General features: G+C 39.3%; 1 long non-coding RNA gene across 1 annotated transcript; it reads left to right on the top strand.

Annotated features, from left to right (window-relative positions):
• The first annotated feature begins 43,552 nt into the window (after positions 1-43,552).
• Positions 43,553-109,356, top strand: LOC146315669 (uncharacterized). The gene is made up of 3 exons (XR_014771853.1): positions 43,553-43,676; positions 107,595-107,844; positions 109,256-109,356. It is a non-coding gene; the product is annotated as an uncharacterized LOC146315669 (long non-coding RNA).
• The last annotated feature ends 34,491 nt before the right edge of the window (positions 109,357-143,847 follow it).

Genomic DNA, 143,847 nt, shown 5'->3' with positions numbered 1-143,847 from the left:
GCCACAAATTTACAAAGACAATTATTACAAAAAATCTAAAAGAGAGAAGTGAATACAATCTCTTCACCAAATTACTAGAAATGAAATGAAATGAGGAAGGAAAACATAAAGGAAAACAAGGATTACTATTTTAAAAAACAACAAAACTGCATTCATACGATTTTATCCTACATTCACAGTATTCATTCACACAGTACTATACTCCATCAGAAAAAGCTGTTTCAGATTTTTTTTTTCTTTTAAAAAAAACAAAAAACAAAAAGCTCATAAATGAGAGAGAATCATCATTTGAGCATGTTTCTAACTGAAGGAACAGGATTGTTGCAACCAGCCCCTGTTGCAACCGGCCCCAGTCTTCTGTATCAGACCCATCCAAGCTTATAGTTAACACACTGTTACCATGACATGGATGATGAGGCATTCAACTGAAAGAAGATAATGGAGATTAAGGAGAAGATCAGCACACTGTGATTGTGGTCTCTCAATCAAAGGAGCAACTGAGTGGATCATCGGCTCAACAGCAAACAGAAATTCATTCATCATAACTGGAGTTTTAATTGGCATCTTTCACAGTCAATTCACTGCCAGATCACATAGTAGCGTGTGATGAAGCAATACTACAAATTCTACATAAAAATCACTTTATCAACTGTCTTATCATCAATATAAACTACTCAAGAGGCTGCAACACTCCGCTGCACATTTACTTTATTTATTACAATGACATTCTGTTGATTTCTGTGTGTACAAAGAAATAATTAATTATTATTAATAGAAACTGGACACCTCAATAACACAACATTGGACACCTCATTGTCAATCTGTCAGCTGTTTTCTTGACTAATTGTTCAGTTGTTTGGCTTATAAATATGTCAGAAAATGTTTTTTTTGCCACAACCCAAAGAGATTCACTTTACTGTCATAAAGGAGTAAAGACACCAGAAAATATTCACACATTTTATGCTGGAATCAGAGAATTCTGACTTTTTTTTAATTAAAAAATTGCTCAAACATCAATTTATCATTACAGCTCTAATACTCGCCCTCAAATGTAGCTGCCAGCATGCTGTAAAAAACCTGCCTGTCACCTGTATTTTTTGTATTTTGTGTTTTTTGTCCTCAGAAACTTTTGGAGAATTCCCTGTTTGAGGGTCTGGATGCTGGAGAACAAGGATGTTGAATTTTGATGTTATCATTTAACTTTTTACATGTCATAACTTTTAATGTGACATCATTTTAATAAAACTCCAACTGTAATCAGTTTAAAAATTATTACACATTAGGTTTTTTCAGTACCTGTAACAGTTTAATAGAGTCAGATGTTTACACTTTGATGTAACCCTAGTGGAAATTTCGTTGTAATTTGAGAAGTTATGTCAGTTGTGTCCAGATGGAAACCCCAGACCTGCAAAAGATCTTGCGGAAGTGAACATTTTAACCATGGTCTTTCCCGAATTATAACCATGTAGGTTTTTTCCCCAAACCTCAGCAGATCCACAGCACTGACGCATAAAGCATAATTAGTTTGTACAACATTCACAATTAAATAAACAACATGTATAAATCTTGCAAGAGTTTTGCAAATCTAGGGTTATCATCTAGACACAGCCCACCTCTAACAGTCATTTGGTGTCTAGACTGCCACTGTGTGGTTTAAATGGGAAAATTCAGACTGTAGTTTGTCTCGACAGCTGAGGAACCATTTAAAGGAAAATGTTTTCTCATGCTGCTAATCTTATTTGTCTTAGATGAGACACACAGATTAATATGCACCTACACCATCAGTTCATATATAAGTAAATATATAATTTCACCATTTTCATCATGTGAACCTTCAGCTGTAAATAATCAATTTACTATTCTGACAGTTTATACAATAAGGTATTAAGATATAAAGAGAATCCAGACATTTCTTGTTGGGTAGCTAAGCCTGTTTTTGACTTGGAATTGACTGTGGCATTTACGAGAACTAAATAAAAGTCAAGGGAAATATTATTAAATCACCAAAAACCATTTCTTCAAGTTGCATTTTCTGTTTTTCAGCTGTCTCTGTTCCCGTAAAAAGTACAGCTAAGTGGGTATAGTATTTTTTTGACTCTGTCTGGTTTCTGTCAGTGTGCGTGTTGTTTTTGTATCCTTATGCTGTCCTAATATTTGCTTTATGCTCTGTACGTACTCCATGCAACAGAAATTTCCCCTCAGGGTATTGAAGGGTCATTTATCCAAAGCTCCCTGGTGTATATAAACAGTTAATGAGTCCACACACACGGACCCAGCCTTCCATTCATCATCACTGGAGTAAACACTGCAAATTCAGCTCTGGGAGACAGATATTCATAATATCCTAATTTCACAGCAATATCACATAACATAATTGTTGTGGGGTCTTACACTTCAATAGAGTGTATAAATTTATTAAAACATGAACAGAAAAACAAATCCTTCAAAACAGAGCAGGATTCTGTGATATGCAGTGTCCATATGTCCATATGCAATTTAAATGTCATTTGAAAATTGACATTTTAGTGAATCGAGAGACATGTGACGCCAAAGTAGTACAGCTGTTGAGTGATTTGCATATTCATACATCCTGTTTTTTGAAATGAGGGAGCATGAGTGGGTGTGCTTTTTAACACATTTTCAACCGCTGATTAAAGTTTTTTTTGTGACAGTTTTATATGTTTTAAAACCTGTTGGAGGCATGTCTTTAAGGCGTTGAAATAAATACCCACAAACTGTTTTCCTCTCTGTAACTCCAGATAGAGCAGACTTCTTCATTTCTCACGGCCTCTTATACCCACAAGTACCTCAGACAGGCTAAAATATTAGAGGAAGTAAATGCAGGCGGATTAATTTTCACACCAGCAGAAAGTATAACTGAGAATGCAGAAGTGTTGTCAACAACAGCCTATTTTCCAACCTCCATTTGTACGGTCCGCTAACTTTACACAACAAAAGCCAAAAACATTTATGGTCAGGTGACCCAGCTGATAGTACTTTCATGTCCATCCAAATGCTCACACTTACGGTATTTGTAGGGGTCAAAGCATTTAATTGTGTGACATATTTTCGATCACTGCCATAGTGACAAAGTGCACATTAATCAAGACATCCTGTTCTCTCACAGAAGCACGCCTACACCTACTATATATAGCTCAATCAAGCTCCGATGATTTAATGGAAAATAAGTAGGATCAGGCATACAGTATTACACTTACAATCAGATGACAGTAAAAAATGAGCTGAGAGAAGTAGGCTTATACAATAATGGAGGCATTAAAGGTGAATTACTTAACTCCCTAGTGTTCAAAAATGAGTACTGCAGTCCAAATAACGAGTTGGAGCCATAAACAGTATATTAAATAAGCTGAAATGAGTTGTTTCCTCCTATCACCTCCTCCCCCAGACCGGAAGCTCAGGCAGGTTTTCTGCAGGCTGCAGAGACACTAAAGTTAAATGAGCACTGATGAGTGCAATATTACATTTTCACAATGACAAGTGACGATAAGTCCTGCATTGTAAGTTGATAAGTTGTTTATAAGTGTCTGTCGTCTGTCAATGTAAAACTGAGCCTGTTATCCTGAAAAAAAAAATCTACTCCTTCTAAAACATTATTTATGATTTCTTACAACTCATAAACAGACGCTAACTCATTTAGCAAACATTTTGTATTAATTTTGGCTCCGTGCGAAGTGAATAAAAGTGAAATGGGCAAACAAACAACAACTGGGAAGGAAATTTCAAAGGTGAACAGGCTGGCTATGGTGGTGTTGTCGGAGAAGACAGAATTTCAATTTCTGATGACATATAGTCATTTTAAGATTTAGTAGACTACATTTATTACAGATCTCTCCATTAAACCTATATCCAAAAGCACAGAAACATAACATGATATTATTTTGAATGGGTTATAACATTTTAAGGACAGGACATATTTCTCAAAATCAGTGCCAGATATGTAATATTATTTTTATCAGTCCCATCAAGAAGAAAAGATAACTATTTGTGGAGGTTCTACTATTACTTTTTAGTGTTTAGACATGAATAATAATATTGCTATCAAATCCAGTATGTCACAATCTTAAGCTTCTTCATGACTCTAGATTATTTTAGGGGTTGTTCCAATACAGCCTAAAATGTTGGTATCGGCTAGAACTTGTCTTTTAGAGGTGTCACAACATAAGAAGTTTAAACTTTGATACAATTATAATTAGTACAGCAAAATCATACTCAATACTTCGTTTGATATCAGGTCAAAAAGAAAAAGTCCCAGGTACACAATATATTTTTTCTTTTTTTCATTAACAACCTGCACACAGTGCTGCTACTGTCTGTTTTTTTGCGATGCTGCAAGCCAAATTTTAAACAGGAAAATAAAAACTGAATTGAACTGAGGTCTTTAATGAACACTTAGATATTTTTTAAATAGCTTTTATACTTTCAGTACTATCAAATGTTAGTATTCTATTGTTTTTAAACGTGGCATTGAAAAAATACCTATACTTTAATCATTTTGGCATTTTGCTACTTCCCAGCAGTTTCCTACATGCCATTCTATGGCTTTCACTCTCTGTATGTATTTGTTCATGTTTTTACAAAAAGTTTAACCTGAGCCAGGTGATACGGCAATGATAGCAAACATACAACATCCATACAGGGTTAGTAGTATGCATCTTCCTAAGGTTGTCTTTTTAGTGAGGTGGCTAACTGGTAGTGAGCTGGTTGGGTAATCGTGGTCTGTTAGGGGTGATCGAAATGCTAAACGTGCTAACAACCTGAGCTGAAGTCATAAGGAGTGCCACAATCTACAAAAGGTAAGATGCTTGTCTTTCTAGGTAATCACAGTGCAGTGTTCACCTACAAAGTACAGTTACAACAGTTAACTTTTTTTTTTTTTCATTTACCTGTTTGGGAAAGTGGGTCAGACATCTACTTGCAGAGTAGACATTTTGACTTTTCATAGAAGGAAAAGCAAAGTTATTACTAATAATATAAACAATGGATACATTTTATGCACATGTTGTGACATGACAACGCACAATGAAATTCAGCAATCATTAATTTGTATTATTTCTACCTGTGCGTTTCTGACTGTGACATGTTCAAATCTGTGGGAAAAACCTATTACAGTAATTGTTGCTTTAGGTGCCACTACTGTGGAAGGTGAGATATCAGGACCTCTCTCTCTCACACACTCTGCTGTACTCACTTTCTACCTCTTTCTAGCAATTTTCACTCTTCCGTATAGTGTTATTGCTGCGTGTAATTGCTGTGGCTGCTTTGAAATATGTATGTTTATGTTGGGATTTTGCTGTTCTGGTGTGTGAAACGATCTCTAAAAGCTTAATTATCTAGACAATTAAAATTAATTAAACAAACACAAGCCTGACACAGCATCTAGCATAAAAATGGAAGTGAGGCATACTGGTGTGTACCATGGTATGTACTCATATCAGCATGTGTTCTCCATGCAGCATGTGACAAAGTTTCCTGTCTTATATTTTATAAACCAATTTACATAAAAAAAGAGAAGAAACGGGTAATGAAGAAGAACTGCACACAGGAGAGCAACAGTTTATTTCTGTAACTCTGACTGGATGATTTTATTTCAATGTGTAGTTGTGTCTTTCACTATTGTAATAAATTTTTTGCGATTTTCTTAAGATTTTGCAGTTATGCTGCAAAAACTCCACATTAGATTTAATGTAGAGGAAAAGCCTTGCTGCTCTGACCTCTGACACAATAACAAGACTCTAGTGATGTTGTGAAGTAGTGTGGGATCATGGGAGCTGTTGTCTAGTTCAGATAATTTACTATTCTTCCTTAGATAGTTGGAGAAACTCAAAAAATTGTTTCAAAATTTGTTCACAGTTAACTGTGAACCTGATTTGTTACTGTTTTGTTGCCTTAAAATCAAATGGTTTACGGTGTATTTTTTTTTTAAAATACAACATCTAGGGGTTTCTAAAATTCAAATATTTAAACTTATCTAAAGAAGAAAAGTAAATTATCTCAACAAAAGACCAGTAGTTGGTAAAACTTTTTCAAAACTGAAGAATTTGACTTGGGCTCCAAACTGATGTACTATGTATGTTGTATGTTGGCTTGAAAGTTTGAGCTGTCTCAACTTTTTTCATAGACCTACAACAATGAAAAATGAAAAATATTTAAAAAATATAATGTTATGCATTTCCATAGTCACAGGGAGCCACTGGAGAGGAGCTAAAGAGCCACATGTGGCTCTGGAGCCTCAGGTTGCAGACCCTCCTCTATACCAATTTAATAAAATCCATTTCAACAAAAGGAAAATTACACATTATAGTACGTCAGAGAAAGTTTTTACTCAGTTCACTTTACTCAACCTAACTGAACAAAATAAAGAAACAGATGGATAATCTGTACAGTTCTGGACAATGTAAAAAAAAATGCTTGTCAAAAAGAAAAGTAGTCTGCCTAAACCAAAGAAGAAGAAAGCAACTATTATGAGCGACAACATTTGTGGTACTGGTAAATAGTGGCAGAGTGAGACCTCTGCCTTTCTCTGTGCTAGAGAGCAGCTAACCCAGGTCAGCTTCAGGTGTTTCTGTGCTTCACCATGCTAGAGGCGAGCTGTTAAAAATGCTCTCCGCCTTTGCTTCCGGTTGTTCAGCCCGGAGGAGTGGATGCGCCGGGGAGGATGTGGTGACCGGACTCACAGCCGCGCTAACAGGTTAGCTGAACTGGCTAGCTAGCAAGAAAGTTCACTGCACAGATGAGTAGCCGGAGATTTAAAAAGTTAAACAAACAATGATCCCTGCCTCTGGGCATCATCTGCATTATTAGATCTCGGTACAAACACACTGCTCGCTTATTTGCTCACTGCTTCTAATGCAAATGACTCTTTAAGTATTGACCTGTGTTACCAAGTGAAAGGCCCGTATTTCAATAATCGATAGGATCGAAGCACCTCAGTCGGTTTCATATAAGTATTTAAGTTTTTCTGACTGCAGAAGTGTCTAACTTATGTTAAAATGCTTTATTGTAATGTTTTCACTGCAGTATTTTTAAGTATCTGCCGCTTTTCTGCAAAAGGCTATGCATTTATTTACATGAATTTGTAGATATATACCTGATGATCTTATTTCTACATGCAGAATGAAATAAATTCTAAAAGTTGACTACCCAGCACTAATAATCAGGTGTTTCCTGTGTTTCCCTGCAAGTCACAGAAACTATAGCAGAAAAAAATGTAATGCACTGCTAGCTTGATTATAAATGCACATTTATCTGGGTTTGAACAGTACACAAGTCAACACAATATATCATAATCATATGTCGAGTCTTTTTTTAGACATTTTAATGTTACATGTTATACCTTTAAATATCTTTTATTGCCATAATCCTTAGCCACTTGGTGCATGGTGATATAAGGTTGGTGGTGCATGCAGAGCATTGCACATTGAAAAAGGGAAACATTTAGCAAAAATGAAATAAAGAATAATGAACTGCTCAACTCATATAACCGACCTTTTTCTTATAAGTTGACTCTTTCTACATTTCCTACATTTTCTCTGCTCAGTTCAGAGCAGCCCCTGTCAGAGAAGTAATTTCATAGAAGTTTTTAACAGGGTCAATTTGTCTTTAATTCAAACCACACCACACACTGCACCCCCACCTCACATAGAGACCCCTCCAGAGTATCACAAAACATTCATCAGCCCTGACTCCCTGACCTCTCTGCATCCCCGGGCCAATCAGCATCAAACCAGACAGCGTCTCTCTGTCTGTAACTTTTGTACATGTACATAAAAGCCTCCTTTCCCCTTCAAGAGTGCTTAAGCCCCTCTTCCTCCCTCCGCCCGCCCCCTATCACAACACTCCACATCCAGGTGATAAATGAGGTTGCCCCAGTGTGTGGTATCAGGTCAGAGGTCCACCTAACAGTTCTTGTGGGGTTTTTGAGGGCAAACTGAAGTCACTGGGACGTTGGGTTACCAGTCTGGACAGACTGCAGCTTTGCTTCCCGGCATCACCACCAAAAATCTGTGCAGGATTGTTCCAGCAGAGGGAGACAGATGCTCACATGACTGCTTGTTCCATCCCAAACAATATAAAGTCATACTGGTGTTAAATTGCAGATATTGCTTCAAGTATGTTTATTCAAGGAAAGAAAAGATATCTACACAAATTTAACTAATGTTTAAAATGACAAACCTTTCCTTTACTTCCTGAGAAATGGCATGCTTTCAGAGTTTATGGGTCATAGTGTTGTGATAGTTATTGGACAATTTTTGGTTCTGATGAAAAAAATTGTCTGTTTGCACAATTCAGAGCTGCAAAATAAATGATTGTGCACCAGTCCTTTTTACCATTAGGAAGTTTGCTGTCCTCAAACGGAGAGGAACCTGATTCAGCTTCATATCGCTGGAAGATGTGCAGAGAACCTGGTTTTACTCTCCCTTGTGTGAAAAATGCAACCCAGAGGAAGGAAATTTACTTCACGGCTGTGCTCTCTGTACCAAAATACACGTTCACTGGGTCAATACTTTTTGGCCAAAGATACTCAATGTCCAGACCCAGTTTTAATAATGCAGGGGATATCCAAAGATGTAAGGGAACAAAAACAGGCACAACAACACCTCCTGGTATTTGGTCTTATCACTGCAACCTTTACTCTTTCATCTTGCAGGACCAGCCAAAGTTTAACTGCAGTCTGCGGTTGGTATGAAGATGAGGATGTTGTACACGGAAGAGCTTGAGGTTGGTATTTTTCTTTATATGGAAAAGAAGTATAACAATACCATACTTTATCTCTGAAAATGGTGCTTCACAATAAAAAAAAAAAAATTGAAACAGAAGCCTGTTAAAACTAGGACTGGATGATTTGTCAGTTAGTCAGTTGACTATGAATGAATATTTCAATATTTCCGAAAAATATCACTCCCAAAGTACCAGCTTTCCAGTTGTGAAGGTTGGTTTTTTTAGTCTGAAGCGATGGTTATTTGGCAATTTTTGGGTTTTGCACTGTTAATCTCCTGGCCATTTTGTAAAAGAAAAAAAAAAGTCTAACGTTTTATTGAAGTCACATTAGTTGCGACACCATGTCTTTTCTCTTCTCGCTGTATCATTAACAAAGAAATTGTTGCTTAAACCTACCCATTGAGACATTAGGTCAGAAAATGCTCATGTGCCATTTTTGGTGTGTGTGTGTGTGTGTATGTGTGTGTGTGGTGTATGTGTGTGTGCATGCAAGGTCAGCAGTGGGGTCATCAGTGTTTAGTCTGTGTTTTTCTCCAGAGTGGCGACTCCAGCTTTCTGTTCGCATTGCAGAGATTTATAGCTACACCTTCTCAACAAAGACCTTCTTGGTGATGTGTAAAAACACCTACACACATACATGCTCAGCACACACATACACTCCCATGTTGAACATTAATCCTTGTGCGTAATTAAAATGTAGATACAAGCATGCCAAAGAATAAAATATGCTTTTTAAAAAACACAAATATATGATAGTGAAATTGATTCTGGTAAGTTAGTGTGGTTATAATGCTAAAGAACTGAAGTAATGGTGAAATACTTGCTTGTAAACCCAAAATAAAAAGAGCAAGTATACTGAGGTGGTGAAAAGGATGATTTTAATCCCTGCTTATCTGCATGCAACAACAGTTCTGACACAAGAAGCAGCTTTAATAACATTAAACCCAACAACCTCACTTCCATATCCAGCTCCACTCATGTCCAGCCTGGCCCCCATATAAGTCTGCAGTTCTATCAAAATACACACTCCCTCTCCCACACAGTTTGGCCTCCGTGGCTCCAGCAGGCGTAGTAATGGTTCTGGGAGCCAGACTCTGTCTCCGTCGCCAGGCCCCGGCTCCAGCCCCTGTGTGTGCGACAGCAATTTCCTAAAGAATCCACAGCGAGCGCAACACTTCTCCTTTTATTTTTACAAAAACACCACTGAACCCCCCTCCGCCATCACACACACGCACACACACACACACACACACACACACACACACACACACACACACACACACACACACACACACAACCACTTCTGAGAAACACAGAACAGTCACTTGCAATTACAACTCATCCAAGAGTATGATATACAGTCCTGTCAAATAGCCAGCAGGCACACAAGAGAAGCAGAAGGTCATTTTTTCTTGTTTGACCAGACTCAGTCTGTCTATCTCTGCCTTGTTCATAGGCATACATACAGTATATATATATATATATATATATATATATATATGTACTCTGAGATAGTAACAAAAATGCATCAATACTCATTTTTACATTAAATTCGAGAGCACAGTTGATCTTCCTGACACATGGATTTTATTGTTAAACTCACATCTTCTGGCTCAGTTTCTGTTTTGACCCAGTTCACTACTTGCCCGAGAAGAAATTGCAAATTTTATTGGTTTGTGCCTGTTTCAGCCAATATGTGATTCCTTTCTCTGTTTGCTTTGTTTGAGTAATTATTCACAAGAAAAAGCAACAATTAGAAGATACCTAAAAGTTTAGTGCCTAAAAGTTTTGTCTGCTTCTGATAATCCTCTCAGACTAATCTTGCTACTTCTTAAAGGGATCCTGACCCCTAAATTGGGACCCATTACCCTTAAATCAAGCACTTTTAGAGACTGTGGTAAATTCATTTTCTTTCCCACCTTTGTTAATAGGCTCAAATGGATGCAGGCTGCATGGTGACCAGAATTAGATGGTTTTCAGCTTGATTGGCTGCGACTGGTTAGTAGCCGATCAGTGTCAGATGAATCCGATTCTGTGGCGGTCAGATTTACACCCATGTATCGCACAACAGTTCATGTCATGAACACAGCAACACAGACACAGGGTTTCCACGGGTCCATAAAGTCTAAAATCTAATAATCTGAATTTTAGACCTTGAAATATCTAATGTTTTTGACAGGTCTTAAAATTTAAAATTTGTATGAAGTTATCATTATTTTTTATAAAGTTCCATTAACATTCAGTAAAGCTAAATAGATTTATTGGTTGCCAAATATTATTGAAGATCTTAAAAAAAAGTCTTGAAAAAGCTGAACTTTAACTTGTAGAGACCCGCAGAAACCCTGCAGGCAATAATGTCACAGCCACATATAAGCTCGTGTGAGCATGTCGAGGAGCAACACACTGCAAGAACAGGATAAAGAGAAGAGCTGGGTAAAGAAGAGGAGTAGAAAAACAGGAGTAGAGAGGGCAAGAAAATGTGATGGAGGACAGGAGGAGAGGAGAGGAGACAGAAATGGAAAAAGAAAAAAGGAAAAGATGGAGAGCGAGAGAAGAGAGGACAATGCCTGGCAGTAACCTGGAGTACTTTTGGAGAAATGTGAAACTTATTTAATAGTCAGTTTTTATTGTGAACAGACACAACAGAACACACTATTGGCTTAGTAATAATACAGATTGTTTTTATTTTTTAGCTTTATAGGCAGCATTTTTATGTATATTAATATATTGATTCAGATTTAGTATATGCATATATTTTGCTGTATTTGCTTTATTTTTTATTTCTAGTATAGTTGTTTAAAATTATTAATCAGAACAGTGAAAGTTTATTGTTTCACTGCCCTGATATTATTCTGGACAATAATGTTTATTGTTAAACTGTAAATTACCCTTCCTGTGTTACATCTCTTTTGCACAAGGGTGGACTTTTGATTATTGCAAAAAATGTGTGTTGATGAATATATTCTGTTTAGTATAGTCTGTAAAAAGAATAGTGGCTGACATATTGATACTGGAATTTTTTTGTGCACGAATATCGGTATCTGCGTCAGCCCCATAAATCCAGAATATTGTCTGGCCTTAATTCTGTTAATTACAGTTCGTAGACAGAAAGAAAATCAGAATCTAGAAAGAAAATTGCAGTTGGTGCGTCTTTAAATATTGCCTTGCAGCAGTCTTTGTATAGAGCCTGAGGTTGAAAGGAATCATTAAAATGATGTTTTTGATGATGCATTTTGGTGTACTGTCAATATTAAGAGCCCAAGTGGTATTAAAAGTCATTTTCAAAAGTAATATACAATTGCTGATTGCTCATGCACACTGATGGGAGCTCCATCACATATAGGTTATCATGTTACACACATCAGAAGTCCCAAACATTTGCAATTATTCATGACAGATCTGACATAAACAGCTTATCATCTCTGCCTAAAGCCTGCTCTAAACAAATCCACTGGTGATCAACCAACCTCACTTAATCTCCCACTTAGATTTCCAAACAAAGCCACACAGACCTGCATGCACACAATCACTCACACACACACACACACACACACACACACACACACACACACACACACACACACACACACACAAACGCTTCACAGATCTTAAGTCTTGAGTCCGTCAGCGGAGAACAAGCAGAAGTTTATGAGATTAGACGTTTGGCATCAACTATCAAAGCGAGCAACAGCAGAAACAGTGTTCCTTAAAAAGGGATCTGCGTGTGTGTCTCTGTGCATGTGTGTGTGTTGTGTGCGAGCGGGTGGGGGTGTGTGTGGCCCCATCTAAACAAGCCCCAGCAGCCCCTTTGTTGGCGAGTTGCTCCAGGAGAGCGTGTTGATGGAACCGCATCGATGTTCGGATTAGGGCACGCCTCCGTGATCAAGTGCTCAAACACTAGATAAGAGCGACAGAAACACCCTTTAATCCTGGCTAACCCTTTTCTAAATAGGATGGATCCTACCAGGCTCACTGGAGGGGAGGAGGGCTTTGAGGAGTAGCCCAAAGTTTAGCCTCTTTATGGTATGGATATTGTGATTTATTTCAGGCTGTTATAAATAGCAGAAAGTAAACTGTTAGACAACCAAAGTACAATAGAAAAAAAATATTAAATGACACAATTAATGCAAATTCAAGCAGTGATTTGACATTTAGGGACATAGGTGTATTTGTCCCCACATGCCGTTTACCCACCATCACAAAACACACACCCAGTTCACACAGAGTGCATGTGAACGTGGCTCCAAGCCGAGGATCTACAGCGAAGATTCAGGCTAACACAATGGTGTAAATAACAATTTCTTTTTTGTCAATTTGGCATGTTGGGCCTTTAGATGACTTGTTTTTTTTTTTTTTACATTTGAAACTTGGTCACCATTCCCCTCCATTGTTTGGAAGATTCTGCAACACTGTTTTCCTGTGAAACTCCAGAAGTGTTTTGTGGACTAAAAAACTAAACCTGACCTTCAATCAGCAGGAGGGCAAGAAGGTGATGACTGAAATTTTATTTTTGGGTGATCTACCCTTTAATACTTACATAAACTAAAATGTAAAAACAACAATTGACAGTTTTATTATGGATTATCTGCCAGACTACATCTTGGTTTGTGAAGTGCAGGTGCCCCATATTGCTAGTGACTTCTGTGTTGCGACCATCCCTGATATTTTTTCCTGTCCCTGCCTCCTGATTGGGGTTTGAGGGTTTTTTTCTCTGACTAAAGCCATTTTACAGTAACACCCACTCACCTGCGTTAAATGACTCTGCAGTAGTCACGGGTACTTATTAACTCCAGCTCTGACTGGAACATACTTATTTTTATCACTTTTTGTGTGCTCAGTAATTTAAATTCAATAATAGAAACATGACTCGCGAATTTTTGCCCCTTTCCGGTGGAGGCAACGAAGGCTTGTCGCCTCCGTCAGTATCTTCTGCAACTCTTTTGCTCCAGCACAGTTTGCACTGGTTTGAAGGTGTGTATTTACTGGTTCACACTGGTCTCGGAGTGGGTAAACCGCAGATGAACATTTTGTTTCCTACTTCTTCACAGTAAAAGTCCCCCATTATTTTTGTTATTTTAAAGCTTTTATTATGAAGCAGTAAAATCTGGAAAATAACATCATGTCTCATCATACTGTTTCCTGCTTTGGCACTGAATGTCGCAAATTTCGAGGCGTTTGAGGAAACAACTGATGCTGTTGTTTTCTTCGACAGAACTATCTTTTTTTTTTTTTTTGCTGTGGTCGTTCCGTTGTTGTGGCTTGCAACCATGTATCACAAATGTCTTGGACCAATACCATCCAGCACTTTTAAAAACACTACTTTTCCTTTTCAGTATAGGTGAGAAATGACAGTAGGGAGGTGTACGCTCGATTAAAGGTCTCGGTGTGTGTCGGGTATCTTTTTCTCCTTTGCAGGATGGTTGAAATGAAAAAAAAAAAAAAGAGAAAACCTCCATCCATTACCAAGTTTAGGTCCCTCTTTCTCTTTCTCCCTCTCTCCATTTTCATTTTCACCCCTTCTTTCACATGATTGTGCCACAAAACTGTTGAAATTGGATGTTAAAATACCTTTGCTTTAGCAACCTGTCAGCTTCAGGCTGACGTGTGAAAAGGTAATACAAGCTAGGCCTCTCACTGAGGACCCCCCCCAAGCCCACACCCCACCTTCCTTACCGCTTCAGTAACTGCACCAAATTCACACTATTCTTCTCCAAACCATCCTCAACCAATGGAGACCACAGCCCGAGCGTTTTAACACCTCATTAGAGAAAAACAATCCTGTGAGTCGTTTTTTATTGGTAACACTCAAGGAAGGTGATTTGCTGCATTTGTCTGGTTGCCAGAATGACAGAATATTCAAAGAACAGGGAGTAGAAAATAATAAATGTGATAAATTTATTACCCACTGGTATCACGTCTGCTGAATCTACAGGGACGGACCACGAACAGTAACACCTTAAAATGCTATTCAGAACAATAACCCTGCAAAACATTCTTAGAAATTCTTAACTGCTTTTAAGGCTGATAAAGTAGCTGAATTTTCCATCCCTCAGCTAATTAATTAATCAGCAAATATTTTGATGCCATCTCATTGTTCCACCTTATCCAGTGTAAAGTTGTAACGGTAAACTTGTCATTTTGTGTTTAAAAAGTGGTGGGGATATAAGGGCTCAGATGAAAAAAAAAACGGTCTTCAACGTGATTTTAAGCAGTTGCAGGCAGGCAATTGCGGCAGGTCGAGAGAAAATTGTGTAACTGCACATCAACAGGGCGAAGCCAAGGTTGCTACAGAGTTAGCAGAGAATACAGAGTTGTCAACAAGAAAATATTATCAGCATAAAACACAAGACCTGAACAGCAACAGTCATTGATGACATCAGCTGCTGCAACACCATGTCAGTCAATGTCACCATGCCAATCTCACAGCTGCTAGAGGTCCAAAGAGACGTCATTATTTGTGTATGTAACTGTATCTATTCAGCTAACAAAATGATCTGTCTCTGTACCTGTATTCAGTCAGAAGACCGGAAGAGGGTGTGGTTTCTACAGGAAGTCATGTTAAAATAGTCAGATGTTGAATCTTCTAATTTAATATAAATTGGCAATACAATTGTTGTGCCCACAAAACATCAACATAATCTAATAATGGTGTATAATTAAATATTTCCACATCTTCATACTGTACTTTTCATCTTTCTCTCTTTCGTATCTGGCATAGTGTTTTACCGAAAGTGATAGCAACTAGCAGCTAGATAGAAGGAAACACATCTTTCCCTAATAAATTTATGGATTTCTCTGCATTTGAACACTGTTGGGAACATTTGGGATAATTTAAGTACACAACTTAACAAAACATATAACATGTCTAATGTTTTTAGATATTATAATGAGGAAATGTTACATATTCTAGCTTTAAGGTCACAATCAAATGCAAGAAAGTGTATATTCTTTGTAGGGTACTTTGTAATACGATTGCTGATTTCTACTGTTTACTTTGGGATTGTTGTGAGGGTCACAGACTCACAGATCAACAGTGTTTTTGGTATTTGATAAGTCTTTAAATGCATTAATCTCTAATCTGATTACTCCAACTGGACTTCCTGGATCATATTTTATTGTATACTCATTGTATACTCATTGTATACTTTCGGCATGAATCCTCGCTAACCCACAGTTGGTTTGCCAACTTCAGAGCTGTATTAACATTTATTGACACAAATTCATAGTTAACTCCCTACCGAACATTAAGGGTAGGAATGTCCACCAGAAACGACACCAACAAAGCGTCTTTTACAGACACTACTTGTCCCTTCTAAGCTCAACGACTTGAAACGCTCAATTAGGATGACACGAGCCGTTGACAAGAAAAACGGCAAGTCATTACACCTCAAACATGACAACCCCTGAGCGCCCTTACAAACAAGGATTGTTAATTCCTGTTCCTAGATTAAAAACACCTGTTGGTAAACAAGACAATTATTCTGTTGAGTCCAACGGGGAGCGCTGCGTTAATCATACATGCATCCTCCCCTGTTAAAAGGCAACCTGATATTCCCCCACAGAATTCTCACTGATTAACTCGATACTCCTGACTGTTTAAAATTCATCCCACCAATGAGCAAGAAACTGATCTCCTGTGTGTATGTGTGTGTGTGTGTGTGTGTGTGTGTGCGTGCATGTGCATACAATTGTGTTCTTTCCCCAAGATCCTAGAAAGTGTATGCATAAAATATCCCAGTCCCTGGCGTCAGCACAATTAGCTGTTAAATAAAATACCTACTCCTCAACGCTTTCGCAACATTTTAATTAGACAAACCAGCTGAAGTGAGAGCCCGTTTTAGTAAAATAAACAGCCCTGTTTGCCAAGAAAAAGCTCCCTGGAGGGAAAGGCACTAAGTGAGGTTGCTTGGGGCAGGAAATGGAGAGATAGCAGCAGTTTACCCGAGGAGCTCAAAGATGTTTGTTTCTTGGAGAAATGAGAAAATGTTTGAACACTTCCTTTAGCAAGCAGTGTTTATCTTCTCCATCTTTGCAGCAACATGGGTCAGTGGCTTCTTTTTATATATATTTATATATATGTATGTTCTCAATTACTGTCAGTCTGGTTCATGACTGATAATTAGATTACATCACAGGAATAATTAGCTCTCTGTGGTAACAAATACCTAAAAATATCCAACAACTATGTGAGAAGACTTTGTGTGTAATGCAATAGAAATTTAACAAAGAAAAGAGTTTTTAAGTATATGATCAGACAGCTAATTGATTTAATTTACTATGTGTTGTCTCTCTTGTCTTTATATTGATTGTTTACGTGCAGGCAGCTGTAAACATGTCCTCTTGACGCTGAAGTTTAATTCTGGGTTTAATTACTGAAGTCAAGTTGAAATGTCTGCGTGTTTGAAGCAGAAAGAAATTTATTAGTTTGAAGTGGAGAAAAGTTAATGACAACGACTTGTATGTGAGTAGCATTCATTCAGTCATGAGTACTTATGTAAAACATTCAATTTGTATTTCTACTGTTGTTCATGTATATTTTCAAAGGGCGACTCTTTCTGTGTTCTTGTCCAGGAGTTTTTCAAGTGGAAACTCGCTCTCAGCCGTGATCAAAAAGCAGCGATGTAAATTAAAATGCTCCCCTCCCTCAGCCGCGGGGGGTTTATGTGCAGCAACGTCGTCATGCAGAAACCGACTTCAGGTCACGTGGGAAAATGATTTTAGAATGGCTTGGGAAAATAGCATGTTGATACCAAAATAAAATACATTTTTGACTGAAATTTGGATGTTTGGATTTGAATACATAAGGAACTCGACTGAAAAGATACAGACTGATATAAAAACTCAAAAAATAATAAAAAAAGGACCTGCCCTGTATTGAAGTATTGTACATCAGAGTGTTAGGGCAGCATTAAGGAAAAAAAACAAGAGCAGAAAGATTTTTTTAACTTGTCTTTTGAGAATAATCGAAATGTTATAAATAAAGTTCAATACCATGCTTTATTCTCAAACTGCAAAATGCAAAAAGAAAAAAAAGAAACAAGAAAAATAAAAATATAAAAGAATGTTCTCTGATTTATTTTTCCCTTACGCCTGGCCTTAATCCTCTTCGGTAGTATTATACTCAGTTTCTTATGAAAAGAACTCATAAAGACAAACAGATAAACAAACAAACAAAAAAGTGCTTGGGGGATTTTGAATATAAGTTTGTGTGAAGACAGATAACAACACTGCTATCAAGCTCATCAGCTCAAAATGAACCACTGCCTTGTGTCTTTGCATGTATCACGATATGATACAGTGTTTTTGAGAATTAATACAGCATCACAAAACATTAAATCATGTTACTGAAGTGTATCAGTATTTTCTTTCATTCCTGATGATCACTGCTTTAGAGAGCATCACTGAACCGAATCTATAATATATAATCATCTGCGCACTTGAGTAATATTTAAATCAAAAGTTCTTTATTTGTGTTGGATATTCTGGTAGTCTGTCCATCCCTGTCAGCTAACAGAATTTATGATGTTAACATCGTGTAACTGAGCTGGATTGAAATGCGCTGAACTGGAGGAAGTCTTCAGCACGAGTAGATATTTTGAGACAGATTTGCCGTAACCGCTCGGGTCGATATTTCAAAAACAGTTGCCGTAACGTTTTGTCTCAGTCAGGAGCCGTGTATCTGTTCCAGGTTACATTTCCTGTCCCAACATCTGCTTTTTAACCAGCGTCTTGAGAGGTAACAAAAGACAAAGAAATGAACACTAAACTTCATGAAAAGCTGAACTTTTCTTCTCCTGTTCAGGTGAAACATCTGTGGTTTAAAATTCTGGTGAAGAGAAAAGAATGGAGGTTGAATGAGGACGTAAATCAGCATCACACCGTTTGTGTTCTCATAGATAACACATCAGATTTAACTTTCACACATCAGGGAGTGGCTCTGTTTATTGTTGTGGTGTTTCCTAATAAGATTTCTCCTCTGTCTTCTTTCTTTCTGCCTCTCTGTCTCCTGTCCAACTGTGTCACTGTGGCAAAGAGGGAATAAAATCCCCACATCTCTCTTTGCCTTTGTTGTACTTGTATTTTAGCCAGTTAATTATACCGGCCTCACCTTTTCTTGTTTCTCCTCTCATTCTTTGTCCTCTCCAGCTCCATTTAAAGCACGTCATATCACTGTTCTCCATCTCTTGTCAACTATTCTCACTCCTCTGCTCCACAGAGAGCATCATTCTCAACATTTTTTCCCATTGACTTTCAGTCCCTCTCCTGGATTCCCATTTCTCTCTTCCTCCAGACTTTCCCTTGACGTGACAACTGGCATGCTGTCATATCTGTAATCACGTTGTCGGGGCCATTTTCAAACATTGTCAATCGTTTTGTTCCGTGGAGGCTCTGAGGCGGGAAATATGTCCAAGAAACAAACCAGACTATTGTCAACACATATATAAGAGAATAACTTACAGCGTCAGGGGTATTTTTGACTGAGGTGTGTATATATATGTGTATGTGTGTGTGTGTGTACAAGTGGGCTGCAGAATACAGTGTATTGGTTTAAATATTTATAATTTCCTGATGCATTAGGGCGTGTGTGTCAAACTCAAGGCCTGTGGACCGAATCTGGCTCAGCACCAAACTTCATGTGTCCTGTTAGAGCTTGCAAAGAATACACTTTGCACAATACAAATCTATACTGCTTTACAGAAGTACAGTGTTCATAAACTACATGTTACAATGCATCCCAATTTTGTTATATTATGTTTTATTATTTCATATGAAATATTACTTTTCATTATCACGTACAATTACATTTAATATCATGTGCTATTTTTACCTTCATTATAACTTTTTATTACCACTCAATATCTCTGCCAATATCACTTTTCAATGTAGTTGCCAATACCACTTCTTCTATTTTAGCTTACTTTTGTACTTTACTTATGTTGCGTCTATTCTTATTCTATACATCAATATTTCTTTATATTTACTTCTTACACACTTTTAAATTTCACTTATATTTGGATGCTTTATTGTTGTTATTCTTATGTTATTGTAATTTTAGAGCAATCTGACTTTCCTTCCATATTAATAATGTTTTGTCTTATCTTCACACTGAAGGCGTCTGGATGTTGGTAGCATTTCACTGTCATATAGCAGTTTCCAGCGTACAGCCTATACATGCTGTCATTTCATTTTTAAGCATATACCTCTCGGCTCTCATGTAGATTTTCAACATGGCTTGTAGGGCACACAAATTAAAATGATCCTTATTGTTATTTTGACTGTATGACTTGTACTCAGGGCTCAACAATAAGGACTACATGGCCACCTGCCTGGGGCAAGTAAAATGCCATGTAGGGCTAGTAAATTTAGCAACTCACCTGCCTGACTCGGTAAGTGGTTACAAAGAATTAAACTATTCAACTATTTTGATTACTGATTAATCTTTAATGTAATCTCTAATGCAAAAATTGCAGAAATGTTGTTTTCAGGACTTTTAAAACAAGACGTTTAAAGACATCATCTTGGACCTTGAGCAAGAGGAACATTTCGCTATTTCATTTCACTATTTTATTTAATTTTGTTTCATTTCACTATTTTCTGGCATTTAATAAACATTGCAGTGCTAGATTAAACATGACAATTAACCTTAGCATTTGGTGTTATTTATAACTGGCAATAAATAAGCCAATTTGGACAAAGAACTCCAGACATGTACAAACATGAAAACTGAACCCCGACACTACATTGTAGATTTCAGATTCCAAAAACAAAAATGTATAATTGCACTTAATTTTCTGCTTGCCACCACTTTTTGCAGATTTCTGCATTCAGAGCATTTTAAATTATTAAATTATTATTAAAACCAATAATAATCACATGCAGAGGCATTTATGTAATACAATAACAAACATATATATAATACATCAATAACAAGCTGTTGGAGGGCAACAATAATTCTGATGTGGCTGGAGATGAAATTGACTTTGACATCCTGCATTATCCAGAGACACCAGTTGTGTGTTTCCTTTGAAAAAAGTGTGTTTGTATATGAGTGCTTGTGCTTCTATGTTTACATACCAACAAAACTGACCTGGAAATAGATAATTCCTGCATTTGCTCCCAACCTTAACTCATAAATGTTAAAAGTTACAGTACATCCAGACAAAATAATTATTGGACAGACTCTGCACATATTATGGATAAGAACGATAATTCAGGCTCAGTGGACTTTAAATTTTAGCTTCATGACGAACACATGGTCTCAGCTGGCACCTCGGTGCTGAAGTGTCCTTGAGCAAGACACTGACCTGCTCACACACCTCAGTCCTTTCATCACACAGCTTGAAACATGAGACTGAACACGCTAGTTACTTATGCATGATGCTATGATGCTGATTGTCTTTTACTCTCCATCACAGAGAATTGTGTTCACATTATGTCCACTGGGGGGCAGTATAACCCCAGTGGTTAGCCACTGGTGGGCCAGTAAGAACTCCCCCTGGATGTCCTCAAGTTCAGTGTTGGCCTCTGAGGGATGAAATGGAGGGGACAACTTTTCTTTAAGATTGACCTATTATGAGGGAAATCAATATTTTTCAAATAGATCAATAAGAGATCATAACATCAGACCTGTAAAGTTACATTTATTCTGCAAAATAAAACAAATTATAATGGTTCTATGGAATGGACAGAAATAACACAATCTGGTTTGATCTGTGTTGTTCAGTGTAGATTAGTTCAAGCCAAGTTTTTAATTTTAGGAGATGTTTTTATGGCCTTTTAGATGTTAGTAGATGGTCGACAGTGACGGGAGAAAGATCCAGGATAGATTGTGATTCTGGTAACCAGTGCTGGGCAGTGTATTGACATTATATCCATATTATGATAATGTTATAATATGACATAAGTGTTGTCTTTTGCTGGTTTTAAAGACTGCGTTACAGAAAAGTGAGTTGTTTCTGAACACTAACAGTCACTTCTACAATATTGTCACAATATCGATATCAAAGTATTTGGTCAAAAATATTGTGATATTTGGTTTTTGTCCATAATGTTGATCTTTTTTATAATATATGTGACGTTTTTTGATTAATACTCCTGCTGCGTTAATGTGGCTTCATTTTATTGTTGTAGATGTATAAAGCTGAGCTAAAACTGAATTTATATAATATTGGCTATTTTCTAAACCAATGCCTCATATTCTATAAGATCACTATGTTTATTTTGTTACATTTACAATATGGTATTCTAGGGAAAATGTGTATATTGAGATATTCTGTATATCGTGAAGTAGCCTAATCATATTGAGGTATTATGAGCCTGCCCTGCAGGTGACAATTTATATTAACTTCTAACTCAGAGAAACTTCTACCACAAAAAAGACAAATTTATTTACTATTAGATGTAAAAAAATATGTGGTTTGTTAATTTTTGTGTCTGTTGACTGACATTGAGCTCTTTATGCATCCAGTAAAAGTCTTTCCCTTCGTTTTTTATTGTCTTCCTTTCCTTACTTCCTCTCTCTCCGCTTGTACTTTCTCAGTTCTCAGCTGAGTGTGTCTCGTATCTTTGCTGCAGCTATTTACAGCCACATAATACTAGCTAGATAAACTCTTTTGATGTACCGCAATCTCAGATCTCTTCACTCTGTCTTTGATGGGAATAGGTTTAGACATGGCAATCAAGACGTATTCACGTGAAGGGCATTGATTGATTCTTAGATTATCTTTCAATGCAAAGTTTGGATTTCTCTCTTTAAAAGGGTTTATTTTGAACATGGGCACAATCAGCTGTGTTTTCAGCCAAAATAGTTTCCACGGTGGGAATTAGCCACACAGACAAACTCCTTGTACAGTGAACTCAAACTTGAAGTTCAGGGCTGCCCAAAGAAGGTTTGTGGCCTTCCGAGAAATTATTTTTGGCCCGCTGAGGGCCTCTAAAGTGTAATGAGATATTCTATTTTGTTAGTTTTTATTCAGCTTAATCATTTTTGAGTGATTTAGTGAGTTTGAGAGTGCTTGCAGAATTATCAGGTGGCTTTAAGATACATTTTGACACTGTAAAATTGACCCAAAGATGGAAAATTGGTCCAGGAACTACCCAAGAACAATAATTACAGAAATTTATACAACACTAATAAGACATAACAAACTGCACTTTGAATTCAATTAGACAAAAAGTAGAAATAATATGTTCTATACTGGACAGCAAGCAAACACAGCTATACACCTAACAGTGCACTATAAGACATAACAAGCCATGCTTTGTATCAAATTAGACAGAAATTAGAAAGAAAATGTTCTTTATTAGACAGTATTAGACCATTATTAGAAGGGAATAATTAGAGACACATAACAATGGAACTGTACTGTAAACTAAAGTGAATTTTTCCCCACTGTTAGACCATTAATAGACTTTATTAGAGGGCATTGAAAGACACATTACAACAGAACTGTACTGTAATCACATATTTGCTACTTGAGACACACCTTCTTTGGCTGGTCTCATACAGCTGGCAGAGTATTGACAACCAGTGGATACTTATTTGATCAGTTCACACTATCTGCCTACAGTAATACGCGATGAATCAATACAAGTCTGTGCAGTCACCCATACACTAAATGTTCCTGCCTTTACATCTGGTTCCAGTATTGTTTTTTAAATGGAGAAGTAGCTAATATGGGATTTCACTTTAGCTTACAACACAGGTTTGTTATAATGTGTCCCTAATTGTCCTCTAATAATAATGTATAATAAGGATCTAACAGTGGGAAACAATACACTTAGGTTTATAGTGCATTTCTGTCCAAATGCATCCCACGTTACCCTCTAATAACGTCTAACAATGGTCTAACAGTGGGAAACAATACAGCTTTGGATTACAGTGCAATTCTGTTATAATGAGTCCCAAATCATCCTGTGAGAAAAGCTAATAATAGTCTAATAGTGGAAAATAATACACTTCAGTTTACAGTACAGTTCTGTTCAAATGTGCACCTAATTGCCCTCTAATAAAGTCTAATAATGGCCTAACAGCAGGAAATAAAACATTTTAGTTTACAGTACAGTTCTGTTGTGATGTGTCCACAATTACCCTCTAATTGAAGTCTAATAAGGGCCTAACAGTGGGGAATACTGCAGTGTAGTTTACAGTACACATACTGCTGTAATAAGCTCCTGATTATCCTCTAAGAATGTCTAATAGTGGTCTAACAGTGAGAAATAATACACTGAAGTTTACAGTACAGTTCTGTTGTAATGTGTCCCAAAGTACCCCCAAAGAAAGTCTAAAGATCTAATAAAGGATATAAAGAACATATTATTTCTAGTTTTTGTGTAACTGAATACAAAGTACATCTTGTTACGTCTTTTTAGTGTACCATAATAATAGTGTGACTATTGTTTCTCTTGGTGGCAGCAACAGAACACAATCTACAGTCATACACACCACATTTACTATTCATATAGAGACAACAGAGCTGCTCAAAGAGGTCAAGAGGCAGGGTATATAACAGACAATACAATAGTCATATCAAGCTGCAAGTGTGGGTTCAGCATCCAGTGACAGATATTGTTTTTCAATACCGTGTTCCTGAGAGAGGGTGAGCGAGAGAGAGATAGGGGTGTGTGATTGTTCGTCAGTCCAAACAGAGTCATAAAGCGCTGCATGGTTAAGCCTGATGAATTAATAACAGGGAGGCAGATGGGTCCCAGGGGCACTGTGGGAGCAGAGCAGCATGGAGAGCAGAGAGAACACACGTTGATATCACACACACACACACACATACACGAACACACACACTTTTCTAGGTCTGTATGCATCCATAATAACAGTCAGATACTCATTTGCATCCATATAAAGTGCAGGACAGAGAGAAGCACATATGCATGTAGTGAATACAGACTCACACTCACTGGTCTTCTAATCAGTCAAGGTTAAGGTGAATCAAACGTTTAATTCGTGACTTAGGTCTTTCTTTGGAAAATTTGACCCTCTACCTGTATACTTCACATGTAATTACAATGACACCTGTTCTTACACTGATAAAGGTGCATGTTGATACTTTTGCACAGTGGCAGATCCAGGCTGTCTGAGGGGCAGGGGCAAAAAGAAAATAAAAGGGGCACCAGGTGTATGTGGTGGGACATGAGCATGGTGAAAATCGTTATTCATTTAAGGTGAAAATGTTCCAGTTCCTGGTTTACATTACAATTGCTTTACTGTGCAACAATTACTACAATTTTGTAATAAAAACCCATGACACACACATCACATTTTCTGGAGGTGCACCTTAGAGGGCGCTACGCCAAATTTTGTCCACTGTAAGGGCACCTTAGAGGACATTTTGTCATGCTTTGTCCACTGGAAGGGCAATTTAGGGGGCATCTTGCCACATTTTGTCGACTAGAAGGACACCCCAGAGGGCATTTTTATTATGCTTTGTCCAGTGGAAGGGCACTTTATAGGACACTTTACCTCATGTTGTCCACTAGGATGGGACCCCAGAGGACATATTGTCATGTTTTGTCCTCCAGAAGGGCACTTTAGAGGGTACTTTACCCTCTAGTGCCCCTCTAGAGGGCACTTTATGATGTGTTATCAACCACAGAGACATCCAAGACGATATTTCTGCAGTGTTTTTAGGACATAGGGGGCACCAGGATGCGCAATCACACCCCTTGCCACCCCCCATGAGTCCACCAGTGCTCTTGCAGACCTAAAAAGAAGGCCAGCGGAGGTCAAAACAATGATGAATAAACCCATCAAAGAGCATTGATGTAGCATGGAGGTGCATTTTTCATGTTAATTGCTTTCTTTTGCATCACACTCTGTGTTTCATGCGAGTACTTGTAGGCTTTGTTACTACCTGTAAGCCCTTGATGTGTTAGAATGAGCGAGTGTAGCTGGTGCTCAGGTCTAATGATCAACATCTGAATCACTTTAATTGCCAAGTTCAATTAAAGCTGCTTGGGGTTATACTTAATTGTTGTTAAGATGCACCAGTCTTATCAGGCTAAATCATAAAGTGGAGCTCCCATTACAATCTTATTTTCTCATTATCTCCTCCTTTCCTTCATCGCCTGCTTGTTCTCCATCTTGCCAGCATTGTAGGAACAAGTGGTTGAAAGAAACCAGCAGCGTGGTTTATTATGACTTGCCACGCTATGAAACACATACAGCTATATTTCAAGGTGACATCAGTTACAGTAGACATGGTGGCAGCGATTAATTCAAAGTTACAAATCAGAACTCCAGAGCAAACTAGAAGAAATGTATAAACAGCAGCATAAATGCGTTAGACTTAGAAAAATGTGGACACCAGGGCTGCACCAGTCCTTTGTTGTCCTCAAGTCATTAAATATTGACGTTTTGTCAGGCCCCTCCGTGACTCATGCACACACTAAGGTGCCTGTTATCTGGCTGTGTGAGATGCACCACCGATTCCCAACCACTGGCCCGCGGCCAGCTGGTGGGCCTCAGGGCACCGTCGAGTGGGCTGCAGTGGGTGGATGGGTAAAACAAACACAGGGCTTTCACCCAGGAGTCATATCGCATGTGAACCAAAAACATTATTAAAAGTTTTAAGGTACATAACGTTACATGTGTCATGTGACTTTTGTCTTGCGGCTCGGTTCACTGATGTTGTGTGATAAAACATAATGTACTTATTGTAACACAAAATATGATATTTTTCCTAAAAACAATGAAGTACTTTTGTTTCCTAAACTTACTCAGGTACTTTTGGTGCCTGAACCCAAACTGCAACTGTTTCACAACGTTTATTAGATGTTAAATAGGTTTTCTAACGGATGTGAAAAACAGTCAATGAGCTGGGATGACTATTAACTATTGATTAATCTAATTATTATTTTTGATTAACTGACTAACTTCTAATTTATTAATTATTCTGGATATTATTTTTTGTATTATGTGATTAATATAACAAATAATTTACCCTTCATTAATATTTCAGTATTTCATTCAATCCTTATCCTGAAAGAGACACACAAAGCACATTAGAATAATGATAAAAGTGGCGTAATTTAAAATCTAATTTCCACTTCACTGCTGTGTTATATTAATAATGATGTCTATTTGTCAGATGGCCAATCAGGAAAATATTAGACATCAAATTCAAAAAGAGTTCATGCGATCATTGTGTCAGCCCTTTTTTATTTTTTGGGCTGTAGCTTGTTGTCTAGGCGAATCTGTGCTCTTTAACTGGGCATTTCATACGCAAGCACGTCCAGCATCTGTGATGGGGATTACGTCAACGAATTGCTCCAGCCCTACTGGACACAGCCTTTAAATTTTATTCTTCTTGCATCTATTTAACATTTCTGTTGACTGTATAGTAGGATTTTTATTGAATAAAGTTAATATTTTCAATAAAATCCAGCATTACGTGCTACTATTTGAATTTGTGCATGTGCAGAATCTCCCCACGCAGCTTTAACATTAAAGAATTCCCGGTGACTCACCTCTAAAGTCTCTCAGGACAGAATTACACTGCAGCTGCAAATACAACAGGGGCTTACTTACATTGCAAATGTAATACATACAATGGACTCACCAAGGCACTGATGTAGCATAATAGCGGTTGTGGGCGCGAGCTGATGACACACCAGAATGAGGTGCCAGCGGATGCTGTGTGGTAATTTACGATGGGCAGACAGGTCAAGGTTGCCATGTAATCTTCTGTCTGATGGAAAGTAATGTGTGTGTATGTGTGGTTACTGGAGAAGTAGATGGTGTATGAACGTGTGTGTGCATATATGGGCGAAAGAAATTAACTTTTCAGGGACTGGTGTGATTTTAAGGGGCGTTGGTATTATCTTTTCAGGGGAACTATTGAAAGGTAAACGTCTCTGTTTTAGTGGTTTGAGTTAATCTGCATCCCCTTCCTTCAGGCGCTGTAGTCTCACTCTGATGAAAAACTTTTCATCAAAACACAGTACCTGGGTAAACAATAAATCTGACAGGGTGATTCATGGGACATTATGGGTTATTTTACATGTGAGATTCAGACAGCTCAAAAACATTCAGATCAGGTTCAGTTCAAGTCTAATCTCCTAATATATAATTGTGATCACAGGCATTTTGTGAACTTTTCAAGGATGTTGGTCTTAGCAGTACAGTTAAATAAATACTAAAGACATGTTACTGTTGTCATGATGACGAGAGAATATGATTTTACTCAGCAGCCTCATGATTCACAGTTAAAGAAACCTGTAATCAAACATGGTTCACCTGCTTTAATACCCACTACCCGACCTAAAACCATTTAAGTAGTGTGTTAAGTGTTTTTGTTTGAGAACTTTACTGCTATAAAAGCAATTCTGGAGGCTTCTCATCAGAAAATATTTGACAGATCTGGGTGCAAAACTTTTTTTTTTTAATTTTAATTACACTTTACATGGCATGAAAATTTCAACTAGGTCAGATGTGATCAATATAAAACCTCAGTGCTAAAATATTAGCATAGGCCTTAGAATTCCCTCTTAACCAAGAAAACTTTGGAGAATATCCACTTGATTTCACTAACTCATACTGCCGAGGCTGCATTATCTTCACATATAAACACTGGAATTCATTTTAACAGAGAATGAGGGCTGTGCATTTTCTCCCTCATCACTTACACTGAAACTGCATTAATAAGAGATCTTTTAAGTATTAACAGCAGTAAGTCTGTCCGATACTTGTTTTTTGGAGCTGATGCCAATATTATGGAGTAAAGTCTGAGATCAGTGTATCAGATGATATTGTCTGTACACAATATAATATTCAGAATATAGAATATATACACAAACACACATTTTTGTGACAAAAATGTGTAAAAGGATGTTTTACAGTTTAATGATGAACATTATTGTCCAATATGTCATCAGGGCACTGAAACAGTAAACTCTGACAATTATAAATAACTAGGAATAAACATAAAACAAAAAGAATTAAATATGAATTAAGAAAAATGGTTGAATATACATAAAGTGTTGCCTATACAGCTAAATCTCTTTTCTCTAAACATACATGTTCATCGTATGGATGAAACATTTATCAGTTTCACTGGAAGCCAGAGTAAAAATTCTTAATGATTAATACCTTTTCAAATTTAAATTTTCATTAAAACCATGATTGATTACTGCAACTTAAAAAGCTGGTGAATACTGTCCAGCATCAACCAAAGTTTACAGCAGTCTCCAGGCACAGAAACAGTGATGCCAAATTGTTGGGATGTTTTCAATATAAAACTTGATGAAATGATTTCAGTGGTTTTTGAACATTGTCACCATATTTTAACGAAACAGTGATAATACTGATAAATGTGTTAATTTTGGTCAGTACAATCATCACATGAAATTTTCCTGACATTTCATCTCTAGTTTATTTCCTTCCTTCCATCTTTCTGGACTCATCAGATTATATCTGGAGGTTTTCTGCGGCCGTCCTTCACTCACCAACTCTCCCTCTTGTACTCACTTTCCTCGTGCCATTTAACAGGAGTGGCTCTCAGCCTTCGCCGGAGCAACAACTCGGTAATGACAAATTAATCCTCTCGGTAACAAAACAAAATATCTATATTTCATCAGGCGGCGGTGAGGGTCGTTTAGCGTTGTCACAACAAGTTACATGTTAAAAGGCCTCTCCTCTGTCTTTGGCTTCTCAATCCGCCAAGTTGAATAATTGAAAATATTTTCACTGACTGTCAGGCCAGGAGACGTGGAGCCGAGGAGGCACCATCTCTGTGAGTCTGGCAGCGTCTCGTCTCTTGTTTTCTTAAGCTCTGACATGGCGTTGCCGCATGCCTCTACTTTGGCGTGTGGGTGATTTCTCAGTTGGGTTAGACATGGCATGAGTGTGGGAATGTACTCAGGCTGCCTGGCTTTGGCCACGCCAGCCAAATGTCTCCATGCAGCCTCGGATAAATATGGATGGGCAAATAAAACGCACACAAATGAACAGTATGAAGAAGGCAAAGAGGGGAATATACTCTGGCACACGGACAGCTGGATGTAAAGAACACCACTGGCACACGCACACACACAATCACAGAGATCCCGCTGCACAAAACCTGCAAGTCTGTGAGTGTGTGTTTGGGCTGTCAGGCCGATGGCAATCATGCATGTATGCATTCGTGTGCATTGTTTATGTGTGTGTGCCAGTTTCTGTACGTGTATGCATATGCATGTGTGTGTGTTGGCTGCCAAACGTGGAGAGCAGGAAGAGGAAGAGGCTAGATGGTTGGAGGGGGTGTTTATTTATTCATTACCCAGCGGCCTCCGTGGTTTCAGGGGGACATGGCAACACTTGTCCTGGGCCCTTTAGCACTGGTCTGTTTGTGGCCTGCTTTGGCCCTGCCAAAGCCTTCAGCTCTCACCTCCTCTGCTCCCTGCTCTCCTCCATTCCTTCTGTTTTTTTATTCTTTTATTCTATTTTATTCTTGTTCCTTTGAATCTTGCTTAGACTTTCACTGGTGCTGCTATTATAGTGATGTGCTGCCTTTCTTTCTTTGGTTCTTTCTTACGTTCTTTCTGCTTTTGTAAGAACTTTTTTATTTAACTCATAAATTCATGGTAAGTTGTCATTGTTACTTTTCAGTTTTTGTGCTGATGAGAGGAGAAAAATATAACTCGCTTTACGGTTTCAACCTATTTAATATAGAGTCTATTGCTCCAGCTTGTTCTTTGGACTGCATTACTCAGTTTTGAATGCTAAGGTCTTACATATTGGTCCTTTAAACGAGATGTAGCAACACATCTTTGTTTTGGAGATTCTACACGGTGTGCCAGAGATGTATTATTAGAAAGCATGCTCTGTCATGCTTATTCACCTGACTTTGTTTCTCTGCAAACAGTGCCTGTACTGTTAAGTGTCAGTGTATGAACTTGTAGTGGTGATAAATGGCACAAGAGATTTTTATTTGTCCTCAGGGAAAATGTGGGCGTGTGTGTGTGTGAGTGTGTTTCTGCTAATAGTCTCACCTTCAAGCAAAGCCCATCATTAGCAGCTGTCTCAGGGATGCATACCTCTTCCAGAAAAGGTCACACAAACAAATGCATGCATGCATACTTGTATTTCAATCCATAAAGGGAAAATTCAGATGTTTGAGTGTGGATATCCAGTCAGTGCTGATGGGAAATGTAGTCAACTGAAGCAATAAATTCCTCAGTGTGTGATATATTTACTGAAAAAGTTGAGTCTTTTGCTTACAGAGCTGTGCAGCAGTGCCTACATATACCAGGATACATTGTGGGAAAGCTTCGGATGCCCTCGTCCATGTTGCCAATGTAGTACCAGTCTCACTTATAGCTATTACTTTGTTGGCCAAAACATGGTGTCAGGTGACTAAAATGCTCATGTAGCACACCCCCTGGATACCCAGGGGTTGAGACTAGTAGTCCAAGCTGAAACAGTCTGTAGTTTTTCCTGCATCCAGTGACATCACTGGATGCAAGAAATGTATTGCTTAAATTGACTATATTCATCATCAACACTAACTGGACATTTAAATGAAAAGTGTCAAAGTTTCCCTTTGAGGCTCCAGTGTACATCATCAGAACTGCTTGTCAGATGGTCAAATAGCTTTGAAAACTGCCTCCATCCAAACCTTTCTGATGTCAAGATTTGAGAAACGGTGTCTGTAAATTTCTGAAAACACCAATCTGTCATTCATACCCATTTCAAGCAGTGATTGGTCAGCCGTGCGGAGGTGAGAACAAGAGCCAGGATTTGAACTTCTCTTTGAAGCTCTCCTCATTCTTTACAAAACTATTTTGTCACTCCATATTTAAATATTGCATCTTTCTCTTTTCTATGACAGCCACCTTTTAACTTTTATAGATTGTTTGTTGGACCTTGTTAAAGGGAGATTATGAAGTCTTCAAACGGGGGAGTTTGAAATAAGCATAAACACATTTGCCATCCAGCATTGTGCAACCATGTCATACAAACCAGGTCCTTTTGAGCATAACCAACCCTTCAAACTATCTGTTTATAATATTGTTCTCACTCTAAAGGTCCAAATTTCACTCTCATGAGAATTTCAAAGCAAGACAACACACAAATAAAGTAGATTAATTTAAGTGACAAAGAATAACACATTGGTGACAGACATATACAAGCATATAACATAATGTAGGCTCAAGCTGTGCTCTGAATGACCTGACTGGGCTAATCTGCCCCATGGTGTGAGAACATCGATTCCCATAACAAAAGACCTGAGCCAGGCACACATCTTGCTCCTGACCCTTCCCTCTGTGCTCGGCCTTAGCGCGTGTTCAAACCCCAACCCAATCAATGGCCATACCAGGGGGATCAATTTCTTAGGCTGTGGGGTGTCAAATGTGATATGGCGTTACTTTGGCTGGGTGGCGTAAAGGAGCCCAGACAGACTGATGCTTCAAAGCTTCTGGTTCTCCTCATCAGTCGAACCATTCAAATCAAGATTCAGATTGGTGCTGTGAGGTGATGAGAGGGAAAGAGATGAGACGGGTTCATCCTCCCTGCCCTCTTTTGTTTTCAGAAGCTTGTTTGATTGGTACAGTCACCTTTGATTGATTGGTTGTTATAGAGTTTGTTTGGTGAGGTGATCATTTCTGAAGTATGTCTGTGATTCATGTGTTTTTTGGTCTCCATCTTTGTTGTTCAGCGGTGATGTTTCTAAACTGTAATCTCTCAATCTGTGTTGACTGCTCTATGATGTTCTTTTTCTTGAACTTTGTGTTGATTGAGTTTAGATCTCTGTAAGAATCAGCCATAGTGGCTGACAGTTTTTATAATAACTGCTTCAAAGAAACCGTGGTTGCTGCCACAATAAAAATAAAGTATACACTTTATGTTTATGTGGTCTGGGCCCGATCAAAGACTAAACTAGACTATCAGTCTACAGCCACACCAGAGACTCTGCATTGTGGGCATAGTGGTGTTTTGTGCTAAATGCTAATCATCGAACAATATGCTGAAACATCTTTCAGTGCAACATGGGATGAAATTCCAGGAATGACATGTGTATGAAACTCTGCCACGACATGACACGAGTGCCACTGCTTCCCGACTGAGGAGCACGATCGTTACAGACAGTATAATGTTGATCCCATGCCGGCAGGCTCAGCAGATTTTTTTTTTGCTTGCACTAGGAAGAGCTGATTAAAAATGAATGCTGTACAAATACTCATTCACTCATTTCATCCATTTCAGATGACGACAGACAGACTGTTGCTGCAGCTAGCTATCAGGCTCCAGCCAGCTTGACTAGAAGTGATCAATAAGGAATCCATAAAGAACCAGACTAATAAGAAGAATCTATTTAATCTAATTTAATTGATATCTTAAAATCATATCATTTCCCATCCCTTATGCTTGTTAATATTCTCATAATGACAATTCTAACATGCTATCATTTAGCAAGTATAGTGTTTACCATGTTTGCTGTTTTAATTCAGTGAGATGACCTGATAACATTTCTTCCCTCCCAGTATGATACTTGAGCTTTGTGTATGTGGCTGATACAAGTACTGATCTGATACCACTGTGTAAAATGAATAACAGTTGCATACTACAATTGCTATAATTGTTGTATGGCCTGGCTCAGGTAATTTATTAGCCCTGTTTCAGAGCTAATAAATTATGTGATATCGGTTGAATTGGTGCATGGACTTGGGTACTCGCTGGTATCTGATTAAGCATTTGAAGCTCCCTTGGAGGCATTTCCGATACTGATACTGTTATCGGAACAATGCTATGTGCTAGCATACTAACATTTGCACAATCAGCGATAAACATGAAACACAGCTGTGACAAATTTCAGGGTCATCAAAGTTTTTACAATTCTCAAGATGAAAAGTCAGAGACCACCATGGAGATCTGTACCAAATGTGATGGCAATCCATCCCATAGTTGGCGAGACATTTCTCAAACAAACAAAATATCACAGAAGTCAGTCAGCTTCATCCCTTTGGGACCATAAATGTATAAATGTCTGTACAAAATGTAATCAATCTAGCTGTTGAGACGTCCGTCTGAAAGTGATGGATGGATGGACCGAAATTGCCTCCCTAGAGTCACGCTGCTAGCATAGCTAAAAGTCTCTTTGACAGCAAGAAATAGAAACCAAAGCCTTCCTGAATCATGTCAGTTTCTCTGATGTGATGCTTTAATCTATGTGTATTGTGATAAATCTGATCGTGTGGTGGTAGCTGTAGATGATGTACATATACACAGATGGTCGCACGGTTATCCAGGACCCCAGCCCGCAGTGATGGGAGCGGGGTTGTTGGTCTTGCCCAGAAGGACTGTGGCTTCACCCACTCCCCTATTTTTCCCTGGAGCTGCACACACACACATTACACACACCTGAAAAGGCAACAGGGTCAGTCTTTGACACAGTGCTGAATATAGTTTTCTGATGGCTAAGATCATGTCCACAATTAATTATTGATTTAAGATGCGCTAATATTTGATTTTTGTGAAAAGGTGTTGATAGGAAAACGACAGCTACTTCCAGTAATTTGTTTTCTTAATTTGACTATAGAGTACTTGTTATGAAATTTAACTCTGTGGAGGTTGAGGAGAATAGTAATGCGCTTTATTCTGTTGGAATAAATACATCTTATTGTTTTTATTTTGCACTGTCTCTCTCACTGTGTATTTGTTACTGTCTTTTGCATCGTAAAGGTCCAGCTAGGGACGGGCATTGCAAATTAACTTAGGCTATAAATGCTATGGTGTGTGTGACATTGATTTATGCTACATACTTGTCCCTATACAAATAAACATTACATAAAATGATTAAAATGATAAAAACGAATGAATGATTCATGAATGTGTCCTGTGTTTGCACTGGGCAGCTGCAGCAAAAGTTTATGACACTGAAAAAACAACGAGAAGTAAAATAAACTAATGATTCCATATTACAATTGTTGGTGGAAAGTATTAAAATTCTTTACTTAAATGTGATATCAAAATGAAAAGATATTTAACTTTAAGTTAAACTGAAAATGAAGGACCAAAGTATAGACAGTTAAAGGCACTCAAGAATCTAAGTGACCCTTCTTTGTTGTGAAGAAAATGCTGAATTATTGATAAATTATGATTTTCTCCCAGGTCACTGCTGATGTCTTGAAGCTCAAGTGTGAACCTTAATGATTTCTAACATGAAGAGACAGGAAATATGGGAATCTGGAGTAGTTGTTTGGACTGGAACCAATCATGTATTCTATTTTTATGCGTTAGCAGTTTTTCCAGCCTGCTCTCACTCCCAGCTTGTCACATACTGGTGATTTGCAGATCTGGACAGTAACCATTTGTGGCTAAAAATGATGCACCAGGCTTTTCAGGTGACTTCGATATAAACCCACCTGCAGCTGTATAGGACGCCCAGGCTGTCGACGTAGTATAAAGAGTGAGAAAGTCCACACAGAGAGGAGGTGGGATGGATGGATGGCTTAAACAAACACAGGACTTTCACCCAGGAGACCGAGGTTCATGTCCTGTGTGAATCTGAAATGTTAGTAAAAGTTTAAAGGCAAGTAACACAGAGCGTCATATCAGTTTTGTTATGTGACATTTGACATATGTAATGTAGTTATTATAACCCCCAAAACAGTCCTAAACCGAACTAAGTAGTTTTAGTGCCTAAACCTCCCCAAACTATGAGCTTTTCACTGTTAATCTGGTGTTAAAAAGGCTCTCTGGAGTACCTCTACTACAGCAATGTATCATATTGTATGAGCTGACCTTTTTTTAAATACAAAGTAACCACTAACTTCAGTTGCACAAAGTAGTTAAATCTTATTTAATTAAATATTTAGCTGTGTAATAACACAACTACTGCTGGAGATCTATTTTAGAGCAAATTTAGCTCTGTGTTTGTCAGCACTGCTGTTCCAGAAATGATTTATTTTGCGCAGCTGTTCCAAATTCTACTTTCAGCTGTCGCAGGCTTAACAACTATTGTCCCAAATCAAGCCTCTTTTTTTGTTCTCCATAGGCCTAATATGATGTAATGAAATCTACTTTCATATCCTTTTCAATTTCAGTGACTCAGGTCATTTCATTGAGACACTCTGGGCCACGATGGAAGTTCGCATAGTTGGTCCCTGGATATATATCTGAAAAAAGTAGAAAAATCACCCTAGGTGTTTGGTCTTAGTCAGTTTTCATTATTCTTTTAGTCGGTGGTTACTGGAGTTACTGTTTCTTGGTTGTTTCTCACTTTGATCAATAAATATATTGTTGCAACACACAGTAATTAAAAGTATATATATTCAATGACGCGTCAGTTTAATAAATTGGATGCAATGATAAGCCTGTCCTGTCAAAGAATTTGTACTTTTCACAATTTACAATAAAAAAAGTCTTTAAATGTCGTATTGATTCAATCTTTCTCATCTTCTTTTTGGCAATCAAACAAAGGCTTCAGTCTGGGACCAAAACCAGCATTGTTTCAAGAAAAAGAACAGAGAGGAGAAAACAGCACATAAGGAAACTGTACGAGGAAAAATAGCAACCCTTAAAAGAAGAAAGGGGGGGAAAAAACACAAAAGTATAAAAATTTAATTGAAAAATAAAAACGATGTTATCGCATAAAAACATTCTAAATGGGCTTGGTAGGGCTGTGTATGGCGGGAAGCCGCACGATGTACCTAAGGCACTGCAAAGTGTTAACATGAAAAACACATCAGAGAAGAAGAAGAAGAAGGAGGGAGGGCCGGGCGGCCTGTGGGGGTGGGCACACATGGAAACGCAGACATGTGGCCGATACGTCCCACTTTGCAATTAGTGTGCATGATATGACTGCATGTACAAATGATGCGGGTCAGTCTTTCTTCTAATGTATACGATGTGTTGTTCTCAAGATGGAGTGAGAACAGAAATCACACATCTGGTTACAAAACATAATTGGATTAAAATTTGCATCTTCTGTAGGCCTCAGTGTTTATTCTATATGTGCGTTATAGAAGGTCGTTCTCACGCCAGCTTGTTGCAGTGGTGGTGATTGATCGGAGAGGAGCGAGGCGTCGTTCTTTAACAGGAAAAAAAGTGTTATATATAAATAAACCTGTCTGCCTTAATCACAAACTGGAACTACAGTTGATGAGAGAATAAAAACAAAACAGATTTTACTTAAGTGATATTGTGTTTGGTGTTCAGGAGGTGATGAATCAAAGCCACATTTTACTACCATTTAGAGCTGTCAGTGTAATAAACTTTTCCTGAGCTGACATTCCTTTTGTACTGTAAACACAAAAAAGTTAGCAGTACTCCAAAAAAATTGCTGTTATATATACTGTTTGATTACATTTAAATTTAAATGATTGACTAAGCCAGTTCAAATATTTAAAGTAAATGCATCTCAGAATCTTTATTCATCCCTCTTATTGTAATAACTTGATGGACCTGAATAACTTTCAGTATAAAAAGCCTTTTACTCCACATTCAGTAAATTAATATTAATTCATTAATTTATGAGTTTACTAAACAAAAAAAAAAAGAAAATTCTACTGCCAGTCAACATTTTTAATTTAGAAGAACTTCTAAACAAATTTTTCTATGAAAATCTATGCATTGCTTTTGGGAAAAATCCTCTGCAGTTCACCTTTAATAAAACCAGTCAAACTGACAGATTCCCTGAGCATCAATACGACTGTGAGCAACAAAGTTTCAAACCAACTTGCTCCTGTTTCATCTATAGAGTTGTGTAAGATTATTTTGTAGGCGATTACATACTGTAGCAACTTTTCTTATAAAATGTAATCTAATCCGAATACTTTTGGATTACGTGAAAATAAAACATTGTCAATATTGCACCTTCAGGTATTCCTGTTTCTTTTTAAACATCTTAAAACAATGCAATTAAAATGCATTTTTGCATATTCTTGTTCTATTCTTGTTCTTTTTTGTGGAGCAGTTGTCTAATGAACTATGAATGTAAAACACCAGTGTTTATGAGTTGATAGGACATTGTTTATCATGAAAAAAGTTCCATCATTTTAAAATTAGTTCATTTAATTTTTAAAACTAGATAGTTACTTATTTTTGTGATTTGCTTGTTACAAAGTTGCTGCCTTGTATGTGTATTATTATTATTATTATTGCTACATGTTCTTGATCACATGTAATCTGTTACTACCCAACCCTGTGCATCTATTCTTGAAAACAAAATCAGGTCATAAATGTAGCTGCAAATCATTTCCAGAGACAAATGGGTTGCAGAATCAGTGCCAGACAGACCCAATAAATTGTCATTAATATAAAATGAATTTGAATGTACTTTAAAGACTATAAGTTCTGATATTCATTGTTTTGTCCGACACACAGCAGCAAACCTTCCTCATTTGGCACCGTAGGCCTGAACAAATTACACAAAATGAATAAGATGATTTATGCTCAGAAGGGTGAGGGGTTTGACTTCTAGACTGCACAAGTCGACAGTCGATTAGTAATGCACAATTAAATTTTCTGTCTGAATTATGATGAAAACTGCTGTTTCTGTGCCAAACACCAGTCATGCTGATGTTCTCTCCCTTTTGGTTTAGTTGGAAGACAACAGTTTCAGATGCAATTTTTAATTTCCTGTGTGATGGAGCGAACAAAGTTGAAACTTGTCAGGCCCTCGACAAGTCTAATTGGAGGAATAAAACGCCTCGAGCAAAGTTCTAACAAAAAGGTGTGTTTGTTGTGAGGTGGAGGTGTATGTGTGTGTGTGTGTGTGTGTGTGTGTGTGTGTGTGTGTGTGTGTGTGTGTGTGTGTGTGCGCGCATCTGCTTGTCTGTAGCTCGCAGACTCACACATTTTCTTTTCTTTTTTGATGACGGAAAAGGGTATGTTTGCTTTGCATATCCCGGATTCCCAGATTCTTCCGCCACAGTGGAATGACTGAGGCAAAGTAAAGAAAGAGATGAGCACAGAGAAAGAAAGACTGGTGGAGGAATTAGTCAGTTAAATATCTCAGGGACTTTCCCATCTTTGTCTCCTCTGAGTGTTTACATCAAAACCCGTCTAAGCATTAAAGTTTGCAGGAAGTCACAGAGGAGCTGCAATCACACAGCAACACTGACAGGAATGCCCTAAAACTATTAGGTCTTTGTCTCACTTACACACACACACACACACACACACACACACACACACACACACACACACACACACACACACACACACACACACACACACACTCTTTCTCACTATGTTTGCTTCAGTCCTCCATCTTTCTCTCATACACAAGTTTAAACAGAATAATGTAACAGTGTTAAACTCAGCCAGATGTGTGCACAAACACATCCTGTCGGTTCAAACATGCAAACACATTTCTTTTATCTTTTAATAGAGCTGTCTCAGTTTGTGCTTATTGCATGATATTTTATTACAACGCGAGAAAAGAAGAGGTTTCTCTTAGCTTCACTTCCTTCTTTACTTTGTGCTGTTTACAAGGTTCATTACAGGAACATAGGCAAGCTCAGTTTATGTGAATTAATAAGGTTAAAATGCCCTCGGCTCCTTTCAAGTGGGCAGATTGTTCAACCAAACTCCATTCTGAACGCAGGTGTTTTATGGTCGGCTGTACTTTTTGACAGTAAAAACTTAAGTTACAGCATCACTACAACTCTTTTCTGATTCGCTTTGATCTGCAGGCACAATCGGCATGTGTGTCATTTACTCAGTTATATTATTAAAGGAGCATTCTGTAGCAATTGTGCATGCAGAACTGAGCATTGCAGTCCAAATAGTGAGCTGGAGCCATAGAGAGTACATAGAGAGTATATCAAATAGGTTGAAATCCTATTTGACTTGGCGAAGCTCAGGCTGACTGCAGGATGCATGCAACATTTTAAACTGACAATAGCAAGCGACGAGTCCTTCACTGTAAGTTGATCAGCTGTTTACTGTCAGTTGTCTGGTGATGTAACGTTAGGTCCATTTTGCTGAAAACAAACGTCCACTGCTCTGAAAATACACATTCTGGACAATAAGTTAAGTGACTGCTCTTACTCCTTCTACAAGATTATTACTGATTTCTTGCAACTTTTAAATAGACACTTACCCACTGACCGAACATTTGGCATTGATTTGGAATCTAATTAATGTGGAACAGGGATACGAAAAATTGTTCTGGCCTGGAGCGTTGTAGTCAGAGTAGCGAATATTTCTGCTGACATATCATGCTCATTTTATGATTTATTACAGTAAATATATTTCATATATGTCCTTATGCACAACTTAATATTTTTTAGTTGTTGGGGATCTGCACTCAAGTAGTCATGTAGATATTGTAGTCCCAAACATATGCACCAATGCCTCTTCATGTGTATTGTGTTAATAAATTTCACCAAATTTATATTATTTTAGTAAGTTTTGTAAGTACACATTATTGTGTCAGGTAGTTTTTGTTTTTTTGCCAAAGGTCATTTATTTTTATTTCAGTTAACCAAAATTTTTTAACACTAGTTTCAAGTTTTTAGTTTAGTTTCTATAATAACCTTGGTGTGTGAGTGGAAAGTACACAACATTTTGTTTCTGTTAATAAATAAGCAAAATAAATGTACAAAATGTCAAGAAAGGATACATTCTTACACCTGTTTTCCAAATCCAACCATATACTTTCTAAATTAAATTTCCTCTATTTCACCAAACTAAAACTAGCTTAATTGCCTTGCTCATTTGTTGTATAGTGTTCTTCATTCAAACTCAACAATAACAAAAGAAAAGTTACTAAAACCATCTTGGTTAGTCTTTCCACAGTTCTAACAATCATCAACTGTGGTTTTGCCAAGATATATTTTTAATTCACAAAGTTAGATGTGAAAATATTCTGGCTTTCCATGCTGTGTTACCCCACTGCTTTTGGAGGCAGTCCATTAAATTAGCATAGTAAAATTATAAAAATTGGCCAAAAAAATCACCTCAAAAAATGAACAGGCAATAATGTCCAATTACTGATAGCTGCTATATTCATCCAGTCGCCCAGTTCTAGTATGCATCCTGTGGTCTGTTCCTGAAGAATAACTAGTGCTCTGTTCCACATTCACTACAGTCAATATATCCATTTAAAGTAAAATATGTCAAACCAATATGAACTCCTGAGACCTCTTGTTAAAAGGTCTGACCGCAGCTGTTTAGTCACCACTGAGGTCATATGAACCCTTAACCCTGCGTCTAAGCTCAGATTACACCACCTCTCATTCAACCCATCACCACTACAAGATCAAATAATATCTGAGGATCTGATCCAGAACCTGTAGCTAATAGCCACCTCAGCATGCTCGGCTCCGGGACTCATAATGGAATGAACAGAGCTGTGGACTTACTGCCGCTTTGCCCCGAGGCTGTAATCAATTTCCCCTTGCAAGGGGCCGGGCCACAGAGTTCACTGTGTGCAGGGTTTGATAAGAGGAAGCCGAGCAGGGACCTTTAGTTTGGCCTAATGTCAGGTTCACCATCAGATAAACACACTGATTTGATCTCAGTGCTGCAGGGAGGAGATGACTGCTGCTGCACTCAGTGGAATTCTTACTATGTGAGATAGTGTGTGTGTGTGTGTGTGTGTGTGTGTGTGTGTGTATGTGTTATGAACTAACAGTTGGCTTGTGTCTCTGTTGTATGTGACAGCGCACATATGTGTGTATTTGTGTTAAAAATGAATGTGTTAGATTGTTTGTGTGTATGCAAACATGCTTGGAAGTTAAACAAAAGTCAATCTGATAAAATGTGCAACAGTTACAAAATGATATGAAGCATGATAAATGCTTATTAATCAACCATAAGGGTAAGGTAAATTAATTTCTCATGCATATATATATAGTTTTATATCACTGTAATTTAAATATCTTTGAGTTTTAGACTGCTGGTAGACCAAACAAGCAGTTTGATCATAAACAGTGCTAGAAAAGATGAGATGAGGCCTACCAGCTGGAGCTCCAAAGAAAGCAATTTTATTCTACAAAACATTACAGAGAGCGACAATTAGCATTACAAGCATTACAAGCTAACAAACAACATGAACAAAAGATGCTAACTGCACTTTCTGATATGTTTACTTGTCGCTGATTTTGATGCACAACAGACCAGAGGTCAGCAAGCCTGTTGGGGCCCAATAAACTGAGTCAACTAGGACTCAGCATGTCAAAGACCAGTCCCATGTTGGACTCTCCTTTCATCCTGCCCATTTTTGTGCATAGAAACTGTATATTGTTCTACATTATATTATAAGTGTAATACTTAGCATTTCATTCACATACATTACATGCATTGTGTAATGCACATTGACCATGAGAAGTTAGAGCATATCTAATGCTTTGGCTGCATTTTGGAAGAGTTTTGATCTGATTATCACTACAAACAACAAGGGCCATGTGCAGACCAAAAATAGGTATGAATCTTTGTTTTCTTAATTTACTGCTGGACAGAGTGCATCTGAATCGGCCAGAGAGTACATCAGGCAAACCGCACCACATGGTTAAGATACATTGGTGTCTGTCTTGGGCTGAAAAATTGCAGACTTTGTCAGGGTAGGGCGTGAACAGCACGGGCCAAGGCTGGGCGAGGGAGTTTTTTTTTTCCTCTGATGTTTCCTCTAATGCTGGCCATTTTGATGTGCACCGCTCTATCACTGGTCAGCCTAGCTCTTGCAGGCAGGTCCAGATTTTCTCAATGAGGGAGGAGTAGATTTTCTTCATATCAGGGTAGCAATCTGCAAAGATACAAGATACCGAATGCAGACAAACTGAATCAACAAGGAGGAAGAGTAATATGCCGCAACTATCCAACAGGAAGATGAAGAATATACACTGTTTCAACAGTTGTTGTTATGCTGATTTTGTTACTTCAAAGTTAGTATTTTTTTTTATTGTTTACATATTTTCTCCGCCCTCTCTGGTTGAAGAAATTTTTCCACCAGCCTTTTATTCCATCCACCGTCTGCTGTTGCCAGAAACTCTAAAATCTCTAAAAGAACAGCTCCGTCCTCTTCTACTGCAGAATCGGCCTTTATGGCACACAATGTAAAATGCATCAGCGACGTTCTTGATCTTTTCTGAGATTACCTGCATGTTTATGATAATAATACATCCTTGTCAAATTGATATGGTCATCAGTTACAGATGTTAACACGCAACACAGAGCACATTCTGCCTGTAGAGTAAATTAGTGATGGTAGGTTCAATACCTATTTTACACTCTTGCATTCTGTTATTACTCATCATCCACATGCTAACACCTGGTGTGAAATGTTGAGTGATGGACTTTATTAGCTCTTGGTTATTATACATTAAAAACACCCTTAAAATGCAGAAACAATTACATAAAACATACCAGATTTAATCAAATAATTGTTCTGTTTAGCAAGTGTCTTTCTTTATACTCTGAGAACCATGGATTGGGTCTTATAATGGAAATTTGCACGTTTTCATGCTGTTTATAGGAGCTTTTTTCATTACTTATCTTCCCATAAGCGCGTCTTATTATGATACTTTTACCACAGTGCCATGAATGTCTTCATGTGTAGTACGAGGTCATGTAAACTTTTAGTGTTTTGTCTAATGCTCTCATCCATCTATCCCACCATTACTTTCCCCTTTTAATTGCCTAAAACACTTCAACCACTAAACCCTCAACCTGTTCACATTAGATGAGCTCTGTTTGTGCTCTGATAACCTCTCTCAGGCGGCTTCTCAACAGGAAGGCTGATGAGAGGGTATATTAAGGCTGTTAAACAGTTGAGGAGGGCTGGGGGCTTCTGGGAGCCCAAAGAGACAGGAACCTTTATTGGAAATGTAATTTTTGTTTGTCTGCAATTACCTCCCCGCTCATTTGTTTTACAGACGCTGTTGTTATAGTGAGGAGTGAGCACGCTGGATTCTCCCAAGGATTGCTCTTCTGAGAGGCTGCAGTTTATTACAAATGGGAAAGCTTTCATTGCAGATTGCCCCTGCGCAGCGAAGAGGTACGTGACCCATCTCAGGAGCACTGGGGTCGACTCTATAGGGTTGAATTTACTCACAAAGTGCACAGACAAGAAGTTGATTGTGTGTTTTTGTGGAAATACACGTGTACGTAGGAGTATTGTGTTTATAAATGAGTAACTAGAGCGAAATGTGGGTCCGAAGTCTGTTTGTACAACACACCATGAAATGTGTATATGATTTATGCATCCATATGGTTTAACAGTGGACTATGATGTACAGTGGGCTGGTTTACATTAAGCATGCCTGAACTTCCATCTGATGTAGCTAAGGTAATTTTGCCAAGATTTTTACAATTACACATAAATAACATTCAAGGAGCATGTTATAAAAGACACTAGAAGAACTGAAGGACTGAAAATGTTACACAACAATGAAAATATGGTACCTGATGTCCACTGCTTGAAGTTAAAAACAACCAACCTTTAGCATGTTACTGTTTGTAAGATGCCTGATGAACATTACTCAAAAGTCAGTGAGTCATTTATTCATCCATTAAAAACAAGAACATGAAACAGAACATTTTATTCTAGGAAATGCATTTTAAAACTGGTTTAAAAATGCATGTGTACTTAAAGCTGGGGTAAGCAGTTTTATTTTTATTGTGGTTGGGCAAAAGTTCCATGATCCCTTCAACCATAATGTAATCCAAGTAATCTCAGAGAAAACGAGACTTCTGCTCCTCCTCTTGGTTCTGTTTTCAGTAAGAAAGTTGATTTTTGAGGCTCATTTCTAAAAACGCAAAAATGCCACTACCTGGGAGCGAGACTCTGGTTTTTAATATAGTGACGACCCCAGAAAATGATCACCCAACTCTGCAATTCTACGGAGCTTTTTTGCATGCTTCAGCTCAATGTTTTGGTTTTCTCTCGTCAGTGTAGCTTCCAGTAGCAGCAGGCTGCTGTTTGCAGTGAAGAAGCTTTAACAATAAAAAGACTTATGCTGCAACAGACAGAAAAAGTTAGCGACTACCTTGGGATCACAAAGATTTCACATCGAAAGAGTCAGGTGTTTCCATCTGGACTCGATGGCCACCAAAACAGTGGATAGGCACACGTCACTGTGATGTCATTTCCACATCACACAGGTTAACCACACCTCACTATTATGTCTCACTGAAATCCAGTCCAAAGCATCGGGGGAAAAGGAAAAGAAGAACTATAACCCCGCTATTACTCTTCATACTATGTCATTGTTATACAGTTAGGCCAAAATATATATAAAAAGGGTTTAAATGTGAAGAATAAATGACTTTATTAAGTGTTTTTATAACTAAGAATTAACAAACCATTAATAAGTTATTTATGTTGGCACACACTGGCAGACATTTCAAGCAGAATTGTGTCCCTGTCCCATTTAGGACATTTTAAAAACAAATAAAGGGACCAAAGTCTGACTTAATGACATAAAAACAAGTATGTTGTTTCGTTTTCTCATTGTGTGCCACTATATACATGTTATCCAGCTAGTAACAGCTAATCACTTTATCATCAGTGAAAATGTCTTTAATAAGGTCACTGCCCCCTGACCTCTGGCCTTATAAAAGAACAGACTGGTTGCAGTTATTAGTCTGCCCCACACTGGGAGGCTCCATTATCGCTCTGAGGATGACGGTGGGTTGGGGGGAGCTGGAGGGCTCGGGGAGGGGTCTGGGGAGTAGGTAATTTGATTGGAGCAAAATTAGGGACTCCTCTGCTGAGGTATTATGGGAGAGTTCCTGGTGGGTCATTTTAGCTTCACTTCCTCCATATTTCTCAGCTTGATTAAAAATTGATCGGCAACGGCAATGTGAATATATTATTGGGGCCATTATTCACCCCTGACAGATAATTGGATGGTACACACAACTCTATTTTCTTTGGGGGCAATGCCATCACTTGTGTGTGTGTGCGTGTGTGTGTGTTTGTGTGTGTGAGGGAGAGAAAAGAAGATGGAAGCAGAGTGAAGAAGAGAGTGAGTAAGTACTTGGTGGATAGATGGTTTCGGTGAAGCCTTTTTTTTTTTTCTTTTTTATTGTAAGCCAATAAATCACTCCCTCTCCTCTTCTCTCGAGCCATCTCTCCATCCATCCAGCCCTACTGTCACTGTCTACGGCCACATATGATGGATATGTTATTGAAACATCATGCAAAGCATATAATCATTTTTCTGGTAATCATTCATAACCTATTCTCATAAGAGTTTGGAATATGGCCATGAAATACATTGTTAGATAAAACCAACATGGATTTGGATTTGCTTTTTAGTTTGTGCTTATGCTCCGTCTCAAATTCACTTATTACCAAAGATTGAATTTTGCTCTAAAAGCCACTGGAGCTGTGGAAAATGTCTGTGAATAAGCCAGTCAGATAGCAGTTAGCTAGCATAGCTGCAGGCACAGATGGATATTGGAATGAGCAAAATGCAATGTGTGCTTGGTGGCTAATGCTATTTGCTATTCGCCCAAGGCTTAGCTTGCTGCCATTTTCACGCCTTCTTAATGTCTTAAACTGCATGAAGAAAGAGACGGCGTGCACAACATTGTATGAAGCAAAGCACAGTTGTCTGTTGGTCTGCAAATAACGTGGGGTATGTTGTCAGCACTGTGTTGCCTTCAAGGGCTGCTTTGACAATTTGCATTGTTGTTGTTTTCTTTGCAAGCTAAATTTAGTCACGAGAGAAAGAAAGTTTGCACATTTTGCCCTTCAGCTCGCAAAAATAGTATTTTAGAATAGTTAAACTGTCTTCTCAAACATCATAGATATCATAGTTTGTGCCTATGCACAGTTTGTGTTGCAGCTCTCCTCTACTCTAACAAACTACTGGCTGTAACACTGCACTGATGAGGAACATATCTCTCCCTGTGTATGGAGGGACTTTTCCAAGGAAAAGGTGCCAGAGCACTGGGGGTTTTTGCAAAAAGAACAAATGTTGAATCAGGACTAGTTATAAGATCAATCATTTGTGTGTTACATAGGAATGTTCCTGGTGACTAATTTCCCTTTCAGTGAAATGGTAATTTTAATTTAGACTTGTTGACTAAACCATAGATAAGAAAACACCCAGAAAACGGTCAACATTGAGCACTATGTAGTAATCAATAAGGTTAAACATTTATTGGCCACATGCCAGATTAACAACAAGCCCAACAGCTGGTTTTGGGTTGGCACTGGCAGGTGGAGAGCATTTCAATCAGGAGAGCCTTTGTTCTGTGTACAAAACATATTTAATTGACATGTGCACAACTTTGGCTGTTAGACTCCATTGTGACATCATCATGCATAAAGGGGGTTGTGAAGCCGCGATTAGTAAAGGAAACCTCTGAAGTCTAGACACTGGTGGTGGTGAAGTGAGAACAGTTTTAAACTTTTGACATAACGATATGACTGGTTAATGGAGACTGTGGCTAAATCTGGTTGGTTGACTTAAAGAGTGAACACCCATGGAGAGCTGATTGAGAATAAGTGGGTAAAGAGAGGCGGAGAGGAAGACAGTTAGGGATGAACGAGGCATGTAGGCGGCCTTCCTGATTGAACTTATGCTGAGCTTCTTTCGATACGTCATACTTGTGTGTGTATGTGGGCGTGCATGTGCCAGGTCCATGTGTGCATGAATGTGTATTTATAGATTATTAATGTAATTTGTATTCAAAATAGGTCCACCCAACCAGAAGACAAAAATATCATCCTGTGTCAAAAGTAGTTCAATTCTGCTAGAAAAACACCTGGGCCATCGAGTCATGGGCATAAAACCTTAAAGGCAATGATTAATTGGTGTTGAACACTAATAAAAGATGATTAATTAGTTAAATGACTACTATAACTGGTGCCGACTACCAAGGGTAGTGATGTTTAATCGTTTAGTCGGCTCATCTCACACATCTCTAGTGTTACATGAGTGTGCAATGAGGTTAGCAAAATGAATGGGTATTTTTATGAAAATGTTACAAAATATTTCTCCTGTTAAAAGCTGAATATGATTATAAGTGTGCACGAAATGCTAACAACACTAAAACCATCCTTTAGTTATTGTACTTTTTTCCAATAACTGACACAAATGTCTGTTGCTAGTTGCTATAACTTCTCAGAAAACACAAATACGTCAGAGAGTGAGGCAGGAAGTCTATGTGTTTTGTTAGTTTTTAATGTGAGAGACCCCTTGTGGCAGAACTAACATATCGTGCGTTTCGACAATCTCAAGTAAAACTTTATTAGAGCAGATCTGGATCAATCTGTGTCGACATTGCGGTATTTAATTTTACACTTCCTGGCTGGATTTCTGATGCCAAGATGACAAAATGATAGCAGAGCAACACGGAGCTAGAAATAGTTAGAAAGAAATATTCCTGTAGGTAAGTTGTTTCCACGTCACCACAGAAGAAGACTGGCAGCTCGAGCCATTTACCCTAAGTAAATCTTTCTCTACAGAGGCAGTTATACCAGCCCCCTTCCCATGTACAAATCAAATTACTAGCTATGATCTCACTGATGGAGAGGCCTCTCAGGAAATGACATGTGTCTGTAACGTTGTTTGCAGCCATGCTAGCTCCCACATTATCCACCCAGTGCTGTTCACTTAACTTCTTTGTCTTTTCCTTTTTCGTTCTGACTTTCTCTTTATTCTTTGTCCCTCTTTATCGCTCCTTCCTTCTCTCTCTTCTTCTACATGGTTCATTCATTCCTCCTCCCCCTCTCCTCTCATAACTTTAATGTAATGGCACTTCTCCAGCATCACTCCCTAATTCTCAACCTCTCTCCATCTTTTCCACTCTCTCCTCCTCTCCTTGTGTGAGGGGGGGAAAAACACTGCTTTCCCCTCACAAAGACGCTTCTCCTGAGTGGAAATTACCGGCGGAGATTAATAACGACATTAGGCAGTAATGATGCTGCACCGAATGAAATATTTATTAAAGATCCCTCTGCTAGCAATTAGCGTGGCATGTAATCGTTCAGCACAAGAAATCAAGATGATTGTGCCGCAGTCCCCCATCCCCTTATCGCTCTCTCCTCTCAGACCCCCCTCCTTCCCGCACAGTTGAAAACAACCTCCTGTACAGCCTCGACTCTCGCAACTCAACCCCCCCCTCCGTCCCCTCCTACCATCACCGCAAACATTTGCAGCCTCTTCTTCTGATGTCTTCTCTCCATGACAACAGTAGCTCTGGGAGGTTGTGGAGTCCGTATGTGTGCGTTGAGGGGTGGTGGTGGTGGTCCTGGGCATCTAATCTTAATTACAGGCGCTCAGCCTTAAGCTGGGGAGAAGACTCCACCAGGCAATTACACTGTCAGGGATGCAGACTTCGGGAAGTGCTGCTGATCGGCTCAGGAGGACGTCGAAGTCAGACCGCAGGCACGTCAAAGAGTGCCGGCGTTTCGTCTTCGTTCCAAATTTCTGCCAAGTTGTCCAGGGCAGGAGCAAAGTGAGAGAAAACCTTATTATTGAATGTCTGTCTTGCAAGTCCACTCTCTTCCAATGCCTAAAGGGACAGGTTATCACAAGTTACATAGAAGTTTTTCCATCCCAGAGCTTTCACTCGCCAAACTTCTTGAAAAACTTTTTGAATATGTGCAGTGTACGCCCCATCTCTGCAGCAAGGGTACACGAGTTACTGTTACAATGCCACAGTTAAGACTCATTTGGATATTTGGAATATGTCATACAATAAGAATAGAACAACAGAACAACAGAATAATTATTATCATGCAATCATGCGTATTTGTGTGTGTGCATGAGTGATTGACAGACCTGCAGCTTGTCTGCAGCTAATCTTGCATACAACTGGACCAATGAGCCTAATTTTTTATGTGAACATTCATAAATGTATCCTCAGGGACCTCTGTGATTCTGTGGTTATGTTTTTAGATGGTGTTGCTTCAAACTTGGTGCAAATGTCCGCTTGGACTCAGAGATGAACTGATTAGATTTGGTGGTCAAAGGTTAAAGGTCAAGGTCATGGTGACCTCATGTCCATCCCGTTCTTGTGGAGGCAATATCTCAGGAATACGTTGGGTTTGTACTGGTGCTGGAAATCCTTGAAAACACTTGAGTTTTAATGTAGCGTTTGTAAGGTTTGAAAAGTGCCTGCATTTTGTATGAAGTGCTTGAATCTACTTGAAATTGCAGTTGCATTACTTTCTTTATAATTTTTTTACATAAAGAAATGAAATCAGTCAGATTTTATAGGATGTCAAGTCAACATGTAACACATTTTGAAAAATTAAACTATGTTGTGTATCTCTTTAATTTGTCACCCTTCTGTAGAATTTAATCAGAAAACAAAACCTGGGATGATTTTGTTTTATGTACATGTATATAAATATGTAATTTACCACAGCTCGTGCTGGAAAAGCTTGAAAATGCTCCAGGAAAATGCTTGAAAAGTGCTTGATTTTGACTTCGAAAAAGCTGCAGAAACTTGGTGCAAGTGTCCACTTGGACTCAAGGATGAACTGATTTGATTTTGGTGGTCAAAGGTCAAAACTCAAGGTCACAGTTACCTTGCTAAACACAAGAATTCATATGATAATTGTGCCAAAGTTACACAAAAATATCTGATGGGATGACATTTTATGTCCAAAAGGTCAAAGGTCAACTTCACTGTTATATATTAAGATGAGATAAGAGTACATCTGTTTTATACAACCATTGACAGCTGACTTCTTACTCTTCTTATGTGGCCTCTAGTTCAAAATCTTGTTTCAGCTGGAAACAACATATGTGTGGGTCACGGCTGAACCTCATAATTCTCTGTTCGTTGCAGCAGGTGCTTCACCACCACTCCTGACTGTGTTCTTCTAGTTCCTTCTACATTTTATACTTCCCAGAGGCGATAAAATCTCGCGCCTAATCATTTCAAGGATGGACTGCCCTTGAAGATGCGTGCCCTTGTTTGTGTTCACACAAGCATGACCTCATTTTCAAGTCGTCACCTGAGAAGGACAATGGAGAGAAGGAGGCGTGAAGGGGTGGGGGGGGGGTGGGTGATGAGGAGGACGGAGGGTGGGAGGGGAGGGTTGTTTTTTTACAGAAAAGGTCAAAGGTCATATAATCAAAAGTGTCCGTTTATTGGCTACATCATCAAACCTCAAGGAGCTCATCAATGTAGCCAGTCAGGCGTGTGGCTCCGCTAATCAGCTCTCACACCAGTGTTTAGCCATGCCGATGCCATCCTCCGAATGACAAGAAAGAGACAGAACGAGCGAAAGAAAGACTCAGAGGGGGGAAAAGGGAGAGGAGAGGGGCGGGGGCACGAATCGGAGCTAATGTAATAGTAGTTCACTTCACAAACCCTGACAAAGGGTGGCGCGGAGAGACGGATCAATTTGCAATATCGTGGGCTGCGGCCCTGGCAACAAAGGCAGGACATGAAAGCAAGCACATTAAGTGATGCTCTTGTATGAACTCTGGCAATCAATAAACATCAGGGGCAGGCGGGCGGGAGGGGCAGAGCGCATGTGAGGGGAAAGAGAGGGAAGTAAAAGAGAACAGAACGAAAGAACGGCGAGGGAAAGAGGGTGAACAATAGATGGGAAAGAGTGATGGCTGAAGATAAGGCTGATATCTAACAACAGAGTTCTTTGTTTGACAAACTTTGTCGCTGTTCTTCACTCATATTGTTAATTAGATAGTTATCTTTAGCCCTTTGATAGATTAGATAAGCTGTTAATTAATCTTTGAATCTAATTAACTGTCTTGCTATTAATAGGTTTGGCCACATTATTGTACCTTTGACTGTCAAAGCAGTGGGATGAGGAATCATAGTTCAGCCGTGAGGAGGAAAGCATCTCGCTTTCTTTTAAAAAGTTTTATATTCTTGTCAGTGATGAATCAATATTTAAAAAACATAAAATATTACATTTAAACAAGTCAGTGACTGACAGAGTGATAATCAGTTCATATTTCATTATATGTTCCAACTTAATGTAAATATAGACATTTTATTTGTTCAAGTTAATTGAGGTTAATTTTTTTTTCTTTTTTACTATTTATTTTCAGACCACTTCAGAATGAATGTACTGTACAGAGGTCAATCAAAATAATCTTCTAAATAAGTACGATCAGACTTCCCAGCATGCATTGTTTGAGATTTATTTTTTCACAGTTTGAGGAAAGTATACTGTATATGATGAGAACTGTCTCTAATACGATATGTTATCTAATAAGATAAGTCATGGTTGTTTATTTTCACAAAAATGAAATACTTTGTGAACCATGATGAAGGTTAGTGTGGAATTTTGTCTCTAACCACTTACACTTTAAATTGAACAAATTTATTGGGACCAGTTTCACATATGGTCTTTGTGACTGAACAAAGGAGCTCCAACAGGAACAACTGAAGCTGTGCTCGTACTGTACAATATAACTATATATTCACAGTAATTGTACAACAATACTTGAACACTGTGTTTTCAAAGGTATGTAGTGTTTAACCTCAGTAAAAGGTAAAGGAATACCCCGGCTGTCAGTCGTCCTCCCGACATGATTTACTACAACGTTTCAACTGAATCCTCATCTCTGGAACGATCCAGTGTGTATATTTCTTTTTTCCTTTCTTCGGTATTGACTTTATCTTGTACCCTAAAGATATATTTCTAGTTGCCATGTGGAGACGGCGTTTCCTATAACCTCTCTACCGAAGTAATTTCCCTTTGGGACAATAAAATCTACCTTGACCTTGATCTTAAGAACATGGATGATAGGAGGAGAAGACAAGGTGGAGTTAAGTGAGAAAGAAAAGCAGAAAGGTTTTTTTTATTGCTTTAAAAAGAAAAAAAGTCTTTTATTCAGACAAATCACACTGAGATCAAGGGTCACTTTAACAAGGGAATGTTGAAAGCTTTATTTATAGAGAGGTCTTACAATCGTATTTAATCTTACCTGATGACATATTCAGAAAATTATGACAAGATACCTTTACGAAACCTCTGTTTAACAGGGAGCTGGCTGAGATTTTCAGTAAATACAGGACATTTATTTAGGAAAATAAGCTGTATCGGCTTTTTGGTGGTCTGTGCCACAATTTTAATGACTAAACTAACAAATAGTGTTATTAAGATTAGTTGTCAAGAGTAGGGATGCACCATTAATTAAAATATTATCAAATTTACAATATAGCCAAGCAATACTCAAATGGAAGAAGCTGCAGTGTTTTGATAAAGGTAAAATGTGTGACAAATCTTGTTCTCCAGACCTAAGAAAACATGTTTGTTTGCTACAGACCCCAACAAACATCACATCATCACAATTTTAATAGTTTTCTTCAGTGGAAATAACAATTGTAATGCAAAAAAGATCATTCTCAGTAATCGTGTCTGTCAAAAGTATCAGCGATTGATTCTTTTACCAGCCCTTGTCAAAACTATCTTCACCTTGAAAAGAAAGAAATAATATCAGTCAATCTAATGTTGACACAAATTTATATTATAATTTTCACTAAAGACAGGATGACATGCAGTTTCTTACAGCTACTATAAACATTTATCTTTGCCTGATTATAAGAACTGAGTTATGTTCAAAAGGAAGTTTCAACATTTCAAATTAAAATTTAATCTGGGATCTATTTAAAACTACAAAAGGAATTTTTAATATAATAACTATAAATATGTGCTATTTAGATATAATATCTGAGTAGAATGTAAAACAACATTAATGTTATTTTCTATCAATCTATTTTTATACGTATAAATAACATTTTTGCTTAAGACAGCAACTGCATGTTTACATTCAGATGTCATTATTTATATCTGTATCAGTTCAACCAACAAAATGACCAGTCTCTGTATCTGTATTTTATTTTCTGACCTGATATTCACTGGCAGTACACATTTTGTGCCTGTAAAGCAGAAAAAATTGTTAATAATGGCATAATATTCATATATTCATAATGTACGGTGTATCTGTCTCTTTCTCTCTTTTTATTTTTTTTTAGCTAAACTGTGTTTTATGAACTGTCTGCAGCTTCTAACCTCCCCTTTATTGGGATATTGAAACATGAGGAAAAAAATTTCATTCTGTTTTCCACTGGACATAGCAACTCTACAGTAAAGATATACAAGTATATATATGAAAATATCCTTCTACTGAAGGGTGATAGAGGAAATATCTGTTTCCATTGCATTATTTGTGTTTTCCCAAATTTGGATTCAAATGCACCTGTCAAACAAGAAAACTGTAATTACATGCAATGTGTGCTTTGAGACCTGCTGAAGAAGATGAACTGAGAAAAAGGAAAATAATGTGAAAGTTTTTAGGCTTGTATTTCTACTTTGAGTGTTAATTTATTTATTTGATTTTGTTTTGAACAGAAACAAACTTTTTTTTTAATTCATCAGTCATTTCTCCTCTTCACCTGCGTGGTGTCATGTCTCAGGCTCCTGCAATGGACCTCTGTGTGTGTGTGTGTGTGTGTGTGTGTGTGTGTGTGTGTGTGTGTGTGTGTGTGTGTGTGTGTGTGTGTGTGTGTGTGTGTGTAACTGGACCTGGTCCGGAGCCTTTGTGTTAGTGTGACAGAAGCCTTTGCCCACTCTTTGATGCCCCCTCCAGAGTTTTCCAGCATTCCCTGTCAAGGGCCTGGCTGTTCCACAACACACACACACACACACACACACACACACACACACACACACACACACACACACACACACACACACAGTATCTCCCCGCTGGGACCAGGGAGCTTCATTTGCATTATGATGGCAGGCAGATTAAGTACATTCCACTGCACACTAAAGGGACTCAGAATAACACACACACACACACACACACACACACACACACACACACACACACACACACACACACACACACACACACACTTGTCTTTGGGCCAGTAAGGCAGGCTTCGAACAAAACTGGTGCCCAGTTCAGGGTACCAATCCCATTACTTGCCCAGTCCTCTGTTGCCCCCTCCCTCTGTAGAGAACAAAGGACGGAGACATCGAAAGGATCTAAACCTCAGCGAATCAGGGCGGGAGGAGGAAGAGAGGAGTGAAAGATGGGAGGAGAGAGGAAAAAGATGAGAGGAAGGGAGGGTGTCAGGGTGGGGCTGGTGTTGGAGGAATAACTCTGACAGGCAGCTAGAGGGACTAAGCTCATTTAGATAAATCGACATCCCCAGCTGAGATAAAACCAATGATGATTTGTACTGTATCTTCAGGGGATAAAAGCCATTCTATTGGATTTCATAGGGCCCCGGCGTCCTGGGATTTCACAGGCCCTGGCGCAGAGCGATTGTGTGGGTCTCAGCATGGAGGGACAGGCCGCTGGAGAGGGGAGGAAGGGTGACTCCTCCTAGGAGAGGGGAGAAAATTCCCATCATTACGGGGGAAATGTCAAACACACAACACACGAGGTGGTGGAGGGGGGACTGTGAAAGGTGATGCCGGGGTCTCTCTGTCTGTCTTTTATTCTCTGACTGGAACTCTTTCAGACTCATGGTAGTAAGTGAGTAATCTGCTGTAGAAGAGGTATTGAGGGTTCAAAATTCATGTTTAGGTCCCATGTAAGAATAAGTACTTTAAGAATTTGTTTTCCTACAGGAGATTAGCGTGGCAAGTTCACACTACAGGATTGCAGCTTTGATTTTCCACTTGAATACAGTTTTCTGGGATTGCTAAAAAAGGCCCTCGCTCACTCGCTGCCGTGAGCGATGGTTGGTATGTGTGAACTGTTCAAAGATGCGATCCAAGAGCTCACGGATGTCCGCAGATGGCAGGAAGATATCAAGCAGTTTTAATATCTGGTTGTGTTGGAGATGGGTCACAGAGCTGGGGAAGAGGAGGAGTCGAGAGGGAGTGATGGAAGATCATTGGAGCAGCAGCCAGAAAAGCCCACATATAGGAAAAAAGAGCCAAAAATAATCAGAAAGCAGTTGTGCTTATAAAGTAGTTCAAAGCTCCAAGTTCAGCAGCTACAACAGTAACATATTGCACACTTGTGTTTCAGTTTTAATAATCTAATGTCATTTCTACCTTGTGTGTGACACGACTACTACTCCTGTAGTGATGTGTGACATCTGTGTTGCCTTTTTTTAAGTGTCTGTGAGGATTCTCAGTCATCCAGATCATGTCATTCATAGAAAAGGTTGTCATAGGCAACCTCTAGACCTTTTTTTTTTTTTAAACTTTCACTTTCATCTTTATTTGTTAATAGTAATTTCTGGTCGAAAATGAAACGTGAATTATTACTTTGTTGTTTAATGTTTAATTTGTAAAATGTATATTTGTTTTTCATTTTTGTAATATAATGACACCACATCCTGTTAGGACACGTTTTAGTTACTTCCTGTTTCAACTTTCTACCTGAGATATGTGCTGTGTGCTCTCTGACTTATCCACAGTGAAGCATCAGAGAGGCAATGCTGTAAGTTGACTTATATGATTTTAGATTTTGTAGTAATTGTAAACCTGGAGAGTTACCTTATTTTCCTTTGTGTTTTGCACAAATTGCAACTTTAGCAATAGCAAGAAAATGCGGAAATATCTCATGTTCATAACAGTTACAATACACTGTAATAAGCTAAATTAAAAGTCAAAGTTTGGAAATAGATACCCTTAGCTGTTATTTATTAAAAGAATAATCCTATCCTGATTTACCGTAGCACTCTTAAAGAGAGCGTTCACCCAGAAATGACAATCCAGTCATTATCTACTCATCCTCATGCTGATTGAAGGTTGGGTTTAGTTTCTTAATTCACAAAATGCTGCTGGAGTTTCACAAGAAAACAGCATTGCAGAATCTCCCAAACAGTTGAAGCGAATGGTGACCAGTTTTCAAATGCAAAAAAACAACACAATAAAACATAAAATGCCTCCATACTGCTCGTCAGGTGTAATCCAAGTCTCTTGAAGCCACAACATGCCGAGTTGACTACAAAAAAAATTATTTACTCCATGTTTTTAACCTGAATCTTCACTGTAGATCCTGTGCACATGCACACTGTCTGGACTGGAGGTGTGTGTTGTGACGGTGTGCAAAAGGGACTTGAGCAGGAGGCTGAGTAGATAACGACTAGATTTTCATTTGGGGTCAACTGTTCCTTTAAAACATTATCAGACCTAGGTGACATAAAAAATGTATTCCTTTTCAAAGTTCAGCTGGAGATTTGAGTGAGTGCTGCCAGCAGCAGCTGATGTAACCTTGAGCCACTAGCCTCAAGCAGAGATGAGTGGGCTACACAGATCTGGCAAGATCACTACTTACCAACTGCACAACATTTTCAAACTTGTGGACTGACACTGACTGGCCTTCTATTGTCAGACTTTAAGCAGCTCCCTCTGGAGCGACAAAATACTTTACCTCAGCCAATCTGCTTCATCAGGACTGTTGAGGATGGATCAGATTTGATCAGTGGCCTGCAAACAACCTCACAACAAGTTTTGAGTCAGATGTTACTAAATCATAACAGAATCACCTTCAAACCAGAATGACACGCTCAGATAAAACACAAAATGCAAAGACACTTTAGTAAAATTGTTTAAAGTTTAAAATAGTTGTGTTCATGTGAGAGTCTGAGAAAAAAGATTTTCTGAGCCTTTAGATTTTATACGAATCATTTCAAATACTTTTATAGTAAACGCATTAAGTAGGTCCACAAGTTTGCTATTGTACCTCAAATGAATAAATCTTTCTGTAGATTTTTTTAGTGCAATACAGGCTTAGCAAGAACCAGCAGGTGCATAGTGTGACAGCACACATGGGTAATAAGATCTACATGTAATTTCACACATTTGGGCTGCAACTGAGTAAAAACAACAATAAAAGGCATAGCTGAAGTAAAATTAGCTGTTAGAATATAAAACTATTTAAAAAATGGTAATCAGATTTTTTGCCTTCAGTCAACCCCATGACACACTCTTTACTCTGAAAAGTTCCTCTGGGTGTATTTGGTTTTGATGGCGGCAGTGCTTTACTCATTAATAATGAAGGCAGCGTGATCGTTCTCTACATTAAAAACTTCTACATTAGATTTAGATCTGCCCTCCCCACCATTCATAGCCTCAGGTAAAGAGCCCTGGGTCTGAAAAATTGAAGAGTCTGTAAAACCCTCCTTACAAATTAAAAAGTAATTAATGTCGCTCTACCTTGAATGTACAGTACCGACCTCACTTCATACTCTCTGTGAATATGGTTGCACTGTAAAGTGGTCCCCTCACAAAGTAACAGACTCCACCTTGCTGGAAAAAAATCAACTCCATTGCATTAAAGCAATTAGACTATCTTGGCCTAAATAATAAACTTAAAACCCCACAGTCTAGGTTCAATATTTCATCTTTTATTCAGGTACTGGGAGTGCTTCTATAGTGAATACACTTTCCCCACAGCATGGCTCTGTAATGCAGGTATTTTTCTTGGGAGGCTTTTAGGGGGGTAGTTAGGTAAAAGCCATTGGAACGGCCCTCCCCTGCCCATTCCTGGGGCTGAATAATGAATCTTTTACCTGCGTCCTGCGGAAAAGTTTCTTAAGCATATCCGGCTGGCCAAATGGGTAGGAGAGTTAATATTAAAGGTCAGTTTCTCTAAGCAGCAGAGTGAAAACTGCAGGACTGCTGTGAATAAACCAGCACTTCATTGTCATTTACACAGAAGGCACATATGATTTACATAGTTTAGAGGTTTAGTGATGTGTTAAAACTGTGGCGGCTCTAGAAGACATCAAGTGTATGTTGCAGTCTCCTGACACAGGAGATCCAGCCAGAGTTTTCATCAGCTCTGTACAAAAAGAGTCTTAATAACCGGGGCTGGGAGGGTTACTCTAGAGGGCAACTCCATTGCCATTTTTTTTCCGGGTTTTTCAAATGGAAACACCCACTCAGCCGTTACAAAAAGCAGTGACATAGGTTACGGCGTTGATGCCCTCCGCTCCCCTCTCTCCACACATGAAAGGAGTCCGAACCTCTTGTGGTCTCAGCTGAGAGATGTATACAAGTTGTGATGTTGCAACTTTCACAAGCTCTTAGATTTTATAGTCTAAAAAATAAAAATGAACTCACAAAAATGTCAAGAAAGAAAATACCGTTGTTGTACTTTAGCTCGACAGTATTCCCTGTTCTCAAGCTGGTCCCTACTGATCTTAGACACTGTGTTTGGTCCTGGTGCAGCTGTGTTCACTGAGAAGCTGCTGGGCCCAGTTTAGTGTCCTGTAGTGCAGGTCCGGCCAGACTCCAGTCCTATTAAAGCTTTTAGCTACACAGCTAACTGAGCTAATGACAGCTAGGAGGCTAGCTATCACTCTGGTGATATGCTACCTCCTGTTTGTTTGTCGTTAACTTTGACAGGTGGCCATATTTTACATGCTGCTCCTTTAATCTCTGGGTTTATATAACAGTGTAATCATGCAAAAACCTATGTCACGTCACGTTGGAGAAAGTCCTTAGAATGGCATGGAAAAATCGACACTAATGGTAAAATACAGAATGATATAAAAACCTCAAAAACCCAAAGAAAGAATATAGTTCAAATATAGTACGCACATGAAGATGGAGTGTTTGATTTTTAACGGAGGATGCTCACAACCAAACCAACTCATGGATGACTTCTATTTCCAAGATACTGTCTGGTGAGGTGGCACTTCTCTGGCTAACATCTCAAGGCACACCTATGTTCATGCAAAAATAATTCAATAATTAATTTGAAACTTTGTAAAATTATATCGAAGCAGCAACACACTCATTCAAACCAGACAGGTCACAAAATTATTAAATATTTATGCAATTGGCTTATAATAACTATAAACTTAACCAACCTAACCAGTGGAGGTAACGAGTTCTAGCAAATCTGAGGCTGAAGTGGGGAACTGAGTTTTCACCGCACAAACAGTCAAACCTGAGGTTCACGTTGGTTTTTAATGTCATTTTTACTAGGATATGTAATTTTAGTTTATAAAGGTGAAGGCACACCACAGGATGTGCCCCACGGGAACTCATTTTTTTAAAGAATATCAACCGTAGTCTGCGTCGAGAGACAAATTACTTTTCACATTATCAATACCAACATCACTGGCCCTTGTAACTTTGTCTTATCTGATGTGTTTTATCCAGCAACTCCTGGTCCTTTTATCAGCTGTGTAGAGAAAGAACGAGTAGGATCTGTTGTGGTGTGACGAGGACGTGCATGAGATGTTTCTTTTACAGTGCATCTCACCACTGGACACCACTGGACACCACTGCTCTCTTGCTTTCTTGCTTCCTTGTTCTTTGCATCTCCCACTATACAATGTCTTTCTGATTGTTGGTTTGTTTTAGAAGGAGGTGAAATAGAAGGTCACTATTATAAATAATAAGGGTCACTACAGACCAGCGTGCCTCAGACTGCAGTGTCCCTTTGCAGGGTCCCATAGCGACCCAAAACAGAAATCCTTTTACAGGGACAGTGACCAAACTAACAGGGAGCAGTAAGCAGGGTTAGCAGTAATTAGCACTGGTGGGTGCCCCGTTAAATTGAATTTAACGACAACACAGCAGTCTTACTGAGTGCGAACTAATCCTGGACTCTGGAGCATTATGGTTAATGGGCCCGAAAGAAAATGATGGCCTTTCAAAAGCAAAACCAATTAACACAGAGTGGAGATGTCTAGTGCTGAGCTTTCCAAATCTCATAAGAACTTCTGCCCTCGTATTATATAACTGGATTTCTCTTCATTTTGAATAATGAAGGAGGTAGGGAAGCATGACATAATATAGCTATCATAACTCTGAGTCCAATGAAAGAAAAGTGGAATATGTTTCACACAGCGGCAGTGGAAGCCAGACAGTAATGTTTTACTCCTGTAGTCGTGCTGCTGCTTCATTTAAGTCTGACTCTTTATCCGAAAAATACTTAAGAAGAATCAGGGACTCCATAAAGCATACATATCACTTTAAATATTTTTGATAAATTCTCACATGTTCCACATAATCGTTGGTAAAGTCCAGACAGAACTATATACTATACTATTTGAAATGACTTTTTAAAAAATTACAGGTACCCAGTGGAGTTTTCTTGTAAACAGGCAAAATTTATGTTTACATTCAGTGGTACTCAAATACCCAAAATGCATTGTTTTAAGCTCAAAAAATGTGTTGAATGCATAATTTCAAAGTTTCAAAATCAAGGCTTTTAAAGTATTATGAATCCAAAATAGTTAAAATCCATGTCTTCCCTGTCCTTGTTGGCACATTACAGAATATATTGAATAATATTACTATCGCCTATGGATTAAATCTCAATATAAATATTGGGATAGTGCTTTTACACGGGTCAAAACTCCAAAGAACATTTGAGTCCTCTCAGATATATTTATTTTAATGGTAAAAAAATGACTAAAGTGTACTTGTACTTTAGGCACATCTACCATATTCATGTTTTTCGGCCTGTTTAGTACTCTGAGCAGACATGGTATTATTTCCTGGTAGTATTTGACTCTAAACTCTAATGTTTTGCTTATTCTGAAACCCCCTCAAGGGCTTTTTGGAAGTCCTTCTGCCCTGCTCAGTCGGAGAATACGTTCTGAAGTAAACTCATGAATAGTAATGAAACACAACAGTACCTTTTTCAAGTCTGTTGTCACCCAGTCAAGTTGCTTTTCCGATCTCACCAGGACTTGGCCTCAATTCCCTATCTGTCCTAAGATTCTCTCTCCCACCTGCTGTGCAGAGAGGCATGCTGGGATTGAAAACAGTATCCGCACTTCCAGTGGAGAGTTTTAGCACCTAATGATGTTCTAAATGTTGTTTCTGAGGTGTTTTTCACCCTGAGAAGAAAGTAATCTGGTATTAATTTTTAATACTTGTAGGTTTTGGTTCTAAAACAGTCAAATCTACAAATGATGACAAATTAAGTGTAATGTTGGCAAAACATATTAGCTATCATCCTAAAGTGCTGTTGTTTGCCTTTTAAGAGTGTATCTGAGACTTACCTGCACTGAGGAACATGCTTATATATTAACATGCTGATATGAGTGTGGGAGACTGAAGTCTGGTAAGACTTGGTGAATTTCTGTGGTATCGAGGCCCGTCCCAGCCATATATCAACGTAATTAAAGGCTGGTGTAATGACGCAGGGCCTCAGCAGCATGATTTCTGTCTGATCGCCACGCTGCTTCATTAAGACCACTCAAGCTAACGAGCTGTGGCTGTAATAAAGTCCTCCCCCCGGTCTGCCGCAGTGATGAAGGAGCTACCCAAAGCAAGCTGAGCCAAGGCCCTAGATAGAATTAGTACTGGAAAGGCTTCAGCTGAACTTACTTTGTGACTGCTGGTGGCCTGGTGATGGGGTCAAGGTGCTTTTTGTAGAGGAGCGTTCTGTTTTAGTTTTTAGCATAAGTGAGCAGAGCCACACACAAACTATTTTGTTCTTCTGGGTATGAGAGAAGTGTACTGCTGAGGCATCTAAACAAATTTTGTCAATAACCTACTTTGAAAGGGAGCTGGCAGGTTACAGATGCCAGGCTAGGTTATTTTTAAGCACTGGCCCCATGGGTCACTAAGCCCCTAAATTTGATGGCCAAAGTCCATTTTTGGTGTCCGCACGCATCTCTTTTGCCCCTGTCCAGTGGCTCCCTGTGAAAGTCTTAATATTCTATCAACTAAAAGGTGCATCATAGCCTATGTCTGCAGCCTGGTTCCCTCTCTTCTAAATTTTGTGTCAGGCCAAAACAAGCACCACTGCTGTTAAATGCATCCCTTGCTAGGGGTAGGGTTAAGACTGCTTTTTCAGCAAGCCAGTCTGCCAGGAAATGCACCCCTTGCTATCTTCCAAGCAGGGACACATTTTTTGGCATGACTCCGGTGGTTAGTCTCGAGTCTCCCTAGCTTAGGCATAGATAACAAATGCAAAAAAAGAAAAGTCCCATCCGTCGATTTTTAGATGCTTACCTGGTGCACACTAAGCTCAGTGGCCCAGGCATCCTTTTTCCCAGCCACGTCCAGCTGCTCCTGGGGGATCCCGAGGCGTTCCCACGCTGGCCGGAATATGTAAACCCCGTCAGCATGTTCTGGGTCTGCCCTAGGGTGTCCTTCCTGTTGGACGTGCCCGGACTAACTCGGTAGTCTGGCGGGCATGTACTGGCATCTAATGTAGTGTGATTTTCTGTGTATGCTGCTGGATAAGACTGAACATGAACAGGAACTCTCTCTTTAAAAGTGTGCAGCTGTTTTTAGGCACAGTGGTACAGGATCACTGGAAACTTTGCAAGGAAGCACCTGTTTAGGAGAATAATGTTTAGAAATGGCGATCTTAAACATTTGATTTCAAAGAAGGCCAGCTGTATGCAGGCTCTATAAAAATAGAACAGTCATACAACAGACACCTGAAAAAGTAGGTTAGAACTGGTTTGATTACACTGGCACATTTTTAGGAGCAACAGAAAGTAAATACTGGTACAGTTTCACACTCTAGGGAAAGTAAGTCTTTTAAGCCCCTTTCACATTGGACAAAAAAAACCTTGCTCACACCTACAAACATCTGGCTTTTGTCTTCAGTGAGAATCAAACAATCGACATTCAATTCCAGGTCAAATGACTCTGCAGTAGTCACGCATATTTAACGGCTCCATGCAGGTGGTCACACTAAATTTGTCCACTTTTTGGTGGAGGCAAAAGTTTTTTTTGCTCCTTTTTCATACACACATGATGCTTAGATTGAGTCGGTGCATCAGCCAAGGGTGTATTTTTACTGGTGACATGCTTGTCTTTCATCTCAAGCGTGGAGAATAAACATATGGTATTTAACCCACGTTATTTTATCTAAAAACTTTTATTATGAAGCAGAAAAATCGGTAAATGCTTGATTTTCACTGGCACTGACATGACACGATTCCTGTCAGGTGAAAGCGAACACATAACCGTAAAATAAGACACAGGAGAGAAACTAAATTTAAAAATCACAGAGATTCAGTTAGAAGATACAAAACTGTGAGCTTGAAAGCATCTTTCGCTCTCCTGGCAATGGAAAAAGGCATCAGCTACCTAGCAGGTTTATCTGCGTTTAAAAAAAACCTGCATATACACAGTAATTTTGATGTAAAAATAGTATCACTTTGAATAAAGTAATCAGATTACTTTTGCTTTGTCTGTTTTGATCCCTGCTTTGAACTGACACTATGTAAGATCCCCGGCGAACATCAAAACGCATGATTTTTCAACAACACAGTGCATTTTCACCAGGAACAACTACACACAGCATTTCCAATTTGTCGCAGCAGCCTCTGATTTCCCCCGATTTTCCACTGGTTCATCGAAACGGTTGGCTGTGATTAGTCACACAATACGACATTAACCTGTAAATTAAAATTCCTCCATGCAATTTGATGGGTGATTTAATTCCAGCATCGTGCCACCCCTCCCTCCCTTCATCCATCCATCCACCCGCCCTCCCTCTGCCCATTTCTCCCTGTCCTCATCCTCCAGACATCTACCCACACACCCTCTTGTCTCTCTCTCTTTCTCCATTCGCCGTGGGCTAATCCCATTATGAATTCTTTATATAGCCTTTTCCCTTAATGATCAGTGGGGCCTACTCCAATCCTGATTACTATTGTACACTTAGCACTACATAAAGCAGGGGATTAATATGCCCCGCTAGGATCGTTGCTATGGATCCACTCGTTGCCTTCCGAGGGATGTTGCTGCCGCTTCAATTGGCCATAAATCGCTCTCCCCAGTGGCTTCCCACGTACCAGACAGGGCATGGAAGAATAAGGGGTGAATCTCTCCCTCTCGTGGTCTCTCCCTCTCTCCCTGGACCCAGACGAAAGTGATCTGCTCTATAATTCATGACCCAGCGTTTTCTCTTTCTTCTCCTCTCAAATTTTTTCTCTCGTTCCCAAAGACGCTGTAGTAACCCTCCTCCTCCGTAGCCTTTGCCCCATGAAACGGTACGGTAAGAGTGGGTGGGCATCATACATGGACACACAATGTGAAAGGGTGGTTTTGAAGATGTAATGTATTCAGAAAAGAGCCGTGTGATGTCAAACATGGGCAGAGAGGATGGAGGGTGTTAATGGGCTCAGCTGTGTTCCTTGGTCTCGGTGAGGAATTCTCTGAGTGTTCACAAGCCGTTGCAACTACAGGAAAAAATGTACAGCAAGAACTTTTCCCTAATGCTGGCCTCACACTACAGGAGTTTTAAGATCCTAATCAATTCTGATTGCTGGCTGCGTCCCACACATATAGAGAAACTGTACAGTTGCTCTTTTCTCTAATCTCAAACACACACACACACACACACACACACACACACACACACACACACACACACACACACACACACACACACACTATAGTCAGTAACCTATCACAGCATTAATGAAGTAATCCAATCTAATTACTTTCCATTACTTTTGGATTATCTCAATACCAAATGTGTTTCAATGTAATGTCTAATGCAATTTTTTATGTTAGTAAAGTCGAAAAGGTTGTCCAGCTATTCCTTATTTTGTTATGTGCAAATGCCATCTTCTATCATGACGACAACAGTGTGTTGCTTTACACAGAATCAACTGCAGCTCATATGACCACTCCTTCTGTTCTTACCTGTCAAAGTAAAAGCCTCAGACTATGTCTCTACCAGCTGCTTGATCAATGTGGTGGTCATGTGATTCTTTGCTCTCATACAAGGTTTATGGAAATGTCAAAATTATCATGCATTTGCCATTTTTTTTGGTAATTATTGATTGTATATTGTACAGGTGTTAACATTATGGTACAAATATGCTAATTATCATACATCTGCCAACACTGGTGTTAATGTACTGTTAATGAGAAGAAAGAATGAGAGAGTGCATCTGATACTAGAGTATTTATGAATTTTATTTTATTTTTGACAATACTAGGGGAGAGGTAAGATTGGATCTGTAAAGCTCGTAAGGAAGAATTTAAGGTAAATCGTGGGGTTAGATAAGAGTCCAAAAGGTACCATAGACCTGATTAAATTTTATTACTCAGTATTTAATAAATGCAGATGGTTTGATCATGAAAAATGTGATCTTTAAATAAATGTTGCAAATGTTGACTCATATTCCTTAGAGTTTCATGTTCATGTCAGCAGTTACAGTATTTTGTAAAGCTATTTTTACCTCTCTCAGATGGAGAATGAGTCATCCTGGAGTGCAGCTCTTTATAGGAGAAGAAACAGGAGAAAATAGCGGAAGGAGGCAAAATACAAATGGGGGGGGGGGGGGGGGGGGGGGGGACTGAGACTCCTCAAGCATTTATGGTGCTCTGTTGGCTCCTGTAGCGGTTGAGGAAGATTTCTCTTTTTCATTTGGCGCGAACACATCCCTCCTCTTTCTTCTCTGGTTTAAAGTGAGCGCTGAAACAAGTCAAACAGCGTAGTTTGAGGCAAGGCTCAGCGAGCTCTGGGGACACCTGCCGAGAAACAGCGAGAAACACCTCTTTTTGATTCTTGTTTCTTTGTAGTTACAGTCTACCCTGTGAGTATCTTCATCACAGGCCCACTGTGTCCTGCTGTTCTCTCCCTTTTCTCTACTTTCCTGTGAACCTGAGTGGTAACAATTTGCAGAGCGCCTATTGCACAGAGTTGAGCTCTGTTATTGTTCTGTGAGAAAGGATTGTGATTGCATAATCTTTTTCCATTGTGATCCCACCTTCATTATGTACTTCCATTGCCATATTACACAATGACAGTATAAAGGTATTGTAAATACTGCGATAGGCATCTTTTTTCACTTAAGATCATAATATTCACAATCTATCATTTGTAATTTAAAACCTGAAAGACACAGATATACTGATGTGCATAATGTGAATTTTGCAATTTGTAGAGTCACTAAATTTCCCACTCTCAAATCTTACATCAGCTTGACACCTGAGATGAAATTAAACATACTGTAAAGCTAGGTCTGTACTTGACCCAAGAAGGTAGAACTAGAAGAGAACTAGATGCATCACTTTTAGTTCATCTCATCTCATTTTACTGAGTTGTCTAACTACTGAATAGGAGTCAACAGCGATTTTTTTTATTAACTGTGATAGAGTGGTTGTCATGGTGAGCAGAAGATTTGATTTGGAGATGGCCTTGCTAAAAATAATCAGGTAACGGCCTTTCTTCTGTTTGATGTGACCCTCATGATCAACAATCTCCACGAGAAAAATCACAAGCAGCCCAAGCTGAATGATCACAGTTCTTGCAGTTTGATGGGATATCTTAGTTGCTGTCGGAGCCCCGACATATAGTTACATTTTGGAGGAGGTGCACATCTGCTATGGTGGTTACATGCAGAGTCTGCACAGTAGAGCTGGGTATCGGTAGTAGATACTTTTAAGGTATGGACTGAAACATCCCAGTAGCCTACCAAGTATCAAAACAACTCCTGGTGGCCAATACCTGCATTTGATCCTTTTTGTACTAAGATTTAGAAAAAAAGTGCTATTTGTATGGTTTTGCTTGCAGCCAATCAACATATTCTTTGATTTAATGTGACATATGATTGGCCACTACTGTAGCAGGTACCGTACAACCCATAGTGTCTGTGGAGTGGTGAAGTCGAGCGTAGTATGTTTGACAGTTCAGTGTGTTGAGATGTGCCTGAAACACTGGATAGGATGGCAATATTTTATGCCTGTGATGTCTGGTAAAAATAAATGCATAAAATGCAGAAGCATTATTTGCTTCCATTGATATGATGGGTATCAAAGGAAGGGTACTGGTGTTGATATCATATCTTTTGTTTTTTTCCTTAATAGAATTAATTGATGAATTGAATTGATACTGATTACAGTATTTGCCCATTGTCAAAGTGTATTATCAATACTTAGTTGGATGACGGACACTGGAAGTACCTGAAAGTGTCGGATCTATACAAACATAACCTTGTGATCATAGCTGACATGCAAGTCACTTGATAACTGGATATAGCTGTACAGACTGGCATCTGTTGACATAAAGGTGAGTATTCTGTTGTTGGATTAACTAAGATAGCTTTGCAAGGAGCTAACATTATAACTAGCATGTACCTATTGTTAGCATTACATCTGTTTGTCAAAAGGGTTGAAGGGCAAGAAATAAAGATCACCGCAGTCTAACAGATATTGAGCAACGATGCTTATATCTTTTCTTGTAAAATACATTTTCTGTTGTGTCATTTGCTTAAAGATGGCCCAGACGTTCGCTTTAGCCAAGGTTGTAAAAGGCTAGTAGTAAAACGTGGTGTTGTCCATTATATCTAGTCAATCTGAACCGTATTTTCACATTCATTTGATACGTCTATCAATTCATGCTTAATTTACAACATTTTATGCGACTTTGCTTTATGCAACCTCGGATTCATCCTCATTGGCACCCTCAGCACCCCTCTTGCTTCCTCATGCCCTCAACTTTCTTGGTGTAGTGGAATCATCCAGGGTACATTAGATTTTGAGTGATAGCCAAAGCAGCAGCTGCGTGCGACCGTCTGGCTGCCTCCATCTGACACGCCAGGTCACATGAACGAACAAGACGGATACCCAAGATTTAGTGAATGAGCGTGAATATGAAAATGTAGGTTTCATATGTCCGTGCGCTGCACTATATGATCTACTGTGTTAAGCTCCACACTGTACATGGTCGCTGTAACTGCTGTTGGTCTGGTGCATTCAGTTACAATTTAAAATTTTCAAGTCATGTAATATATTTTATGATATCTTTAGTGCTTGTTGCTTGGGTGTTCTGACTTGTCAATCAGTTTTTGTGTGGGTAACACTAATGTACTATATTTCCTTGAATTTTCTGGAAAATATTTAGAAATCGTGTAAACAGCTGTAATGAATTGAGTATATTGTGTAGAAGACCCTGTTACGTCAGTCAGACATTAAATGTAGATGCTATTTAATATAAAATGTTATGGATTTTTACTCAATTAAGATTTTAAACAGGTATTTCTGCAAAGCACAAAAGCTCATTGTGCACTTCACTCAGTTTAAACCCCCATCCATCCCTCCAGCTTCCCTGCCTCCACCAACTCCCCCATCCCTCCATCCTCCAACCCCTACAGCACCTCCGTACCTCACAACCTGACAATGTCAAGCCTCATTGCCCTCCGTGGGTGTGACATAGTGTGGTGACTCCAGCACAAGACTGTTAGACCCTAGAATTGTGGTTATACAGTATGTGTAACACCCCATAACACACACACACGCAAACACACTTTCACACACTGTCATCCTGGCCAGGTCCGCCACCTGCCCTGGCCTGCGCTGCCTTTCCCCCAGCCAAGGAAGCTCATGCCTGGGCACTCTGGGCAGCAGCCCAGCCTTTCACATCCAGGTCCAGGGCCAAGAGACAGGGGCCAACAGCTGGCGGTATGCAGAAGGAGCCTGGAGGCTTCCACAGCAGATGAATCACCACGGATTAATATTTAACTCCAGACTCCTGCTTCCCTCTAGCATCTCTCCTTCCTCCCCCTCTCTTCTTACCACCTTCCTTCTCCCTCCATCTATCACTCCATCCCCCAGTCCTGCAGGTAAGTTGGCATGTGCTCAACAGACTTAGACTGTAAATATGTGATGGGGAGGCTCTTTATAATAAAAAAGCATTTTGGTTGCAGAATGTTCCCAACTCAAGCGTGGTAACCTTGTTTTGGAATTTTTAGAGATTGGACACAGCATGCAGAGCAATTGGGTGTGTTATATATTGTTGCAACACAGGTTATATAGCATTATTTGAGAAAATGAAACCTATTTCATAACATCAAATATTGGTACCAAACCTTTTGCATATTTTTCTGAGATTTTAACCACACACTTGCAGTATGTGCATCAGTATAGCAAGTTTCAGGAATTCGTAGACTTCACTAAAAGCAACAAGCCAGAAAAACAGGGTAACAATGTGCAACAAAGCATTAATGAAACAAACTATAGTCTTTCAGCACCTCAGAGTTGTTCAGCCATAAATTTTAAATTCCCTGCTCTGCCCTGGATTGTTTTCCTGATGGAAAAAAAGGAGGAATTACAAGTAAGGCTGTAACTAGTAATTATATTCATTGTCAATTAATGTGTCAGTTATTTTCTCAATTAATCTATTTGTTGTTTGGACTGTAAAATGTCAGAAAATGGTGAAAAATGATCATGTTTCCCATAGCCCAACATAATTTCCTCCAATTTGCCCACAACCCAAAGACTTTAAGTTTATTGTTAATAATAAAAATACTCACGTTTAAGAAGCTGGAATCTGAGAATTTTGACATTTTTCCCTTAAAAAATTTGCAGATTCATTTAGCTAGTTAGATGATACTGCTCTAATTCAAAGTATAGCACAGCCTTACAAGGATAGTTGAGACAGAGCTGTTCAGTTCTAACCCACTTTTGGAATATTGTGTTTGCGTGAAATTCTTTGTCTCAACTAAAAAGCCTGATTTCTGATAGAGTTCTTCTGATACCAGTATTGGATATACATCCAATACCCTGCACCCAGCCTAATATGGTGGATCAGGTATTGGGGAGTACGCAGGTCTTTGCACTGATTTGATATCACGTAATTTATTGGCCCTGAAATGAGTCTCAGTACTCTGTATTTGGTAATGGTATTCCGATACTCACAATTAAGGTATTGCAGTGGTTTCTGGCATGACCCCCTTCAGACGCGAAAAAAAAGAGTTTGCAGTCCCTCACCCCACAATTATTATCAATCATTAACAATAATTGGGGACTCAACGGATTAAAAACAGAATGAAGTTGAATTTATAGCAAAACTGAGGTCAGCATGATAGCATCTGCAAATTCTTTTTTGTTTATTCCCCTAAATGTTCTTAAATCATATTCATTCAACTTTGTTTCACTCTGTTTCTCCCTTGGTCATCCATGCCCACCCCCGCAGTGGCTCTACACCCCCTCAGTTTGGGAATCACTGAGGTGATCAAATGAATCAGAATCTGGAGGCAAAAAATGGTAGTGAAACATCCTTAACTTCTGAAATATGCTTCCATGTTACATTTTCTGAATGAAAATGTTTAAAAGTGTTCAGCTAAGGTGAGCAAAAGGCAAAAAAAATCACACAAGCTGTTTGTTTTAAGGCAAGGCTTTTATTTGCAGTACTACACCATTGCAGCCTGGGAATCGCTGAATGCTCTGATATTAAGCAGGCGCAGTTTTTTAGCAGGTACTAAAGGCAGGTCATGGCTGAAGTAGAAAGCCTCAGTGCTGGTGCTGTAAGCCCAGTAGCGTTAGCTTCAACCAGAGGCAGGCCTGTAATAGCATTCTCAGATGGGATCCGTTATGATGACTGCATGCCTGCCTCGCTCCTTCAGCTCTGATTTTGCGATTAAAGCACCAGACTGCTTTTCTTCCAGTTTTTTCCTCCAGACTGTGTCTCTCTCCACCGTAACCTTCTTCCAACCCTCCCTTTTCCATCTCTGCATCTCTCCCTTCTCCTTTTTGCTTACTTTCTTGTCCCTCTTTATCTTTGTCTTTGGATCTTTCCCTGTTCTTTCCTTCCCTCTTCCCCTCTCTCTCTGTCTATGTGCATATATGTTTGTAAAGATATATCGGTCCCCTGTGGTTCCCTCTCATTCGCATGCATGTTCTGTGAGCCTCAGCCATTCGAGTGTACATAAAACCCGCTCTTTATGGCCAGACATAAAAGAGAAAGGAGCGAAAGAGAAAAGAGATAGATTTTCTTCTGTTCCTTAAAGAAGGAACGCTCTGATCTTGCTTGTAACGGATTAACCTTTGAAGCACCCTCTTTTCGTTCAGCTTTTTGTTTCTCTTGCGCTCTTGTAACTTCGGACACAAAGGCAATTTTGTCCTGACTAAAAAGGGCAATCTACAGTTATCTGGGTCATGTTGTGACGGTGAATGAAATATGATTTTTTTCCGTCTCTCTCCAGTTCGCTCTCCGACCCCCCTCTTGTCCCTTTATGACCGCGTTCAAGGGGAGCACGGTGGCGCATTGCTGAATAAGTAACCAACCAACGGGCCAGTGGAATTGTGGGAATTCATGGGAATCGCCGTGGGGACGGGGGTTCTTGCAGGACCACTTCCTGTCTGTCTGATTCAGGGACGCTCAGGGGTGCTTGAGCTTCCCTCCATGCCATCTCTGACTAGGCCTCAGCGGAAAATTTGTGTCTTTGTATGGGACGGGGCTGAATACACTCAGAGGGGCCAGCAAACTTCGGAGTCCCCATTGTCTTTCACACCGACCAGGGTCCAAATATGAATATGCATATTCATAAGAAAGAGTTCAGTTTTCATGGCCCCCGCAAACCCCTCCCCACCCCTCTTTATTCATCTTTTTATAATGTCCTTCCATCTAATTTTCAATTCCAAATGAGGCGTTCGGCGTATGAAAGGTTATTGTGTCACACCCCTTAAGGTTTTACAATGGTAGAAAAGGAAAAAAATTATAATTACATCCTTTGCCTATGTGATTCTGTGATTAGTATTGGGTGATTATTTCTGGAGATTGAACATGTGTGGGTTGATACAACGAGGTGAGTCTCAGTGGGCTTCAGAGAGACAAAAGTACTTAACTGCTCGGTTTTTCATGAGGTCAATATGATATTATTTCCTCTGAACTCGTCTCTGTAGTTAAATTGTGTGAGACCAAATCCCACGCTGTCTAGCACAGGGAGCCCTCACTTTCTTGTCAGCACTCATACTCGGTGCAATCACGAACGCCCTAATAGATCCTGATCTCTCTCTCGCTGAATGTGAAATGTGCCCTTTCAAAAAAAAAAAAAGGCAGTGCTTTAATATCTCTGACATGTTTTAGTTGAGCGTGGAGGATTGGAGCACGCGTACGCTACTCAGTGAAAATCAATGGCGCTATTACTAATCATAGTTAGCGTCTTCTCTGCCGAGTGATGAGAAGCTGCTGGGTAGGCCCTCATCGCTCGGAGGGATACGGTTACATGTGAAGACAAGGCACGTCAAACTTACACAGTGCAGACAACTGTGGGGAGTCGTTAGATCTTTTCACCCGTGGAGAGCATGTAGATGGATGCAAGAGGACGGGAGAGGAACATCTTGTTGAATTTCATTTCAGCACTCAAAGTCACTTCAGAACACTCCCTTAAAGATGATTTTAAGGGGTTCCTGATTCATAAAATAGTGCAGGATGACAGGAAAATTTGTGGAGAGATAGTAGGGGGGGGGGGGGGGCACACTTTTTATAGTCTGGATTCTAAACCACAGCATGTGCAACAACATGGTCCTTCATGTACATTTGTCTGTCAGGGTTAGGTACTGTTCACATTTGAACTGATACCTGGAATTAAAGTTTTTTTCAGCACTCTCTGTAATCTAATTATAAGAAATAAACTCACCAATTATAATGTCATTTATTTGGAATATTGTTATGAAGGGCATTTTACACACCACACAAAATAAAATCCCTTCCTCTCCCGTCTCAAACCCTCGACAACCGGCAACCTGTCAGTTTGTCACCAGGGCAGTACTGTTGTTTAAGTCGTGGAGAAAACCCGCATGATATTGTTGACCTGTTGGTAGTCTGCAATAGATGTATGAAATTTAGTTTTCAGACACTAAGATATCACACACTGTTGTGGACAAAGGAATTTTGGACACAGCCAGTGTTTTAGCTAACACTATTTAAAATACTAAACCAAACAGTCATCACAGTAACCCCCTAGTTGAACTCTTAAAACAGTTTATCCAATGATCACATTAATGACTTGTAAGATAAAGTTGTCAATGCCTCACTTAAAGTTTTGTTGTCCATGGAGGGACTATAGACGCTGGCTGTAGGCGTGCTAATGTTAGCTGCAGCTGCTGCGGGGGACTTTGCTTTCCGGCTATCAAACACAGTACACTCTTGGACTTCATTTATCCTGTATTTTGTGTTAGACGTGTTGCCATCACCAGCTGTGCATTTCACATTACAGCTTACAGCAGTGAGTGTTGTCTGCATCGAGTTTTGCAAAGTTTAACCACACTTGTGACCACTTTAGGCCTGCTATTACTGACTCGCTCACTCCAGTCTGTGACTTGAACAAGCTGCTGCTTACTCTAACACGGCTTTCTTTCTCTTTTTCTCTATACTTACTATTAGTCTCTCTTGATTCTTGGTAGTACCGACATAATTCGGTCAGTATCCTTAAAAGTGCTATGTTCGGTACCCAACCCTATTGTTTGTTGATCCACATGAGCACAGTATTCCTCTTTACTATGTTTCATCTGTTTATAGGAAGTGTGCTGAATACATTCATGGATTGGTGTATAGGGGACAACTGAGTGCGAGTGAGTGCTTGTAGAGATCAGATTTCTGTATTATTGTGGTATCTTTATTTCTTGTTTTCCCTAAAGGAATAATTAAATTTACCTTGCACCTTGTATCAAACTCTCCTCGACACCTGCAGGAGCCTGTGGGAATCATATAAACCTGGCTGCTTTTCTTTGCTTGATTATACTAATCAACACCATCTACAGCATGCATACATTGTGGATTGCCTCTAGTTTTCCAAAGGGATCAACTTCTACCATTTCATGCTAAGTTGACAGCAAAGACAAAAAACATAAAACCCTAAGGGAAAATATCCTGCCAAATGAACACAAAACATTTAAACATTTAGCATTCTTCTGTTGATCCAACACAGTTGCAGTTTGTAGTAGCCTTTAAATGTGCTATTTTTTGTAAGTTTGTGTCTTTCCTTGTTAAAATACTCACTATCAATAAATGTGACAAAAGAGATAAAAAATGCCATCAGTCTTCATCTATAGAAACTCAGATTTCAGTAAGAGAAATGTGAAGAGACATCCTCACTGAGGAAACTGTTTCACTGACCCGTTATCTCTAGAAAGTAAAGTCCAGAAACACCACCGCTTTGAGCACTGAAAGGTCAATGGTCAGGTTCGGTGATCTTGGAGCACATAATGCCCAGGACACTACCCGAACAGGATGTGTACATCACAAAACCTCTTGTTTTTTATTTCAGCGCCCATATTAACAAGACAAATAATCTGTTGATCATTGACAACATAGCAGCAACATGACAATTTTGACAACGGTTGCAATGTCTATATCTTTAAAATATGTCACAGAGATTAAAAAATGGGTGAAAGGCAGTATTTTTCCAGCGTGTGCGTTCTCCCTCTCTCTTAACACGGTTAAAATCACACTGCTTTCTGGCTACAACTCTTCTCTTCAGAAATCTGTCTGTGCTGTCTGTGAAGGCTCAAAGGCCAAATCCCAGGGCAGCAAGGCCATCAGATAACACAATGATCCACGGAAATCAGTGTTTTACTTGTTTTCACTCAACAAAAGACGCTGGTGTCTATAAACCATATTCACAGGAAAGAGGCAGAGGAGAAAACGAAATGAAATGAGGGCACTGTGGGTGGGGCATCAAGGCCACTGTAGCCATGGGGCTTCTAAATTTTAGAAGGAATAAGGCCAAACTGAGGGGGTCATGGTGGCCAAGGCCTGGCTCCTGGCTGTGTGTGCTGACAAGGACTATTTTTGCTTTTGGCAGTTCATGTGTCTGAAGTGTGAAATTCGCTTTTGAATGTATAAAAATACCTATATTTATTGATAATTTATGTGAATATATATCTTTGTTTCTGCTGTCTCCAAAGTTGAAGAAGTTGCAGGAAAAGGAATGCTGTTTTTCCTTCTGCTGATCTACTGTGCAGAAAATACAGATAAATAAAGATGGAATGGTGTGCTGCACTTTGAAACCAATAAAATCCAGCTGCAAGTATCTTACCACATTTATCATAAATGACGTGCCAACATATTCAATATGCTTGTAAAAGACAAAAAATGTCAGCACAACAACTTTTTATATAGTCTTGGAAGTCTGGCTGCAGAAGACCAGAGTCTGTTTCTTAAACATTTCCAGTGGTCACTTGGATTAGGATGGAGATGTGACGGAGCTGTGGTACATCCAGAATACCTTACTGGACCTTCAGTATATGATTATCAAGACTAGCAAGACGAGGGAGGAATCTCCATCATGTCAGAGGTGGATGGCATGACTGGCTGACATGTGTTTTAACAAAAGGACAGAATCAGTAAAACATATTGACAACATTAAACTGTGTAATAGTTGGATACAAGCTAGAATTTGGTTCACCTGCATATTATTACCCTACTACCCCAGTTTTGGACTGCAGTTGACAAGCATGGGATGAGTGTGAGGTTGTACCCTGCTGCCCTGCATCTGTATCTTAGACAACAGCCTGCTTTTATGGGTGGTGTCCAACATCAGTGTGTGACACTGGAAATCTGGACGTGATCATTACCGTGGCCTGGAGACGAGGCCATTAGCTCCACTCCCCCTCCAGTGAATTATTGGTCATCTGTCACGGAGGCCCGGTGTCCGAGACCTGTCATAGTGAAAGATGAAGGGGTCCTTGCACTCGCCAATGAGCCGTCCGTGGAGATGCCCGCGACAAACGACCCATGAGCAGAGACACACCTTTCATCAGTGAGAGCGATGGGAGCGATGGGACGACTGTGTGTGCTTGTATCTCTGTCTATGGAGGCAACGTGTATATTTGACCTGACCCTTTAAATACCCTTCCCCCTTCTCCTGTGATCCATAGCTTTCCTTTTTCTTCCAGGCAGAAAGGCCTTGGGACTGCTCAGAACTTTTTCTTGCTCCCTGCTGACAAAAATGTAATCAGGCACTTCTGTCTACTTTAAGAGCGCAGTATCAGTGATTCATGCAGCATGAGTCCTCATTATATCGCTTCTGTGCTGTAGGAGGAGATAGAATAAGAAAGATGCAGATAATTAACTGTACGTTTGTGGGACTGGCTGTAATGTATGCATAAAGACAGCTGCATGTAAATATAAATGGGGTGGACAAAATACGAGGACTGCTTGGCAGTATGATAGAATCACAGCCCAGTATCTCAAGGAATTTCTCCCTTCTTCTTGGATGAGTCCGCGCCTCACAATTCATGTCCAGTCTGAGCAGGACGTAGAGTAGCTCTTATGAAGTAAGTCAAAGGAGTCCAACTGTCAGGCTGGGGACTGAGCCCTCCACCGTCACATTGTGATGTAAAAGCCTGTATTTGAGGTAGTCCCCACAGTGTTGTCATAAGGCAGGCATTGTCGGCAAAGACATTTGTGGCAAGTGGAAGATAAAATAAAAAGACGCGATTGCTGCTGGCCATTGGACTAATGTCTTCATGTCCTGTTTATTATGTTCTTCTTAAACCTGCCCGGTTAGATGAACCCAAGACCCTTGGTTACATCAGTAGCAGCGGTCTTCAATCCTGCCATTGTCTTTAGTTCTATGGAGAAAAGATATGAACGTCAGTCTAATTATTTTTTGATCGCATTTGAATTGTGCCACATACAACACATATGAAAAAGATAATATGACAAGTCAAAAAAAGTGACTGCTTGTTGTATAGGACTATGACGATACTTAATTAGAAAGACTGCACACCCAGAAGTCCAGTGTGTGTGAGTGTGTGTTTGTGTGAGACGAGAGATGTAGTTCACATAAAGCTAAACTAAATTATGACAAACATACAACAAACTACGACTTTCTTGTCTTTTAAAAATTAAGTTTTAAATTGACAATCATATGTGTAATTTGTGGCACAATACAAATGGGAACAACAACAACAATTTCATAGTGGATTGGTAATGTTTCAGTGTAGGTGTCGCCATATGACAGTCGATATCACCCAACCATAGTTCACATCCAGTCACACACCCACAGCTGCAGTCTTTCCCTAATCTTAGTCGGGTGTGTTTAGTTGCCTAATCTTACACCTTAGCGATCATAGAGGGGTTTTGCAGAATTGTCATTGATAGGGTTGTAGAATAAAACACCTTCCGGTTGTAAAAGGAAAAAAAAAAACTTTGCAAAGCTTGTATTATTTCATCTTTTTGTGCGTAACATGTGTGCCTTTCCTCTGAAGTCATTTTTGAGACTATATTTGAGGTGTTATCGTATTATATTGCAATTTGTGGTATTCCAGTATTTCAATCATCGTTTGTATATTTGCCTTCAGCAGCAAAAAGGACAAGCTGCTGTTTTACGGTTTAGATTTGAAATATGTCAACATTTAAACTTTTCTTGTTCCACTGCTTTCCCCTCTGTATAACTCAGAAAACAGTAGTTATAATAAATGTAACTCATATCTTTTGTTTGTCAAGTTTGGTCTGGTGGGGTGTAAATAGCAGGATATGTTTGACTTCAGCAATTGTCATCAATTAGTTCCTTTACTTAATGGATTTTATTTAATTTAATGAATGATTTTTTCTCCAGAATAGATGCATTACACTTCAGAGTGATATAATTTATTGTCTCCTCTGTCCATGTGCCCTTTATCTAGGTGCTTGTGCTACCAGTGTTACAATAATTATGTTTTAAGACAAATTGCTGTTCATTTACCACATAAACCATATTTTTTTCATTGCCTGTAATAACATGCTACTTGCCATAGCAACTAATTTGGATTCAGGAAACTACAAGACCACAGATGTATGGAAACATGATTCATAGAATTCTTTTGTACAGTCTCTGGATACACACAGTAATTACACCCTGAGTCAAAGCAAACAACAACTACGGTGTGTGTGTGTGTGCCCCCTGAAGGGAATGAATGAATCATCAGAGCGCCTGAATATATAAATTAAGTTTATTTACAAACACACGGTATATCCCGCACGCGTATAAATAAACACGGCCGTTTCATTATTTCCTGTCTTAATACGTGTTCTGAGCTAATAAGTAAAAGACGGTTATGTGTGATGTAATCATTTATTTACATATTCCAGGTATCATTTTTCATCCTGTCAATGGGAGCAGAGTAAAAATATTCCCCGGTGTGGTTTGGGGCTTCTCAGAATATGCAGCAGGAACTCTCGGCAAGAGGAAGTGGCACTAACTAATGCGCTTATTTGGAAAAGAGCAGCCAATACCCCCCCGACCCCCACCCCACCCTCCGCCCCGCATTTGGCAGAAGTCTCCGTTGTTGCACTGGTTTCTATTAGGATTCACTGGCTCTCTCCAACCCTGTTTCTGTTGGTCTCTCTCATTCCTTCTATCTCCTTTTCTCATTTTCCCTCTTTCTGTCGCACAACTTGGCTTCCTTCCTTTTCACATCCCTCCATTTCTTGTTCTTTTCAGTCATTATCTCATCTTCTTTAATTGCCCCACCCCCCCTAAACTAGTCATCTTTTTCCTTTCCTTCACTCTTTCCAAATTTTAACCACTCCCTCCATCTTCCTCCACCCTCTTCCTAACTTCCCCTCCATCTCCTCTCATTCTTCATCCACCCCTCCTTGCACCTCCTTTTTCCCTCCTCTGTAGTGGTGGTGTGTGTAGACGGTGCTGCAGTACGCTCCGGGCAGAAAAGTAGGCCAGGATTACTCTTGCTGGCTTGTCCCCAGTGAAGCGTGTGTTGCATGTGTGTGTGTGTGTGTGTGTCTGTCTGTGTGTTTGTGTGTGTGTAGGTGTGTGTTGAGGCCTGGGAGAGAGAGTGGGCATACAGGCTGGCCAGCCAGCAGTCAGCCAGCAGTCAGGGTAGAGCTGGGCATATGGAGCCTCAGTATTGGGCCAGCAGGTATTTTTCAGCGTCTGCTCTCTCTTCCTTTGTTTAATATTTCCCTGCTTCTTGGCGTCCTGGCTGCAGAAGCCTGTTTGCGCTGCCAGCACAGACCTACGCTATGGTATAAGCTCAGATGGAATATCACTTCTGTCAGATGAACATCATGTCTGCTCAAAAGTCAAAAAACGCTGCCTTTTCGGCATGGGTTTACGACGGGTTTGAATTGTTTCGACAGGACCCTACGGTAGGATCATGAAAGTTCCCCAAACTAGAACTGACCACACAAACTCTCAGTTTGAGACACCAGAACTTTGACTTGTGAGAGTTTTTTTGTGATATCAGCAGTGATATGTCAGAAATTAGGAAAGTATTGGAAAACTATTTGAATGTGGCAGGCAGTGCAAGACATTGTCTTGTTTTTAGTATTAATTTATTGTTTTGTACAATTTGTGACTGTTTACACAGGTGTTGTGGAGTTTTAGGTCTCAGATGGGTGGTGGTGGAAAGGTAAATGTATATGTAAAATCTCTTTCAACAACAAGGCAATTCAAAGTACTTTAAATGAGCTATACAGTTACTAGAATTACTGCCTTGCAGCTGTATGTAGTTTGCCTCTGCCAAAAAGTTGCAGTTTACATCCATGTCTGTCCAGACTTTGAGGACATTTAATAAAAGTTGTTTTTTTTTTTTTGTGGCAAAATTGAAGTTATAGCCATATTGACATACATAGTGAGAAACATGTTGTCTTTACTTAGAGACAGAGGACTGAGAGAGAGCTGAACATTATGATGTCACAGTGAAGTTAACCCTTGACCCTTCGGATAGTAAATATCATCACCTCATCATTTTCTACTGTTAGACATGTATGTGAAATTTTGTCATAATTAGAGTATGAATTCCATCGATGTATTCTTGAGATATCATGTTCACAAGAATAGACCGTACATACAGACTGACAAAAGAACAGATGGACAACTGAAAACAACGCCTCCTGCCAGGACTGTCGCTGGTGTTGAAGCAAAAAATCATTAAAGATCATGTGAAGCAACAATAAATGTGTGTTTGGAGTTCGTCATACCACAGAAAAGTGTTATTAACGTGTTAAGTATATAAAATTAGGTCTCAAAATCATGAAAAAAATCATTTTTTTTCTGCTCTAGAATGCTGGGGGTGCGTCCACTCTGCTGTCTCAGTGCCAAACACAACTATAACATGAAAATGACCTGAAACATGTACACTCCATCCATCAGCTTTATTGGACACGTCCAGTGACATGTTTGAGCCACCAGATTCAGAGGATGGTGACAGGGTGGTACATTTTTTTCCTTCTGTGTTGGGTTGTTGGAGATGAAGTGAGTTAATCTGAACTGAGAGAGTTGCTTTGACTGTGGGAAGTGTATCACTTCATGGGAACTTATATAGTGTTGGGGGGCCGTGGCTCCAGCAGGTCAGCAAGCCATGTTTCAGGCCTGCCCAAAAAATCCTGAACACAGAAACTGTGAACAGTTTACTGGTATAACTCAATACTACATACTTCTCAGTCTTTTCACATGTTTTCAGCTACTATTTTCCAACATGTATAATGTGTTTAGAAGAAAAAACTTTCCTTTACAAAATGTTTAAGATAAAATACAAAAGTCACACAGTAAGTAAGTATGAAAGAAAATAAAACATAAGCTAAACTTTATTGCAAACCTTAAACAGAAGAAGAAAAATTACAGTTCAGCGCAAGATATGAGTGAATGGTCACAAATTTAATTAAATAAAACGTACAGAACAGAAAAGATTTAAGCCTCAATTTAAAAGAAGGGAGTTGGAGCAGATCTCAGCTCTAGGGGCCAAATGCTTGACAATCTGACAACAGGCTTTATTCTTTAGTCAGACACTATAAAATCTTGATGATTGCATACACACACACACACACACACACACACACACACATACAGAGCGGCCCTCATTTCAATCCTCATCGCCTCCAACTTAATTGTTCTCTTAATTAGGTTGCAGAGCAGTGCTTATGGCTGGAGGGAACACGTGTATGTACAGTACAGTAATTGTGTGAGCGTGTGTACACATATCTGTGTATGTGTATCCATGTATGGATACAAGCATGTAAATGTGTGTATACGTCTGTACATGCATTTCTATCACCTCTGTGTATTGCACGGTGTGCCTGGAGGAAACGGAGCTCTGATGTGTGAGCACCAGTAGCTCCACAGAGAGCTACGCATGCCAAAACCCAAATTCCCCCGTATAGTCTGACACTCACCACAACCCCCCCGAACATTATCTTCCCTAGATACTATCCTTCTGTACTACCTTTCTCTCAAATTGAGAATCTCGCGTGGTCTTTGTCCACTAGCTGTCTGTAAGCTTTTCAGCATTTTAGCATTTAATTTTAGCCACCTCATGTAGCTTGATTTTTCTCTCATTTTGCGAGTCAATGTTCCACTACTTTTTTGCAACGACGCTGGATTGTTTACATTGTTCTTGTCTGTGCCTCTGTGTGGAAAGCCTCAGACCCAGGATTTTCTGTTATGTAAAGAATAATCTGGGATTTTGCTTTGGGCTTGAAAATAATTAGTAGTGAGGAAAAGTAAGGAAAAGTAAGTCAGCAACAACAATGGAGGAAAAGAGGCAACATCGTAACTTAATGTGGCAGAAAAACTGAAATTCCTTTTCTTTTTCAAGAAAAATGTTGACATTGGATGAGGATTTTCCACCTTGACAATTGCCCCCCCTTTGGAGCATCACCTCCGTATCTATCTGAGAATTGCAACCTGGGGCCTCCAAGAATCCCTGCTTTGCTCGGGTGAATAGGTTTGCCTGTCTGCCTCCCTGTCTGGTTGTTCCCAGGTGAGGGGGTCAGACTAAAAGGTGTTAAAAGACATCTGTGGAACAGTGCGTGTGAACAGGAGGAACCTTACCTCAACAATAATGGATATTAGTGTCACCTGAAGATTAGACAGTGCCTAGTACAGATGAGACCTGGTCAGATGCAGCCTGACCAAGGTACTGCAGGATCCTGACGTTTAACTAGTGGATTGGATGTGGATTGATAACTCACAGGGAAGGGACCTGGAACAAGAGGTAGGTGAAAGGATACCAGTGTTGAGGGGTAAGCAGCAAGTGCTTGAGTTTCCCTCTGCAAGTGGTGAGGTCTAATGACCAGTTTGCCATGGACTGGATGTTCATCTCAATAGTTATGATGACCATTTTCAGGTCAGTATTTCCCTTTGACCAACACTGTTTCTTCCATTAGTTTACAGATATACTATCTATCTATCTATCTATCTACACTTGTTGTGGATGTTTATAGGTCCCAGAGGTTGAAACCTAATATTTTGTTAAACCCAAACATGAGCTTTCGTCTGCAGCCGCCAGTATGAGACTTTCAGAATTTCTACTTCCACAAGAAATGTTAAAATCTGACCCAAAAATTGCCACTACGTGTGTTGAGCTCATGTGGAGTTTTTATTTGTGCTAAAAATAACCGCTGTGAAACAATCAGGAAGTAATGTTTTGTTTCAAGTGCTTCCTGTCTACCAGAGCTCTCTCCTCCTTCAGTCTGTGCCTTGCATGAGCACAGCTGTGCTCTCTCTCTCATACTCAAACAAATGGGCACAAATGAAAATAACCTTCTTGGTGTTGCTATTTTGCAGTATAAACTGCAAGCCAGACCTAGATGTTGAGGCTGCGTACACGCAATGAACCAAGCAAGGATGCAACTGGACGAGTATCAACGTTTGGTCCATGAACTCTGCCCAGACAGCGCCCTGTTTCAGCAATATTTCAGGCTGACTTTGGCGTGGTCTTGCCAGCTTATGTGATTGGCATCACAGGTTGCATTTCTCCAAAAGTTGATTTCTGTTTCAACTACAACCCACCGCCACAGTCTAAACTGAGTAACCCCATTCAAGATGCCTGGCATTTTCGCAATGCCTCATTCTTTCTGAATGCACCTTAACAGTATTCACATAGCACCGGGATTGTCTCCTTTGCTATGTAAGACAATTGTTGCTGGAGAACAATTATGAAAAAATGCTATTTGAACCTATTTCTGTGTCTGTTGCTCTTTGAGAATTGCCGCTCAGCATTACCCCCAAATTGTCTCTCATACCAGCACTGTAAGTCTGGTGTAACGTCGGTACTACACAGTAATTCAGCTCCCTGGTGGAAATATGATTAAAACTTGAAAACGTGGCTCCATCCAGGTGAAAGTGTTTAACGCTGGGTAGCGTAGCTGCACAGGTGAAAGTGTTTAGTGCTGGGTAATGCAACCTCTCGTGGCCCCCCGCTTTTGCAGCTGTGCATAATTATAGTCTCTCTCTCTTCTCTCTCCCTTTCTCTTTTGATTGCTTCCCTATGTATGTGCAGATTAGCCAGGAAAAAAAGACATGTTATACAGTATAAAGTACAGTACGCTCTCTTTATCCCTTTGCTCTAATACCCACACTGCAGCCATCATTGTATTTTTGTAATAGCTGATTAAAGAATAGCTATTATTACAAGTCAGTATAATTTATAATAACCCTGTATTACAGTAGTTTGTGATCAAGAGTGCTGGATTTCACGTGATTCACAGTAGTGCACAAGGTCAACATAATGTCATATCTTGTGTGTCCTAAAAACTCAGCTAAACCTTCAAAACAATACAATAACTGATATAATCTACTCTTTTCCACTGGTGTCTGTTCATCCTTCAGTGTTTAAATTAGTTCTGCTCCCTCACTGGTCTCTGGTGTGTACAGTATACACAGATCTGTGTGTATAACAGAGGGTGGAAGGTTGGGAAGAGGGTGCTTCCATCAACCTCCAGCCTGTGGCTTTCTGCTGGCTAATTAACCATCATTTTACCCCAAGCCTGCGCTGCACTGATGGGGGATAAGCTAGTCTTTGACGGAGTAAGGCAAGCGTGGCAGTTCCTAATCAGGGGGCCTGCAAGTGGGGCGGAAAACACCTGTTCCGGGTACAGGTGTACACCCCAGCACATGGCTGCACTCTTGCCCCGTCCCCCCTTCCTCCCCCTCAGCTCTTTCTCTCACTCTCCTTTTCCTTCTCCTTTTACACGATTGCTGACTCACATTCCTGAACTCTGTTTCACTCATTTTATTCATTTTTCAGCATAGCTTCTTTGGCATTCATAGAGTAACCCAGTTTTAAAGGAATATTCCTCAAACCTCAATACTCTTATAAAACAGCTATTAATGAAGAGTGTTTGGATTTTTGCACACATTTTGTTATGTTTTTCTTATTCTAAGCAGGGTGAAAAACTTTAATCCTTAGGTCTTGGAAATCTGATGCACAAGAAACCTACAAATTTCTGCATCTAGTGTAGTCGCATTAAATCATAACATAATGAGGACACACAAAAAAACTTTAAAATTAATTTGTTGTTGCCCTTCTTCAGCTACAATTACTTACAGTGTTTTGTCAAACAGTGAAAACCAAAAAACGTAAAATCAGAAAGATAGGTCTAATATGAGGAGTAAGATAATCATCATATTTTGAGGAACAAGGCTGTTGTATTCCTAAACTTTTCACCATTTGCTTATTGCGAACACCTCACCTCACCCTCTCCTTCCAAGTGTGTGGAAGAACCTACAGTGGCTGCGAAACTAGCACAAAACGTGAAAGGCCGTATCTAGAACCAGTGTTTGTCCATTCTGGGCTACTGTAGAAACATGGTGGCTGGTAGATAGAAACGGCTCATTCTAAGGTACAAAACTCTTATTATCAGGTGTTAAACACCAATAATAACATCTTAATGAATATCATATTCCATTTCTACTGTATTCTGCCAATAGATCTAGAGGTTGTAACCTCCTTATCGGATGTGGATGGGAATTGTGAGTAGTTTGCAGATATACTGGTATTTATATTTAAGCTTATTTAGTCCATAAGTAACAAGAGTTCCCTTTTCAATTGTAATATGTAACCCTAAGTATATTATTCAGAATTTAAAAAGAAAAAAAAAGTCTTATATGTTAATGTAGAAAATGAGCTGATGATGATTACTGTTAGATTTTTGAAAGTCTCTTAAATATGGAAACCAGTATCTGCCTCAAAAATCCACTTGGTCTGTCTATATTTTTTCTCCCTTTAATCATCTTGTGTTTCCTCATATTTATCATGGGGGTCCTGAGTCCTAGGTTAGGAATCACTGCATAAAGCAATTACATGATGTTATCCAGATCAGGTTACCATGAGTGAAAGGGTAAAAATCACGTCTTACAATAACCTTAGGATAATAAAGATGTTTATTTATACTGCACTTATCCAAATGTGGGGGCTTAAAAGTTTTCTTCCGGGAGGCGTAAAAACGAGATCAGCAAAATACATTAAAGGGAGTTAAAATAAAAAGAAAATGGGTTGAATAATGACCACAACAAATCAGAGTTTTTATGTTGCTGTGGGACAATACTCAATCAAACTGACCAATAGTGATCCAGTATATCAGCAAATTAATGTGTTGGTTTAGCTGTAAAGTAAGTAATTAAAAAAGGTACAGAGAAGTTTTTGTTCATCATTCAAACTCGAACCTTGTACTAGCAAAATCTAGTGAATTTCAGGTTGTGCTAATGTTGACTTTATAACTTATATTCTGCTGTTTTTCTTTTAAAAAGTGTTTGTAATGAGTAAGTAATGCAAGTAGTGTTGTTTCTGATGTGTTCAGGCTCCTGATGACAGGGCATTAGTATTCTCAGAGAAGGTGTATAGTTGCACGTCTACACCGGCTCTTCCATCCTGAATTTCCTTCCTCTGCTCTTTTGTCTTCATTGGAAACAGCCTGCATCTTCCTTTTCACTGAAGGAAGCAGTGCATGGATAATATGGTTACGCCGTTACTGATGCATAAAGCTGCGTGTCTGGTTCTTGTCAAGACCTTGCCACCAAAGTCAATTTGCCCGTGCCCTGGCAGAATGTAATATTTCTTTAATCAGATCAACACGGAAATTACGTCGGTGGACTGTATTGATACGAGAGGAAATAATTAAACTCGGGGCTCCAGGAATAATTTCACCCTCTGAGCATTACTGTAAACCCTATAAAAAAAAACAAATCCACCCTCTCCTCCCTCCTTCGCAGGATGAGATAAAGAGGAAACCAGGAACGTAGATCGACGGATGAGATTTCATTTGCTCAGCTTCTGTTTTCCCTCCAGCCTTTCAGCAGGTTCCTCTCACCCAGTCTTCCACTGCTGCATCACCATCATCCAGTATGAGGTTCAGAACCCCTGAGTTTTAGCAGCAAGATGTGCAGTTTGAGAAAGAACTAACCCACACTAATCCACATTAATGAAACAAGTCTATAAATTCTTTTCTGTGCCAGAGGACTTGCATCTCTGTGTAATGAATGAATCAGCCTGTTGCTCCGTGCTGCTCGTAGATTTGTTGCTCCTTGTGTACTGTCCCGCCCTGTGTAAGGTTGTTAACTGTGACGCTCAAATGAACCAGACCAGACCTCTCTAATGGCTTTTATTGGATCTCGCTGGTAGGGAAGATTGGCCCCACCTGGGTTACCACCACCGCCACATCCCTTACCCATCCTCCGTGGATAATACCAGGAGGGGGGTAGCATCAGTGACACAAAATCCTCTTCATGCCTTCGCCAAGGTCATTAATTATCAAAAAATCCTCTTTAGAGAAAAATGAGCCTATTTTAACAGAACAGTAACAATTCTCAATCCCAAGTAGTCAAATACTGATGTTTTGTCACACTGTCCATGTATGGAGAATGTCCTCTGTGAAACCAAAATGTCATGTGACGTTTTACTGTACATAACATTATGGGCATAACATGACCGGTGCCATGTGACTTTCGACGTAATGTGATGTGAAGTGATGTGACATACTTGACCCAAATCATGATATTATCCTAAACCTGAAGTGTTGATGCCTGAATCTGCTAAACCTACAACAGTTTCACAATGTTAACCGCATGTTTAAAAGGTTTTACAGCAGTGTCTTATACAGCTGCTAAAGGGTGTCTTGTGCATCGCTGGTTGATTCCAACAAGCACAGCACGTCTGGGCCACGGTTCTGATGCGTCCTCCGCACAGCTGCAAGCCCCACCAGCAGCGTTTCAGAAGTATTTCGGCAGCGGAGTGTTTTGCCTGCCTGATTATATTTACTTGCTCAAATGTTGTTGATTTGGTCCTCTTTCCCTGCTCTTACCATGGATAAGCAGGCTACATGGTTAAATTGTTTCTTTTCTGTCTGCCTTTATGATCGTGAGTTTTTGAAAATTTTGAAAATTAACCAGATTCTCCCTGCCTTTTCTGTGTCTGACTTCCTGTCTGTTCGATCTTCTCTGTGCTAATTGACGCAGCATCCGTCAAAAATAAACTGGAGCGGTGCGGAGAGACGCTTCTGGGATGCGCATAGGCGCTGCTGGTGGAATCACAAGCATTGTGTAGAATGGCAGCGATCAGCTCCGGCTGATGTGGCGCAGCCATAATGCGACGCAGTTATGCCTGGTGGAATTTAGCTGTTTGTATGCCAAGGTTTGTATTAAAGATGTCAGTATTTCACCAGCTGGAATGAGATGGGTTTGTCAAAGCTGATGCTAAAGGCGAACGTAGAGTGTCACAGTATGAAGTGCAGGGTCACAGACCAAGCTGCTGTATTTGACAAGTTTACAGTGAGAACATGATGACTGACAGTTCTCTCCATCTGTCAGTGATAACCATTCGTACACTTGAATGATTGAACAGATTCCATCATTAGTATGATTTTCAGTGTATATAAACAGGGCAGGTGTTCAAGAAACAATGTCACAACATTCCCAAATAATCAAAATATTTGAGGAGAGCAGTTGTCCATGTGTAGAATACACCATTTCGTACCATAACTACAATGCCTAGTTTTTACTGACCAAATTTTGCTTAATCCATTCTTGTATGATTGCTTCCAGACTGCAAAATTGAGACTGAAAAGTTTGCTTTTACTTTCTTTTCAGCTTGCTACAGTGAAGTACAGGTGTAATCTGAGACATCAGTGCTGCATGCGGTTAGAGGTGAAACAGGCTTCAAAGGACTACTATGTCAGATTTAGCGGTATCTGTCGGTGAGGTTGCAGATCGTAACCAACTCAGTACCAATCGCCTCACCCTCCCCTTCCAAGCGTGTAGGAGAAGCTATGGTGGCCTCATAACTTGTGAAAAATGTGAAAGGCTCTCATTAGAGCCAGTGTTTGGTTTGTCTGTTTTGGGCTACTGTAGAAACATGGCGTTTCAACATGGTGGACTCCATGGAACAGCACCCGCTCCCTGAGACATAAAGAGCTCATACTATAGAAACAAAAACACAACAATTCCTATTTTCAGGTGATTATACACTAATGAAAACATACTTGTATTAATATTACTAATAATATATGCCACATTTTGCTAATAGAAACTTTCAATCAGAAAGCAGTGAAATACTGCTTTTCAGTCTTGTGTTAAGTTACCATGATCATGCATATCCTTTGCACACACACACACGCACACACACACACACACACACTGGCTGTTGCAACCCCAGTGTTTTATATTTGGCCTTGCTCAAGGGGCTCTTGATGGTATTTGTTAAAATAGAAGAAAGCATTATTCATTCAGTCTCCCCACAGAACCTTAATGGGTTTGGTTACGACCTGTTTGCGCTGTGTCAAGGTGACTGCGGTTACAGTGACGCTCAGCTGCACATGATACAGCTTGTTAGTAAATGAAGATTAAGTGTTAGCAGGGATAAAACACAATACACCTTGATCAGGCTCTCAAATGGAAGATTAATTTACTGTTCTCTTGAATGAGCAATCCTCGTGGTCCGTAATTATTTAAGTTCCATTTTGGGTTAATTATGGTCATTAGCATTATATGTTCTAAGTGAGGGGCTAATTTTGAGAGAAGTGGCTTGAGATTTGACGGGAAAAAAAGAGATGAAAGGAAAGAGCCCCACACGAGGCTCTGAAATGAACAGATCATTTGGTTTTGAGGGGCGGAAATTGATAGAAAACAGCAGGGAAACAGCTGAGGAGGGAACAATTATTCTAATGGTGTGACAAACGCAGATGCTGCAAATTAGATTTAGTTTAGCATAGGTGCTCCCCTACCAGTTACCATTGGGACACTGAAAGTGGTGTGGTGTGTGCATGTCTGCGTGTGTGTGTTTGAGAGTAAATCGTATTCTTTAAGACGGAATATTCAGTGCACCTGCGCTGAAAAGGCTGCCCAAGATGCTCTTAACAAAATTAGCAAGAGTAAGATGCACAACTATAAGTCTGAATAAGTAGAAAATGTATAAATGTGGCTGTTGTGATCACAAGTTTTGAGACTTAGACAGTTGTGCTGTGCAGGAATGTGCCTGTAGTGTATGCATTATGATACACTGGTTATGATTCAATATACTGTGATACTGTAAGCAAGTTGATAAATCAATATTTTCAATCTAATTTTGGGAAAACTGTCACAGTATAAAGACAACACCACAATATACTTAAAATCTGAGTTATAAAAGTTTTTTTTTTATGCAGTAAGAAAAGTGAAGATAGATAACACTGCTATCTCACAGCCACAAATCTTTCTATGTATCTCAAATATCATGATTTTAACAAATCTGATTCTGCTTACCAATTTCAGTTCTGAACAATTCTTGTTTCTTTGAGTGTCCTCCTGCGTTCTTCACAGCAGAATTGTGTGAAATACTAATTACCATGAATATATGTTACCAGCTAAAAGACAGAGCTAATCTAAGCTAAAGTTAAGATAAAGCTATGATAAAATTAATGTTAGAGTATCCTGTGCTTGTTAAGCGTATAGTGTGTTGAATATTAGGGGGGTTATAGTTCATCTTTTTCTGTTTCTTTTCCCCAAACCCTTTGGACTGGTTTTAATTGAGAAATAATAATGAGGTAGAGCAGTTAAAGCTACTACAAGGAATTTTTAACTGTTTATAAAACAGTCTCAACTTACTACTGATGTTTCTATCTGATCTACATGAATGAAGTAGAGCATCTGCAAGAAGATCGGCTATTTCTATATAAGTATTCTTAATGGCTGCCGCCAGGATGGATTCTCCTTGAAATCAGATGAAATGAACCTGTTTACATTTTCACAGGCAAAGTTACAGTGAGTGGTACATCAGCCAGTTAAAAAGTAGGAGGAGATTTTTATTTTGATAATTTTTGTATTTTATGTAATATTTTGCGGTTATTGTGGTGGAACACTACTGCTTTTGTCTGCAGGGGCCTCTGAACACAACAAAATATGAAAGTTCCTTGTAGTAGCTTTAATTATGTGATTATGTTCAGGTGTTTGGAGATCCATCTGACACTAACTTAAACCAAACTGAAGAAATAAGACAGATATCACTGCTCACGTGAGGAGGGACCAGCGCTGGTGAGGCCTGGACAGAGGGACACGCTAACTGCTAGCCTGCTACTCTGTAAGTTAACGACTCTGGGCTGTTTGTTTATTCTTGAAAACCAGTATCAGATACTTGTAAGTAAAACCCCTGGACTTGACCTGCCGGCATTTGCTAAGTTGAGATGATTGTTACATGACTCACACAATTTGTGCCATTTGTGCTCATGATTTAACAAGACAAATGCATTAGGAGACAGGAAGACACTATAGGAGCAGAGAGATAACCAGGTAGATAGATGGTAGGTGTTTGCAGCACATGGTTCGACTTGAAACTAGTCTGAGTGACATTTGTGTAGGAATTGATACACAGAATCAAAATTAAAATTGAAATAAAAAATGTATCTTTTTTTGGAATCGGATCTCAATGCCCCAAACACAATATCATGATACACTGTTTTTGAGAATTGATACAGTATCACAAAAAAATAACATTGTGATACTCAAGAGTATTGATATTTTCTTACAACCCTGTTAGACAGTAATGCAGACTTAATATACCAAACCTGAGGCAAACTCGTTGATGTATTTGGGGTTCCCTGATATGAAAGGTTCAGGAATCCTTCAGCTAGCAGAAGATGAAATAGAGCGTGTGGTGTGCAGTGAAAGGAAGGTTGCGAGGGACAGGATGATGAAGGCTTGTTTGGCTCTCCTCATTTCTCCTCAGTGGAGCAGCCCAGCGTGAGGAAAAGCTTGTTAAAACCCTAATAGTAGCTATCAAAGGCTATTGATTATCTTTCCCGCCCTGTTTGGGTGACAAAGTGAGCATTAGCTGGAGCCATAGAGAGCTTTTTAAGACACGTTTCCTCAGGGGCCGCCCGGTTCCCCTGGGCTGTCCGCTGCTGAGATTGCGTGCACGCACATACACACACACACAAACGCGCACATCCGCACACACATCCGCACTCACTTGTGTGTCTTTTTTCAAAGCTAACACACTGCTATCCTTTCACCCTCCTGCCACCAGATAATCCATTTTACAGCCAGGGATCAAACACTGAGCCCTCTGGCTGTGTGCTGCAGTGACTACTGTAATACACACACACACACACACACACACACACACACACACACACACACACACACACACACACACACACACATAAAATCAACCTTGCACACATAAGTTCTCATAAAACTTGGTTAGGGAAGTTTCTTGCCCCATGCAGTTCATTTGCTGTCTTTTTTTCTGTTTTGGCCATCATGCATAAATGATGTTGTCCTTGGAGAACCCAAAATGAACATTGCACTGATACAGAGAACAATGAGCACTCTCTCGTAGGTCCTGGCCAATGATGTACAGACCAAGCTGCATAGCCAATGAGCTCCTACACCCATTCTTCCTGTTTAAGTGCATCTCTCCCCCTGTGGTGTCAGAATGCTCAAGGATATGCAGTAAAGTATGGTAGAAACAGGAGAAGAGGTTATGTGAGGCAAGTTATACATAAGGCATTATAACAACCAAATTAATGGATGTCTGTTAAAATATTCATCTGATTAACCCCCAGATTTAGGGCGGACTACATGGAAATTCAGAGACTTCAAAATGGTGTGTTTGTGTCTTTTTCGCTCGGCTGATCGGCATCTAGTTTGCAGGCCTGGAGATGTCAGGCTGCTTTGAACACACTTCCTGTGCTCGCCTATGAGTATGAAGGACTTTGACATTCTGAAATAGGCAAATTCACCACTGTAGTGTAAATGAAAGGCTGCTTATTTTGGCGCAAGGCTTCATTATCTCTGTAAGCCGTAAACCTGGGTGAGATCATGTAATGGGTTGTGTGTGTGGCTGTGGTAGGTCAAAATTTTTGAAAAACCTTGAAAACCTATTGTATTGACTGCTCTGTTTTATACTGACTGCTGACTCTTTACTCCTCTTAACTGGCTGGTAGGGGCTGCAAGTCATCAACAACTGCCAAGCTGAAAACAAAGCTTACCTCCTAGTCTGTTGCAGGCTACATTTTGGCCCCTGCCTTGGCTTAAAAACAGAAAACAGAAATCCAAAAGTTTGGTCACATCTTAAGCTTGAAGGTCTGCAGATTAATTCCACCCCTCGTGTTGTGATTCGCTAAAGTAAGGCAAGATGAACAAATCTCAGTTTCGTTAGCTTTGCCAATATTGGAGAAAACCTGAATAACTGAACATGATAGTTGTGACTTTGTTAAAATTGAATTCAGTCAGTGGGGGTGATGTAATCAGCTCTCTGCTAAAACATAAACTTTCTGAATAGCTGCAGCTTTCTGTGGAACATGCAGGCTCCGACCATCAAGTGAGAATCATTCAGAATTTCAGTTTTTGTGAGGTTCTCCTAAAAATTATGTCTAATATATTGTTGTAAATCTGTCTGGTTGCTTGTAATGTTCTCAATAAGTGACAATGTTTGCTAAATGAATAACAATATTTAAACTGACCCTTCCTAAGTCCCGCCCCTTTTTACTCTGTGCTTCAATAACAGCTGAGCAAACTTGGTAGCTCAATCAACTTTCTCCTTTCCCTTTAATTTCCTTATATGTCGCTTTTGTAAAAGAAACATATAGGGTCACATCTTGAGTTAGCAAATGTTAGCCAAATGATAGCTAGCTAGCTAGGTAATGATAGCTGTAGATTAGCTAGCTAGTTAACTAGCGTTTCGATCACCTTAGCTAAATTAAGATGTAAATATGTGTCATTTTAACAGGTGTCCCAGAAACGTCTTTCAACCATCTCCAGCACTGGTTTTATTTTCAACAAATAAAACTTAGAAGATAACATGTCTATGTACAGGACTCGGGAAAGGCAAAAGCTGAACTGGTACTGTTCTTGGCATCTTAAAGAAAACTGAGACTATTCTCAACTATTCAAAAGCACTTTATTAAAGACGTTGCATTGACAGTGGTTGTATCTGGCAGTTGTGGTTGCATTGCAGTTGGTGCTGCATCATCTGTTGCCTGGCTCAGGTCTGCACGCTCGTCTAGTTTATTGCCAAGATTCACGGAAATAATCATTACCTCATCTGTGGTTTATTGTCTGGATTATATTGTGTTCACTAAGTATTGGGCTTTGTTTAAAGGCAGATGTGAACATTTACTTCTGGAGGTAAATACAGGTAGTTCTGTTTGCTGTAACAAAATAGTGTAATAAACTGTCAGACCCCTCTTATATGGACTGAAGTTTAGAAATGTGTGTCTAAAGACATCAGTTGCAATTCAGTTGAAGTTGCACAAAAATTGATGTTTCTATAGCTTGAGATGAGGCGATAGTGTTTGGGTCACTTCAGATCCAAAGTTCATCTTTTCAAAAATCAAAATCAACCAAATACAAACAGTTAGTTTGTTGAACTCTGACTGTGCGTCTCCTTGCTGTACATGCACTGAATTTTACTTAAAAGCACACGGGCCTTTAATCCAAAAAGGCTGTGTATCTTGGCAACATCACGTGACTTAAATGTTTATATTCTTGCTGTATGTGTTGGTGGGAAGCAACGATCTGTATAGAACAGGCATCACCCAAGTCACTGTAGCGTGACACTGCAGATGTATTTAGTAGCTTAGTAAGAGGATATTCAATTTATTCATGATGCAAACCACAGGGTTGATGTCTGTGTGTGTGTGAGCGAGTGTGTGCAAGCGCATGGTGAGTGTGGAGTGAACCATGAAATGAAAACACCCTATAACCATTTCACTGCATCTCTCAATTAGGACATCATCTATGCAGAGGGAGCATTCATGAGTGGCTTCTTCTTTATTTACAATTACACACCGCAGTGCAGACAAATGGGGTGCTGAGGGGGAAAAGCTTGTGCGATCCACTCTGCAAAAGATCCAGGGAATAGAAAAGCAGACATGTACTGTATAACTTGCTGCAATATCCCCTGTGACTTGTGGGCTTGATACTTGCCATGCTTAATAGTTAATATCAGCTGCCAGGAAGTCTGGACATGCTGTGGTTATACTGCACAAATCCCTTACAAAGACGGACCCTCTGAAACTTTTTCAGCTCAACTGGGTTGATGCAGCATCACTGTGGGACTCATGCCTTATTGAACACTAGTTTTCTTATGCCCGCCGTCCATTTTGGGTCCCTGTCAATAGTTTAACTCACAATATTCTGCAAACTTTTCAATGTAAGGATACAGTTTCAATACGCTATAAGTAATGTTTGAAAAGACCATGTTCTGGGAACTTTGTGTGCTATGATATGAACCTAACAGACATTTGGAAACTGTATATCATTATTTTGTCTTTACAAGCAACAGCTCTGGAGTGACCTGCCCAACTCTCATTCCTGAGTCTTCAATTACTGACATTTTGTCACGCCCCTCCATGACTCAAATGAACACACAAGGTACCTGTTAGTGGCTGTAAAAGACGCACTGGGCTTTTGATGTACTATAAAGAGCAAGAAAGTCTGAGTGTGGAGGGGGTTTGGTTGATTATTGGGTCAAATATACAGGACTTTAACTCAAGAGACCGTGGTTCATGTCCCATGTGAAAACAAAAAAAAAGTTTTAAGGCATAACATTACATTACATTGCATCATGTGACATCTTGCGACATGCTCTACTTATGTCACATGACATACCTAATGTAATATATGTAACATACTGTACCTATTTTAACCTAAAACATGGTCTTTTCCTGAAGCTAACCAAGTGGTTTGATGCTGAAACCCACTTAAACTGCGATTGTTTCACAATTTTAACCACATGTTAGAAGCAACTTTCTGACATCGTCTCACAGACTGTAAAAACGAAAAAAGTTGAGAAAACTCAAAATTTCAAGGCAACGGATTGCAATAGATTTTTGAGTTTTGAGCCCAACTCAAATTATTGAGTTTTGAAGAAAAAAAAAATCAAAACATTGTATTTCAAAAAATATTGAGTAAATTAATTGAATTTAGTTAAATGTTAAAATTTAATATTTTCAATTAATTATTCAGGCACTAAACAAAAAAAGGACATCAGGTCTGCAGCTCACTGTGACCAAGTTTTGATTTTTTTTTTAGTTTTTAAAAAATAGAAGTAAAGTATCTCAACTAAAGATTATAGGTCAGCAAAACTTTTTAAAGTTTATTTCAATATTTAAGAGTTTGACTTGGACTCACATAACTCAAAAATCTATTGCAGTGTGTTGCTTTGAAATATTAAGTCATCTCAGTTATTTTTTTTACAGTGCACAGCAGCTGAAGGGGACCTTGTACATGACCAGGAGACGAATCAGTGTCTGTAGTCAATGAGGCGGGATGAGAACGTGTTGGAATGAAATGGTTCAGATGTTAAACCTAAACTTTAAGCTCTCTCTCCCAGAAATAGTGTTTAAATATCACTAATTTGTATTGAAAATGTAAGTGCTTATCAGGTTCTTTGGCAATGATTTTTTTTTGTCAGTTTTAGAGAAGTGGCTGAGGTTGTATGGTGAAGCAGGGTGGATGGTGGGTGTACAAAGCACAGGACTTTGACGCAGGGTTTTGCAGTGTGAGTCTTGCATGTGCTTAGATTTAGGCAGCAGAAGCACTGTGGTTAAAGTTTGGGAAAGATTGTGGTTTCGGTTAAATGTTAGCAAATCATCAAGTTACATGAACTTTGTTAGTATTAAATCAAAAGTATGCTCTTTCTCTAACTTCAACCAAGTGCTGTGAGTGCCTAATCATACAGTAACCAGATTTATTTATTTTATTTAACCTTTGTTTAACCAGGAGATTGAAATCTCTTTTCTGAGGGAGACCTGGCCAAAGCAGCTAAAAGAATAATGATGGAATAATAATAATAATTTTAGATGCACTGATTACAAATTTCCTTGCTGAGTCTGGCCTGCTGATTTCAATTTTGGCTGATCCAGTTTTTCTTTCTAAGAACTCTTATTGTCAGCACACACAAACATTTTTGCAACTATTCTTGAATGAAAATTAAATTATATGTTTCGAATGAAACACTGACTATTAAACAACTTTTACATTTTCTTCAAAAGTGCTCCAGATTCCTGCCAGGTCTTGTCCTCTTTTCCTTCTCTCTCTCTCTCTCTCTCCCTCTCCCTCTCCCTCTCCACCTTTTCCTTTTTCCAACCTTTCTTCCTGTCTTTTCTGACATTTTTCTTACTCATGGCCTCTCCTTTAATTGTCCTCCTCTTTCCTTTATTCTTTCTCCTTTTCTTGTAGTCCATTGCTCCTCTTAAGGCTGACATTACGTTAGCATGTGCCTATGTGTGAAAACTGTCTGATTCTGATTGATGGGTGCAGCTTTACTAATTATTTTGATTTAAAAATGTACTGGGTGGCATTACATGTCTTCCTAAACTTATTTGCTGTTAAAAATTTGTATCATATTAACATAATTTCTTGGAGACAGTCTGTACCACATTGCCTACAGCTAGTGCTGAAATGAAATGCGCGTTGAAAGGTCGCTGCACATTAATTTGTGATCAGGATTTAACATTTTTTACTTTTTATAATCCTCACTCACATTTATGCAACAAACCTAACATTTCTGTGGGCTTGCCAGGTTGTCAGTTGTCAAAATGTTGATTACAAATGGACTAGGCTCCTGTGTAGTCTAATTTTGAATATGTTGAGCTGTAAAGCAAGCACAGTGCTGGCTTACGTACATAACAATTATTTGCAACATCATTTTGGCTGCAAAGGGTCTGCTTAATAAACTGTGTGAGCAGCCTTGTGTACAGAGAAGCAGACAGATTCCCAAAAGACAGCTTTAAACTCAGAAGTGTCCAGGGATCAACAAAAGAATTGGTCCATACTGGCCCTTCATCATCCATTAGGCGCTGTGGGAGTGGCGCTGTAAACATCGCCAAGTCCAGGTGTTGACGTGCTCCATAAATTCCAGCTAAGAATGCAGCGGTCCATTCAGGCCTCTTTAGAAATGCAGGGCCACTCTATTCCTCTGATATTTTATACATGAAGTGAGCCATTTACAGTCTGATGAGCAAGTCTGGCTTATTAATGATATGGCCGTGCTCTTAGGGTGTCGGGCGCCAAGCAAATACTCATGTAAAATTAAACACGATTTGTTTACATAGCCGTGCAAATCAGACCACTCTGGGGCTTTGTTGCAAAGCCTGATCAGGGCTGCGAACACTGATTTCAGTTAGTTGAGACACTTTCTGGAGTTCACACGTGGTTTTAGGAAACAGCAGTTTGAGACTCTGTTCAAAAACATTCAGACGTTCTGGGAATGTGATTCCTGTTTGAGTATTTTTTGGCTCACACATCTGCTAAAGGATATTCAGCTTGAATGATGTCATAAGTCCAGCAAAGTCCTGACAAGACTAGAAGGCTGAATTATTCAATGATGGCTCCACTTTTGTGGAATTATTTTAAGTATTATAATTGCAGCTGGTTCGCCTTGGCCTGCTGAGGGAGAGAGAGTGGGGCCCTGTGGGGAGCGATCAGCATCAGTCAAAGGTATCAGGTTACCGTGAGCGCACCAAAATACTTGCTTAATGATGGCCAAATTGAAGGAAAAGCATTGACTTGAGCTGAGACCAAACATAAGACAATATTTCTTCACATGGTGAGGCCTGTATAGATGGTCCTCACATGGCCTTGTAAGCAGCAGACAGAAAAACACAAAGCCAGACACCTTTGTCATTCACATCATAGCATGCAGTTTTATTCCTGGACATAGTTGTAAACTAAGTAGTTGCAAACTGTGACGTCGCAGCAACTTATCAAGTAAAATTCTAGTGTCGTCACCAGCACCTTATTCTGAACCACTTTTTGGAGATTCTGTGATGTTTCAGCAACAGTGCAGCAACCTCATTATATAAAATACAGAAAAAGTCATGCAGAGGATGCTGAAAAGACGTTACAAAAATGGCATAAAAAAGCTGTTATGTACGTAGCACCAACATAACTAATGGTAAAAATTGGAACACTAACGTTGTTACAAGGTCACATATAATACATCACAATCACAATGTTGCAAGGGCATACAGTGTTTGTAGGAAGAATTCTCAGTAGCAATATATACTACTTTTTTGTTGAAAAAATTGAACTGAAATTATCAACAGAATGTGAAGAAATATTTTTTGTCATCCTGTCAAAGATGTCTATGTACTGTATTGCAGAGATATCTTCTGATGTTTGCACTCTAACTGGTTACATTCAGCCTGTCCTGTCTTGTGTTACCACTGTCACTGTAGCATCTAGTCTGCTTTTTTTGGTTTGGCTCCTTGCACCCTAACGCTGACTACACTGTATCCCCTGTCTAGACTTCTAGGAGTGGGCACTGACTAATACTCGGCCACCCTCTCGCTCCTTTCCAGCTTCACGCCTCTCCTGAACCCACCATGTAACCTGGTAATGTCTTTCCTGTCATCAAACTGACCTCTGGTGGTCTCAGAGCTGATGTTTGGACCTGGTCTGGGCGTGTTCACTGAGAGCCTGGTTCTGTTGCTACTCGCCTGGCTCTGGTTCCAGTGTCCATTCTGGCACCAGTCCTTGCAAACATTCCCTGCTGGGTCTCCCCAAGCCTCCTCTTCCCAGCGGTAAACACTAAGACTCCCCAGTGCTCTGAGCTCCAAAACCAGGCAGAGTCAGCTAGCAGTAGGACCACTAGCTGCCCAGCTAACTGATCTAACCAAGTACAGGAAGCTACAGTTAGCAAACTGTATGCAGCCTCCTATTTGTTTGGAGCATAAATTTGACAGGTGTTCAGTTTTTAACAGTACATATTGCACCTTTCAGGTTTAAAAGTAAAAGTGTGAATATGATTCTGTATTTCTGTGAGCTTGTGTCAACAGGAGAGATGGATGTTTTCATTGAAAGTTGTAAAGGAGACACTAGTGTTATTTCCACATCAGATGCAGGTCCAGCAAAGTGTCAGACTATGACAATCTGTGTGATGTTTCTGACAGGGCAAACTTGAGACAGATTATTTTGTCATCAGGTGCGATAAAGAGCATCGGTCGGTATGAGCTTAAGAGTCCAACATTACAGCCAGGCGCTTCCTGGCTCTTGCCGCTACATGTGAATTAAAAAAACAAAACAAGTTATGCCAACAAAACTTCTTGCATGCCACTGCAGTCCCAACTTGATTAACCAAAACCTGGCTGTGAATCAAGATGAAAACATTTAGAGAGTTGTTGAAACCAAGGCTGAACCCACCATGTTTACACCGCATTTACAAATTCCTTCCTCCACCAGGCAAACTTCATCAGGGACATGCAGAGGTGACTGTGTTTTTGATCCCCTGGAAACAAAAGATTTAAAGAGTGTCTGTAGATAAGATAAGTATGCCTCAAAGGTTACCAATCTGCTCTGTGGAAGTGAATGAGGGATCACTATGTAGATGGATGTAACTCTAAAGCACCTAATTCTGAACCATTCTTAGCATTTCCACAAAAAATACACTAGTTTGGAGCCTGAAAAGTTGGTTCCCAGCTAGAACCAAAATATAGCAGGTTTTCCTGCCAAAGGTGGTGTGTCATATTCTATAGGTTAGTGTGCTTTGTGCAATGATCTCTGTTGATGACATTCTCATTTACAGTGGTTCCACTCAAAAGTAGTTTACTAAATCACACCAACGTCCCAAGGATCTTGAATGGAACCTGTTCAAGAATCAGAGTGTATTTGGTGGAAAAGGGCCGATATAGTGAATCCTTGAAATGTTCAAATGGAAGGAGCGAACCAATCAGCAGAGTCATGACTGGAGCCTTGACTCCAGCTATCCAGTACTCTTTTAACATTCTTTTTACTGTATTGAATGCATGTGTCTGATTGAAGTAGATCACGAGGAAACATTACTTATCTCACGAGCTTGTTGAATATTACAAGGAACACCTGACAAAAACTTGCTTGCCATAGTCCTGAAAATAATCTTCCACCATGTACTCGTACATCTTGCCATGCCCCACCTTCCTCTTCTTCTGTTGAATGTTATGAAGGCTGACAACCATAAACAGAGATGGAAAGTAACTAGGTACAAATACTTTTACTCTCTACATTTTAATACAAATATCTGTACTTTCTGCTCATTATTTTCAAAATGGCCTCATTAATTTTTAACCCTAACCCTGTCCAACATTAAGACTGATTTTAACCTAAATGGATGGGACATGACATAACATGTAGAAAATTCCTTGGTGTATTCATCAATGCATATCACACATGACAGACATAACAAGACAAAAATGACATAAAACAAAAACAATGTAAAAAATATGTAATGTGACAACACAACACAAAAGACATAACAAGACAAAACTATGTAAAAGACGTAACAAGACAAAAGCAACGTAAAAGACCTAACAACGAAAATGGCATAAAAAACATAACAAGACAAAAATATGTAAAAGACATTGTGGTGTGTTGCATGACTACTAGCTGCTGGACTGTCCCTTGCCCCATCTATTCCAACACCGCCATGTCATGTGTGAAAAGGTGGAAATGTTCCTGAATGTAGCTGGATGTGTGAATATTGGAATTAAGTAGTGGTGCCCGTGAGGTAATCCCAGGAAGTTACTGGTAACTATGTGTCAAAGAGGCTCAAGACACTGACTCACCTGGTTACAAAAGGGTTAAAAATAGATTCTCCTTGATTGAGAAACAAAGCCTACTTGGTTGAAGTGAAACCACTTGTTTCTCAAACTTCTGTGATGAGTTTGTCATCCTACTCAAAGATAATTATGCAGTCTGGGGAAATTATGCCTACATTGTGCTCTTGAGGAGATAATTGCGGTGCTGAAGCCTATGTATCACATGAGGATCGAGCCTCATTCCACAAATTAAATGCATGAATGTCACTAACAGGCTATGTATATTTTCAGCACTGCTTGTATTACACAGTGTAAGTTCCTGTGTTATGGCATATTTCCCCTGATGATTACAAACGAAAAACAAAATTATTGTGTTAATTGAGCTGTTGTCAAGAGATGAATAATCATGCATGTCAAATTCCTCATGGGAAAACAACAGTCAAAATTAACTTTTAGAGAAAATGTAATTTCCATATTTTTTAATTTTTTTCAGTTTAACTTTTTTTCCCTCTCCATTGTGCCGCACGTTTCATTAAGTTTTAAACCCAAGAATCACCAGAATAGACTTGTTAAGCAGATAAATAAGCCGCTCAACGTTAATGAATTCCTCAACTATGAAATCACACTCCCATCGCAGGTGTGAAAGCAGGTTGTGATTTAGGTTGATGGACGACTAATCAGGAAATCAATTAGGCCCTGACCCAGAAACTGAGACAAAAGGGGAGAATTATTTTCTTCATTTCTTTCCTCTGGCTCTTTCATCTCTTGACTTGGACCCTCTGGTGTCTTTGATTGGACAAAGAAAATCCTCTGGGCTTTCAGAGGTTTCTCTTAACAAAGTACAGCAAGAAACTGTTCTTGTGTTTTATGACTATAAAGTGATGTGTTTATCAAATGTGAAGCTGTAGCAAGAATAATACGATCAATTCTAATTATGATAGATGAGTTTTTCTATTCAGATTGCATTTTGATTACAATATAACTATCATAACTGACAATTTTCTTTGATTTAGATACTTCTCATACTTTCCATTCTGCACATAGATAATAAATTGCTATTCATGCAATAATGGAGAAAAAAAATAACAAAGTTTGTCAATGTAAGTGAAGGACTCCAGTCTGTAAAAATATTATCTCAGGATATGAGACCTTCTGTCTTGTTCTCTGTTCTTCTATGATTAAAGCTGCAGGAGGCAATATTATTTAATTGCAATTCTGGTTGAAATAACTAATTTTGACCATTTAATGTCAATAATAGTATTTAATTGAAGGGTTCTTTTGAAGAATGTGTGTCTATGAGTGGAACCCCTTTTGTATTTAGTTAAAAAAAAAATCTGGGTCATGTACAATCTCAGAACACCATGCACCATTTTGCTATGCTTTTCGTGTTGACAAGAGAGTGGTCAGTGCACCACCATTTCTGTTTAAATACATGTTTTGCTACAGTTTGTCAGGTCTGAACGTGGCCCTGGACCCAGCCTGAATCAAACAACCAGTCGGAATTGTGTTAATATTTTGTGAAAGCCGCAATAGTCATTCCTACAATGCTGTTGCAATATTGATAAATATTGATATTGGCATATTTTAGTTCGAATTGCCTCTTGCAATGTCAACTGCTGCAAATATGACACTGATTTCATCCGGTTTTTCACGGTAATATCAGTATCAACAAGCGTTATCTCTTGGGGCAGCCATGTCTCCAAGCAGTCAGGTACCTGTGGAAAAACAGTGCAGTGATGGAGACACCTCCTGCACGCACACACACACACACACACACACACACACGCACACACACACACACGCACACACACACGTAGAATCTCCTATCAGTTCAACCTCTTGGGGTCAGACATAAAGGTTCGCCTTTTCAGCAGCATCCACTTAGTGCTGAGAAGGAAGACAGACGTCTTATCCATGTACCTTTGTCCATCATATTCACTTTGTATTGACTGAGTCAAACAGAACAACTGTGTCTTTATGCGGGCAGAGGTGAAAGACTTGTTGAGACTTCTCTGAAGATTGATAAAAGAGAAGAAAGGAGACAGAGGGGGAGTTCAGATGTACTGTTAACAACACGTTGTTTCAGCCAAGGAATATGATTGGTTAAAGGTGTTCAATCATTCTGACCAGCCATGAACATTTACAGAGTTTAGGTTCAGTTTTCTTAGTTTCATAGCCTGACTGATATTGGGAGTTTTAGGCTGATACTGACATCTATATTTTATAGTAAAAAAAAAAATACAATAAGCATACATTTCTTACATAAAACATAAAAAAACTCTGGTAAACAAACTATGTAACTGTGCAACCATCTCAGCCAGTATAAGTATGTATATACTGACTGACATATGAGTGATATTGATTTATTGGTCATAAGCTAAAATCAGCTGATACAAACAGGCCCAGAACAAAGTAACTGGGGGTGCACTGGTATCCATAATGCCGCCCAGCAGCAAAGAAAAACAGTAGGTGCTAAAGAATCGAGTGTGGTCCCTTATACACACATTTTCATTCCAACACAACTGTCATTCCTTTTCAGCAACAGTTTGCTTTAAGACTTAGAAAAGCGTTAATAACGTGTTGATAAATCTGCAACCACTGAGAAGTGCCGCGCCAGAGCTCAGAGCAGTTACCCACCGCCATTTGCTACATTTACCTTAATTAAGTCACCTGAAAATGACACCAGGTTGCTACAGTATGACCATACAGACTTCTACACACATCAGACTTATATTCTGCTTTTCTATGAGGGTTTTTGTATGATTACTGTGGCTCATAGCAAAAGTAGCTCATGTTTTATTTTATACCGTGTATGAGCTGAGATTCATTAGAATTATTTCTAAAATAGCACTAATCCGATGTAATCAATCAAAAATCAGTGCCTTTATCTTTTCATTATAACTTCCTATGTTCACCTTCATCCTGCCCATTTTTATGTCATGTTGCTGTGTTTGCATGGACCAAAATAAAAGGTACACATGGATGTGCACAGCAGATCTGCAAACTTGTGGTTGATATTTGTTATTCATATTTCAGACTGGGTCAGATTTGAGGGGGCAATGCATACTTTTGCAACCCTGTAGAACTGGGCCTATATAACCTTCAGGCTTTGTTGCTACGGTAATGTTTGTGATAGTTTTTGTTGCACTACAACTTGATATAAGAAGACTACTTTGAATAAACACTGACATTATACAGTAGTTAGCTGTCTTTCTTTTCTCTTGTGCAAAGCTGGTGGTTGTTGTAATGCAATGCAACTTTTGCTGGGCAACTTTGAGTCTTTTAAAATCATTGCAAAAGAGTCAGTGTTTTCGTATGTGTCACTTCTGTGGTATGGTTAAGTTCTGTCATCTAAAACTCCTTGGATAAGATTACAAAAACCTCATGGTCATAGTCAAAAGAAACCAGCATTCAAAGTTTGTAGGGAGCTGGATGTGAACAGCTGCCTCTATCGGTCAAAGTGGGAAACCCAGTTGCTCTTGCACTGCTCCTTGCCAAAATGATGACAACTATGCAGATGTGTTGTGTCAGTTGGTTTAGCTCACTTTAGAGGTGTCAGCTTCTGTGTTTTCCAAACTCTGCCTGAGGGAATTGGCAGTCAGTGTGATTGCACTGTTGGATGCCTACATCTGTATCTGGAGATGCGTGTGGTGTGCCCACTGAGCTGTTATGTGTCAGACAGGTTTTTGATTCTGTAGACACCTCATGTCAGCGGCATTTTGATACACAGACTGTGGGTGTCCTGGTGCCTCAGTGGGCCAGGGTGTGTCCAATATAAATACAGGATGTGTTGCATGTCATTTTATTCTTTCTCACAAGTGTTCCTGCTTCAGCCTACTTTGAACCAATGGGAAATGTGCCAGAACTTTGCTGTATGTGTAGGTTACAGCTTTGAAAAATAACTATTTTAAAAATCTCCTTACCTTAAATAATTTACTTTTTATCTTCTTGATGCAACAAGCTCCTTGCTGTCTCTATGAAGAAGAAACTAATGGTGCACTGTTTTAAACTAAATTAACATTTAGAAAGAAATGGTCTTTCACATTTGTGGTCATTTGTTGGATGTCCAGTCCATACTGAAGCAATAAATTCCTCTGTACATGCTATAGTGACCAAGAAAATGTTTCTGCTCATGGAGCTGTGCAGTGGTGTCTACAGGTACCAGGATGCATTGTGGGTGAGCTTGTGCCTATCCCCTGTGTTATCATCACCCTAGCCCACAGCTATTACTTTGTAGGCCAACGCTGTGGGCTGTATTATGGTTTTGAGTCATTGATAGGATCAGTTTTTGGATCCATGATAAAGAAAGAAAAGTTGGATTAGGGTTAAAATAAATTTTAAAATGCACTTGGCTTTGATAGCAGCCTCTCTCCATCATAGTAATGGTAAATACAATAATAATAATACTTTACAGCTTAGTTCCATTATTATACTCTATTGTATTATAGTACACTATCATACATGTAATAAATATATGCTGTAGTTTAATACAACTACAGTTACTATTAATTATAATACATTGTAATCGAATTGTAATGTAAAATCTCACTATTTAACCCTGTAATGATAAATAAATCTTCTGTATCTGTGTAGGGCTGTCAGTCTCACTCGACAGAGGTGAAAGTAAAACACAGCGCACATCTATCTTGTCTTATTACTGCAATACTGCATCAAGGTTTTGGGTATTATTACTTCAAAAAGTAACAGCGACATTAAACTGTATTTCATGCGATGATGGTTACATTTAGTCTGCAGATCACATACTGGCTAAAACGTGGGAGGTGATGTGTACAGACCATGGACCTACAATGACCTGTTACTGCTGGCCAACATTAGGTGACATCACTTGATGCAGTAAAAACAACAGATTTCTCAGCAGAGGAACTCTGTTTTCTTGATCACACACTGAGGAAATCATTGCTTTAATTGACAACATTTACCATCAACATTGTGCAAAAGTGCAGAAGTTTACCTTCCCCTCAATCAATCAGTGAGATGCAGTTTGACACTTCTACCAGTTAAAATTATGGCTGTAGCTAGAATTGAATAAATTCTGGCACCACCAACACCAACACTGCCCTTGAAAGCTTGCTAATATGCTTAAAATCACTCAGCCTTTGCATGTGCGAAAAAGCGCAATTGATTAGACTTATTGAAAATGTTACACTGTTGAGAGTGATTTTGGCTTACACCAGAGAAACAACACGTTCATCCCACATTGCCTTTTGTCAAAGACACTTCAGATATATTATCACTTCCAAACGAGAATTCCCTCGGTCCCTGTAAGTAAACCTTCCAAATCCCCAGCTCTCATCCCTATTTTCCTCCCAAAAACGAGCATTAGAAGGATTGCCCTGCTATTGTTGCTCCCCTTGGGAGCAAATCTATTTCTGCAGAGATGGAAATTGTCGGTCCCCACAAAGCTGCTGACACACTCTCAATGGAGGTGTCAATTCTCGAGGCCTCGCCATTGTGGAGTGGATAATTTAATTGGAGAGGCACGACGGTGTGTCCCCGGTCGGTGCATTCAAATGTTGTATCACCGCCTGTCCCAGTGCTGGCTCCTCTCCTGCTGCGGAGATTCAAGATTCAGCGCCCCCCCCTCGATCCCTGCTTTCCTCCCCATGCAGGTGGGGGGTGCAACACAGACCCAGGCCCCTGAGAGAGTCCTTTGTTGGGGTGGGGAGACGCAGCCTTGTGGCCTCAAAGTCTTTGAGCGGCTGTTCTGGAGAGGTGCAGGGGAGGAGGGTGAACCTGTGCCGCCATTACCTGGGAGTCGTCTTGGGGGCAGGCACAAAATTAGCCAGCAGATAATGAAGCTGTCTTTGATTGCAGGAGAGAGCGCAGGGTGGAGGGGGATTGATGAGGGGGGAGTCTCCTGTACAGGGGGCCTCCACAGGGCATGAGAAGCATGTCTTTGGAGGAGCGCCTGCTGTCAACGGATGCTCTGTTTCTCTGAGATCCTGGCATAGTTTAGGGTTGAAAGATGCACTGGGGTTGGCGAGGAACGCAGTCAAACACATTCCTTTGTACGGCTGCTGCAGGTGAACAGGGTTCAAAGACAAATGGTTCGACAGACATAGGTAGACAAATGCACAAATGCAATGTGAATCTTTGAGTTCTCGAGACCCCCAAAAAATCTGCATTTCAAAAATTGTTGATGAAAATCACTGATGGTAAACAACAAACAACAAATGTTAACTGAATATTTTCAGTTGCAACCAGTTCATTTTCAAGCACCCAGAAAATCACAAATCTGGTTCACAGCTCCCTGTTAACATTTTTTTTTCATAAAAATGTTAAAATATTAACCATTAGTCACTTTCACGTCAATGAGTTTACTCAATTTTTGCATTTCTAAAACTCGTGCATTCAAGTTTACCTAAACATTTTCAAAACTTAAAAGTTAAATTTGGGCTCAAAAGTTTGAGTTTCCTCAACTTTTAGTTTTTACAGTGTTTGAACTTTTACTTTTCTTGTAGTAGCTCCTCCTGCCTGTGAATTATGGCACACATTTTTAAAAACATGAACTGTGATGACTGTCTTTACCAATTTTCGTCTTTATCTTTGTGGGTGCGTGTGTCAATGCCTGTGTTTGTCTCACTGCATAGTTGTCACGACAACCTGCGCGCCTGGCTCATGGCTGCCCTCCAAGCGCAGACAAAGCTGTTGTCGAATGAACCAGGCGTGTGTCCACCGGACCTGAGGGGTGCCGCCACTGCTAACAAAACACACAAAGACCCTCGCCCCTGGCACTGGCCCTCACCCCGTCTACCCGCTATCCTGCCCCTCCCACACACCGCTGCCTGCTGCTTTGTGCCTGCTCCAAGAAGAGGAAGTTCCTCTCATCTCCTTTTCAAGGTAGCCCTGCCACCCATGCCCCTCTTTCACACAGCCAGAGTCGGACGGGGACATACACACATGTACTGACACACAAATGGGAAAGACATTCAAAGCAACACACTCTGCAAGGTAACACAGTTCATGTTTTTGTTTTTTCTGTCTGTGATAGATTTGTTTCAATTTTGAAAGACATTTGGATGCAAAACACACAGGAAAACATGCAACATGCACTTTTATATTACTGGCCAGGAAAGCTTCATGCTGACATTGTGCAGCTCTGTAATAAACATAAGATTTCTTTGCTTCACAACAAGAGGGTCATACGTGTATCCCTGTTAGTTTTCATCTTTTCATGCAGCATGAAAACTGACCCATGATGTCTTTAACCTAATGAAGAAAAACTTGGTCTTTTAAAATATATGACTCTAGCAGTTTAGTATTGCACCTCCACAAGATTCACAAGGAATAGTTCAAATTGAATGGTCAAAATAGAGTCAACAGAGGTCAAGATATGCTTAAAGGGAAATTTTGGCAATTTCATGTAGATGTCCAGTCAGGGTGGATGAACTAAAGCAATATATTACTCAGTATATTCTATAGTGACAGTGAAGACAGAGTTCTCCAGCTGCAAAATCTATTTTTCTTCCTGCATCTATTCGCCTACATCACTGTGTGGCCATTTTGCAACAAAATGAGGCTTGGATGGATCCATTGCTACCCAAATGCTAATGTTAGCTTGCTAACATTTAGCCAGAGCACACAGTTTAACCTGAGATAACTGTCTCCTTATTTCGACAACAAAATGAAGGCAATGGCAGCTGATAACATTAAGTTGGCAACCCAGTTAACTTGTTTATCCTATAAAATCCACTTTTTTAGCTATCATGGAACCACAAGCTAATTTTTGCTCCCAGACTGTTGGTGCTACATGGAAACATGAATGTGGGCATCAGAAGCTTGTGCACAAGGCATCCTGGTACATGTAGGCATTGCCAGCACCGCTTTGCAAGCAGAAGAACTTGACTTTTTTTGTAAATATAGCAGCACTGAGAAATTTATTGCATCAGTGACCACATTTGCCATCAACACTGACTGGACATTAACATGAAAAGTGCTCAAGTTTTCCCTTTAATTTCAGTTCCCTTCAATTTCCAAAATCACAAGGTCCTTCATTTCCCATAATACAGCTTGTGTTTGTAAGGTAAATGTCCATATCTTTCTGACTCCATGCCCCCTGTTTGTAAAGCATGTTTTATGGTAAGAATTTACTTGCCCAAGCTAACCCTGATGACATCACCAGGGTTGTTTTTTTTTTTTTAACAACTGTTTTCCCAGACTAATACTCATGACTAATAAACTGATCTTGATGTGTAAAATCAATGCAGTTACTCTTAAATTCTAAACAAATATTCTTTCCTCCCATCGATAGGACTTACAAGTGAAGAAACTGATCCACATCCAAGGACACATCAGATCTGTCAAGTCCACTGCGTTTGAAACATACAGAGTGAGGACAGCCTGTGTCAAGTGGTGAGTATATGTTCTTTGGTGTGTCACTCACTCCATAGCATGAGATGTGACACCGAGCTCACGCGTTTGTCACAACAGCATCATGTCAACTCATAAGCATACCTGTATATAACTGAGGATGACAGATTGTTCAGGATTCTCTGCTGAGACAAGCTTCTGTTGTGACCACCCGGAGAAATGTGTTCAAGCTGAAGTGAGCTTTTTCTTTTTTAGAACAGCTTCTTCCTCTTTCCTCCACTATAGAGCATTTTTTTTCTTATACTTGGGTTTTCATTGACATTTTAAAATGTATTTAGTCTGTAGCTATACATTGCTGCTGCTGTCTTTGATCTAAGCATGGCTTGGCTAATACCTTAAAAGCATGTCTAATAGGTCTTAAAACATGAATATCGACTAATTAAAGCAAAGTAATAACTTTAGTTTTTATAGCACCTTTCAAAACAAAGTTATAAAGTGTTCACAATAAAAGCAAATAATAAAAGACAATAAGATATAAAACAAGATCAAATATTTTAAATAGTGAAAACCTCTCCAGGAACTATGTTGTGATGAAGCATTATACATAATCTTTTTATTTATTACAACTAACCCCATCTACCAGCCCTACCCTACTGCCTACAACCATTTTTTTATTTGATTCAATTGTTTAAGTGGTGTTTCAATCGGATTTTCCAAAAATGTTTCCAGACATTGAAGCATTTAAAACTGGCATGTACGTGAGTTTCAGAGACTGGTTATCATCTGTTTAGGCAAAAGATCTGTGGACATGCTTTTGGTTGTCAGTCATGTTGCCTCAAAGAAATTTCCTAACAATCTGTGATGAATCAGTCTGAGTGCAAAATTTCTTGTGGCTGCTTGCTGATGCTGCAGGGGGAGAAATGTTTATCTCTGTCTCCTGTTTAATGGGTTTCTTATCACTTAGTTCTTGATTGTGAACAATGGTAGCTTTGATTCTGTCAGATTGCTCTTTAATGACACCAAATCCTGCTTTTTGTTTTCAATATTTATTCAATATTTATGCCTTTGCTGATAGAGAGCTACCTGGCCACCTTTCACATTATAGATTTCTGTTTTTATGGTTTCATCTTACAAGTCTTAGGTAGGCGGGACTCAGATTAAAAAAAACCTGATGTCACATACCTCCATGCACCAATCAGGATTTATCAACATTTAAATCAAAATGTGATGAGGTGAGTTGATCTGTCACTGTCTATCGAATCCCTGTAAATCTTACACATTTTTTTTGCTTTTGATTGTTTCTCTTTTTAATATATAGAAAAACTCTTTTGAAATCAGGTTTTAGTGGCTTCAGGTGTTGCAGGATGTGTGCTGCAATTTACAAATAAAAATTGTTAAAGGTAGTCAGTTGAGTTTGCCTGAGCAGGTCCTAAATGCATCAGACCATCAAATATCAGTGTTTGAGGTGAGTGAAAGGTCCCGAGCATGGCAAAATATTGAGAAGAAATAAAGAAATACAGGCAGAAGGCAGAGTCTCTGCAGATACAGATGCCATCACTTACTTCCAGTGGGTTATAAGTGATGATTTAAAGGGATTATGTAATATGAGTCTATGCATTGTTTCCTTTACCTTTAAATCAACCTTCGTGGCCAGAGAAATTCAGGAGTGACCTTCTCAGTGAAGTCTCTTGCTGTCCTTTGAAGTGGCAGTAAAGTTTCTACAGCATCAGCAACATAAGAACAGCCTTCATCTTAAAGCAGGATCTCTGTGATGAAGGTTATCCAATAAGTGTCTCACCAGTGATGTCATGAAGGTGGATGAAAGGAGGAGTGAAATACAGTTTGGACTCAGAACAGGGCCTCCAACCTCTTAATGAATATGACCTCTGAGTCCTTCCCACAATTCCCTGGGCTCTCATTCTCCCTCTCCAAAAAAACCTACAGTGTTTAATGATTCCAAGGACTCTGGGGTGAGCTCCAACTCTAATCAATGAACCCCATCTACAGGGAGCCAGTATCCCTGGTGACGCGGTTGCCAAGACAGTCGTGCTTGGCAACCCAGGTTCACCATGGTGATGAGTTCCCGTTAGAATAGTTTTTTTCTCCCCTCGACGTGGCGCGTCTGTCTGAACTGGCAAGACGGAGTCATTATGTAAAGTTTTTTCCTCCTTATTCAGCGTGTCTGTTCTTTTTCTGCTGAGAACAACAGAACCTAAATATGTAACTTGTTTGTTTGGAGATTTGATATTTTGTTTACTGCTTTGATAATAATACTTAGAAGCAGTTGTGCCAGTAAAGATTGAGTGATAGAGTTGAATATACATAAAAAATTATGGAAAGTGGTAGTTGTCTTCTCATCTTTTTATGTTAAAAACTGAATAGAAGTGACAGGAAACATTAGGAGAAAGCAGCATTTTGTTCAAGAGAAGGGAAAAAGCTAAAGCACAAGAGGGATCATTTAGAAATGGAGATGTCTTTCACAGTCTGATGGCGTCTGGGAAAATGTGCAGCTGGATTGGTTGACTGGACAGGTTTCCTTTTTGTTTTTGCTTGCTCACTGACTGCAGTGACTTTTTTTCCAATCCTTACATTTTTAGTTTTTGGTATGATTGCCAAATATGTTTTGTTTTTTGTCCTCAAAAGACCATCCAGATTGTTACCAGTGCTAATTTCAAAAGCCAGCAGCTGTGATGGTATGGGGGTGTGTTAGTGCCGTGGACTGGCTAACTATCATATCTGTGAAGGACCCATTTATGCTGAAAGGCACATATGTGCAGGTTTTGGAGCGACATATGTTGCCACCCAGACAATGTCCTTTATAGAGACGACCCTGCTTATTTCAGTCAGAGGATGCCAAGACACATCCTACATGTGCAGTGAACTCAACCAGCCTGCCTGCAGTCCAGACCTGTCTACCATTAAAAATGTGTGGTACATTATGAAGCACAAAATACGACAACAGAGACCCCAGAATTTCACTTCCAAAACTTCAACAATTAGTGTCCCCAGTTCCCAGACGCTTACTGAATGTTGTTAAAAGAAAAGCTAATTTCACACAGTGGCAAAAATGCCCCTCTTCCAACTGTTTTAAAAATCAGTTTGCATATTAAATATCTTGTCTTTGTATTGTATTCATTTGACTATAGGTTGAAAAGTTTTTGCAAATCATTGCATTCTGTTTTTTATTTACATTTTACACAGCATCCCAAATTTTTGGGAAATGAGGTTTTAATAGAAGCCAGCTCCACCTTTGAATTAATTCACATATAAACACAAGACTTTTTAAAGTTTTTGTGTATGTCCCCCTTCTATCCTGTGAAGTGGTATGAACCGCATACGCCACTTTCCTCCGATGAAAAGGAGTGTTGTAGTGCTGGGTCAGTCAGCAGGTGTAGAGTATGTCAGTCGCAAACACTTCATCACAGGTTCACACATAAGCACAACACGTTTGAAGGTTTTATTTATGACCCCCTTATCTACCCTGCCAAGTGATATGAACTGCATTTGTCACTTTGATCTGATGAAAGTGACTGCTGTAGTGCTGGTCCAGTCAATGTGTGTAGAGTACGTATATGGTTGTGCCTGTAGATCCAAGCAAATCAGAGAAGAATCTTAGTGATGGTGTTGTTAATGTGAAAAAATACTGTAAAAACACATGGAATATAATTGAGTTTGGTTTAACAGTCTGCCCACTTGAAAGACCGCCAGGAATGATTCACATAAATCAAGGTGACCTGCCTTCCACAGTAATAATGAACCTTGTAAACAGCATAAAGTAGAAGTTTTCTACTTTTCTTGACTCATGGTTTGTCATAAGTTCACATAATACGCACAAACTACTCTAGTCAACACCCCTCGCTCTGTCCCACCTAAATTATATTGAGATCTGCACTTTTGCCCCCTCAACATGATTTTGAAAAGCTTTAAGAATTTGCTTCTCAAAGACAGTTTTATGTACTTGCATGCTCGCCTCTTTTCAGTGGAGCTCCCTTCTGCTTTGTCATTTTTCAAAAGACTAGAGGAGCCCCCTAAGAAAGGTTTAAAAAATGAAGGGAAGAACATTTTCCACTGCTCTTCTCATTGATGAAATGTTTCCTCTTCCTCTTCAATTATTTAGGCCGTTTTCATTGGAGAACTCCCAGTGGCACCCGGTGAGATTTGCATCCTGATTTATTTGTCATATATCCTTTATATCTCTAAATTCTTTATACCTCTCCAGTGGCTCCATGCATCTTTCATGGGCTCCTCAGCAGTGTTTGCAGGCCAGATCCAAACACATTTTACACGTCACGCTGCAGCTGCACCTCGCCTATTTCACCTTGGGTGTGTAGGCTAAATGAAAAATTTATTGTCTGGTGTCGTTAATTTTTTTTCGCCTCACACCACCAAGTTTTTTTGGCGTTGTCAGTGCCGAGTCGCCACCTCACAGGCTGTTTTTCCCCCTACTTTTCTCTCTCCCTCCTTCTTCTGGTTTATGCTGAACTTTGAAAATTGCAAGAGAAGCATCTCTCTGACCTGGAAAAGGCTGTTTTGTTGAGGATGAGTGACTGACACAATTAGGTGAATATGGAAATGAAGTGTTGATGCTCCCCACGGGGCAAATCAAGTCAAGACAAATTTATTTATGAAGCGCTTTTAACAAAACAAGTTCATCATGTTGGGAGTTTGGAGAAAGTTAAACTCCATTCACAAAAATCAAACGAATGTGAAAAGATTTCACAGTCATACTGGCAGATGTTGGATTTGTGGTGACCTCTGAGAAGTATAAGGGGTGAGAGAGTCCATGTTTGGAGGACGTGGGGTGAATGGATGACTCAAACAAGCACAGTTTCATCCAGGGGGCCGGGGTTTTGTAAGTAAAAGTAGAGTTAACTTAAAATTTCGTTATGGACGTGGCATCAGTTGTGTCACTTCCGTTGAGTGACATACAAAACAGTTATTTTAACCCAAACCACAAACTTTTTCCAAACCTAACCAAGTAGTTTTATTGCCTAAGCCTAACCAAACTGTGAACATTTTACAACCTAAATGTGTGTAATGTCACATAAATTTGTCACTCAAATGACACTTCCGTCACATGACATACGCACTGTAGTTAATTTAAACCCAAACTACGATTTTTTTCCTAACCCTAACCAAGTAGTTTTATCGCCCTAACCTAAGTAAACTGACTGTTTAACAACATTTGCCACTTGTGTAAATTTTCGTCCCTCACATCATTTCTGTTGCATGACCTACGTAATGTAGTCATTTTAACTCAAGACATAGTCGTTTCATAACTCTAACCAAATAGCTTTGTTGCCTAAACCAAACTAAACCACAACCTTTTTAAAATGTAAACCTTGTGTCAATATATGTCAGTTTGGCATTAGAGTTAGAGTAAATGACAATCAACCTATTCCTATTATTCATTTAGGTATGAGGATTTGTTGGTTATCCGCTGTTTTAAGAGGACATAATAAAAAATAAATCTAGACATCAGACCTCACATACCCTTTCGGCCAGACTATTTCTTGTTTATTTATGCCATTGACAGACAAGGGAAAAAAAACAACAGCAAAAAAGCCCAGAGGGAGATAAGTTGTGACACGGTTAAATGTGACAATACTTTGAACTGGCGTCATACAGACTTTACCCCCACACCACGGAGCATAGGGATAAAGATAAACATGTTTGTAATGGTGTAAATTTAATTCTCCATTTGGCCTGTGTTGCAGTTCCTCTCACCCACGCAGGGAAAAAGCATTCCCAAATGATTAATTCCCTAACAGTTATTCCCCTATCTCCCTCTGTCTGTCTCTGTTGACATGCTGCCACTCCAAGCCGTTCCGCTGATTTTTATTTCCCTAACACTGGCACAAGCTAAAGAGCTGCATATGTGGCGCGCAATGTGGGAAACACTCAGGCCTCTTCCCCTGGATTGGAGCGCAGCACGCGGAGACAGATTGTGATGCTGGAATGCGCCACCGAGCCTTACAATCCCCATCTGCTTGGGCAAGCCGTGGATGAGTGGGGGAATGACGGAGGGATGGAGAGACCGAGAGGGAGGAAAGGAGGCAGAATGATGGAGTGGCTATTAAATATACAGCAGGCAGTGAAGAGCATGCAGGGTGTTGTTGGGAGGCTGCATTATGGTGGCACATCAGTGCTCCATCTCTTCATTTCTCTTTTTCCTTCTATTTTAGTACCACGGCTTCTGAGCATGGTCCTGTCTGTTGCCCCGTTTTTCTTTTTTTCTGTCACTCCTTTTTTTGACATTCCTCAGTTTTTCCCACATACTCTTTTCTTCCTTATCTTCACATTTCTTGCCCTTCTTCATTTGTAATTTCTGTCACTCTTATTAACCTTCTTCCTTTTTTTATTTTACTTCATTTCTTTCATTGCCCTCCCCTCTATATTAACTTGCTTTCATCCTTTTCATTCTTCAATTTTTATACCTTTTTACGTTCATCCTTCTTCCTCTTTCAATTTCTTTCCTGTCTCTTGGGTCTTTCCTTCACTTTCCCATTCTCAGAGATGGACAGTATTTCAATAAAATGTATTTAAAACATGCATTTAATCACTTTTGGGTATTTTGTAATTTGTATTTTGCTGGGCAGAAAATAAAAGAAATACTTAAAATACATGGTTTACCTTTAGTCTCAAATAAGACACATTTTTATCCCCAAGTTTAAACTGTAAAAGGAAACTTTATCTTTTCACTGTTTCTTATCTCAGTCTTTGGTTAAATGTAATTGAATCATGTGACCTGTCCATGTGACGGGTCCAGCAACATGCCCATTGTGAATTACCTTATTTCACTTATGTGACCAATAGCTTTGGCAAAGAAGCTGATTTGGTGTTTGGTGCAAATGTCTTGTAAGATAAAGGTATGTAATCATAATATGATCAGATATTGCAGCTAAAAGAAGCTGACTGAATGACACAAAAATACAACAGAGGAAAAGAAGAATTAGCAAACGTGCCTTAGAAATGGCAATTATACTGTCTACCTAGAAACACCAATGTTCTCATACCTTAACTACACAACAGGCCGACTGCCGATGATTGAGGAGTACAAGTGAGTGTGGTACTGGACCTTAGGTATATGATGTAAGTCACGTCCAGTTAAATGCGTGGTTAATATTGTGAAATGGCTTCATTTTGGTTAGGTTTAGGCCCAAAAACTACTTAGTTAGGTTTAGGAAATGATCATCGTTTGGATTAAAATAAATATGTTACGTTTCGGAGGTGACTTCAAATATCAAATAAGTCAATGTTGACGTATGGTTTCACACGGGACACAAGCCCTGGTCTCCATGGTGAAAGTCCTGTTTTTGAGCCATCCTTCCCTACATAGACTTTCTCACTCTTTATACCGTTCCTGTCATAATTACTATGGCCACTAGAGGTCACCGCCTAACAATAAACGTAAATGAACTGCTTGCACAGGTGACCGAAACAACCATTTTTCTGGTGAGGACAGGCTGAAACCACCCAGCATGCACCCCTGAATTCACTGCCTCCCACCTCAAGGAATTCTGATTGGACACTTAAGATCTATGATGTGGGAAACTATCAGAGGTCATCTTTTTAATGTAGGAGGGTTAAAGTCGCTCCTATATTTATAATATCATTTTTTTATAGAATGCATTTTTGTATTTTTAAATTTCTTTTATTTCAATTAAATACATTTTTCATAAGTCTATTGTATTTTTATTAAATGTATTTGATTAACAAGCATGTGTATTTTGTAAGAAGATACTTTTTGATGTATTTGTATCCATCTTAGACTATTTCTTTCTTTCTTTCTTTCTTACTTTCTTTCTTTCTCTCTCATTGGGTTGTGAGGCCACCTGTGTAACATAAATCAGAGATGAATCCAGCCACGGGGTTTAAATGGAGATGTTTTATTAGAACAAGTCGTTGAGTCCTTGGCGGCGGGAACCAGTTGATGTGAATTGAGTCGAGGCTAACCTCGATGTTAATTCAACCTTTTATGGAGCGGCTCTGGCGGCGGGGGGTATGGGCGCCGTCTCGGGCTTCGTGACAGCTCGCTAACGCAGCTCCGCTGAGGTGTCTCTGCCACATTTTCTCCCCGTTTGCCATCTAATTCACACGTCCCTGAAGTACACTCCAAAAAAATTGGATGGTAAAACATTGTGAAAACATCCTCATATGACAGTCATAGCATGGCGGGGGATGGGTGGGGCGAGGGAGAGGGTATGTGGGTCATGTATCTCTGTCCAGATCAGTTGGCAGATTTTTTTTTTCCTCTCTTTCTCTCTCTTTCTTTTTCATTCCGGCAGATTTCTTCATCAGGTTGGAGGGAAGGCGGCCTTCTGTCACGAAACACTGTGTGTGCTGTGTGGGGTGGGGGGAGGAGAGACGTTGGGGTCGGGGAGGGAGGGAGGAGGCGGGTGGGTTTGGGGGGCAGTGAAGCAGCCTGACTGGAAAACTGTGTTCGGCTATTTTTAATTCATGGGATACCACCTGGCTAATGGTGTTTTTGGATCCGCCGGCTCCCCGCAAGCCCAGAACAGGACTTGTTTCAAATAATCAGGCCTCCACCAAATGCATTGAAATTATTCATGCAGCCTGCATTACGAGCCGTTGATCATAATATTGGAATATTAAAACAGTTCGGAAATGTCAGGTAGCATTAGGATGCATTGATGGCAACCCAAACAGCTCCTGTGAGTTGTAGGAGAAAAGTAAGGCAGAATGTTTTCTCCCCCTTTCTTTTCACAATCTGTAAAATAACCTATTGTAGGGATGCACTCAAATCTGTATATGTTATTCAGAAAAGCACAAATAATACAGTGGAAAAAGATGTTTCTTCTATTTGAAGTTGCTCAATATTATTTGGGAAAAAATAATTCCTATTCTGTAATGCAGTAATATTCAGAGTAATACTTTTCACTTTTGTTTTTACACAAGCACTAAATTTTAATATTATAATATTATAATATAATATTAATGTGTATGTGTGTGTATTAGAGTACTGTGAACTGCAGTAAGATTAACACATGAATGCAGCCTTGCAATTTAAGGTTACCTCCTTTAACTGATGGATATTTTTACATACTTGTTTTTTTTTTTTGCCATACTTGAAACCTCCAAATAGAAACCTAAGCAGAGGTATGGGGGATCCTCTCCAAAATGTTGAGGGGTGAGTTTCATAGACTTTGTTTCCTGACTTGTTATTCTTTTGTTATTTTAATTCCTTAAAAGTAACAGAACTTTTTGAAATTGTTTTGTGCAAACAGATGTCTGCAGATGGCCTGACACTTATTAACTGGATGGGACCACAGCATTTGGCCTCTAGGCCAATTTCAATATTCATTGCAATAACACAGAAAATGAATATTTTATAAATATCTGCAATTTCTAGGGGTATGTAAGTTAGGTTGCTCTTCGAAAAAATGCTTCTTTCCTTTTAAACCTTCCTGAAGAAGTTGGAATTCTCTAGCCTTACTGTCTTATTTTTCTTTCATTTAAGTTTGTGCTTGTTGAATTAATATTTCACACAACAAATGAGCCACTGGAACTGTTTAAATAAAAGTAAAAATGATAAAAAAGACATGCATTATGTATCTAATTAATTATTAAAGATTAATCGATTGTTAAAGTTTTCAACTATCGATTATATAAAATGTACAAAATTTGCTAATCCTAATACTGATACAGATAATGACATCTATGTGCAACTCCAACCTATATGAACCTATTACTATGAGTTACTCTCATAAAGGTATATAAAATATATTAATGTTATTTTTGTGTGATGTAAACATAAAATATAAGACAGACAAAACTTTTCTTTTGTCAAACATTAAGAGGCTTTATAGCCTCATGGGTAGCATTAAAGACATATTGCTGTATCTGAAATTCTCCCTCAGTGGGTCATAACAACATTGTGATGTCAACATTACAGGAAATGTTAACATAGTCATGCTGAACTTACAGTAACCAGCAGGCCACTGATGTTATCCTGCCCATTGATTTCCTCTGTGGCCCTAAGTACTGACGGCTTCAGCTTAAGATAGCATGAGACCATAAAAGGCAGATTGACCAAACACAACATCATATGATTATATGAAATATTGATAAGAGTGGTCTCCGCTCCCATCAGGCCTTATGGACAAACAAATGGACAACTGACCAGCCCTGGCCGGACTCGAGCAGCTCCTGTAATGAACTGAGGAGCATGAGAGCCGAACAAAGTGGAAAACACAACTGAGTCTGGAGGCTGAAAGCTTGTTTGGTGCAGATATGTTTTCTTTTATTATCTACTTTATTTTTAAAAAAAAAGATATATTTAACTGCTGTGCACACCTGGCTAAGAGCCAACATGGCAGACAAGGTGCCGTCTTTAGACCATAATGCAGATGTTTATTTGAGCATACTTATGAAAAAGTTTTTCATGGTTTCCCGGTGTGTGAAATTTAATTATTTCTTCAATATAGAATATAACTAGTATTAAATGTCTGTTATAGAGCAAATTAAATTTAAATGGAAGGACTTAACTGTTAGAAGAAGCCATGTGTGAAAAATGTATTTGAGTTCGGGCCACATGAAAAGCTTTAAGCCAGTATTCTGAGATTCAAGGCAGAAGGTAAAAAAAAAAATCTGAAATCTGAGACTTTAAACTCATCACTCTTTTTTTCATGTGGCCCTTCTCATAATTCTGACTTTTTCCTCAGAATTCTGACTTTTAACTCAGAATTTAAGTCAGAATTGCAGGAATAAAGTCAGGATTCTTACTTTTTTTCAGAAGTTTGACTTTTTAAAATGAGAATTCAGATTTCTTTTTTTATGCCTTTAAAAGAGAGAGAGTGGGGAAATGAGTACATCGTACATGGGGCGCATGCTTTACCAACTGAGCTACCCAAGATAACTCTGAGTTTAAACTCAAAACTCAAAGTTTTAACAAGTGGTCCTCATTCTCTTCTTTTCTTTAATATGAATAAGCAAATTTCAAACTACATCACTTTTTTCAGCAATTGTTATTCTGGCACACAAATCAAAACAAGCAGCAGCAGAATTCTTTGACACTGAACACTTGTGAGTTTCAAACAGCTGGATGAAGGAGATGAGAGATACTGGAGTCTATAATTATCAGGGCAAAGTTACTTTGATTTGGGTTGTGATCAAAGGAGCCGAGCTGCAGGTGAAAATGTCTGCATGTACAAACACAAAAGCGTGTGGACACTCACTTTAATGGCACCTTTTAGTGTTTTATCCAAACCCTCTTTTAATATTTTTGTTCAATTAAGAAACACTGATATACACTATACTCAAGAAAGATGTCTTATCGGAGATGTTTATCTTGATTTATGCTGCACAGAGTGTAAAATCTGAGTAAGGAAAGATAAAGTTATCTGTCTCAGCGATGTTATGTCTGTCAAAGCGATTATCACAGCAGTTATCTACAGTTTATCAGAAGCTCCAGCAGTTACTCAAAAAAGTGCTCCACTGTTTTAGGTGAACAGCACATATCTGCAAAATGTCAGCTTCTCATTAACAAAGAAAACCAACAGGAATTTCTGACTGATAACCTTTTATTCAAAAGGTTTGGATGGATTTTGAGCTTCCAAAACCTTTAAGGACATGAAACTTCTTAAACTCCCTAAGTTCAAGGAAAACTACATCTACATTTTCCTTCGTTGACACCAACAGCAAAGACTATTTTAACTTCCCAAAGAGCGAGATTCATTAGCTGCACACATATTTCAAACGACAGATAGGGGAAAAGCAGTTTTTAACAAGCCTTTAGTTGTTGAGGGGAATGAGTGTAAGCAGTCTTCCATCAGCTGCACACGTTCCTCTGATGAGACACTAGCGGCTAAGACGTTTATGCAAAGATGCAACCTCACGCTTTCAACTTTCCCAGTCACATGGACGACAACTTTGATGCCATATTAGATGTGAAGCAACAAACTTGATACGGGTATTTACCAACAAAGCCTTATTCTCACTCGTGGGTTGTGCAGAGTAAGAGGATTAGATTTTTCTTTTCTTTTGCTGTCAGGGTTTTAGGGAAACTACAACTTTTGAATTTAATTGTTCCGTTGACTTAAACACAAAAATCTGACTTCATGCCGTATGGTCTGAATTCCACCAATAAGAGTAACTTTGATGGTGTATGTAAAGCCAGTAAAGCACACCTTCATTTTTAAAGCCTCTGGAAATGTGGCTTTTAATAGGAAAAATGCATATATGATATCAATGACTTATTAAGCATCCACAAAAAGTGTGAGTGAAAAGAAATATTCACACCAAGTTCAAAAACCAGCACAGGGAGAGAGGCAGCAGCAAAATGTATTTTAGCCACTGAACAGGGAACTGATGTTCTATGTATGCTCTCTTCAAAGCTACCAGACTCCTTTGTCAAAAACACTAATTTGATCAGTTAGTTTGAATTATTGTGTGACTTTAGTGTTTTAATGCATTACATTTGATCCAAACTAACATAACTGGTGGTGGACTAAGGCAGTGGTAGACCAACAAATAACTAAACTAAAATTACTGTCTTGGTGGAGCGAGTATTGACAGGACAGGGGCGTGTCCAGAGTTTTTAGATTGGGGAGGCCGTGACTCCTGCAGGGGTGGCATGAAGTAGGTGTGTGTGAAAACACATGCACATGTACGCACACATGTCAGAACAGCATTAATTTACCATCTACTGTAATTACTAAAATGACATTATCTTACAGTTTCATACATTGCTGTGTTTATTTTTTTAATTAAAAGATAAAGAGTCCTACCAATCCCAGCACAACAGAATGGCACCATACAAATATAATACAAAGCTTCCATACTTAATTCTTTAAGTCCTCAAAAGATGTTGTGCCTCTTTCTTCAGGCTGTGAGACTCCTTAATTCCACCATGAAAAATTGTTTTATTGTTGTTATTTATTATTTATTTACATACGTGCTGTTTTTGTGTATGATTTTGTTTTTGTCAGTTACATGAATGGACTAACAACAACCCTGTGTGGTAAAATGATCAATAAAGTAAATTAACCTTGAAAAAAAGTAAAAAGAGTTAGCATATAAAAGAAAACAATTCACAATTCACACACAAAATCTTGAATGCACTGGTTGGTGGCACATAAACACTAACTTTGTACATTCTTTATGTAATTACTCACCATGATTGACTTATATTTTATTGCAGCATTAGTGGCTCACTTTTTCTGCTGTTTTACACTATATAATCACTTGTTTTTGAATCAGTTGACTTTTGACAGAGAGGAGAAGAATAGACTCCAAAGAATTACCCACAGAGGCCTGCGGGTGACACTTGTTTAAATGACCCAGGAATACTTGACAACTCAATGAATTTTGGGAAGTGGAGAAATTTACTCTTTACTGATGGCATTTTAGCCCCTGTGATATTAAATTTCAGGTATTATATTAATTTTTAAGCCTTCTATTTCATGTCTGATCCTAATGAAAGTAATTCTCCAACACAATTCCACAATTTGGGTTAGAAAGTATGATCTGAAGTTCAATATGTTCAATATTTAAACCAAATTTAAGGGACTCAGACATCATTCTCATCATCATTCTCACCTGTAAAAAGTTTTTGGTCCTCATTTGGTTTTCAGCGCCTAACATTTAAAAACTCTTGGACGCCCGTTAACAAAGCAGCGGGAGGAGAAAGATGGAGGAGGATGAGGATGAGCAGGAGTGGGGAGGAAGACGAGAGAGGGGAGGGGGGGGGGAGGTTGTGGCAGATTTTTTACCTGAAGGCAAAAGCAGGGAGAGGAACCCGTAGGTTCAGCAGGGAACAGTCGTGCCCGCCCCAGTTCCAGGAAGGCCCTCTCCGCTGTGATCCATTATTCAGCAACGAGCACAATTAGCCTCTGTCAAGCTATTTTTACACGCTCCGATAAGATAGATTCAATGTACAAAAGAATGTGCAACGCCCCCCCCTCCCCGCACATCACCACTTATTTATTTATTTGGCACGTTAATGCGTTAGAATGGTATCGATGTAGCTTTTATCCCTTCACTTATTCATCAGGGCTTTGAGAGAGTTTGTTTAGAGCTGTTTAGAGAGGCATCGTCGTCAAAGCTTTAGAGGGATGAGATACGTTAAGTTGACTCATCTATCTCGATGTTATGATATGTGGCTGTAATTTCTGTGTTTGAATGCACGTGGTCGGCATTTGAAAATGAATTGACCTCAAGGACCTTAACGAGCACTCAGCATCCAATGCAGAACGTTAATACTCGGCCACACTAAGTGCAGGTGCCCATTTACAGGAGAGGATGACTTAATCCAGGTTCGAGATGAGCTCACGTCAGATAGTTTGGGCGCACATTTAACTTGTTTCTGGATGTTGCAAAGGCATCTTGAGCGAGTTCTCCTCAGTTCAAACATGCTTCACATTTGCGGTGCCTCGCTGATGATTTCTGGCCAGTTAAAGTTTGGCAGTGTGCTGTTTGTGAGCTGTGTGATGACAGTTATATCTAAACAGATGTCAGTTTGTGTTAGTTTAGCTGTCACCATCTCTTTCTTTTGTGCACTCTTACTCTATCTCTTTTTAAAGGACCAGTGTGTAGGATTTAGAGGAATCGAACAATGAGCTTGCAGACTGCAAACGCATCGTTTCACTTTCTCCCTTCTGAAGCATGTAGGAGAACTTGCTCAAAACGTGAAATGCTGTATCTGGAGTCAGTGTTTGGTTTGTCCATTCTGGGCCACTGTAGAAACACGGTGGTGCAACATGATGGAGTCTGTGAATAAAAATGGCTCATTCTAAGGAAACAAAAATGCAATGATTCTTATTTTCAGGTGATTATACACTAATGAAAGCCTATTATTTTACGTTCCATTTCTGCCATATTTTGCCAATAAACTCTCCTAAATCTTACACACTGGACCCTTTAAATCAATGAAATGTATAATGATAGTGTTGAAGTGTAAAGGGGATGCCTGTGACAAGTTAATTCCATAATGCGTCTATTAAAATCATACAGTAAGAAGTATTTGTAGCTCTTAATTTACAAAGTATTTTGTGTGGCTCACAAAGCCCCAGTGGTTTTCCTTTTTGGGCCACTTGCTGTATAAGGCCCTGCTTTAAATTGTGCCCAGCATCAATGTGTAGAACATGTTCGAGAAATAGAGCATTTCTCCAGATGAAGTGTTTCTCAGTGTGAAGATAATCTCTCTTGTCAGCATAATTTAGGTAGTTAGTATAGATTACTGCACTGTTATCATTATTCATGAGTCTGCATTATAATAGAGAATAAATGTATGATAAGGTTAGGCTAAAGAGCAGAAAGTGCCTGAGTTCTCTCCACATTTCAGAGCTTTATGTGCAAATTCCAGACTTATATGCACAACATAATTCAGTCCAAATTGGCTCACCTGCCATTTTCATACAGGGAAAGAGAAATATTTTGGCTGCAGTACTCTTTTACCAAATGACACTGGCTCTTTGTCTTGTCTTTTTCCCCTCAATTTTCCCAAATTTACTTCATCACTTCCTCTGAAAACTTTGTATTTGGTCACGGCTTTGGGCCTCGGGCAGTTTTGCTTTTCTTTCTAGAAGTGAGATGAAGATTTTCCTTGCTCTTGTCACACACTCCAATTTTTATCATCAGCATCATTTTATCTTAATAAATGTTAATTTGATGAGATAGCAGTTTGCGAGCTCCTCTATCTATGATCTGCTTTGATATCCTGGATGTCTGGAAATAGATTTCCTGCATATATACAGTACAGTTACTGTATGAAGAAGCTGCTTTATGATAGATTGAATGCAGGGGGGTTAGTTTCAGTCAGAGGTGGGAAATGCTTTAGTTTTAATGCATTTGAGGGAAACTATTGATTATTTTTATTTTGCTTCATTGTGTACCACCTTCCCAATATCAAAACCGTTTTCAACCTACAGTAAAAGGATGGAACAGTGACACATGGAGAAGATGAAACAACAAGATGACAATGACATAACAAGACTTAACAAAATGCAACAGGACGGAAAAAATGTAACAACACAAAAGTGACATAAAAGATAAAACAAGACAAAAAGACATAATAAGATGAAATCAATGCAAAAAGACCACAATGACATAAAACATGAAACAAGACAAAAATTACGTAAAAGACAAACATGATGTAAAGATGAAATGAAACAAAAATTACAGAACATGACATAAGGTGTGATAAGATGAAAGTGACGTAAAAGATGTAACAAGATGAAAATGACATAAGACGAAAATGATGAAGTGAATGAAGATATGATAAGATTAAAACAGTGGAAAATACGCAACAAGATGTAAGAAGATGAAAAAGATATGACAAGATTAAAATAACGTAAAAGGCAAAACAACACAAAATGACATAACATGATGTGATAACACAAAAATGACATTAAACATGAAAACCATATAAAAGACTTAAGATATAAACGACATAACAAGACAAAGACAACATTAAGTAATTTTGTATACTTGGAGTACATTTCAGAGCCCATACAAAAACACTGAATCAGTACTTTGTCTTTCACCAGAGTCTTTTTTTACACAAGTATCTTTGCTTCAACTACTTCAACTCACTGGCTTCATTTAAATGACACAGTTAGATACACAGGTAAGGAAGTCAGACCAGGGTCCTGGAATAAATCTCTCTTACTTTTAGGAAATGAGACGTGAGTCGCTCAAACCATTGAATTATTAGAGCTCAGAGTTTTTCCTATGGGTTAGCAAAAATCAGGCCTTCATGTACCCACATTTTGCCAATGCAAATGAGCCTTACACAGCAGGTCTTGCATGTCAAACACTGATTATAATTGCCGTGCACGAATGCATGTGATATACATTCAGTCGTGCGAGATTGATACCCACGACCCGACTTGTGAAGCCAGCGTCCAGTGCGGCGCTACTTTCAAGATGAAACGATATTGCCTGCTCTATGCATTACTAGTGATCTTTTAAGATCACATGCTGCCCTATTAGCATGAAACTAAATACGCAGCATGATTAGCTCTCATTAGCATGAGGAATTCCTTAACAAGGTTGTTAGCACATCCAAACTGTGTGCTTTGACCCCTCGTTGCAGGTGCAGTCATTGCACCAGATCAGGCAGGTAATTAGGCTACTTAAATGTGTGCGCATGTGTGTGTGGAGGGGGGTATTAGTGGGGTTCATTAGCCCACCCTCCCACTTATCCACCCCTTTTACCCAACCCCAGTTGATCTTTACAAGACCTCCCTCCCATTTCATTCTTTGCCTCCTCTCTCTTATCTCCAGCAGCGTTACCTCTGACCCCCTTCAGCCCTCTCATTCCCCCCCAGTGGTGGGGTGGGTGGGTGGGGTTAGGGGTGTGGGGTGTGTGCAGGGAGGTTGGACGGGTGCATCCATCGAGGGGGCGGCTGATCAAAGCCCCGGGGATCCCCAGGGAGGACATTTTCAGGGGCAAAAGGGAATTTAAACAGCGGTCTAAGCCAGGAAACCAGAGCTGAGGTGAGAGGCGAGGGGGGTTATTGTGGCTGTTTCTAACCCAGGAGAAGGGCAGCCACGTCTTTAATCCTCCTAATGAAGGAGGGGATCTCACCAAGGCTGCTTTCACCTGTAAAGGGCCCTAATGTGGTTTGCATGGTGATAACCCTTGAAAGCCATTGGTTTTTTTTTTAAAAAAAGGGCATAAGAAGTGTGAGATGTGAGAAATCTGTGGATTTGTAAGAGCAGCGTGAAGCGTATTGAGGATGACAGAAGCATCAGAAACAACAAAGTGGTCTCCAGAGGCTGATAATATCCTGTGTGTGTGTGTGCAGCAGTGTGTGTTGATGCATGTGAGCCCGTCTTCTGAACCGAGCCTCTTTTTCAAAGTGTTTGTGCACGTCGCGGGCCGTGATTCAGCCCTGTGTGTGTCTGTACAGTATATATATATATGTGTGTGTGAGTGTGTGAGTGTGTGTTTTAGGCCTGTTGTGCGTCTGTGTGTTGTCCGTGTGTGTTCTATCACGTCAGAGACATGACAGGCGCGAACGCTGATTCAGTCTGGCGGTGGTAGTGTCTGAAAGCGCCAGGGAACCTACCGGGAGCAAATGATATTCATTGGTCTTAAACGCTCGGGTTGGCCGGCCGGCCTTGTTGCAACCGCTGGTGTCATGTTACATTATGACCTGAAGATGACGGGGGACGACACCACTCCAAAAAGAGGAGAGAGAGAGAGGAGAGGAGGAGGAGGAGGAGGAGGAGGAGGAGGAGGAGGAGGAGACGCAAGCAGGGAGGGATGAGGAGTGCCGGCTGCTTGGCTGAGGTCATTTAAAGCCCTAATCCACAGTTTGGTTTGTGCATTTTTGGAAGACTGACACAGATTCTTTAAAGTAACATCTACATTCAGGCACTTTAATATATTTCCCATATATTTTCTATTTATCTTGCTATTCTGTATGTTTTTGTATTTTATTTGTCTGTTTATTTTCTACAATTTACTACATTCTACCTTGCATTCTTTCCATTTTGTTGTAACTGGTGTATTTGCTGTGTCTGAACTCATTATGTAATGTTTCACTTTATAGTGGGCACATTACTGACAGTGGTATAAGATGAGATGTCGTCCTCTAGGCAAGGAAAAATGAGACACAAAGACATTATTACCCTTATTTCAGGATGTCTCCTATCAATTTAAATTATAAAAATGCATCTGTGACAAAAGATTAACTTTCCTAAGGTTAGGGGCACAGTGGGTAAGTTGAACCATCTGGGAGTAAACTGGCCATCCAACTTTTGAAGTTTAAACTGAAGTATAGTTTAAAAAATAATTTATCTCTTTTATAAAAGTAACTTAATAAAAAATGAACCCCTTTCAAATAGTCTTATTTCTTTTCTTAAAGTTAACTTAACAACATAAGATTAAGAGACTACAATTTTCATTTTGTGGTCCACCTCTGTGTTGTGTAATGATAAATAAATGACCTTGATAAAACCAACTAAATAACATTTAAAGCAATATTATGTAGGAACTGTATTTTCTAGTTTCAGAGTGCAGTTCACTTATACACTGACCTATGTATGGACAGCTGTACATGTCCATTTGTTATGATTACATTTACTTTTGAGCAAACTAGTGAGTTGACAACTTTGCTAACACAGCCACTGACTGCAGCTTCCTCCGTCAGCGTCCTGTTCTGTCTTTTCACTTCTGCCCTGATTTGCATAGAGGTTGAGCGCGGTATGTTGCCCACTGGCCCAGTTCTGATGAAGTGTTACACACTTATCATGATAAGATAGCAGGCGTTCAGTGTTAAAAGTGTAGCATTAAATACATTACTAACACATTTCTGTTAAATGAGAGTACTCAGCCAGGACAGCCAGGGTAGTTTTAGGAGAAAAAAGAAAAAAAAAATTCTAGGATTATGTTTATGAAGAAAAAGGGGTGTTGAGACCCAGTTGTGCAATACTAACTTGAAATACTTGGAATACTTGACTTAACATCAGTGCCCTATGGTAGGGTAAGCTCACTGGCTCAATTTACCCCACAGCATTTGGATCATTTTGCCCTACAGCCACAACTTTGAAAAAATAAAAGCCAAACTTAGCAATTCAGGCTAGTCTTTAGCCAAATGTTTCACGTGGGATCATACGCTGGTAAATCACCAGGGTGTATACATGCACAGTATATACAGTCATTATACTTCATTTACAGAAAATTTACTTTGATAAGTGAAAAAAAGCTTTTTAAAATATTACCCCCTTCTCCCATGTGCTTCTCTCCATCACAGCTGGACAGATGTGATGGGTCCTTCCTGAATTTATAGTCACATGACAAAAAATGTGCACAGTTGCTTTGAAACTGGGGGTGGGTCAACTTACACACTGGCTCATCTTACCCCACTCTCCCCTACAATGTGCATGATATTTTGGACTATTAAACTGAACTCAACCAGTAATTTTGGCACTTTGTTTTTAACAAGCCTTTGATTCAGTTAACTGCAGACTAAAACATAAATAAAGCCAGTGTGGGGACATACTGTGTCAACAGGGGGTGCTGCACTGCAGTTCAGAGTTGCTGCTTCAGCTTTTGAGAAACTTTCAGCACAGCAAGTATTTTACTAGTTATTTAACATATGGAAGCATTTTATGTTTAATGTATTTTTAGATTGTCTTTGTATCTGTTTTTTTGTGTGTGTGGCTTTTTTTCACGGGTGTGTCTCTGCCTTTCTCCTGCTCTCTTTCCGTGTGTGTTCCTGCCGAACCAAAGCCTGGTTTTGAGGTCAGTTTGAAGTGTCTGGTATCTTCTGCATCTCTTTCAGAGCTTAACCTTGGCTTTTATACCAAACGATGAATCAAATTACATTTTCAGATGTGATTACCCATTTATTGCTGCTGACAGCAGGGTGTGCACAGTGTCAACAAAGACACTGCCAACATCTGTTTGAATGGACTCTCTCTCACAGCCACGTATATATAAAATAAGACACTTGTGATGCCACACGGGAAAATGACTGTAGCTGCTCCACAGAGACCTTTTAGATCCAGAGTGTGTTTGAACTGAACCTTACAGGTGTAATATACATCATTCAGTCTCACCTGATGAGAGCAAACAACTCTCTCCTACTGAAAGATATAGCGGAGTAATGGTGTTTTTTGTATGTTGTTATCTAAGCCTCTCCACGACAGCTGTGCCTTTAAGTCCATCTCTATCCTCACTGCGTTCTTTTTGAATATGGCGGCCTGGTGTGTAGGTTTCTCATATTACAGCGAAACAGCACACTAAAATATGCTTATGAAAACATTTTAGGCAAGAAATAGGCAATAAAGTAATAGACTCTTCATCCATATTTGATCAACACTAACTAGTTTAACAGTTTGATCAGAGTTTCAGGAGCCTCTGTTGGAAACCTGACCCAAAATGGCTGCTGTCTGGTCACAATATATCTTGTATTACAGCTAAACAGTACATTAAAATATGTCCCTGAAAACATTTTAACTAAGAAATAGACAATTAAGTATCATAAGCTTGATCCACGTTTGATCCTAGTCCAGCAGTTTGATCTGAGTTTTGGGAGCAACCGTTTAAAACCAGACCCAAATTGGTGGCCACCTGGTGACACATTTTCTCATATAACAGCGCACGATATGTTAGAGAAAACATTTTAGGTGAGAATTAGGCAATGGGGTAACAATCTTACAGAGGTGGCAAAAGAAAAGATATTCTTTATTCAAATACATGTATGAAAGTACAAAGTTGCCCTCTGAAGGACTTTTCTACTGACTTTTTCTGTGCAAAGCTATTTGAACCTCACCTTTTCTCAGTGTCTGAGTCTGTCTGCTTAATCTTGCTAAGTCTTTTACGTTGTTTTCAACTTTCCACGTATTGTACGTTATTTTCATCTTGTTATGACTTTTCGTTGTTACACCTTTTATAGGGTTTTCGTCTTGATATATCTTTTACGTTGTTTTCGTCTTGTTACATTTTTGTCTTGCAAGGTTATTTTCATCTTATGTCTTCACGTTGTTTTTGTCTTGTCATCTTTTATGTCTAGTCTTTTTGTGTGTTCGTCATATTACATCCTGCTACATAATTTTCAGTCATAATTTTCATTTTCAAACATATTTAATCAGCGCTGTCTAGTTTCACAGTTTAATCTGATTTTTGAGAGCCTCTGTTTCCAAGCAGAGCAGAAAATGGTTATATTCTTATAATCTTTCTTGTATTACAGCTAAACGGTACACTTAACTGTGTTTCTGAAAACCTTTTAGGCAAGGACTCAGATGCCGGCTGAACTTCTGTGACCTGTAGTGGCCATGAATGTCCCTTATAACACCATTAATGAGGTTATTTAAAAGTAGTGATAAAGTAGATAAAGCTCTTGGTTTTAGGTCGTTCATTAGTATGTTCTTTACACTTGTGTTGCTTTCCATTTAGAGGGAACATGTATATCAGGGCGCCTGCACAAGGGAACAGGAGAAGAAAAATCAAATATGAGTGAGTGTCATTGTTTAAAAAAAAAAGAGGAAAACTATGCAGCTTGGTTGGAAACCAAACAAAAAAGCATCTGTGCCAAAGAAGAGAAATCTTTATGAAGACCAAACAATGGTGTCAAGCTAAAACAAAGGCAGCGTTTATTGGTTTGTGGCACTGAATGGCAGAGGTTTGATTGTGTACAGAGGGGAGGGGGAACAGCTGTGTGGCTTTATAAAGACGAGACACTGAGATCCTCCATTGTCAGTCCATACCTTGGGCATGGATCAGTTTTGACAAAGCACCATTATTCGCCGTCACCTTGCTTGTGTGGTCAGATAATGAGGATGTTTTCACAGGCTAACAGAGAAACAGACTGAGAGAGTCATCAAATGAAACAATGTCATTGTGGAGCCAGTGTTTGGAGTTTCTGTTGTAGGGAGGCAGAATGAATGGATTTGTCTCCACATTTTGTGTGGTGATACAGTTTTTCTGTGGGTTGTTTGTGCCTTTGCCAATGTTGACAGGCTCAGTTTCATTCCCGGCCTTGGCTCGACTTTCTGCCAAAGCTTCTGCTGGAGTCTATTAAAGCGCTGCACTGCAGGACCTATTGCCCGAGACCATCAGCTGCACAGATCCAGACATCTCTGGACTTAATGGGATATTGAAAACCAAGTGGGATTTCTGGCAGAATGGAGGAAATTTATGTTATATCAAGAAAATAAATGTTTTAATCTACAAAGAAAAAAAAAATCTGAAATCTTATGTGGGTAGAAAATGATGGAGATCATTCAGCTTTTATAGCAGCACTGGACATGCTCACAGCTCCAAAAGGCAATAGGAGAGAGTTTGAAAAAAATCCCAGAAATCCTGTAATGTGCTGCCCTGACTTTAAGGCACACTATGCAACACTTTGTTCTAAGAAAAAAACAAAAAGCCCGAAAGAACGTATAATCTCATGTAACCCTCTATGGTACACATTATGATGCCAGCTGACAAACTTTTTTTGTATTTTTTTGAAAAAAAATTCGAATAAAATTTATCATAATAGTAATGAAAAATATTAAATTTCCTCACCAGAACTCTTCATAAATTTGTTTGTCTGGATGTTACCCTCAGGCAACATTGTACCATTGTTGAACAGCCTATCAAAGAGTGTATGCATATTTTACCAAACTTTACATCAACAATCTATCAGAACCCTCCGCAAAAGAAGAAAGCGAGTCCCATTTCAGTGTTTGATCATTTGAATACATTGAAATGCATGTTTTCAGTTTCCTGGTGTGTGTCTTTACTCATCTATTAATGTGAACCAAATTTTTTCCAGATTGTAACATGACAAAGGCCATTTTTGTGGCAAGAGACGATGGAGCTGAACTATGTGAGGAAGGCCGCAAAAAAGGGATTCAACATGACCTCCAGAGAGTCATGTGGCAAATTAAAAGACAGCTATTAGTCTCCTTAGGGTCCTGTCTCGTTTTTAAAGTATTGCACCATAATGAGGCTGTATTGTGTGAGTGTTAAGGGCCAAAAATGGGTATGTTACTTAGAGGCAACACCGTTCCATAGAGGGATAAACATAATCCCTTTCGATCATAAGTGTGTGGTGGTGTCTGTATCTTGCAGAGACCCTGCTCTCTCCCTATATTTTCTCCTTATTTCGCTGTTTTTCTGACATTTTACCAACCAAAAACATTGCTGTTTGACATCCTGGCACATTCTGGTTCATTCATGAACGAAGGGAACCTATATAAGCGATACAAGTTTCACAGTTCGTAGACAAGATGCTTCTTTTAAATTGAGAGGTATAAAGCAGCCACCAGATTTAAAGAAAACAGCAAATGTAGGCCCACTTTGGGATTTAAGATAATGACCAGGACATGAGGATGAGGGATTATACATAAAATCACATTTAGCACCAAATCCCTCTCATTCAACTTGTTTTTGAGTGATATATTCTCCATCCTTCTTTACTTCCTTATCTCTGACTTTTCCCATAGTTCAACATTTCTCTCTGGTTCTTTCCTCCAGTCTGGCAGATTTGACCTCTGCTTCGACCTCCAAATCAGTCAGGTGGATGAGCTAGCTCTACAGCTAGCGCCCCAGTATCCCTCTCACACAGTCTGTGCACGTCCAGCGCTAGCCGTTAACCCGAGCATCTCCTCGGCGCTGCAGCTGCGCCAACATCTGTGCTCTGTGTCTTCTTCGTCCGCCCCATTCCCTCCAATAACCTGCCATGCCTCTGATGGGTATGAATAAAGGAGGGAACAATCTGGATACTCTGTTGCACAACATGCCGCTGGGACTGAACACATATCAATAATAGATTTAGCAGGATTCACCTTCTCTTTAGTTTTCTTTTGCATCTTATTTTGTCAATGAGGTCAAAAGTGTGTATAAAATATGCAATATGTATTTCCTTTTTTTGAGATATACAAAGTTAAATAAATAACTGCACAGCTGTGCTTCCTTGTACTACTGTGAGTCTTTTTAGCCCTTGATAAGAGGTTATAAAGGATATGTCTTTAATGCCAAAATGTCTAAATTAGTGTAGCCCATAAAGTGAATTGTTACAGCCAAAAATCTGGATGAAACCTACCTAATAAACTACAGAATTTTTGTCCTGTAGAAACAGTAATATCCTCTATGGGACAGTACAAAACTTGAATGATGTATTTTCACCATATAGGCCTACGGTCTACAGTAGCAGAGAACTAGTTGCATGTGTATAGGAAGGACATTTTTTTTAAAGAGGAAGTCCACACTAAATAATTTTTTGGCACTGTATACATAATCATAAAGATTCTTGTTGGGAGATGATGTAAATTGAGTTGATTTATATATGTTTAAAAACTGCTTTTTCTGCTCAAAAGCAGCTTGTATGTGTCTGCTTGGATTTTGGGTGTTGGTTCACACAAATACTCTCGCCCCTCCTTAATGGGGATCAAACAGGCAAGACTCCAAGGTCGATTTTGTATGTCAGCTGCTACACCAAGTAAAACAATTGGAAAGCACTGGCTTCTTTTACTGTTAGTAAGCCTGATGAACACTGGTGGAAAAACAACATCATGCACGAGCGAGGTTTAGTCCTCTTCAGGGGCAGAAAACACAACCTACGAGCCCACAGACAACTGTGCTGTATTCAGGGTTTAACAAGATAGACTTGGGGCTGACAGATAGTAACCTTAACTGCTACAAGCAATAGGGCTATGGCTAAATACTGGCACTCCACGGCAGACATACACACAGTGGAGTAGAGCAAGTCAGTGACTCTCTCAAAAGGTCATGAATGTGCTTCTAGTGTCAAAGCTCCACCAGGCTTTCCAGCAAAGAAAAGGAGTATCTGACAATAGTTTCTCATGGCTGGTTAGCTCTAAAGCCCCTTTTGCATCCATATGTGCAGACTTGGCTTGACTCGGTTTGACTTGGCTGCATCAGCCCAGCATGGCAGGGATTTGCATTTCCATTACAACAGCTTGAAGTATTTACTTTAACTAATGACATGCTTGTCTGAAGTTGAGTAACTGCAAAACAGTGGATAAACACATTTTATTTCCTATAAAGTCTTCACAATAAAGGTCCTCCCATTATTTTGTTATTTAAAAGTCTTTATTCTGTAGTGGAAAAATTTGGAAAGGCTGACTTTTCAGTGGCAGTAACTTAACATGACTCCAATCAGCTGAAAGTGGTCATGAAACAGTTAAGTAAGGCAGAGACCTGAAAGTTAAAACAGCCACACAGGACAGAAACTAAGCTTCAAACCACAGAGTTTCAGTTAGAAGCTACACAAATACAAAAGAGCTGAGCACACAGAGAATTAAAAGGATCTTTCTCTTGGCTCTCTTGCACACACATAAGTTGAGTTTCACAACACACACTGATTTGAAAGGGAGAAGAGGGGGCATCACGGGTAGGACATGGTCAGCAAGATGTCGCTGCAACCTGCTCGGTGGCAGGTCAGGCATGTTTTGGCTGAAATGTGGAGATGATCCATCTCAGGTGTGACCCTCTGCCAATGCACAGAGGCTTAAAGTTAAAAAACAATGAATAAGACAGACCTTGATGGCAAAAACAACAGTTACAAAACGGCCCTACTTCTCATTTAATGTATAACCTCATTAGACAGTTTATTAATACGTTCATGGCCTTCATTGCTAGTTTCAAGTCTTCTTCAAAACATCATGATGTTCATTTTATAGATTATGGTCCCATTTAGAGTAAAATAGATGATAAAGCAGTGTACGCTTTAGGGTGGAGCTACAGTATCTTGTGATTCTCAGTGAGTCTGACCATTACAACGCACAGGGCTCACGATTCTCAGATCACGATTCTGTTACTTCTATATCTTGGCTAAAATGTTTTTAGAAACATGTTTTCATTTATTGTTTAGTTGTACATCTGCCATTTTGTGTCTGGTTTCCAATCAAGCCTCCCAAAACTCAGATCAAACTGTCAAACTACGCAGTGTTGAGCAAATATGGATGAATATTTGGTTACTACAATGCCTTGCCTAAAATGTTTTCAGAAACATATTTTAGTGTAATGTTTATTTGCAATAAAATATTATTTCTAGCCAGGCAGATTGCCTTTATTTCCTGCATTACCCAGTACATGCCTCAGTACATCACTCACCAGCTCCATGCTCTCGATGGTGCTGCAAATCCTCTGGTTGGTTTGCTAATGAAAGTGCAAATGAACACAGCATGATTATATGTTGATGCAACACTGAGAGGTGGTCAGTCTGTCTTCCTTATGTCCCCTGACCGTCTGTGTCAAACACCACGTAGCCACAAGGCCTCCACCAGTCATTGCTCCCCCATTCCACTGATGCGTTTGTGAAACATGTTGTGAAGCAGAATTCTAGCAAATGTGAAGGTGTAGTTATCCTTTATAGGCGTGTGAATTAGCGGCTGAGCTTTTCTTTTGAAATGAGAAGAAACTGCGGCTTCTGTGAAATCCTGTTTGGAAATCTATTATTTGTTTGTTAAGGGCCAAGAAAAATCACAGTGTTACCCTGCATGATACTGCGCTCGGTAAGGTTACATGCTGAAAAATCCCTTCCAGTTGCATCTTGGCACTGCACAAATTGGCATGTAGGCGGGACCATGTTAATATGGTGTGAGACTGCTAATGGCTTTATGATTGGATAATTAGAGGAAGGTGGGTAATTAGGAGAGTAGTCTGTGCTTGGCTTCCCTGTTGGAGTGAGTAGGAACAGGAAGACTCCCTGCTGGCTGTTGAAGGGTGTTTATGTGTGTGAGCGGGTAAGTGTGTGTTTTTGGATGTCATTGCTACCAGCTAATAGTATAAATCCTTGCTGTGCCAGTTTAAGATTCCAGACTTTTAAATAGGGGAGTAGTGAGTCGAAGAAAACTAGAAGCTGTGGCTCCTACTGGATGTGTAGCTAATGCTGCGTGATGTAGAGACCTGAAAACCTCAATGTTCATACAGTTCTCTACACACACCTAGCTCATTTATAAGGCAAAACATTTGGATTTTTGCTTTAACACAAGCTCTTGCATTGAAAAAGTCTGTCTTATGGTTTCATTTTTTCATAGGGGAGACTGGGGAATGTTGTAACACTGGGTTAGTTGTAACACTGTCAGGTTGAACATTTAGCAAAGTGTTAAGTGTGGTATCATTAATGTGGTAAACTTCATTTTTCCTTACTGATGTCACCGGAGAAGTGACATGTTTGTGTGAGCCACATTGTTTCAACCGAAAAAAAATATTTTCAGGTAAGAAAGTAAACATTTTTATCAAGATTATTTTTTGGATTAGCATTCATCATATTGTAGCTACAGTAGTTTGACTTACAAAACCTAAAGTATTAGTTTCTTTAGTTTAGTTTGATGCTTTTCATTTATGGTATGTTTAAGCTGATTAATGATTGATTATTAATCTTTAACAACCCTAGTGAAGTGTGTACATTTTCAGTTCTGGACCCACAAAACCTGCAATTCTTCCCCAGCTAGTGTTACAACTCATCCCATTAGTGGGATGGGTTGTAACGACAGAATTCCTTGTATTTGACGTTAAATCACATAATCTGTGATTGAAACAAATACGGGTACCATGTATCAAAGTTTTCCAGATATAGAACAAACAACTATGAATAAAAAGTGTTACTACCATCTCCAGTCTCACCTACAGTTTTTCTTAATTTCCAAAGTGTGAAGGGTTTTTAAAACTTCGCTCTCAGTTTTTATTTGTGGTGATATTCAACAAGCCCAAAAACATGGGAATAGGCAGAGAAAACCAAAAGATATAATAAAATAAAATAAATTAAAATAATAATTCAAAAACATTTAATACACAGAAATATTATTCAAATTGACCCCAATGTAATGATTAAATGTTTACCTTGTGGTACCAAAAACATATTCAGCTGTGAGACTTTTTGCCTTAAGTTCTGCAAAGTAACAGTCACATGGTGACATCACCCAAACCAAGAACAACTTTTCAGAATAAAACAATCTCATACTGTAGTCCTCCTGATGAGAGTATCAATCAGGAAATTCCTCAAATTTTACAGAATTTTACATTTTCCGTCCTATCGGTCCCCTCAGTTCACCGGTCCACCCCGCTGCTTTAAGAGCGTGTTTTTAATCCTTGAGAAAATGACTGTGAAGCTAACGACTTCTCCCTCCGCCCGTCCACCATCTCCAGACATCATTAAAGCCAGGCTATAGCCCCGGGCTGCACATGAACCCGTTCTTCAAACTGTACACTTTATCCATAATTCAGCTATCTTCCCTGAATTATTCAAGCAAATAGTGGGGAAAATAATGGAGTTCACCGAATCTTACTTACACATAAAACTATTTTAATGTTGATTTGAATTTTTGAGGCTTTCTGATGCGGTGGAGGGAGGGGGCTTAAGTAGCACATGTGGCCTCCTTCGCCTCGGTCCTGATCAGGGGCAGGGGAGGATAACTTGGCTCATAAACACATTATCACAGTCTGAGGGTTGTAAATACATGAATTTTGAAATATACACATATGTGCATGAGCATGGAAATACTGTGCACTATTCTACATATGTAGAAAAACAAAAACATACAGGTCTGAAAACAGTTTAGATAAAAAAAAGTGCCAGTTTTAACATCAGGATTTTAAAAACTCAATTCTTTCTGATTGCATAAATGAATTATTTCCTTAAAACATAGGACAAAAAACATTGTTATCAGTAAATTCTGTGCAAGAAAAAGTTTACTTTCCTCATTGCTACACAAGCTGACACACCAACTCTCTATCTAAATATTTACTGCATGTGATGACATGTGGCGTGACACGGAAGGCCCCTTCCTCCTCTCCCTCTACCCCCGTATAGCCTCTCTACATATTAAAAGGGGACGAGAGGGTAAATGTAAAATCACCCCCAACTTGATACCCTATCAGAAAAGGGCTGAATTAACATTAGTTGCTTACTTACCATACGGTAAGCCTCGCTGTTAAATCATTTACTCCCCTCGGAGTGGGTAAGGCCATGCAACTTTTATCGTAGAAAAAGAATCAGAATTCCCCGGATAGGAGGAGGGTGGCTCATGCATTAATAAAGCATACAGTACATGTTAGCACTATAACCTTGCTCAGGGGTTTCGCTTTAAGCGCACAGCGCATTACTGAGAGGTTTTATACGGTATCATATAAAGGCTGGAAGCCCATGCTTTATAACGGGGCCTTTGGTGAAGTGGGGCTGAGGTGGAGGAGAATACATCGGAGGCAAACTCAGGACCTGGGTTTAGGGTTAGGGGTGGTGTGTGTGTCCTGTGGAGAATGTCCTGGGGTCATACACACCAACACACTTCTGGATATTCCCACTTGTTTTTACCCTCACTCAGTCATTTTTTTTCTCCTTCAGTAACACACATACATGCACACATTCAGACACGCACGCTATGGGCTACACACACCACCGAGAGCATCTGGTATCATTTGATTTCAGCACTTTCCCCTCTTTGCTTCAGCACTGCTGGAAATGTCTTTTCTAAAAATGATTCTTATGTTTCATATTAATGAGACACAATCACAAAACAAGTTGCTATTTGTAACCCTGCCTCCAAGAAGTAATATTCTTATACACTGCCAAAAAAATAACACAAAACACCTTTTTAGCAGAGTTTAAAAGTTTGAAAGTTCTATTGTTTACTTGCTAGCAGTGTTCTTCTTCCCTGCTGTTGCTGGCACATTGCTGTATTTCTTGGCACATTACTGGCTCCTGTACATCAGTGAAGCAGTGCAATGAATTATAACCATTAGTAGGAATGTGTATTATGTCATCCATGTGCATGAGACAAACAAAACAGGGACTGATTCAATAAAACATTGCTCTATAGCGCTACTAGTGATTAGATAAATACCAGACGATGAGATTAATGCATTTCTGTTTATCTTTTCAAAATTGAAATGCCACCAAAATGTAAATTTTGCTAAATGTATTTATATATTTATCAATATGCATGCCATTGTATTGCATGTAAGCTGTAATGATTGCATATATTCATAAGCAGTTTTTTTCTGTATGATCTGTTCTGTATGAATATGACAGCGTCAGTTTCCATGTGGTCAATTGAAAATAGTTTTAGAGAGAGTTTTAGGAAAAGTCAGGTACCAGTACCGTTTTATTTTTCTTAACTCACAAAGTTATTGAGAATAGAAATTTGAAAATGGGCCAAATGACTGCCTTGGCTCTACTAGTGTTAAAGAAGCAGAGTGTAGGATTTCAAGGCATCTAGCAGTGAGTTTGCAGATTGTCTCACCCTCCCCTTCCAAAAAATACAGTGGCAGGTAAACTTGCAAAAGGCCCTCTCTATGGCCACTGTCCATCCTGGACTCCTGTAGAAACATGGCGGTGCATCATGGCAGCCTCTGTGGAAGAGGACCCACGCCCTCTGAAGATATTAACCGCTCATTTTAAGGTAACAAAAACACAACTATTCTAATTTTCAAGTGGTTATACACTAATGAAAACATATTTTTTCTATGTATTTATTTATTTTTATTCATTTATTATTCCATTTCTGAAATATGAAATACATCTGTTTCTTTCAAACAATATATTTCTATAACAGAATGGACTTTCAGTGGAGGTGGTTGGAACGGGGGTTGCATGGGTTTGCAGGGTTTACATCCAGACTATTGCAACAAACGTGGTTTTGTTAAGGTAAGAAAATATCATGATTTTGATTAGTTTTTGGTGATAAAAGCACGTTGGTTAGGGTTATTGTTATCTCATTTCTGAAAATCACTGAAGACCTTTTAATAATGCTGTGGTCACTGACTGAATAATGTATTGCAACAATGCCCATCAACATTTTGCGACTTGCTAGGTATTTTAATTAATAACATTCACTCATAATAGAAATAGTTTTTGATCAGCATTACATCTCTGCATAATGTATTTACTGTCGCAAATTAGTTATATATAAATGTAATTTCTAAGGGACAGCAGGGGTTTCATGTGGATCTATGGGTGGGGGTGAGCTTGCACCACCTCTGTAGTAGCTCTACTTTTTTCCTGAGTTTTACCATTTAACCCCATGCCTCTGTCCCTGTGTACGACTATAGAGGAAAAGAGAGAAGCGAGGGACAGGGTCACAGGAGGAATGGAGTAGTGTACGTGGGAAGAGCGAGGGATAGACTGACTGGGGTGTAAAGAGCAGCGGAGAGAAGGGAGCAAAAGATCACAGCAAGGTGGAGAGGAATGAGGCCCAGACGTGAGAACTAATTTGACACATTTGCCCAGAATTCCAGCACCGTCTGCCACTATCAACACGTTTACCCTCTTTGTCTTGTTATCAAGGGAGATGAGGCCTCTGAGGTCTAGCATAGGTCAAGAAAAGGCAGATCAAAGAAGGTGCTTTTCTAGCAGAGGCAGTCATCCAAATGCACAATCTCTGTCTCTCCCCATTCATATGGAGGAGAAAGAGAGATAAGAATAAAGAAAAGTGAGACTGACAGTCATTTTCCTGTAGTGGGTAGGGGGTAAAATGTGAGTACATTGTATTTTACCTCATTGGAAGCATATGGTTTCTGTCTGTTTAAATCACACCATGTCTTTATATCAGATTTTTTTCCCTGTCTGAATGTATGGAAGCATATTGCTGCCATGCCAGAAAACAAACAAACAAACAAACGAAAAAAACAATTAAAATAATATATTTTTAATATATAATATATTTTTTGTTACAATATACAAACTTTTCATGTTATTGTTGTAAAAAAATATCCTAATACAAGATACTTGTATTTTACAAGATAAAATACTTACAAGATTGATATCATAATATGATAACTTGTTTTAATGTGAAATGCTTCATGTTATAACATGACAACTTACTGTTATAATTTAAAATGTTAATAATATCACGTTACAACTATATGTTATTATGTTATATCTTTGAAATATTTTGTTATAGCAGTAAGTTATCACATTATAACAAGAAGCTTTTCTTGAGTGATGAGTTTGTATATCATGATAATGTGAAAATATCGTGTTATAATGTGAAAAACGTGTTACAACCATAAACTTTACATGTTATAACGTGGCAGCAATACAGCTCAGTATGAATGCCTGTATTTTACAGTGTTCAAATAACTTCCAAACTTAATTTAAAGGAGGCATAATAACATTCTCTACTTCCTTTTTATTATTATCACTTCTAGCTTCAGGTGTAAAGTGCAGTAATATGAAGTTCATTTTGAGTTCCTCTTAAGAAGATCATCACTGATAAATGTTCAACACACACTGACGTCTCTACTTGTACCGTCCTCAACCGCCCTGGATTTAGAGTCAAGAAAGCCACTGAATGCACCCTCGCACCCCCCGACATCCCCTAAGTGATAACCCAAAGTTACAGCCTTGCGAGCAGCCCTTATTTGTTAGACAAACCAAAGTATTGGACAAACCAGACTACATTGTAATCCATCCAACATTTATTATTTGATGTTCACCAAAGTCATTAGGATCCAGTGTCTGATAGCTTTGAGTGTTTGTACAAGAGTTAATAACAATCTATGCAATAGTTGTTGAGATATTTCAGTCTGGACCAAAGTGGTAACATGACACATCTGATGGTTTGTTACACAGAACCATGTGGGAAGTTGTCCTTTGAAACTGTTTGGAAAAGGGCATGCACTTAAAAAAAAAAACTTGGCACATGATTGGATGAACCATCTGTCTATAGTGTCTAATATGGGTAAACTTAAACCAATCAGATCAACGCTTTCATGTACACTTCTCGCTGTCGTCACACATAAAAACACGCCCGTAGCAGCCAGTAGTCCCTCCTAGGATGCTGATTGGCTGCGCCACTTTTGGTATAACTTGAAGCCTAGTAAGATGGATTCTCGTGTGATCTTACAAATCCAGCTGCCTCGCAAGGTAACCAAAGTGGTGAACCAACTGACCGACATCGCAATCCTCAGAGCTGCTAGCATGGATAAAAATTACACCAGGCTAACACAGGATGAACGCTCATAGCAGCAGATTCCCTTGTAGTGTCTGTGATAAAGCTGTGTATCACCAAACTAAATTCTTTAAATAACAGTTTAAAATCTTATCAGTATACTGTGTGTTCAACATTACATTGTTGCATTATTAAGGAGCTTAAGCACAGCATAGTACCACTCCGTCCAGAAATATCTGAGCTGCTGGTGAATTCCATGACTGATTGCATCCAGACTAAAACTGGAGGCGCTTTGCCGCTTTGCAGCTACATGCTCTCACTAGCCGAGCCTCCTATTATCAACCTTTGTCTCCCGTAATGAGATATTCACTGCGAAATGTTAATTACTAAACACAGGGCCGAGTGGCTTCCAGTACTGACCCCATTCTGATTGAACTTAATAACAATTACTGTAGTTCTCCGCAAAAGTGGGTTATGAGAAAATTAGGTTGTACAATGGCAACTCAACTATTGAAACAAAGGAAATCCATTGTCCAAGTTTGAGAAATGAATCACAGTCAGGAGTTTTTGTTTTTTTTCACTTTGGATTTAACATCTATAACTAAATCATAACAATGTGTCAGTTATGATGTTATTGCTCTCATCTAGGGGCAAACAATGCAATGACATTGTTTATAAAGACTGACAAGATTTTGTTGTTGCTATAATTGCTTGAGTAGGAGGACAAATATGTTAATATTTTTGTATGTGTGTGAGAGATGGAGATAGAGGATGTGTGTTTGTGTTCTTTGCAAGTGGAAGATGGACAGCTTTTTTCTCATGTTTGTATGCCTCTAAATCCACACGTATCTGCATGAATCCAGCCCTGTGTGCTTCTTAATGGCAAAGACTTTCTCTGTTGGCTCGGCTATGAATAACAGTAATTGTTCAGCCCACTCCCCGTCTATTCCCTTTGTGCCCCTGCCAGCTGGCATCTGGTGCCCGCCGACAGTAATATTCACCCTCCGCCCCTGCCATCGCGTCCCCCCTCCACACACATATACACAGACACACACACAAACAGTAACATGGTAATACACACTGCTATACGTCCGTGGTCACATGACCTTCCAGCTGTGTCCACATGATTTCTCAGTTACAGAATAAGCTCAATGACGTTTAGCTCGTGCGTATAGACATTCACACAGTGTTGGCTCAGATTACTTGTAATGAAAT

This window comes from Lutjanus erythropterus, chromosome 14, assembly GCF_056507025.1.
Source record: "Lutjanus erythropterus isolate fLutEry1 chromosome 14, fLutEry1.hap2, whole genome shotgun sequence".
In the NCBI taxonomy this organism is placed as follows: Eukaryota; Metazoa; Chordata; class Actinopteri; order Lutjaniformes; family Lutjanidae; genus Lutjanus; species Lutjanus erythropterus.
The sequence above is the reverse complement of the archived record's forward strand: the minus strand, read 5'-3'. Positions and strand labels throughout refer to the sequence as shown.